The sequence below is a fragment of the Cinclus cinclus genome, chromosome 7 (assembly GCF_963662255.1).
Source record: "Cinclus cinclus chromosome 7, bCinCin1.1, whole genome shotgun sequence".
Lineage (NCBI taxonomy): Eukaryota > Metazoa > Chordata > Aves > Passeriformes > Cinclidae > Cinclus > Cinclus cinclus.
The window spans coordinates 7,760,122-7,904,300 of NC_085052.1; the positions used below are offsets into that span (position 1 = coordinate 7,760,122).

Here is a 144,179-nt window from a genome sequence, read left to right on the forward strand (position 1 = left end):
TTCTCTCTTGGGAACTTTGTCTCATCTGTGCTGTGTATTTGTAGTCTTAGCATTTATTCCTTGTGTTAATCAGGAAAATGCTGAATACTGGGATTTGGGCCCTAACACTGTCTCAGTGTCATGGTCCTTGATGAAATATAGTCTTGGTTTGAACTCATGACTTTGAAACCTTTTAACCCCAGGTGACCTGGGAAAGTCTCCAAGTTTGTTTTTTTGGAGCACATGACAAGATTATGCAATCACACATTGGCAGGGGGAGGATTGGGGAGTTAATTTTCTTTTTGCTTCAGTTTACTTAATTTCAGATTTGGTTCTGCTTAGCATTTTGCTTTTAGGGCTGGGCATTCAGGTATTTTTTTTATTAAGGGCATGTGCTGCCTTGTACAAACCACAGAAAAGGCATTTTATGAATATGCATAGTAGTAGATGTTAAAAAATACACTTGTAGCTAAAGTACCAAACAATAGAACAAGTTTTGTGTTAGAGGCTCTTAAGGTGACCTTGAGGAGGTAATTTGATCTCTCCTTGTGTTAATCTGTAAAATGAGGATAAGAACATTCCTCTTGTCTGCCTTGATTATTTGAATTAGAGGTCTTCAGAGCAGAGAGTTTCTTTTACCTTGCTTCACAGCGGTGACAAGGCAATTTTAGTGTTGGGATTTTACTACTTGTACGTGTACAAAAAAAAATAAAAACTGTCCAGTGCTATGTGATTATCTTATAAATGTCTTACTACTTTTAAAACACAGTGAAATTATAAAGGAATTATGTTTCTATTGGCCCATTTATGGCATTGCTTTTCTGTACTTTCTAAATTTATTTAATATTAGGTTTCAAATTGCAGTTCTGATGTGCAGCATTAATACTGAGAGAAACAAAAATAACCAAGGAGATGCCAGCTCAGGCACTACATGTTTACTTGAGATTTTTTTTTTCTTTATAGCACTTAGTTCATGTGAGGGTACAAATATTCATATCCAAAGAGTTGCGCAAGCACAGCGTGCAGTCCTGCCATGCCTGACCACTTCCCATCTTTCCCAGTAGTGGAATTCCATACATTCCTTGCATCCCAGCTGTGTGTGGGAGCCAGCTCTCTGAAGATACGATTTTATACTGGGAAATGGGAGAGATTTTGCTATTGATCTCACTGGAGCGGAGGGCTTAGGGGATTTAGTCATTAAATTTGAGACCATAGAGTTCATGTGTTCCTATGGTGGTAGAGGAAGCTCTTCCTCCAACTGCAGCAGTGAGAGGTGAGAGCCAAAAAAAAAACCAGTTTTGAAAAAGGCAGGTTCAATCAATTTAATTTTCTCACAGTTAACAAAGTTCTGATTGCTCATTCTGGTTTTGAAAATAAAAGCAAGCCAACACATGCTCAGAGAAACACAGCTCATGTTCTCTCTGGACACTTCTTCGCCTTGCTGGTCTCCAGTCTGTGGCACTCATTATCCTCAGCACCTCTGGTGAGGTGTGGCTGGGGCAGGACACTGGTACCAAGCCACTGCTGCTCCTTTCATTGTGCTGCTCCTTTTTCCTTACTCAGTTTCTTCCATGGGAGTGCGGCTCTGCTGGCCTCAGTTCTTTTGGAGTTGTTCCTCCTCCCAAGTCTCTTTGCCTGTGCTTGGGGCAGCTGCTTTGCTTCAGCATTTCTCCTGCCCCAGCATCATTTTTGATTCTCTCTTCCCACTGCTTGGTGTCTTCTCTGTCCTGGCATTGTCTACTGTGTCTCACAGAATCCCAGGGTGGGTCAGGTTGGGAGGGACCACAGTGGTTCATCTGCTCAAGCAGAGTCATCCTAGGGCACAGGATGGTTCTTGAATATCTCTGGTGAGGGAGACTCCACAGCTTCTCTGGGCAGTCTGTGCCAGTGCACAGTGACGTGCTCTGGTCTCTCTCTTGTGTCTGCTGCTGTTTGTCCTTTCAATGTTTGCCGCCTGTTGCAGTGTCTGTGTTTTTACAGAGGTTCTCTGTGCTCCTCTGGTTCTGGTTTGATGTGCAATGGGTCAGTTTTGCCATTTACTGAACTGGTTGGACCAACAGTGACCAGCACAATCCTATCCTTGGCCACCTCCTACTCAAGTCACCACTGCAGCACCATCACTACCAAAGCCCTGTTGGTTATGGTGAATACAATTGAGTGGAATAAAAATAATATCTGGTGGCTTTCCTTGGATGAGAATGCAAAAGGCAACACTTCTGTAGAGTCTTGGCATAGTAAAATTGTTTAAAAATACATTAAGCTAGGGCAGAAAAATACTTTTCCAGAGGGGAGGTAGGGATCTTGGTAGGAAAGAGTTTACAAGTTAGGATGTAATTTGGCCTGCTACTGTAGGAGAGTCAATTATTTTTGTCGAACAATTAATGGATACCAGGGGGAAAGACCAAGTTCCACTAATCAGAATGTCTTGTGCCCTTTGGGTGAAAGAAGACAGGGAGCAGTAATCTTTTTTTTTTGTTCTGGGGGCAATCCATAACTAATTTAAAAAGGATTATTTATAACAAAGTTGGCTTTCCACCTAGAAGACAGTCAGTATCCCCAAAAGAATGATTAATCCTTGTCTTTGTTGAGCCTGGATAACTTTCAGGCTCACTAGGGATCTGTCTAAGGAGAACACTTAGGCAGTGTCTTAAGCCTGTTCTGTTCAACAGAGTGTCTTGTTGAGTCTAATTGAATCACTGGGAATTAAAGCTAAGTAAGTGCTTCAGTATTGCCCCATAGTTGGACGAAGTTTTTAAAGGCTGTGTGATGTTTCTGAAAAAAAAGTTATGTATTTTATTAATGGTGGTCACTTTGTGTTGTAAAAGACAACTAGAGAAATAATTCTGGATTTTATATGCACTGATCATAAAGTGATATAAACCCAGAAATGATAGAAGCCTTGTGTCAATCAATCATGTATATGATCTGTTACTAATACCAGCTGTTCAGAACTGAAATGTTGTTGCTCTTTTGCTAAACAAGAGAATAATGGGCTCTATAAAAACTGTCAACAGGGTGGGTAACTCCCCAGTTCCCACTGCTGTTAGTATCACTTCAGCAGCACAGCAGCACAGATGTCAGTATAATTTACATGGCAGTACTGTGGAACTTTGTTTTAGTTAAGGATCTGGTTCAGAAGCAGTATCTTAAAATTATATCAAATCAAAGAAGTGATCCAAATATAAATGAAGCCTTGCAGAACATTGAGTGTTATTTTTTATTACTGCTGGATTGAACAAGAGTCAGTTAATTACTTGTCTGTTCAAAGAAGCAGTTGCATTTGTATTTTATTTTCTCCAAAGGCACCTCAGAACAGGATTTGATGGATCTGAGGGTGTCTGCTTGCTATCCAGCAGTGGAGGTGCTAGCCAGAGGGACAGGCTGTGTTCAAGGTGCTATATTGGTCAGTGCTTTCCCTGTGATAGTGCATTTACCATATAATGTTAACACTTGATGGTCTTTAGGAGCACAGTTATTCATTGTTGAAATAATATACCTCAGAAACTGACTTCTGTGCTGCAATGTTTTTAAGGTCTGGGTACCAACATGGGAAATTAAGCACAGGGCAGGGCTTCTGAAATGTCTGGTTTATCAGCTCTGTACATGGCAAACTATCCTGGGTGTCAGGAGCCCTGTGAAGATTGATGTTCCTCATTTCTGTGGCTGTCTAGTTTTAGTTTGAGGCTGTGTAGCTCAGTCCTCAGAAATGCCAGAAGTGAGGGTGGTACTGAATGATGGGCATTTACAAGATCCTTGATTGAAGGAGGGTTTCTAAGTGTGGGACACAGAGCTTCTGTGGTTTAAAGGGGTTGGCTGAGGACAAGTCTCTGCAAGGTCTTGTGAAAAAACCCTTGGGGAGATTCCTGGTAGTAACTGAGAGGAGATCTTACTACAGATTCTGTTTTGAAAGCATCTGGGAGACCACTGACTTATGTGGGTCAGTGTTCCTCCTCAGATAATCTCAGGGTGAACAGTGGAGTAATTGTTTGTTAAAATTAGCATTTTATATTAACTTACTTCAGAAGGAAATTTAGTTCATTTTACTGCATGGAATACTCATGCAGCCTCTAAAAAGGATGTATAAGGGAACTGTGATGAGTTTGTTGCCAGAATCCCCACGTGGGATGCTGTTTGGGTAGCTGAGAGGCCTGACATTTGAATGCTATTATGGGTAACCACCACTCATCAGTAAGCCAGAATTTGCATGCTGTCTGGAAAAGGCGGTTGCTTTTTGCTAACTTCAGCAACTTGCTTTCATGTAGCCTTGAGGGTCCTTAAGGATTTGCACGGAATAATTTGACACTTCAGTTCATTCATTGTTGTGAGTAAAGTTTTGATACTGGACTTGATGATCCCTGAGGGTCCTTTCCACCTCAGACTACTCTGTAATATTTTTTTTAAGATAGAGACATCAAGTGATGTGTATGAGATGGAGTATGTTGAGGAGTTTTTGAATTTCTAATTACCTCTGTCCTATGTTAGAACAGAATCACTCTTCTGAAATGGTGAATGATCCTCTTGTGTATGTCAGATGTGTTGAAGGCATAAGTCAATTTTTTTTTTGCCACGTAGAAGACTTCTAAACAGTTACTTCCTGTTAGAGACTTGAAGATGTTGGGTTGTGAGAAGCAGATGTTTAGCATGATCTTCCAGCCCTTCAGCAAGGAGTTTCGAAGGGTGAGTTGATTATCTTGAAATACTGTCCCTCAGAAGTTGGTTGTGGAACCAAGTGCAGAGAACCTTTGTGGGTGTGATGAAGATCAAGAAGGGCATTCCCAGAACATCCGATAAAAGAATCTGGATTCACTGTCACTTTATCACCCAATTTATATGGTGATCTGTCTTGTGAAAAATTACTCTGTACTAATGTAGAAATATGGCAGAATAAATTCATTTTGTGCTTCTCCCCTTTGGCTTGCTAACCACTAATCAGCAATCCATCTGTTAACAATCATGTTGAGTAATGCAGGAATGCAGGTTTTGATTCAAAGACTCTCTTGGCTTAGTCAACATTTGTTTGATCATCATCTGTTTCTCAGCATGTCTTAGTTTGCTGCATACTTCATTGCAAGATTAGTGGCTTTTCATTACTGAAAATAGTTTTAAAACTCCCTATTGCTTTTTCTGTTTGAACGTAAAACGACTCCTAACCATACTCAGTTAAGAAGCTGTTCTTGACTCTTCTTTGCAAGGATTATAATTTTTCTTAAGCAAATACAAATGTAATAGTTTTGTCAAGTTCCTTTTGTTCCTGCTAAATATAGATGATGCTCTAGAATGTGCTTTTATTCACCTGCCAAGTGATCAAAGGCAAACATGTGTGGACAGACACGGCAGAAGTTCCTCCTTGCTGCTGTTTTAGAGAATGACAAACTCTAGATGACTGAATAGGGTCTGATGCTTTTGTGTGGAGCATCGGTAGAGCTGCAGCAGTTTCACTGCACTGCAGAGCTGATTTGGCACTAAGGTGTGTTTCTACCTGACACACTGAGAAAGCACTCAGGCTCCTGGTGAGTCCAAAGCAAGTGTGGGATATCCCGAGGCTCCTGTTCAGCCATAAGGGTTGAACTACCCAGCCATGATCATGCTTTGTCACTGAGAAACTGTGAAAATTGTACACGAATGCTAAAGACTGTCAGAATCTGTGGTGAAATCCCCAGAGTGTCCAGATAAGGATATAACCCCTACATAAACACAACCAAATTTTCTTTGTCTCTCAATCACTATCAAAGGCTTAGAAAACTTAAAAACCTTCGAAAACTCCAAACACTTTTACTTTAATGGCAGAACCATCACAGGCACATTGTTTTATTTTGTGTATGTTGTAGAAAGTGATCTTTTTTTCAGATAGGTTCAAGCAGGTGCCGGTGTTAAATATTTCTCTTAATACTGAACCATTCATATGCATAAATCTTTATAGGGCTGAGGCCTTAGGCCCTGATCTTGTATGCTGATCTGTGGGGAATTAATTGCAGTATCAAAGCTTGAGATAGGAGAAGAGGCATGGGAGGAGGATAGGAAACAACAGGAAAAATAGAGAGAAAATGTAGAAAGAGAATGTTTGCACTTGTGTTCTGAAACTTCAAAACAAATGTGATTTTTTTTCCATGTATTTTTAAAGCTTATTATTTCCTTGCCTTTTTGTACATTGTGTGTGTGGCACAAAGCTTTTTTATTGTTTTTTTTCTTTTTTTTTTTTTTTTTTTACGTTTTGTAAATAACTTAGGAATTGTCTTTCATTGATTTACAGTTACAATTGGTAATATTTTGGGTTATTGCCTGGTGCTTATATCTCTAAATTTTATATTTCATTCTTCTAGCTTCATTAGCTCTATCCATGAGTTGTGTATATATACTTAAAAAAGGAAAATATTTAAATACTGGTTTCCTTAGTAAAAAATAATGTATGTTTCATCTCCTATTTTAAAAATTTGCTTTCTGGTATTGAAGCCTTTACATCCTATTTTCATGCAGTAAGTTTGGTATCTTTGCTTACAACATTTTCTCAAAGTTTTTTTTTTTTAGGAACTATCCTTACTTATCATTCTAATTTAGCTAGTTAAACTTGTAAATGTCTTTATAGGTTATTTTTCCTTTTAAAAATCAATTTCCTAGACTGGACAAGTGCCATGTCTTCTGTTCAGCATTTTGTGAAAATCTTTTAGTTGCTGCAGAAGCTGCCAAGAAATGTGGGGGATGAGTTGGAGGGAATGGATACCTGTCTGTTCATTACTGTCTTGTAGTCAGCCCCACATCTGGCCACGAGATGCTATTTTGAGGATAGTTACCTCTGTACTTTGTTCATTGTAGCTAAAGAACTGAGGCTGAGAAGCATTGTTTGTGATCAGAACTGAATTGGACACATAAGAAAAGTATCCATTTTTCTTAGGTCTTCTCTTTGTTAAACAAGTAGAGAGTCAGACTGGAAATGGAGGACGGGGGGATTGGCAGTAATTCTTTCTGGATCTAAACCAGAGCAGCCTTGGGCTGTGCTGTCCCCCTTTACATGACTTTCCTAATCCTTCTTCCCTGGGCTGCCCTATTTGCTGAGCTGTAACTTCCACCTCGCCAACACCCAAAAAAAAAAGGAGTGGGAGGTAAAATGGGGTGTTTGGAGTGTCTGGAGCCTTGTGCTGGCACTGGTCAGCCCATTGTGCTTTTCAGGTGCGTGTGAGTGCCACACCTCACCACGATCAGGGCACTGACCTCTGCAGAAAGGGCCGCTGCACTGCCATGGTCCCCTTGGCATCTGCTCTTTGCAGCAGCTGGTGAACTGTAAGGGGAAAATGATAATACTTGTATGGAAAATGTGAGAAAACATTTCAGAACTGTGGCAAAAAGCTACCAAGTTTAAGATTTTTTTTCCCTGCCATGTTTTAAAAATAGCTACTCTGGGTATCTATAGACAGCACAAATAGTTTAAGACAAATTGGCACACTGTAGGAGTGATACAGATAAAATTTGCAGGAAGAAAGAGCTTTATAATGATTCTTCAGACCTGATTTGAATGGCAGTAGTATGAGCTACTTACAGTCTAGGATTTTCCCTTAGGCTTTCTCATACAGGTGTAGGCAAGCAGCTCGCTAGTATCTCTTCATGGGAGTGCCTCCTTCCAGGATTTCCTGGAATTCCTGAAGATCCCTGTCAGATACCTGTGGCTAATGACTGCTGTAATATCTTTATCAGTCCCTGGCAGCTGAGAGTTTGATTTCCATGTCAGTCACTGCTTGGTCACCTTACCTGATTGGATTCTTACAGATTTGAGATTCAAGAACTGAGTCTGCAGATAAGCAAAATGACACTGCATTTTTCACCCTTCTTTTAAATAGGTATTTCAGTACCTCCTCGAGTCTCCACTGTGCTGGGCTTTTACAAAAGAGGAATCCCTTGGAGACTGTATGGGCCATAGTCAGACAGGCTTTACAAACCAGGGGTTACAGACAGTTGAAAGAAGCACAAAGGATGGGAGAAAATTACTTCTCTCTTTGCAATAGAGAATGGAGAAGAAGTGATAAGACGGATTCCATTCTCGAACTTGATTCTCTGGTGTCTCTCCAACATCTTTCAGCTCAGAACATTTTTTTTCCCAGCTTGTCATCCTGTGCACAGTCCACCTGCCTCCCTCTGTCCTGTCCCAAGCAAGGAGATGCCCAGCTGCATTAACAGTGGAGCTGCTTGGCAGCGTCAAACAATGAGGGAATTTTATTTTAAAATCTTCAAGTTTTGAACTGCAAATCCTGTAAATTAGTTAAAGAAATCGTGGCCTCCAAGGCCATATGAGGTAATGCAGAGAAGGAGGGAAGAGAGGGAGTTATCTGTAGAAAGCTTTGGTTGCATTTATTGCCATGGCAATCTCAAGCACAGTCCTTTACTTTTATTGAAAGCAGAAAGGAGTGAGGAAATTTTAAAACAAGCTAGCAAAAAACTTGGAGTAATTTCACACCATTACATTTGTACTTTGTTTTCCCTCCTTAATAGTTCAGTGTTCAGCCAAGAAAACACAGCAGCTGAAAATGAGCATTTCAGAGAGCATGCTGTCTGTGTCAAGCCACTCCTAAGATATAGCTAACAAGGCTGTGACATTCTGAGAATCCCCTTGCCCATGCTGTGCAGCAGAACCCAGAGGTTGTGGAGCTGCAAGTTACAGAGATTCTGTATCCTGCAATAAAACTTGAAGTTACACGTTCTACAACATGGGTAGAGTTGGCTGAGAATAGCTTCAGGGTAATTTGTGGAGGTACCCATGCAAATGGAAAAAATAATAAAACTTCACTTTTAAAAGAGCTGTAGCCCGTATAGTCTTCTTTAAATTTAGAGGAAGTTTTTTTTTTTTTTTAATTGCAGTTTAGAGTAGAACTGAACTAAAAACATTTTGTTGCAGCATACTCATAGCAAGGTGTTTCCCAGAAGCTTTTCTGACTTCTAGTTATAAGCCAAGGTACTTCCTGGCTGGCAGCAGATACATGGAGTCTTGGCAGCAAGAATCTGCAGCTAAGAATCCCTTAGCTTGAGCCTTATTTCCCAACACTTCTATGTTCAGGGAGAGAATCATCAATAAAGAAGGCTGCAGTATTTATTTTCTTTGTTTTCTTTATTCAGCTGCAAACTCTTCAGGTAATTGCTGTTATTTCCATTCCAGAAAGGTTTGTTATGAATACTGAGGTCTAATTTGTATCTGATGCAACAAAAAAATAATTGTTTTTAAGCCCTCAGACAGTGATCTGCTGTACAGAAAACACCCTGACAGAACAGTTTTCAACTTTGCACAGCGAATTAAGTCTTTAATTTTGCTTAGAAAATGCCTTTGGTTTCTCATATGAACATTGGGTTGTGGTCTTTTATATCTTATTTTTTTAAAATTATTTCTTTGCAGGTCTGGGATTATTCTGAGATGTTTAGATAAAATGCAGTAACTCTCAGGGTGTTAGAGTTGCTTTGAATTTACATCCATGTAGTGCAGTTGCAAAATATAATGAAATAAACATTGCCTGATTTACAAGAAAACATAAGGAATGACAAAAATAATGGTGATACGTCTTCAGAATAATGTTGGCACAAAGCAACACTCCAGTGACAAAGACTGTTTTCCTCATAGATGAAGGTGCTATTAATTTTTTTCTATTATTTTTATTTCTCCCTGATTTAGATTATGTAATCCAGACTTCCCAGTTGTCCCAGGCAGTGTATGTGTTACTTTGGGTAAATTGGATATTTAATGGGACATTGATTTGTCTTATTTTAAACCTAAATGAGTTTAAGAAAGTATTAATTATTCATTTGATTATTCATTTAAGCTGGTCTTGAAAGCAGGAGTGGAAATCTCAACCTAGCTTGTCTTTAAAAGTTCTTCTTTGTATATCTCTGACCAGAGATTTTATTCATTAATTAGAAAAAAAATTCTTGAGGCAGTGCCAAGCAGTCTTAGACAAAAGCACCCATGCACCTTGTCATGCTGGTTGGGCTAAACTGGGATGTGATAGGCTTTGCCACAGGTGTCAGTTCACATCCTTACGTTGGAACTGGCAGAGGCTTAACCTGTGCTCATGTTCCACACCCGTGTGTGGTGTGAAGACAGTTGTGAGCCCTGGTACTGAACCAAGGACATGGCTCACTGTGTTAGGTGCTTATGTGACTCTTTCCATCCCAGTCCCTAGGAACCTTGGAATGGTATTTATTCTCACATTATTCTCCTATTCTCACATTATTCTCACAGCAGGCTGAGGTTCAGTGCTGTTGCACTCTGCTTATAGTCCCAGGCACTGAAGACAGAGAAAATAGCACATTCAGATAACTTAATTTTAAGATGGTAGGTCCCAGGCTCAGTGACTTAGCTGAACTTAAGCATATGGCTTTATTCCTTTAGGGTTAGGGGATACAATCCAAAGAGCCAGATATTTGTTGTGGAGCAGGGTTTGGAATCTGGGTTATCCAGATTCTAAATTAATGATTGTCAGTGATTGTACTGTCTGGAGTCTGTTGTAATTGTCTTAGACATGATCTAGAGTTGCCTTATTACATCATGTACAGTCTGTGGTGCCTAAGATGATATCCTGTAGTTGCTGTGGGGAGGGTTGGTGCAGGGCTGGTCCCAAAGCCTGAAATTCGGATGCTCAAGGTGTGAAATCCCTTCAAGGACATGAACCCAGCTCCTGGCTCAGACCTTTTCAGACCCAGAGCAGCTTAAAACTGGCATGTCCAGTGAGCTGGCTGGACTTTAGTCAGAAACATTTCAGTAAACTGGTTGTAAATGTATTTCTCTTTCTTTTTCTTTAATTCCCTGTTCTGTCCTCACTGGTAACTAAGAAAGGTCACCTCTGCCACTGAAGAGCCTTGTGTGTATTGCTACATCCAAAGGAAAAAGCTTACAAGCAATTCCTTACAGGAGGGTGAAAGTCAATTACTCGATTTTGACCTGCAATGTCAAATGGAGGCCAGTAAGACAAGCACCATAATTAGCTTCACTTAAGAGATCAGCCTGGAAATAGCAACTAACAGTATTTGTATTCATTCAAATGGCTTTAAAGGCAGAACTGGAAAGAAGCTGCATCTTTGAACCAGCCATGAAAACAGTTATTTATTCTCCTGCAAAGAGCAGAGGCTTGTGTTTCAGATCAATACCAGAAGATCTGGAACCTGGTGTGCAGAATGTCAGGATGTCCTGCACATGTGAGATGGAATAAGCAGAATGTCACAGCTACAGATTTCACATTGCACCATATAAATCTTGGGGAGCATTTTCCCAAATTCTTTATCCATTTTCTCTTGTGAGCAACTTTAAAAGTCCACACTGTTAACTTCAGCTTGCATCAGGCCCATCTCAGGCTGTCTGGATCTGAGAGGAAATTTTGCTCATGATAATTTAATTTGTCAGTAGTCTCCTCTGTGTCTTTCTTTCTTTCTTTCTTTCTTTCTTTCTTTCTTTCTTTCTTTCTTTCTTTCTTTCTTTCTTTCTTTCTTTCTTTCTTTTCCTTCCTTCCTTCCTTCCTGCCTTCCCTCCTTCCCTCCTTCCCTCCTTCCCTCCTTCCTTCCCTCCCATATATTTCCTTGGTTGCCAGTGAATAGTTTTGTTTGTAAGAACAATAACTTCCACTCCAGATACAGTATTGCTTGCAGACTATTAGCTGAGGTTTACTCAAGGTAAGGCATTCAGTGAGCTTTTACTTTGCTGGAGCTGCTAATTGAAATACTGGTTGGCATTACCAGCTGAACTCTGTTCACCAGGATGGGCTGAATAACTTCTCAGGGGAAATAGTTTAAGTGAGGCTGCCAGAGAAAGACGTATTAAAAACTTGGAGCTGCAGTAGAGGAATTCAGACATTTTCTTTGAAGTTTGGGGTGGGAGATGTGAGTGGTTATAGGAAGAAGGGAATAACAGTTACCGTATTAGTTTGGCTGGATGTGTATAACAGAAATTGCTTAGAATATTTGTTAGTCTCTGTTCTCAATGCTGTTACTCCCCATATCACATATTCAGGTATTTTTATTAACAATCTTATATTTATGTAATGCAAAATGATAGCAGTATTTCTTCAGTAAGGCATTTATAAAGGAGAATAATATAAAAAGACTTCATGGAGCGATGGGGCTTTTCCCCTAGAAATCCATTGAAGAAGGGGAGGAATCTAGTGCAGTAAATATGAGCAAGGTATCTGTTAATATTGCTGCATAAGCAGTAACCTGAAAAATGGCATAGTTCTGGCTGAGGTGATGCCAGGAACTGATCAGGAAAGGAAAAGATTGCGAGAAAACTCTGAGATAAAATTATGAAGATGTTTTCCACTGACAGTGAGAGTGATGTATGAGCACTCAGTCCTTTGCAGGCCAGGAGAAGTAGGACAGGAAGGGTATAAAGACAGAGGTGTGGGTAGAAGTATGTTTTCTCTGAAATGTTCTGATGAGCACCACTAGTTTGAGAACAATATTACAAGGAGGAAAGCTTTCTCCTGCTAGAATGAGATGTGGGAGGGAGAACTGAAGGAACATAGGTTTGTTTGGGAACATTCTGGGTAATACTTTCCACTTCAAACAGCTCAGTTGAGATTAAATCTTGCTCCAGCTTACACCCGTGCACTTCTGTTAGGGCCCCAAGCTGCCACATCTGAAGGGAAAGTTAAACATGTTTTACAGAAGCCAAATGTGAAGCAATTAAACTTTTATTATGACCATGAAATCCACACACTTTTCCTGTTCCTATCCAAGCTCTGCTATGGGTGGTTGGGTTGCTGATTACCACTACCTGGATTTGTGTCTCCCTGACAATATTGCAAGAAGTTTTAGGGTAATTTCTGCCTACTCATAGTATCTCTAATTTGCATACAGAGTAATTTCTGCTAGAATTCATGGCAGTAGACACAAGTAATATTGGCTTCTTTCCTCTTCAGGAGTGCTTTCCCTGCATTAGGTATCTGCTGTAGCAAAAAAGAGGTGTTTGTAGTTTATTTTTAGTGTAGTCATTTGCATACAGACTATCTGGTGCATCTGGTTTCCCAGAACTTGATTTAGAATTGCTTTCCTTCAATCCTTTCTGTTTGGATTATATTCTTTCTTGGATTAAATTAGTGTAGTTTTTGTTTCCTTGTGTGCTCATTCAATGGTTTGCATAAAGAACTCGTGTTCTTGGAGAGAAAATGGCAGGCATTCTGAAACCCTATGTGGTGGCACCTACACTGGGGAGGGAATTTCTCCTCATCTTTCTGTAGCATTCTGAATGGAAAGAAGTAGTAGTTGATGTGAGTGTCTTAAACTACTGGTTTGTGAAACTACTATATTTAAATACAATGGTGGTAACTTTTTAGGTGAGCATAAAACATGACCAGATACATTTGTATTGTGATGTAAAGCGTCTGAGAACACAGAGTTTTGTATAGGAAAAAATACTCTTTTTGTTTGGGTTGAAATATTTTTTGTTTACTTGCTTTACAGTGGCCCATCCTCAGGAGCCCCACCACCCCTCTGAAAAGCCAGTCATCCACTGCCACAAATGTGGGGAGCCCTGTAAAGGGGAAGTGCTCCGTGTTCAAGCCAGACATTTCCACATCAAATGCTTCACCTGCAAAGGTAAAACCTCGATACTCATCTGTTAGAAATTATTCCATTTGTGCAAATGTGCGTTGAACCTCTGATAGGACGTTGTGCTTCCTGCCATCAAATCTTTACAAACACTCTCTTGGCTCAGTACTTGAAGGTTTTGAAGGTGGGAGGGGTAAAAAATGGTGGTGATACTTAGGAAAATTCTATATTTTTTGTAGTTTTTGGTCTAAGTGCTTTTTCAAGGATCTGGAATCTTTTTTTAAAAATTCTTGATAGCAGTGACTGTCTTTCATTAGGGGCAGTTATGAAAATTTGGGTTCTTTGTACTCAATTGACTGCTGAAAGTACCTGCTTTCAAAAAAACCCACCAAAAAGGTTCTGCAAATGCTTTCTAAGGCTTTGTGCCATGGAGCTGCCTTGGGAATAGGGATAGTGCTGCCCATTCCACAGAGAGAGGACCTGAGGGGCTCTTGGCAACTCCAGCTCATGCCACTGAGCCCTCTGAGACCACAACAAAAACTTGCTGTGTTTTTTCACAAAACAGAGGTTTAATGAAGCGTTAAATAATTGTAGAACTATGCTTTGTGAATTCATTGCCTTTGAAGATGGGTGTTGTGGAGTAGGAGTCAACCTGGCTCCTTCATAGAGTTTCTGTTTAATGAACAACAATGTAGAGTTGGCTGAATTGAGTAACCACAAAACGTAGGATGAAAGGTGAGAATAAGGGAGAAATATCCAGGTCTGTGTGCAACCACGGTCTGCCAGAGTCAGTCTCAGTTTAGCACAGGATAGATGCTGCACAGGAGGGGATTCAGGCTCCAAGTGAACGTGGCAGAGCTGGTGGCAACCATGGAGAAAGGTGCTGGAATAAATCAGAGTAACTGGGCAACTAAAACACAGCAGCGGAATCAATACCACATAGATTTTAACTTCTATTAAACCTAAGTTATCTTTTCTGAAAGTCTGTATCTGGTATGTATACTGCAGATTCACACTTTGAAAAGTGTCTCCAGCCCAGTTCCTGAGTTTCAGTTATATTTTTCATGTTCCAAATGGGAACTGTTTGGATAACATGAACCAAGTGGGTGGAATAGTTGTGTGGTTGCTCTGTTCTTCCGCTTCCTGAATATATGGAGTATAGCAGAAAATAGAAATAGTTGTTTTCCTATGTTACTAAAGGTTTTGTTTTAAAGGTCACTTGAGTTATTTGCATGCTGAAAAATCAGTGTCTAGAATCTAAGAAATTCTGCTTGTTACCTGTGATTTTTAGTTAAATACAGGTAGATAACTAAAAAAAAATAGAAAAAAAGCTTACTTTTCTCCTAGATACTTTCATATCTCTTCACATATTTTCTTCTAAACACAGATATTTACATATCTGTGCCAATCTGGAGTGGTATCAGCCCATCCTAGAGGGCAACGTGGAGCATTTCTGGAATGCCTGGGGAAATGCATATCTCTTTCTCTATTACAGCTGCTGTATTTCAAGCAGCACTTGATGCCATTTAATCCCCGAGCAGTTTAAAACCAGCAACTATTTGTTTGTTTTTGTTGTTCCTGTCCATAGTGGGTAGAGGTCTCAATTTACAGAAGATACTGGATTAGGATAGTTTCAGCATCAGGCCACCTGAGATCCTTTGAATCCCGAAGGAGAATGGTAATTCAGGCCAGGCAGCAAACACTGTCCTTAGGACCTGCTGATAAAGAAGGGGGCACATGGAGCAGGGCTTTGGAACTGTCCTGATGAATGCACCACATTAATCTTGCTTTTTTAGGAGGGGTGAGGTCTAGTTTCTTCTTTCACTTGTATTTTAGTTACTTACTCATCAGCTGCTTTTGTGCTTGGCTGTTCTGTTGCAAGACTGGATTTACTAGTATATATATTTTGGTTTTGTTTTTTCCTTCCCTATAAGAATGACTAAACTTATTGTGGCTTCTGTTTATATTTCCAACCTGATGACAGTTTAAGATTCTATAATATTATTGACCTTATGAGTGTTTGTATGAAGATCACTGGAGAAGGGAGGGCTATAGAAATAACTCTCGCTGGGCGAAATAAAACTATGATTTGTACCATTAGCTTGTTAAGGAAATGGAGGAAAGTAAATCCAGTTTGAACTGAGAGGGCCAGAGCTGAATGTTAGAGACTTTCTCGTGCTGTTCATTCAGTCTGTGCCTTATTAGTTTGGTTTGCCAGCAAGTGTTATCTTTTTAGAGTTAGTTTGTGTTCACAGAGAGAAAGGAAAGAGGTGTGTATGGGAGGTTGCTCCGAGTCCTGTTTTGAGTCTTCTTTCTACCTGAGCTGCAGATCTTGTTTATTACTAGCCTCTGTTAATTTGAATGCAGTTTTTGTTTATAGTTATTTACTCACATTGCATGTTGTTTGACCATATGGTTTATACAAGTGGGACACAGCTGTTCAAGTGAGTGTTTGTTTTTTTCCCTCTTAGTCTGATAGGTTTTTAATTTGACATGACTGCAACTCTACAGGAGGTGGAGTTAGACCCCCCCTCAGTTTATAAAGTATGTTGTTAGGCAGCAAAACCAACAGATACTGGGACCAGAACATATCAGCTGCATCTACAGGTGGCTTGGTGATCTTTTTTGTATACTAAACTTTGCTTTTGAAACTGCAACTAACATCTACAGTGTGAAAGACTTGAACAAGCTCACACTTGTCTGTTTTCATATTTGCTTAGGGTTTAGACTTTCACCCATAGACTTAGAAGATGTGGAAAAAATCCATTTCCTGATAAGGCTGTCGCACAAGTTCTGTAGACACAGAGTTTCTCTGTGATCCTGTTCTTTACTCTGTATGAGATTCCTTTTCATTATTGCCATCCATACTCTCAACTTCAAGTTTATATCATACTGTGAAAGTGTATTTGATATGCTTGTAGTCCTGCTTCCCTAGGTTGTGTCAGAGGCTCTTAGGCACTCCATGACTGCTTGGCATGCATGTCAGTGGTGGCTGTGGCACGGCAGGACACGGTGACTTACATCTCCGTGTGCATCAGCCAGCTCAGGACATGCTCTTGCGTCACGTAATGTGATCAGACAATCGTCCTCCCCAGGAGTTTGGTGCTCTGTCCATCTCTGGAATCTTTCTAAGAACAGAGGAACTGCTTCCTGCCAAAGATGACAAGTAAAACCTCTGCTGACTGACGTGTTCCTGTGCTCCCATGATAAGATGGAGCTCGCTGGGACTCTGCCTTGGAGAGCCATGTGTCTCCAGCTGGTGTGTCCTATCTGCCTGGCAGGGCTGGCAGGTTCTATTTGTGGCTCCCGATAAGAGCTGCTAGGAAAACAAAAAGCTGAAAATGGTGTGGCTGTCCCCAGGAAGGTAAGCTCTGCCATCCTCCTGATAGACAAAGAATTTCAGGCAGGCAGCAGCTGACTGGGAGCTGGAGTTAACAGGGGAATGATGGACAGAGGAGGGATAAGAGACATTTAGGAGTGCAGCTCCAGGAGCACCATTCAGAGCAGTTGTCTTTGGCTGTTTCATAACAAAGTCCCTTACCTTGCTAGGGAATTACACTGGTTTGTGTTACAAATTCAAATTTGATAGGATTCTGCATTACCTCCAGGTGTAATAAAAGCTTTAAGATCTGTTTTAGGAGGAGTGCAGTACTCTTACCATACCAAATTGTTAATCTTCACATGGCAATGGAAGCAGCAGGCTGAGAGGAGGGAAGGTTAGATGAGGAGGTTGAACTGGAGACATCATTGGGTTTATCTCAAATTAACATAACCATTATCAGGAATTAATTAGTGGCTTATGAAGAAGTAAAATTTTTCTTGTAAGTATCTATGTACATGAATAACTTTCCGGGAAAACTAAGACTACTCACTGCAATGCTGTTCTATATGTAAATGTGTGTGGGATCAGGCCCTAAATTAAAATGTGCATGAGCAGAGATTTTAATATCTCAATTTAAATTGTGATCTGGTACAAAAGATAATTTTCTACCATTGCCAGTTGATTACGGTTCATTTTACCCTATTGCATGTACTAGCAGAGGAAACTTTCAGGCTAGCAAAATTGCTATAATAAGGCTTTATTATTAAGCCTGTGATTCATCTTTTGGGTTAGAGGGAAAAGCTGGTTTCAATACACTGTATTGCTTAACAGAAAAAGCTTTAAGCTTCAATAGTAACAATGTAAAAGTTTGCATAGCTTGTACATGTAGAGATGGGCTGAATTATCTTGGCAAGAGAGTGTAGTGTTTGTGGTAGGAGTGTTTCAAAGAGTAGATTTGTGATGTCGCATATGAACTGGAAAACTTAAGTTTTTCATAGTAATGAAGACTAAAAAAAAATTTAATCTCATAAATAAGCAGTCCTGCCATAAGAATATGGATGGTGTCCTTAAGCTTTTTAGTCCTCACTATCACAGAATTATGGAATGCTTTGGAGTGGAAGGGACTTTAAAATCATATAGTTCAGCCCCTCTGCCATGGGCCAGGTTGCCACATCACTAGACCAGGTTGCTCAAAGCCCTGTCCAGCCTGGCCTTGAGCACTTCCAGGAATGGGACATTCGCAATTATGCAGCATAAAGGTCAGGTTAAAATGTTTCACTTTGTATCAATGTTTCACATGCTACAGTGATATCAAATATCAAAAGGCAATTACCTTCTAATAATCTTGCTAATTATAAGGCAAAGCCAAGTCTTGGCATCCAGGAAGCATTCTACAAACCTAAGAGTATTCTACAGGAAAAAAAAATAAGCTTCTGTTAAAGGACTGTTATAAATTAGCATAAAGCAGCTTCTTAATTATGGAATAAATGCGGTAATTTTCCTCTCTTCAACTGGATGTCTCTCGAGCTTAACTTGCACAATCCTCTGTGGTATGTTTAGGTTCCAGGCACAGGTCTGGGGTTTTTACGTGATGGCTTTTCAAGGCTACATCATCTGTAATTTAGTTAGCCTGACAGGGAAGGGGGAGGCTTCCTAAGTTTAGATTTTGGGATGCTCTGTATCCTTTGACTTTGAACTGGATCTTCCTCCCTTGAAGAACTGGGAAGAAGTCAGGGTCATGTAAGCAGACACTATATCAACAGGGTGGAATGTGTTTTAAATCATTAGTTCTTTGACCTTTGATCTGTCATCAGATTCCTTTAGTGGCAGCAGGAGGTGGCTGCAAACAGGCTGCTGGGTAGTGCTATAAATAGTTCAGCGTCAGGGGATGGAAAGTTTAAATATGAGGTCATTCTTGTAGTAGATGTCCAGTGTAGTGTTTGAAAAGATTTCTGGACTTTCAAAAAATTCTTCTGGAACAGAAACTGTGTAGATGTGGTAACATGTAGGTAGAACCTGCTCCTTCAGGTGAGGTCACTTGCAGCTCTGAATCACTGAATCAAGATCCAGGTAGAAATGGGAGTCTGTAGTTCCCGAGAAGCTAACAGAGGTTAAAATTTCTCCTGTGCCAGGGAATGAAGTTCAGATGTGAATTCATGCATTCATGAGCTTGATGTGAAATCAATCCTCAGTTGCAGCTGTGAGACTAATTGCCATTTCTGCATTTATATATCTCAGGTGCTGTGTCTTGAAGACTGTTCTTGCAGTGCTTCCTACTGGCATTTCACTTCAGGTTCAGTTCCTTCCCATTCTTAAGTGGATCCTTACTTTTCTGTTGGGATTAGAATACTATTAATGACAAGTGATTGATACCAATCTTAGTTTGGTTGGGCTTGACGTATCTTCAGAGACAAAACATTTGACAGGAAATGAAATTAATTGCACTACTTGGCTGATACTGATGAATGCTGACAGATGCCATGTCAGATTTTAAAAAGCTGCTGGATCCCTTTGGAAGTAGAGGAACAGCAGGATGCTTAACAGGTGACTGATGAAAGGGGCAGAGCATCCTTACAAGAATACAGAAAATTTCTTGGCTTTGTAGTCAGTGTATCCTTCATTTGCCTGGCTTGGATGAGGTTTGGGTTTGCTCTATCCTTAAATTTCTGGTTTGCTTATTTAAAATCTTTTTAGAGAAATGTTTTCTCTAGATAGTTACAATCAAGTGATCCGAGGCTAAACTTTGACATTTTTCCACTGATTGCCTTTTCTTCAAGGTTCATTTCCCACAGACCTGTAAATGACTTTGATCTCCAGCTCGTGTGTAGTTTAATGTGAAAGGTGTTTTAAATGGTTGAATGGTTCCTGCCATTGTTTCCATCCTGGTGCGCAAACCTCTGATATTTCAGTGGGGAAGCTGTCACATTGCTACACTATATATAGCTGCTGTTTGTTTGCTGTTGAGCTCAGGTATGAGCTGTTGGATTGCTAGAAAGATTGAAATTTGTGCAAGGTAGGTGCAGACAGGAGCAACTCCCAGTGCAGCATTATTTGTGTCTCCCGTGTTGAAGGACTTAAGGCAGGCTCATGGCATTGATTGGGAAGTTGATCAAGGTAAAACTGCTCTCATCTGAGACTCAGAATTCACTTTTGGTTTCAGTTGAGTGAATGCTTGCATTAAACGCCCAGGGGTTTCACTCGGGTGCCCCACTGAGAATTACTTGTGTCACAGTGACAACAACACTCAGGAGTGGTGCAGGCAGGATGCTTGAAGTGGAATGTCAGGGTTTCCATGGGAAGAGGAGAAAGACTGGAGACTAGAGGATGCTTCCCAAGTGGGAATCTCAGACTAGTTTAGGAGAAATGCAGTCTTCTCTTTTGCTCAGGAGGTGTTTTAGCTGTTAAACCTTTCTTCTACCTCGTGTAAAGTTATCAAAGCATATTTTAAGGTCACCTGTATCTGTTCCATGTTTATGTGCTTTGACTTCCCAGCATTGTTTCTAACGTCAGTCTGCTAAAATGAGAAGAGATTCCTGAACCACTGGGAATACTGGACACAATTCCAAATATCTTCAATCAAAATGCATCTCTTATCAGTGTGTGACAGAAAAAAATCTCCAGTGACAGGAGTGTGACAAATGGTCATTGGGATCTCTGTTCCAGCTTTTGCAAACTGCTGGATGAATTTCTTATTGGTGCCTAGCAATCTCTCTGCCAGGGTAGTGCTGCAGCACAGCTTCTGAGATTTTTTAGTTCTTATGTGCTCTTCTGATGATGCTTGGATGTATATTCATTCTTTAAATGAATTACACCGTCAAGAAAAGTGTTGGTTGATAAGAGGAGTAAATGGCAGAGGGAGACTTGGTTCATTTGAAATGCAGAAACTTTAATAAGAACTTGAACCTTGCTTTCATCAATATGGGAATTGTTAAACTCTTACATGAAAAAAAAAAAAGTAACAGATACTCCCTGTGTATTTGTTTGGGTGTAGGTGATAAACTGAAACATTTCCAAATTTCTTTCCACCTTTAAACAAGAGATCCATTATGTCCTAAGAATAACTGTTGTATGACTATTTTCCTGCTTGAAAACAGAACCATTATTCTGTGAAGCTGAAAGAAATAAAACCCCAACAGGAAATTGAATTTGCACCTTATTTAATGCACGGTAACGAAGTAGATCATTAGAGTTTTCTTAATGAATAGCATTCACTTCTGCAGACTGAGAGCCCAGATTCATAGACTCTCCTTGTGTGTTCTTTTTTCTTCAGTGTTGAAACAATTTTTACTTAACATCAAAATGGAGTTCAACTCTCCCTGACAATAAGGCTGTGGAAATCCTAAATAATGCTCAGTAGGATCAAATCCTGTTTTTGTTCTCTTTGAAAACCTCTGATCTCTTCATTTATATCATCACCATTAAAACTTTGAAGTAACTCAGCTTAAGAATGGTCCAGGTCCTTCGCATCCACAGGCAGCTGGATTGCTCTTGACCAGCCCAGGTTTCCATAACAGACCCTGTAGCCTTTGGAGCTGAAGCAGCCCTGACAGTATCTCCAACCTTTTTGTGCTCCAAGGATGCAAAATAGCAGCTCCAGAGAGTAAAAGACAGAAAAAGCTAGCAGGTGGGTGTTCTCCATGCAGTGGGAGGTAGAACTGTACTCCAGCTTACTCCATTCACAAGAGAGGCAAGATGGTTTGTTTGGAATATGAAATTCTTTGATATACAGACTCTGAGAGAAAGGCTGAGTTCCTCCAAGAGCTTTTGAAGATAATAGTTTCTTCTTTCATTTAAAGAAAAATACTGGCTGTTTTTGTCTCTATGCTTGTGGTACCTTAAGGAACAGAAATGCTCCCCAATGTGTCCTGTTTCAGAAAGAGGGTTTTGGTCATGTAAAACAGAATTTCTCCCATCATATTAAGCAGGAAGGATCTTGAAGAAATGTTTTTCTTCTGTAGAACTATTTCTGTGTCATGGATGTTTACAGAATATCTCTAGCTTTTTGCCTTCTCAATCATGATTTGTGCCTCACTATTGGCTCCACAGAGTAATTCTTTCAGAGTAATTTTTCCCATCAGTGTAGGAGAAAAGCAGTTTCATGTTTACAGTTAACTGCCATAATTTATGCATAAATTATTCTTTGATGGCATGATATGTGTACCACAGCAGTTGCTTAGATCACACCATTAGAATTCACTGTACATATGTAGAGTTCACAGCTGATTTCACTGCCTCTGCTGCTTGAGGCATGAACAATAGTGCACATATGGCCTTTCTTTTTAATAAAAGACAATTGCAGTTCATCCCTTCTTTTTTGCGGATTTTCTATAGCAGTCATAGATATGTGTGTTAAGGCAATAGGTGTCAGCTTGAGGGGATACATTGTCAGAGCCACGACTTCTGCACAGTGCAAAAAGCAGGAAAAAAAAGAAAAAAAAATAAAAGAGCTGTTCACATCCCTTCCCTGTTACACACCACATTGTACACCAAGTATGGGTACAGTTGTGTTCATCCTTTCTGATTTGATCTCTGACTCAAAGTGAAAGCAGCCGGCTGGAATAGCATTTTTCCAACCATGGATGTTAACAGTCTGGGTGACCCTTGTTTTTCCCATGTAGCTTAAAGCTGTGATTAGTGGTAGGAACACATGTGCTAAATTGACTGCAAAAATCCCTTGTAATGTGGGGTTGCCAGGGCTTGTTTCTAATTCTTGCAGATTGGTGTGTGCTTCCTGCTGGGTGTATGCCAAAAATGAGGAATCTGCTGGGGGGTCACATCATGAGCACTTCTGCTTGGGCCTGAATTCATGGCTTGCCAGTGTGAGAGAATTTAATTCAGACATTCTGAGTTATTTGCAAAATGAGTTAAGAGATTGGGTAGAAAGAAGAGTTCATAAGGAAAAGGGCAGCAGAAGGAGCTTCTCTTTGATAGTAGCAATTGCTCTCTATAAAGGACTTGTGAAATATTTAGCCCCCATTTTAATTGGTAGGCTTGAATCCCTGTGGCCATGCATGCAAAGGGGATAGGGCCTAATAACTGTGGGTGCATGAACCCTTTCCTTCCAAGTTTGTAGTGGTTTTTTGCAAACAATGGTCTTCCACCTCTATATGATGCTGAATCTGGGTTTTCAGAAGAAGGTAGAACAGAGGTGGCATTGAAAGTGAATTTGATCATCCCAGCTTATTAGATCCTTGCCTAAGAAGGTGAAGGGGGCCAAAATGACCAAATGAGTTCTTCAGAAAGTGACCCTTTGGTAGAACTGTGGATTATAGTAAAGAGCCAGAGTTCATACATGCAACTTCTGAGGCAGAGCCAGCAGCACACTGAGCATCTTCAGCTTGAGGCTGAAAAATTGATACACGTAGATGTTAAAGGTACAAGGTCAATTTCCAACTACAATTGAAATAATCACACGGACACATGGCCCAAGCAGAAGTGCTCATGATGTGAGCTCCCAGCAGATTCATCATATTTGGCATACGCCCAGCAGGAAGCACACACCAATCTGAAAGAATTAGAAACAAGCATAGCACTTCAAGAAATTTATCAGCTTCTAAAGCATCTTTTAAACATTAAAGCAGAATTCTCAGTTTCTACATCATTCAGTGGTAAGGATCTGCCCAAAGTGACTTAGAGGAGCAAACCTACTCTAAGTAGGCTGCGGTTTCACCTCTGGACCTCCAGTGGAAAATTACTTTGTGGCCCCCAACCCAGGAAGGGTCTAGAGTGCTGTGGTGTGGAGGTCACCTGTATTTTCTGCCTAACAGGATATTTTACTGTTAGTTTGAAAATAGTATTTTCAACAAAATAGAGGTCAGCAGAAGGAAAACAAGGACCGAAAGTGTTTATTTCTGGTGTTTTGTTTTGTTTTTTTGTTTTTTTGGGTTTTTTTTTTTTTTTTGGAGGTGTACTTATAAAAGCCAGCTTGGAACAATTTGCAGCATTTTAACAGAGCCTTAACTATAGTTCTTTGTAATTCTCCTCAGTTACTGACAATTGAGTTTTGGCTGCTTGTGGAGTTAATACCACCATGAAATGTAATTTGTTTGCACATGGAATAGTATCACTGTTCTATGCAGAAATGTGAAACCGGAAAAATGCCGGTACTGATACTGCTTTCCTTCTAAGCTGCATTTTAGTACTGTTTATTGTTGTTCTATTAATTATTGTTACAGTAGCAGTCATTAGACCTCCAGGGCTGGGCAACTAACAGAGGAAATTTGCAATTCCTGCCCCAAATGCCTTGCAATTCTACTTTTTAAGGCAGGTAGCTATTAAGATACTAGCCCATTATAACAGGGCTGAGAATGAATGTTGGGTACAGTGTCGTGCTTAGGACTTGTGGCAGAAAGAATTGAACCCAGTCCCCCTCATAATCTTTCTGTATCTCATATTTTAATTTTTCAAGGACTGTGTAACTGCAAGGACCTAGTGTGCTGCTTATTTATTTTTGCTTAATACTCAGAATTTCTGATACTCAATATTTCTGATATTCGATCTGAGCATACTTGAATCTTATGAAGGGGGATGAGATGGCAGAGTTAACGTGCTAGACTGCTGTGGAGAGGGGTTTCTCTTACTGAATTACACAGATACAACACTATAAAGAGGAGCAGGAGGAGTGCCAGAAACCAAAGCGCCTGGGAGCAGCTGGGTATAAAATTTTGGTGATACAGGGGAACACTGAACAGGTAGTTTTGAGTTCTTTGTTCAATCCAAGCTAAAGGCATCGTGCAAAGTTAAATCTCCCATGGCGCTTTGTTTTCATAGGGTTTGTCTGTTAGAGGTAGGATTGCTTTCTGTCTCTGTGTTGACCAGAAATGCCAATGTAGGACTATGAATATTTTCTCAAAGCAAAACAGGCACCTGGTTGTGATGTGTTCTGGTTTGAGTGAATAAGCATTTTACAGCGGAAAACTGCCAAGTCACATAAATCCTTGACTGGCTCTTCACCCTTTTACTGATACAATTGAGCAGCTAACATCCTTAGTAGTGTTATTTTTCTAATCTGTGTGGTTTGTTTTTTTTCTTCCAGTGTGTGGCTGTGACCTGGCACAAGGAGGCTTTTTCATTAAGAATGGAGAATATCTCTGCACCTTGGACTACCAGCGCATGTACGGCACCCGCTGCAATGGCTGTGGGGAGTTTGTGGAAGGTGAAGTAGTGACAGCTCTGGGAAAAACTTACCATCCAAGCTGCTTTGCCTGTACTGTCTGCAAGTAAGTCATCCCTTCAAATAACACGGTGGGAACCCAGTTCAAGGAAAACACAAGGAAAGGTATCGCCATGAGACACAGGTCTCAAGACATGTTTCTCTTGAGGATGTATTTATTTTGTTGTAAAAGATCAGCCACGGGTCTGACTTGAAAAGTCTCGAAAATGCCACTCATTTATTTGGGGGACATGGCTTTTGTATTACATGTAGTTCCCTGTTCTCAGAAAGTTACTGTCATGTCTGAAAGAATTAAGTGTCAGGCTTACACATTGAGATAATGGACATGAGTTGAGTTCATGTAGTCAGCCCAGCTTGGTGGGAGAAAGGAAGTGAAGCAAAATTCTGGGTGCTCCATTTGAGCTCTGAGGACAGTCAAACAATCACTTAAGAGCGTGTGGCTTTGGGACTACTGGGATTCCCCTTCTTCCCAAACACTCTTTCTTGTCCCCAGTAAGAGAACCAATCTTCAGTTCTACAGCAAGTAAAAAGCAATAAGTAAGGCTCTGTGGATGGGAGAAAGGTGGCATTTTAAACTCCTACCTCTGATAAGTATTTTGTCCTTTAGCCTGCTCCATTTCTCAAGCCTTTTCTGTTGAAAGAATTGTGATTGTTTTCTGTTTGAGTTGAATTTACTGTATTTTGGTAATCATAAAACGTATATGTTGCAGTTTTATTTCCCAGGAACAGTGTGAAACATGACATCAATTTTCTGTACGTTGACTTGCATCAGTCCTTTTATGTTGAATGAAAAAAAGATGAATCATTGAAATAGATTAATGAAATTCAGTATTGCTGCTGATTTATTTTTGGCCCGCTTAGGGATGGCAGTAGAAAGGAAACAATGCCTGAAACATTTTGTTTTGTTGAAATCAGCAGTTGTTCATTTGCTAAGCAGTTTTGGACTGAGGTGGGGTGTTGTGGGGGTCTGCACTCAGCAGTTAACACTCCTTATTAAAGATTTGGAGTTACTGAATGTTGCTCATCCTCTGCTTTAGGCACCAAATAAGAGTTAACAGCAATGTCAACTTCTGCCTAGCACACATTCTTAGCATTTATGAGTGACTAGCTCCACATTCCTTCACCAACCTCAAGAACAGCTCTGATTCTTTGAGTTCTCTTCTGTATCATTTGCTATCCACAACATCACACTGAGACCATCATGAATGTAGCTGTTGTGTCTTAGCAGATTTCACTGTCTCTACTCTTCAGATAAAATATGTTTGATAATCTGTTTTAAATGGAAATACAAGGCAAATCTAACCTCTGCTCTGCTTGCATCCGTGGACTGGATTTCTTCCAGTGCCTGGCTTTGCCAAGGCCACATTGCAGAAACTATTTGGCCCGAGTTTCTCTAAAATATTGATTGTGCTGGAGGAAGGCAGAAAACTTGACGCATGGGGAACAGAGGAAAATTTCTGGCATAATCTTTTCAGAAATGTATTTTTCTCTGGAACTTTCCAGGCGTCCATTTCCACCAGGAGATCGAGTTACCTTTAATGGAAGGGACTGTCTCTGTCAGATGTGTGCTCAGCCGATGTGCTCCAGCCCAAGAGAACTGTCTGCCTCAAGCAGTAAGTTGCCAGCTCATTTCTGAAGCCTCTCGCTTTTCCAGGATCATCAACATTTGATTGAGACTAACATAATGCAATCCTTTGGTGGTTTTATTTTTTGTCACATTTAGAAAAGTGAACTGTCTCTGGGAATTTGGTGTCGGGTTTTTTGCTCTTCATTTAATGCCTGTTACTACAGATGGGAAGAGACACTTCAGTGTGAAAAAATGACTTTTCCCCAGTGACTGGATTTTAAATTTTTTTATTTTTAAATTTGCTTTGATAGGCACCAGGAAAGTATCTAAGTGATAAAACCTGAGGTTTCAAAGTCGATGTATTCTGTTTCTTTAATGTCTGATTGTGCAAGTTTAAATATTCAAAAGAGAAGGAAGTCAGAGGAAATTAATTTTCTTCTCCTATTTAAAATTTCAATTAAATTATCCTTTAAAAGGAGTATCTCCAGGATTATGCTTCCAGTAGACTGATGCCATATGGTACTGTGATCAGAACCTCAGGAAACCATTATAAAAGACAGAAAGAAAATTAAAGGGAAAGACAGAGAATAAAGAAAGTTTGGGAAGGAAGTTGAGTTGGCTTACTGTTGGGTTTTAACACTTTTAAAAGGTAATTTGTAAATTACTGATATTAATCTCTGCCTCTGGTAGTTAATTTTTTTGATCTTTGAGGGTTCCTTTCTCTGATTGCTGGATTGTACTCAGCACTCATCCACTGTAGTTTTGTAAATCAAAATAGCTACAGCTTTCTTTGTCACACCGGGTAGTTTTCCTTCAGGGAGAAACTGTATTTTCCCTGGTACTTGGCTTTGAGATCCTGGAATTATAAAGTGCTATGGAAAGACAAAGATGGATGAGGTTTGTGCTTAGTGGATGAGTCAAGAATATTGGGATATCTGCTTTGCCTGAGGACATGTAGTCAAACCCTTAGACAAAGGGAAAATGAGACTTTTTTTGTTATCACTCTTCTCTGTCTGGGAAGTGATGCTCTTCCACTATAATTGTAGATTTGCAGCTGAAAATACACAGGCCTAATCAGTTAAAGAAGAATTTAGGAAGCTGAAAAAAGGCTTACAAGACCTTAAAAAAATATAAAAATTTATGAGGGACTTCAGGCACCCAGGGAATCCTTCTGAAACAGAGGAATGATGTGGACACTGATACTGAGGAGGCATAATTGGCAAGGAACTGCAAGACATAGGGACCTTGGACAGTACTGATACTCTTTTTCTAAGCATGCCAGAGCATAGAAGATTCTGGATCTGGCTCTCCAAAGGTGGCACACCTGTCCAGCAGTGTGGCACTTGCCACATGCCTGACTCCAGGTGCCAGAATGCCCCTAGAAAATGACAGATTAAACTGGTCTGATACTTAGCAAGCCTAAGAGCTGGACAGTCACTTCCCCACAGCCACGGTCTCTACTGAAATTCCTTCTTAGCTTCCATGCTGAAGCCATAGCTAGCAAGGATTATAAAATAACATTTTGTGTGACTTGTGATGAGATTTATTGGGGTTTTTAATTGCAATTAATTTGTGTTCTGCTGACAATCTAGTTTGCCAGTTTGTCACACAGCAGAAGAGCTCCTGCTCTCAATAGCTTAGAGTGCACTATTTTGAAATCTGTAGGCACCTGCCTGATGCATGTTGTTCCTTTATGGACAAGAACTTGCAGAAATGTGTGGTGTAGAGTTTCAGGTCGTTTTAGTGCAAAACTTTCTGAAACAGACAAGTAAAAATAACAGCTTATGTTATAAGCTCAGAACTAATAAACTAAAAAAAAAAAATAAAAATCAATGAAGCATCCTCTGTCTTCAACAACAGGCCAGTTGCTGCTTTAGCTTTGTACAAAAGTTGACTTAGATACAGAAAAGTATCTTGCTGGCACCGAAGAGTTAATTTTAATTAGTGTAAAGTATTTCAGATTACTTCCAGGTTTCTCCTGCTGGTTAATACACACATAACTTGTTTTCAAATGTTTTGCCATCTTTGGAAAGGATTTTTTAAAATACAATTTCTTTTAGGAGAGGCTCTCATTCACATATGCATCTATTTGATATCCTATACAGCTGTCAGCTTCCCGTGATTACTTTCAAGTAGCTCACTAGAGGAGACTTTCCTTAAAACAAAGAAAGTTTGAGGAAATTCAGTAGACAGCAAATATATTATGTTTGATTGCTTTGTGTAATGTGAAAGTAAGCCTTCTATCCTAGGATGTCTGCATTAATGCTGACATGCCATTTTCCAGTGTCTATTACTTCACACAAATGAAAACTTAGTGACAGCTTTGCTTGGATGATTTCAAGGAAAATTAAATGTGCCTGAAAACGGGGGTTAATATATTGAATAACAGGAACCTGAATATTGTTACACTTTATTGTAGTGCACAGCAGTGAAAATCAGATGGGAAAATACTAAATAATTAATTTGCCTTTTTTTATTTGTTTAGTGTTTGTTGGGTCCACAGGACTTGTTTACTTTATTTGTATTAGTAATATTTTTCTTTCACTGCACATGTGTTACCTGAAATTGTAGCTGTTTTCTTGAAGAACCAATCCAGTGACTTCATTTTTATTTGAGATTTTTAAAAGTATCCTTCCATATTCAGATGCTGCAGAGTGATCATAATTTATAATTTAATCAGTCCTATTCCTTGGCTATTGCTAGCAATACACAGTGCACTAACTTTGGGATCTTTGTTCATTCAGCAGGAAATCTAATAACAAATACCTGTAAATAGCTTTGCAGACAAATGAAATGAGTGGTGTTTGGTTTTGTTATTGTTTAGTTTCATATGACAGCTTGATAAATGGCATGTGAACTATAAAGCAAAGTGACTGGGACAGATGTAGAGCAGCACAGAAACAGGGGACAAGTAGATAACACTGACTAAAAGTGAGGTGTTGATGCCTTGGATAGTTCAGGGTTTTGAAGATTCTGTCAAAGGCAGAGTTTTTTTCTTTGAGGCCCAATAAAGGAGTAATGCAATAATGTATGCCAGTAATTGCTATTTATGTTTTAAACGGTGTCCAGTTTTGTATTTGGTATCATGATTGCCTGTACTGTACTGTCTTTAGTTCTTTCCACTCCCTGTTGTGTTCTGGATGCATGGCAACACACTGTGTTTAAGGTCCACGTTGTCTCTCCAGAAAACCAGTTGTGCAGGCAGCTGTTAGTTCTAAATTTTGGGCAAAACTGCAACTGTGCATGCATAGTTACATAAAATGCCTTCCATTTGGGCATTTTGTCAGTGAATTCTCCCCGAGGCAGCTGATAAATGAACTGAGGCAGACTTTGAAAATAAAAGTGTCCAGTTTAGTCAGACCTTAATTTTTAAAAAGTACCACACTGGCTTCCGTATTTTCTTGAATGCACAAGAGGTGGTGTGAAAAGTCCAGCTGAGAGCAGAGCAGCTGTGCAGAGATCTCCCCACTTGGGACAGGCACAGGAGGTGATGCCAGCAGGCTGTGGAACTCAAGCCAGCACTCTTCTGGCTCAGGCATCATCTTTGAAATCCAGAAGAGACTACATCTCTTTGACTATAGTTTAGCACGTCAAGGAGAAAGTTTTTCCCTTGGGAAAAATCACTGTTTCCACAATAAAAAACTTCAGTAATAAGAATGCTGTGTCATTTTCTGCCTGAGGTCGAGCCCTTTCTCTGTTGGTTCCTTATCTGGGTGCTGGTCTGGAAGTTTTAGTTATTTCTGATTTGCTGGAAGGTTGGATCATTTTAGTGATGTACATGAACTAGATAAGAAATTGCATTTCAAGTGAAAAGTGTGTTTTCTGGGTTAAACCTCCTTATCCAAAAGAAACTGAATCATTACAATCACCTAACGGGAGTTTTCATTTTGAAAAATTCATCTTCTGAAATTGTGATGAAGACTTTCACCATTGTTCCTTTTCAGTGAAGTAGATACTTGTGTCCTACAAATGCCAAGGTACCTAGTGGTGATGGAGTTTGGAAAGGAGCAGAGGGAAGATATTTCAACTTCCCTTTCTTTGTAAGAGTCTCTCCTGTGACTTAAGAGCATTACAGTACAGCCAGGATGTGAACCAGAGTTTTCGAACTGACCAACAAAGTGTTCCATGTGCATGAATAATCCTTGGTGCAGCTGTTCCCCAAGCAGCCAGCATCCACGTGGAGATTTCACATCTTTTGTGTGTTTGTCCTTGTCTGTTTTGCACATTATGTTCTGGTTCAAAGAATGTCAACTCTCTGGGACAGATGCTTTCATGCATATCAGTACAGAGTCTAACAGGGTTGGATTTTGCCTCACAACTGGGGATATTTGCTCTATTGTGATATAAATAATAAGCTTAATGAACATGTGGTATAAAAGATATCTTTGTCAATTATTCAGTAGCCTTATCTCTTTGAAAAAGATACAGGCAGCAAACTTCCAGTAAATAACTGAAACTTCCAGCAGGGTTCTGGTAATACTGAAGTAAAGCAGAGCCAACATACCACACCTGCTGAAGAAGGAGGAGGTGGGAAGGTAAAAATAGTACTCATCTTTTGTGAGCTTGTATTTAAAACAACAGAGCATCAAAATGGAGAAACAAATTCATTTTGCAGTCCTCCTTTTAAGGTTCTTTAATTCTTAATGCAGTCCTATAGTCAGGACATAACTGTCCTTTCATTAGATAAAAATATAGGTGACTGCTGCCAGTATTCAGAAATAATGTCAGAGCTGATGTATAAGCATCACAAACTTCTCCATTAGAAATTAGCTAAAATGGATGCAAAATTCCTCTTAATCATAGTTCTTGGGAAAAGCCTGCAGCTTGGATTTGTAGCTATTCAGCCACATTTGACTAATTTGTCATTATTTAGTTCTTCATAATTTTTTTCAGGAGCTCTCTGAAAACTCCTTCAATTCCATAGAGAATTTAAAAGTGAAGGGGAAAGTTGGCTGTTGCTAAGCAAGATATCTGCAGTGATTTTTGGCTTTAAAAGGTGTTGAGCAATATCCAACACATGATTTTGAGTTTATTCTTAGGAAATATTGTCTGATTTCGCACTGTGTCAAAGTTACACAGGTCCGTGGCACAGATGGAGATGGGCCTTGAGTGACACACTGAGCTCAGTTTGTCCTAAGGAATATTCACCCACAATATCCATAACTTCAGTTGAGTGCCTGGGGAACTTAGAGAGGCTCAACAGTTTGGTTGTGAACAAGCACTTTTAAATTTTAAATTTTTAAAATTTCGGGCTTCAACATTTAATATTTTTTGTGTGCTGTAACACAGAATTTTCTCATTTCATTCTTGGCCTGGCTGTTTACATAAGCAGAAACACTCCAATATCTCTGTGGCATTCAAGCCTGTGTTTAACTACTGCAGATTCAGTTGAGGGTTTTGGGAACTTGACAGAAGGGGCACACATAGTCCTATATCTTTTTTTCTAATTTACCATAGAATAAAAGCATACTATGGACATCACTGTTGATTGATTTCAAACACTGTGATTTAAATCATTGATTTTAATCATGGTTTGTTCAATAACCCAGGAAACCCTGATTACACTGACTGATTGTAACCTTGGATTACATTTAGATTTTTAATTTTAAAATACAAATTGATAAACATGAGGGTACTTAATATCTGTACACATCTACTTAAAGTAATAAAGCTCTGCATAAAATCATCATATTATTTAACATCTATATTTTTCTCTTACAACTATTTTTGCTAATGAGTTGTCAAACTCTATTTGAATGAAAATTGAAATTTTATTTAGAATGCATAAAGTATCTGTGGATTTTTTTTTATTTATTTTCAGAAATTTGTTACACACATGAAGAATTTAAATGTATTAAAATATATTTCAGCTTTGGAATTTATATTTTTCAAGAGCCTGTACCTTATAAAACTATTTACTTTGGATCGCCATGACCTTAAAAATTTTGAAAGTGGCACATCTTATGTACCCTAATTTTGCTCACAAATAGGAAAAAGAAAGCAAGTTTATTCCCTGTGTTTTCAGATCCCATTTTTAACTTCGATTTAATTAAAACTTTAAATTCAGATTTTAAATCAAATCCTTTATTTTTTAAATGTTACTATTTAATTCTCCGTTTCTTTAGTCTGAATTTGATCGTAATAACCTTGTAGGACAGCTACATTTATGACTTAATACAGCGGGTCTAAAATTTTACCCCATCCCCCCCTTCGAAGAATAAAAGAAGCAAATCAGTGTTCATGACATGATAAAGTTATCATGACATGATAGAACAAATTATGCAAACCCAAGCAGAGTTCCTTTCTGGGAAAAGCCATTAGATTGTGACTAAGAATATGCAATTCCTTTAATGACACTGGCCAATTTATATGATTGTTTCAAGATTATTTATTCTTTTGAAGAATGCTTGCAGCTTTTGAGGCATTTTCATAATTTGAATTACTTTCTAGGATTAATTTTAGTCCTCACTTTATGTCTTCACTCAGAAAAATGGGTAAATTACTCAAGTAGCCTCCATTTGTTCAGCTGTTTCCTAGTTTATGAGGACTGGTATTTTAAAGCTGCTTTATAAATTGTGTTAGATCCTTCTCTGGAGATACAGAAGCTTTGTAAGAAGCTTGACTTCTGGGTGATAGAGATAGAATAGCAACTGTATTTAAAACATAGTTGTGTCAGGGCAGGAAGTTTCTGGTTTATGAATTTTCTGTCAGAAAATTCCTTTAATAAAATAACTGTTCTTCAGGAAGGTGTTTGCAGTCCAGGTACCCCATTCCTTTTGGATGCTTTTGTGTTACAAAAATATGTACTGAATATATATCTATTCCTAAGTGTAACCCCATCTTGAACTTGGAAATCAAAACACGTCCATCTCCTTGGGTTTTACTGGAGGAGTGCTACTCAAAATCTTATTTTCAAGGAATTTCTGGGGGAGGTACAAGGAGTTCCTCAGTAAATGGGTCTTGCATGAGGGAGGATCACTGGCTTGGAGAACACAACTACAGAGGAGATCCCCAGGGACAGGAGTATCTGGGAATTGTCATGTTCATAAAGCCTGCCAGGTAGTAAGTCAGGAATCAGAGGTCACTTCAAAAGAATGTGAAAAGTGAATTAGCTGTTAGCTGGATCTCAGTTTGCTAAATGTTTACTGGGCATAAAAATATTCCTAAAGGTTGTCATAAGTTTTGTTCCTATTTTGGGGGGTTTGCACCCTGTTGGAATTGCTTGTTTTTCAAGAGAAACAGTTGGAAATTATCCAAAATAATCTGCAAATGAAGAGACACAATGTACTATTCATGAGCTGGGCATTAAACAGTGACGCTCTGAGATAATGGTGCAATTTCCTTGGGGTACTGTGAGTGGGAATTGTGACTGAGTTCAGCTGGAGCTACCCGAGTACTGAAATGTGGTAAAAGAAATGATGGGATGAAAGACTGACCTCAGCTTATACGTACCTGGCCCTGGTTTATCCTTTAGAGTAGTTTTACAGGTGGGGCTTTGGGGGTGCTGGGATGGGAAGAAGCCCAAAAACTTTATCCTTCTTTTATGGGACAATTAAAAACTCGTTCATTGCGTGTAGTATTTTTGGTCTTTCTTCCTCCTCATGTTTCATTCACTCTCTTATTCTCAGTTCAGATACCGTATGAAAGATTGGGTTGAGAAGGAATTGGGATTGATGTAGTTAAAAAGGTTAACTTGCTGATACGATACAATTTTTTCAGGGACAGTTTGTAGGAGTAATGTGTCAGAAGGTCATTTGGTTTGGTCTCCATTGGGAATGAGGAAAAGAAAGACGTGGAAATAAGGAATTGCCTTTCTGTGTTAAACACTTAAATCAATACAGACCCAACTGGAGTTGGGGAAGAGGATTCAACCTTCTGAATCACTTCACATTAAATCAGGTGATGAAACAGCAATTTACAGCAATCACAGAATCATTTAGGTTGGAAAAGATCTCTGCAATCACTGAGTGCAGCTTGTGCCCCAATACCACTGTGTCAACCAGACCGTGGCACTGAGTGACACGTCCAGGCTTTCCTTAAACAGCTCCAGGGATGGAGACTCCAGCACCTCCCCAGGCAGCCTGTGCCAATGTCCAGTCATACTTTCTCTGAGGGAATTCTTCCTAATGTCCAACCTAAACCTACCCTGGCGCAGTTTAGATCATGAATAAAGATATTAAACAGGACTGGGCCCCATACTGGTCCCTGGGGGACAGCACTAGTGACTGGTTTAATGATACATCCAAGATGTACAATAACGTGTTTCTTAAAAAGACAAGTCAGTGTTGGGCACTCAGATGGTTCCAGGGACTTGTGCTGCAAGCAAAGAATGTTCATGCCATTGGGATTTGTTTTCCCTATTTAATCAACTAAAATAGTTTTGTTTTCTTAAACTACTTGTTTTGAAAATACCAGTTTTTCCCAACTTGCCGTTTATAATAAACTGTCAGAGCTATACTGCACTTCCCATGGGAAATTTATTTCCCTCCATTGTATGCACCCAGCCTCTTATTGTTAGATTTCAGGAGTACAAGGCTGCCTATGAGGGTTTGTTTTGCCTTCAGCAAAAGGGCAGTAGAGAATTTGTTCTGACAAACATTTCCCATCCTTGCAGTGGCAAAGAGAAGGGGTTTGGCAGCAGATTTTCTGAGTTACATGCTCAGATTCAAATCTTGAATGTAAAATTCCCAATATTGTATGTCCTTCTCTGACTTCAAGAACTTAACGCAGCCTCAATGACCAAATGGTTATGCTTTAAACTTCGAAAGCTTTTGTCATGCTGTGAACGTAGTGAGTTTGTATTTTTAGCTTTGACAGAAATATCTTGAAGATCTGGAAAAGCCTGCATGGTGTCATCCAACCTTTCCATCTTAAAGCAAGGCTTTAGAAGGTGTTGCCTGATCCGTGGTTAAAGGGTGACTGAGAAAAAAATCTGGTCTCCCTACCTCTATGAGAAATTGTAATTGCACAACCTTCAAATTGCCACAGAAGAATTACTGGGATATAAGTTGTTTTTCAAGGTGACTAAGAGCTATTTATACTTTGAGATTTTTTGACCTTGACTCCAGTGATAATATTTGCCTCTTTCATCATTTCCAAATCACTTTTCTTTAGATCCAGCTATGTTTGACAATGTGTTTCTGGGTAAATCTAAGAATAACTTATTGTTTCTTTTAAGTATTTAAATAATTAAAAAATTTCCCCCCCTCCCGTCCCCCAATTCTTCCCTGCTTTTCCTGTTTCAGAGCAGAAACCTGCTGGTGCTGTCTTTTTAAAACTCACGTATCAATGTTTTATGAGGACAGGAAATAGTTACAAAGGGAGTGTAATAAGAGTACAAAATCCTGTGACTCGTGGGGGTTGTGGCAGCTTCAGACTTTGTCTATTAGATATGGCCATCAGGATTGAAATGAACTCTTTGGTGACTTAATTATTCATCATTAAATCAGACTGCTATTAGCTTTGTTCACAAAGCTAGCCCTGCATGGAGCAGAGTTGGTGTAATCATTCACATGACTTGGCAAAACCCTCTTTATTAGGACAAAAGCATGTAGAGATAGTTTCTCTTTCATAAATGATATGGGATGAGCAGAGAGTGTGGGATAAAGGTATATTTGCTATTAAATTTTTTTAAGCAATCCAAATGGAAGTGGCTAAAGTCCTGCTCTGTGTGCTGAGGGTTAATCCAACTGTATCAGCTCTGAGCTCACCTGTGCACTATTGGCTGAGAGCAGGGGAGGGAGGCAAAGGCAGAAAATCCACTGCTTAATTTAGACAGTGACAAATGGCTTGCTGTGCAGGATGCTTCACTCCTGGATGTCTGGGGTGGTGCAGATGCTAAAAAGGGAAACATGTTTTCTCATATCTTTACAAGCAAGGTGTCATGGGGGCAGCTCAGCCTGACCTGTGTCTTTTAGTGGGGCTGCTAAGGGTGGCTGGAAAGTGGAGGTCTAAATCATGTATTATATTATATTATAGTGGCATGCCCTGTCCCCCCACTTTGCCATGCTTTTGGGCTGGCTGACTCCACAGCACAATCCTTTTGTCCAGGCATTTTGTTTTGTACCCAGACATGTCAAATATGACATATATCCAAGTGCATAGGGGAGCTGTACCGCTCACTCTGCATTTTAACCAGCACGCTGCACTGTCCACCTCCTTGTCTTTGTTACCTTGGTACTGCTGAATGTGTGATGTGCAAGGAATGGCTGTAAGGAAGAATCCGGGTTATATGGCAGAAAGAAATTGCAGGAAAGCTCACATTCAAGGGGTGCAGTCTTTAGACCCAGGTATGAAGCCAGAGAGCACCATGGTGGGAACCATTGTACACAAATTCAGGAAGGATTGTCCGATTTTTCAGTCTGTTCTGGCATATGGTTGTGGACCACTGTTCTCACCTCACAGCCCTTTTATTTGCAGCATGTGCTAGTTATAGGTTAGATGGATACAGACTGTGCTTAATGTGATACTGTGATCCTGCCTGCGTACACTGATGACATTCAGCCAAGGGCTTAAATGTGCCTCATGCAGGCTTGAGATCATAATGGCTTTTATTTGTAGAATTTGGATGAACAAATGGTCTTTTCTTACCCCAGCCCAGTCCTATTCGCTTTCTACTTTAGGAGATAATGATAATTGCTAGCTTTTCGTGTATATACCCAATAGTTTTGCCAGAACTAAAATCAGATTTATTTAAAAGCCATCTAAGCCTTATACGACAGTACTGGGCTATTAGTTTACTTTGATTCTAGATATTAAGTGTGTCTGTTGTATTAGCAGAATGGAAATGATGTTAATTTCCTTTTGTAAAACGCTTCAAGGAACCCAGAAAGAGTGTAGATGTCATTGGTGCTCCAGAATAATAAAAGGATGTTGCCAACCCCTTGTATTAAACAGGAGCACAATACCAAGTCTGGTGCTCAGACTTACTGTGACTTTGGCTTACAAAGAAGCAATTAAACAGTCAGAGGTGCTTCATGGATCCCTACTTCCCCCATGTATCTGGTTTTGGCATCAACAAAGATGCTGGACTAGGTAGACCTTTTGTGTAAGGCAGTTGCTCTATTCCCACTGCCTTGGAAATTTAAGTGTTTTAAAAAATCTCTTTATTAATTCCATTTCTGAGAAATTTCAGCTTCATGGAAATTTCAGCTTCACTGAAGTTTTCCAGATAAAAATGAAAAAAGCATGGAAAATAGGGCAGATTTTTTTGAAGGAAAATATAGCAGGGAATGCATCACAGTGTGACAGGCCCCAGGTGAGGGTTGTGGAAGCTGGCACACTAGGAAGAAGCAGTAGTGCTAGGGAGCTGAGAAATGGGTGCTGTGTTAAAACTGCAGTTCAGCACACACTGGCACTGGGGGGAGAATCTCATTTGTTCTCACAGTCAAAGTCATGTTTGCATGGTTTCAGATTTAGCTTAAGAAAATGAGGGCTGGAAGGGACCTCAAGAGATGATGTAGTATCCTCCCCAAACCAAAGGCGAGATCAGCATGCCAAAGAACTCTGACACGTGTTTATCCCTTCCTCAGCCCTGTGCTGGAAATTCCAGAGCCTCCCTTGGTGACCTGTTCCAGCCTTTGCTGTCATCACAGACTGGCATGGAGCCTTCAGCTGTCATGGCAGAGCAGAGGGATTCATTACATGGTGTCACTCCTTGTCATTTCATGATTTCAGCTTGTAACATATGTCCTCTAGAGCAAAGTCCTGGTATTAGGACATCTCAGGGCTGCCTTTCAAGTCCAGGTTGTGTCAAAAGTCTGTGACTTGCATTTTGTCACAAGATTCCACCGTGCTTAGTCCCCCTCCCCTCCTCTTTTAAGGGATTTGAGAAGAAGAATAATGCTGGTAGGAAGAGGGACATGCAGATGGTGGATTTCTAGATAGCAGGTATGTGCAGCATGTATTTGGGGTTCTTTTGGCCCAATGTCCAACAAACAGAAGTCATGCCCTTTAGTCAGAAAGACTGACTCTGCTCTCATTATCAGTTGTGTTGATAAACTTGGCCTTGCCCTTTTGCAAGGCATGGTGCTTAAACCCGTGAGATGAAAGTTTTCAGGCTGTACCTGCACAGTCAGCTCGAGTGTTGGAGCCAGGGTGATCTTTTCCCTACTGCCTGGGCTTTAACAGCTCAGATTGCTCAGTTCTGTTTGTCTGCATTTGTTGTTACTTGTTTATGTTTCAGGCATTCACCAAAGAAACGCCATGTCTGGGGATAGTAGTATCTGGAAAATCCTTTGTTCCAGGCTGTTTCCTCTGTGCCTTCCATGAGTGCCTCAGCTGATGGGCATTCCCTTTCCACTTCACTGGGCTTCCTCCCCTCCCTCAGCTCTGCTGTCCCCTGGGGCTGGGCACAGAAGCACAGCCCTTGTAGTTCAGTGCTGTCTGCCACATCAGTCTCTTCACATCTCCCCATGTGCCCCTTAACAGGAAATCTTTTCGAGTATTTTATGTTTGAAGGGGGAGGAATGGAAGCTTGGGGCTGAGCTAGAGATTTCTGATGTAACACGAGATTTTGGCACCCCCTGGGAAAGAGTGCTCTTGCCCTCTGGTTTCCATTCAGCCATCAGGGTCCTCCAGGACTGCAGGGAAAGTATCAAAACTCCCGAGAGAGACTCCTTTTGCCCATTAGAGACCAGGAGAACTTTGGTGGAAGACAAAATGCTGTGCCTGCAGCCCTCGCCAGGTGTCCTGGTTTAGGGAAAATTTAGAGAGAAAACCTCTGAATAGGGTCCCGTTAGGAAAAAGATTCAAGCACTCCCTCCCCCAGCTGGTTTGGAGAAATATTTCCTCTGAGAAAAGTGGAAAAAGCCCTGTTTATTTCACAGGCAAAGCACTTCCCAACACAAAAATGAACAATACTAAGCAATGAATCCTCTCGCTGCTCCAAAGCGATGTCAAATTCAGCAGAGTCCCTTCTGTGGATTGCAGCCCAGGTCACTCAGGCTGTTCTCAGTCCCTCCAGAGTTGGGAAATGTCACAGCCCGAGCCAGGCCTGGTGGGACACAGGTGTGAGTTCCTGGTGCTCCTCTGGGTTTTCAGTCCAGGTTCGAACAATTCCGAGAAAAAGAGTGAAAAACCCCCACAGTCCAGGGAGCTTCTCTGGGTCAGCTAACCAGAAAAACTAACCAAGAGCAAAGGAGAGCTCTCTCCTGCTGCCCACTGCAGCCAGCACAGTCTGTGTGAAGGATGCTGGGGAGCGAGTGCAGTCTCTATAACAAACTCTGCACCTCTTCTCTCCCCCTGCACTCCTGGAACCAGCCCTAAAGCTGCACAACTCAATATTCAACACCAACAGAACAGACCATTGGGGATAGAAGCATCATAAAGTCACCCTGAGACAGCAGGATGCCAACGCTGTCCCCTGGGCTGGGCTGCCCTGCCCTGGGCTGTCCCCCTGCCCTGCCCTGGGCTGTCCCCCTGCCCTGCCCTGGGCTGTCCCCCGGTGTGTGCCCGCTCCCAGCTCTGCTGCTCCCCCGGGGCTGGCGAGTCCCTCTGCCGCTCGCCCGGCCACGCTTGGCTCCGGGCAGCACTCGGGCTCTTGCTAACAGCAAAACCACGAACACCGATCGCTGTGGAAGACAGGAACTTTCTGCAGCGAGGACTTGTTGGTAGCTTGTTGAGACAGAATCTGAAGTTCGTACAGAGCTTGCCAGGTTGGCTTTGAGTCGTAAACAGCATGAAAACCAGAAGTACTTTCCCTCTTCTACCGAGCGCAACAACAAAGATTGAATCTTTGTACACAACCCGGGAAGGGTTTAAGGAAAAGAAATGTACCTTTGCACTGCTGTGTAGTCCCATCCCTTTGGCAACCAAATGTTGTGACAGGTGGGCTGTTAGTTAAGGTTAATAAACAAGTAGCTGACAACAAATGCATGTTTGTTTGCTTGTTTGCAGATTGCGCTGGCTGTGGAAGAGACATCAAAAATGGACAAGCATTGCTAGCCCTGGACAAGCAGTGGCACCTGGGGTGCTTTAAGTGCAAGGCCTGTGGGAAGGTCTTAACCGGGGAATACATCAGCAAGTGAGTAACCCCTGCTTCTCTCCTGAACTCATGGTACGGTTTTAGCTGCTAGAAGAGAAGAGCTTGCAGCAAAATTCACAAATGGAAGCCCTGTTTTGACCACCTTTTGAGATACGCCAAAGTCTTGGTTCCCAGTGAGAGCTGAGCTGGGAAAGTGAACTGCAAAATGCACTGAAACGTGCTATTTAATGATACCAGTCTGTATTTAATACCAGTTTGAAAGAGGTATAATTCCACCTTCCCATAGAAATTAGGTGGATTGTTGCATGTGTTTTCTCAAGTAGCTTCATAAAGCATTGTGTCATTTTGCTTTCCAACATGTGATTTTTGAGGGAAAAAAGTAGGAATTTGTCCATTTCTTACCTTTGCTAGATAATAGAGTAAATATAATGATATGATTGTATATCTGATTATGATATTGTATTTCTCATCTCCATATAAGAAACTAATTGAGAGGGTTTTGAGTGGAAGAAAGTGTAGAGGAAGAGAATAGAGAAAAGATAAAAGAGAAGAAATGAAGATAGTTTCTTTTTCCCCCTTCAAGCATATAGCAAAGAGAAAAAATAAGGAAACAATGTACATATCATTCACAAACCTGTCATTCAAGTGTATATAATATTTATAAGAGGTAGCATCTGTAATTTCTCAAAAAAAAAAAAAAATCTAGTGCCTGAGAAATGCTCCTAGGCTGACTAGTGTTTCCACTTTTACTGTATGTTCCTTGTTCATACAAAATACAACATTGCTTAAATGTAACTGCTTACAGTTTTGCAGCCTGCCAAACTGAAGTGAACAGAAACTGTCTGCCTGTGATAGGCTGTGATCTCCTCTCACCCCCAGAGATACTTACACTGATCCCCTGGAACTGCACCACCTGTAGGTGTAGAGAGTCTGCTCTAAAGAAGGAGGTTTACTTCAGTAGTTTGCCCTGGATGCCTTCTCTTGATGGAAGTTCAAGAAATAATTCTAAGAGGCATTAGTGAGAATATGATTTTTGTTTCTTGTACTACAAAGTGTTTCCCTTGAACTCTCCCCATTTACCTGGGTCTGTGTGTACGAGCTCCAAACTGAAGAAAAGGAAGAGAATAAGTCATGCTGTAACCTGTTTACTAAGAAGTAGTTTGTAACCTGTGAATTTTCTTTTTCAGAGATGGTGCTCCTTACTGTGAAAAGGACTACCAAGTTCTTTTTGGAGTCAAGTGTGAAGCATGTCACCAGTTCATTACTGGGAAAGTTCTAGAGGTAGGTTTTTTTGTGAACTAGAGTTTATGTAGAATTGAGCCACCCATTATGTCTTCATTCAGCTGCAGAGAATACAAAAAATCTCACAGAAATCATTCCTGCTGATTTTAGAACAAAGCTGCTGATTTTCAGAATTATTTTCAGTGCTTTAATTTTGCAGCCATCAGGAAAAGTGTGTTATGTAGAATTAATTGCACCAGTTTCTATGGATCTGTGGTTTCTGTTTTTCTCTTTTCATGGTGATCTGCAAAGCCTATTGCACTGCTATTCTGTGTCAGATTTGATATATTTACAGAAGTAATTTGGGTACTGGAATCACCTTTGACAACCATAAGTTTGTCAGAAGTTACCATGTGAAATTTACACATGATCTGAATGATGCTGAGAAGGTGAGAGGGCGAAATGTTCCAGAGAGGTAAATTATGTGTTCAGAAATGAGAAGGCAGAAACCATCTGAATAATCTTTGCTGACTCTTATTTAGAGTCCTCAACTTTCTCATTGAAACCAGTCAAAACTTTTCAGAGATGCCAGTACCAACCTCCATTTCTCATGGCTCTGGTAAGTCCTCTTTGAGCTGGAATCCTTGAACTATGTATGGATTCCTCTGTGTCATAACTGAATTGTTTAAGGACAAAAATGCAGAGGACCTTCCTTGTCATTGAGTTATGAGAAGCAAAACTTATCTCTTGTCCTTGTAGGAAACTCTGCTCAGTGGAAAGAAACAAAGATTTGATCTTAGGTCAGGAGCTGGAGTGTATGTTTTTCAGTGTTTAACTGAAAATAAACCTGAAAGTGTAAAAAAAATAAAAAATAAATCGGCTGGAAGTTGCTAGTGAAACTGTGTTGTGTGTTCCCTTCTTTGTGTCCCATCTACTACAAATGTAAGACTGTGTCAGCCCTATTGTAAGAAGTTTCAGGTTTGACATAAAACGGTGATGTGGTTTTAGTTGTGGAGGTTTCTCTGGTTCAGCATTCAGAATATTAACCAGCCACCATAAGGGACTCAGAGCTCGTGTGGACACCCTGTACATTTGGAAGGATGCACTGGAAGGATGTACAGTTCTTTCACTAGCCAGACTCTTAGCCTGCCTCCTTTGAAATTCGTATCTAATTCCTTTGGAGACCTGCACAGATAATTACTGAGAGCAGCCTGAGTTTTCCCCTGAGTAGGAAGGCTGTGTCTCTGGCTTTCTTCTGGCCTGCCACCATCTGCTTATCTATTCCTGTCTACTGATGAGTTTTTGCAATTTAGTATTATGTATTGGAGACACCATAGTTGCAATCTGTGTGGGAAGCACTGCAGGAGAGAAGTAATTGGATTTGTGAGATCGGGAAACATAAAATAATTCTAAAATTATTTTAGGTGTACATGACAGTTGCTCTCACTTATAAGCAATGCAACCTATTCAGATGAAAATTGCAGAAGAGAGAGACACAAGAGAGGGTTATTGGAATCTGTGGAGAGCTGGGAAGAAATAAACTATTTGTATCTGGAGCATTTTGTGTAGTAGCTGTGAACACAGCAAGTAACTCCCATTACTCTTCCTAGCATCAGTGAGGAAGAAACGTAGCTTGAGTAGTCATGAGCTGTGTCCCACCAGAACCAGATAAAATGAGACTAAGGAAAGATTAGTTCAACTGACCTGGAACTTGGCTGTCCATCATAATTTAAGCTAACGTTCAGGTTATCAGAGATGTATTCTGGGTTGAACCTTGCTCATTTTGGCCCCAAGGTGAGTTTCTCACTTCCAGGTTCTTATTCTTGTATGGCTATTTATTATCAGAAGATGAGACAGCATTTGCTGCAGGAAGGAAGCATGTCTAAACTCTTGCAAGGGTGTCCCTCTTCTAAGAGTCAAAATCAGATAAAAAAAAGATAAATTTTTCTCTATTTGACCTGGCCCCTGCAGCATCAGACTTTTCTGATGAATTAGAAAAAGAGCTTTTGAATGATCTTGTCAGTAGTGAAAGCATTAAGTGTGCTAAGTTCTGGTTAAGACTAGAAATTTTGCTTGAATATTTGTGGTTCTCACTGGTTATCAGACAGAGCCCAAAAAATTGCAGCAGAGGGCAGCAGTGGTTCTTAGCACATACCTGAGACCAAGCTCCTCTAAGGCCTGTAGAAGTTGTGTTGCTCTGACTGCTGTCTGTAAGATGTAGGCTGGCCAAGTCATTAGAATTTTTCACAAAAAAAATTAGCATTGTGTAGGGAGTCAGTTCAGACACTTGCTTAGCTGAACTACAGTGTGTATTAGCAGCTTGGATAGTCCATGATTCAAGTCCTCCAAATACCATCTGGGAATGCAGACACAGGAGAGACATTCAGACACTGTGTCTTTTAAGTGGTGCTGGAAGAGTTGGGAAGATACAGGTGGGCAACAACTGTTCAACAATCAGAACAGTTTATCAGAACTGTGGGCTTGTCACTGTCAGAGATTCACAGTTCCAAAGGGGCAGTACTAAATACTGCCTCTAAATATGACTCAAGGAACTAATAAGTAAAAAGCTAGCATGAGGAAATCATGTGTCAGCACATGTGTCCCCTTTGGGCAGGAGAGGTCATCTAAAGGATGGGGTCAGAGCATGACATAAATCCTCTAGTAATAACAGAGATGAGAGATCAGAAGCAGCCACAGGAGATAATTCTCAGAACAGGATGCCACAGTTCAGAAAGAGCTAGAGAGACCTGTTTGAGGCAGGACAATTAACAATCTCCTTATCCTGTACTGGAAATCACCCACAACCTTTCAGTTCACCTGAAGTTTTAATTTAGATGAAGCTTGAGATTCTCCAGGAGGATTACTGTCTTCCCTCTTTGTTTGCTTTGGCAATGTTTCTTTGGAAAATCTGGGTATTTTTTATGATTTATATAATGTGGGTTGTCTCTTGTCCTGCTGCTTCCCCTTGAGAAACCATATTCTTGGTGTGAGGTAGCACACTTACAGGTATTGTCTAGGTAGATATTAAATTATACCTACTAACATGCAGTCAGAAAAAAACCCCAAATACTCCATACTTTGCCTTTGTTAATAAAAATGATTGTAGAAAATGTCCCGTGGTAAATATAATGATCAGTACATTTCATTTTATTTGTCAATAAAAATAATTTATGTCAGAATCAGAGTGTATGATCTCATAATCTTCATCCAAAGAAATTATTAGAAGCAGTTGAAGGGAATTATATGGTACATTGTGTACCAACACTTCCCTCTAATGGAGCAACAGTGATTAGCAGCAAGCCATTTTGGTGCTGCTTTATTTTCTGCTTATTCTTATTACATCTAGGGCAGTCTGTAGAAAATCTGATGGGAGATGAAAGCATGAAAGTTGGCTTTGAGTTCACAGAGGCTGGTGCTGTCTATTTTACCAGTAAAAGCCTATTTCGCTTATTTATTTATTTTTATTTAAAGAGAAATTTAGATTCTTTGCAACATTTCAGAATTGCCACTCCTGCTTATTTTATCCCTCAGTATGGCTTTAGCACCTCTGAGAAAGTCAGAGTTTTCAGTCTCCTACAATGAACAGCCAGCAAGAAAGGCAGCTTCTCCTCATGTGGACCTAAGAGTCTTTATCTCAGAGGCAGCTATGCTGTGCCCCTGGAGAACCCTTAACAAAACCTATCAGAAAAGCCAAGATTTGGGTTCAGACTGAGATTCAAGGCCAGACTCACTCCAGCCACTCTGTAGAGGTCATCCCTTTGCCCAGTTAAGAAATGCATTTGGAGAAAATCACGACTTATTTTGCTAATATCCACAAATCGTGGAAGAATGCTCTTTTTTTTCTTAGGCCATAGATGTAACAACTTTCATTAGCCATGGAAACATGCAAGAAAAATACCATGTGCATTTAAGTCAGCTCAGATATTTCTGATGTATTATTTGGCACATTGCTTTCTGTGACAAATACTCACAGATGATAGGTGAGTGCATGCCAACACAATAAATGTGGTAAATGTCCAAGATTAAATTGCTATTGCAACTTTCTTGAGCACACTGGATACTCTAATGCTTGAGTGTTTTGGGAAATGTTGTCAAGGCAACGCAGATCAGTGCTCTTCCTTGGATTTCTCCAGCAGAAAGAAATCTTTAGTTATGAAAAATTACTCATTTCCCATTAACTGATAAAAAACATTTTTAGCAAGAAATAACAGCATAGTGAGAGTGAGGATTTCTACTCAGACTTGCCACTGAGCAATGATTTTCATTGCTCCAGGGCTTGCCTCTTGAAAGATGCCTGTCTAATCCTAAGCCTGCAAATTTCTGTGCAGACACGTGCAACTCCACAAATCTAAGTAAACTTGCCCATGTATTTAGCCATTTGAAGGGTGTTGGCCTAAATGATTTTTGTCTAATGTTTTTTTCATACACAGTATAACTACTACTCCAGGGCTTAATTCAAAATATGGTAAATCATTGAGAAGCTTCCAGCTGACTTCAGAGAATGGTGGATCATGCCTGTATCCATGTATTCCATATTTGCCTATCTAAAATGTCTTACAACACTGCTAAGCAGTATTCTTTTAGGTCTGCACAAAGAAGACATGAGGGCAGAAAAAAGTGGATATTTTGCATGAAGTTGTATGAAAAGTCAGAGAATAAGGTTGAGTTTTTACACTTTCCACCTTTTCCACCTGTAACTGATACAAACAGGATTTGATCTCATGATCTAGAGATAGAGATGTGTATATCTGCTCTCAAGTGCCTTGACCACCTTGCTACTCCATGCATTTATTTTTATAATGCTTTTTGCTTAATATTAATTGGCAAAAAAAAAAAAAAAGAAGGCCATTGTGTGATTTCTCCTGGCTGTGCATAGCTCTAGTTCCTGTTCGAGGGGCTGCTGCCTGCCCTGGGTTTGCTTCCTGTGCACTGTTGAATCTTGCACCCCACCTTGTAAGCAGTGGCACAGTGCCATTTTCACAGATGGACCTGAAAAGAGTCCAGGCCACCAGAAGGTTCCCTTGATTTCAGACTGCAAGGTCAGGTCAAATTCTAAATATGTTTGTGATATTCTAATTTATGCTGAGCTTCTCCTGATTTTAAAGAGGAGTAGTAGTTTGAGATGTGGTACTTTACATGAATGAAGTTTAGTACTTGTAAATACTGTTACTTTAATTGACAGAGTTTTAAGAGGTCTCATCTGTGCTGTAACTAATTCGGAAAATGTCAATTCTGAGACAGTTTGACTTCTGAAGTTAGAAGGAAATAACAGTAATTATGGGAGGGGAAAAACAATCTGTGAAAGCTGCTACATTTGTCTTAAGAAAATGTAGCCGTATTTAAGAGGCAAAGAATGTGACCCAGAAGAGCCTGTAAGTTTCTTCAGATGTTCAGATGTTGTTTTCAGAGCTAGATTTAGAAACCTGTGCTCTGAGGGATTCACAGAAGTTTCTGTTGATTCTTTAGAAGTGAAGGAGTCTATTCTAAATACTAAATGGATAAACAAATAAATATCATCACAGAGCAACCTTGCTGGTTCCCATACGAACTGTAAAGGAATTATTTGAACAATGCCTGTCTATGTTGTTGGAGTGTGGCCTCCTGCAAACCACTCACCCATGTGAGCAGCTCTGCTCATGTGAGTATTAGCATTCAGCTGATTGACTTCCAGAGACACTCAGAAGCCTGCATGCTTAAGTAGTCTATTTTAAGGAGACTTAGGCTCATACCTCATGTGAAAACATCACCCATCTTTGCAAAGATCCATGGACAGAGTTTAGTTAGGTACTTCAGTACAGTCATGTATCCAGTCCTGTGTTCTTAAAACACTTTCTAGATTGAGAGAATCTCTTAAACTGAGATCTATTTCAGTTCTGTTCAAAAATGTTTAATGAAAAAGTAGCATGTATCCTTCTGCTAAATGAAGTATTTAGCAAGGCTGTTTTCATAAAAATAATGCAGGAAAATATCACAAAATACTAAATTTACTGTATTTTAATGATGCAACCTGTACTGGTAATACAGGTTAATGTGAAGTAAAAGTTCAAACACTTTTATAAATGAAGTAATGAATGAACTGAACAGAGACTGATGATAGGATTGATCCAAACAGATTTGGTGGTATGTTAAAAGTTGTGGAAAAATAATATCCCTGAAGAATGCACTACCATTCTGTTTTCATAGCATTAGGTCTCTTCTGCTTTAGGTGTCTTACAGGCTCAGGAGAGACTTTGCTCTCAGCCAGTATCTCCCAGTCACATACACCACAATAATCCAGGGAAAAGGCCACAGAGTGTACAAGAGGCAGCACTAGAGTTTAGTATATGGTTTGTTTGTGTTTAATTTTACTGCCTTTAGAATAAAGGAGAAGATGTGACCATGTTGCTTGAGTGTCCCAGGTAAATGATAAAAAAGCAGAAGCACATGCTGTGGTCATTTGCCCTCCTAGTCAGGTGTATCCAGCAGAGCACAGGACCATTGTGATTGTGGAAAATACCTGGGAGAGATCAGATAGGGTCAGAACACAGAGCCCACTGAAAACTCATCCAGTGTTCCTAGAGTGTGACCGAGGCATGATCTCACTCCATAATGTGCAAACAGGATAAGGGGATACAGGTACCAGTGTGGGAAGTGGCCCCAGCACTTGAGCTGCATCACTCTGCATTGGGCTAGGATACAATCCCAGTGAAACTACGTGTTTCTAACAAAACTAGACTAACACGCAGGAGGCTGTATAAATTCTTCAGAAGCTGTGGAAGTAACATTTAATGACTTCCAGAGGAGGAGAGTGCCGAGTTCACTGTCAGCAGCCGCCTCTCCCCAAGGGAAAAATGTTCTGAATTGTGTCGCCATCAAACAGTGACACGCAGAAGTGGTGAGAGATGGTCCTGCCCCTGCCTGGTGTTCTCGCCTTTTTCCTTCTCCAGAACGGGATGGCCGGGTTGCAGCCCGGGTGGGTTTGATGTGCAGGGAGGGGGATTTGCTGGGCTCGGTGGGTGTGTGCAGGAGAGGGCTGCGGGGGGAGGAGGAGGAGGAGGAGGAGGAGAGGAGAAGGAGAAGGAGGGAGGCTCTGGGTGCAGCTCCGGGCTCAGCCCAGCCGGTTCGGGGAGAGCAGAACCAGCGCTGTGCTCCTGGCCGAGCCTCAGCGGAGCTGGGGAGGAAAGGGACTTGGACTGAAAAATCCCCTTCAGAAGGTAAAGCCCTTCCTGTGAAACTGGAGCTGGAAAGGGACAGGGCTTTCCTGGGGGAGGGAAGGGGTGCAGCTTTGTGATGGCACCGAGCAACTTGAGGGGGGTGGATCACAATACCGTACTCTTTGTTCTTGTGCACAAGAAGGGTTTTTTTTATTTATTTTTTTTAAGGCTGTGTATAACTGTGTGATTTAGAATAAAGAAGAGTGCAGGTACACGTTTTTGAACTGCCAGGAAGAGAAGAGGATGGCACAGAGCTTGGGCTGTTTGTGATTGCTGCTGTATGCAGGAACAATACAATTCTCTATCTTAAATCATTCTCGATAGTTTCTTGGCTCTTTTGATCACTTTGGGGATTGTTTTTTTTTTGCATAGAAATAAGGTTAGCATTTGTTTCTAGTTTCCCTGTGTTTTTGCAGAGAAATGTGTTATATCAGTTAATGTGAAATGCTGATTTTTATTTTTTTTAATGTGGGGTTTGTTTGGATAGAAGCAGGGAAATGAAAATTTTAATAATAACTCAGAATAACAGTAAATGGTTCAGACAAGTTGCCTATGTAGCTGAGTAGCAGCACAGATTTACTTTAATTTAGACTACCCTTCCCTGATGAAAAATACCCTCCTGTAATTACTGAGAACACCACACCAGACACAAGATGAAAAATCTGAAATAAATATACTTGTAGAAAAATAATATAAATTGCTTGATGTGAAAATCTTTCTAACAGGAATTTAGCGATTCTCCCCCATCAAAAGATTGAATTTGGAAGGAGGGGTATCTGTAATTAGGAGAGACTTGATTAATAAAGATGACAAAAAAGTATCTGAAGTTGACGGAGCTCTAGCAGAAGTTCAGTTGCTATGGCAGCATAATCACAAAGCATTAACTTCTCAGCAGTGGTTTGGAAACCATCCTTCAGTCAATTTGAACATCAATAGGAAGGGGAGGAATGTTAAGAGGATGTAAAGATGGTGAATAATAAGAGCAGGTTGTAACAAGTAATTTGAAAAAATAACCAATTAAAGCTTCCTTATTGCCACAAAGGGATTTGTGCAATCTCTCAGGTGCTTATAAAATTATGGCTTATCTTTATAAATTGCTTTTGTAAGCACAGTGTTGCTGATTAGGATCTGTATATCCTAGCAAAGCATCTTTAGTGCCTACTTTGTTGATTTAGTTAAATATTCTCTAGTGTGTTTCTTGTACTAAATATTACTAAAAAACTCGAGCAGTCTGATTAAAATTCTTAAAAATGACATTTCAGTAGAGGCATTTCTATGAGCACAAAGTTTCTTGCCACCACCAACAGCCTTTGTGACAAATAGCCACTGCAGGTATTCCAGTAACATGGGACAGACAAAATAAGTAGTTTTTTCATGTCTTAGAGGTGGACAGAGCACATAGGAGCTATTAGCAGAAGAGTAACTTTCCTGGATGAATGTATTATTTGTGTTAGATAACTTTATTAAGAATTCAGTTGCTTGGTTGTACACCAGGACAGATCTTGTTCTCTGGGACCAGGCTCCTTTAGGGAAAACATAATACTCTCTTTTTATTTTGTGACCCCTGTTGCTTCTTCTGTCCATCTTTTAAACCTTTGCATTGTGCTGGCCCTACCTGCCAAATTCACCCACAAGGGATATAAAACTAATCATGATCCCTTTACTGAAGTGTTCAAACTGAACCAGAAGTTCCTCCAGTGTTGCAGCCCCACTGGCAGCTGGGATGTGGTGATGGGGGAAGCTGGCTCTGCACTCTGCAGCAATGTGAAACTATTCCAGCCAGTTACTTTTTGTTTCTCCTGGATTGAGATCTCAATGAAAAATGGATTAAGTGGCAAAATATTTTTTTTGAGGAATCTGATGTTTCATTTTTAAGTCCTGCTTTAAGTCTTTCTGTCAGTGAAGAGTTCACAACTGACTTCTAAAAGACTAGGGTAGAACTTGTATCTATCTCCCATAAAAAATAATTGTTGGGAAGAATGCAGCAGTAACGTGTTTGAAACTTGAGAAGTGGAGAAGAGCCTGTTGGGGCAAGTCTGTGGCTGTCACCTGCTTATAACAGGCTCCATCCGGGTATTGCGCTCAACATTCACTCCATGAGGATTCTCTTTTGTCTGCTTTGTCAGGGTATTTTCCTGAGGGGGGAAAAAAGTTAAAAACGAATACTAGCCCAAAAGATACATTTGGAATCTCTGTGGACTTTGAAGTCCTCAGAATTAATACCTGTCTTTACCGAGCGGGTGGTTTTACACATGAAGAAATATGTTCATGGGATTATTTTATGGGTGATTAAATGTTTGAAATGACCACCTGAAGTACAAGATGGGTAGATTTTATTTATATTCTCATGCTACATTAGAAGATCATACAGGTTTAAAAGCTGTTTGGATAGCTATCTGGGATGTGTGACATTTATTACAAGCCTTTTGCTTTTTAAGAGGGTAAAACAGCACACAGTAAGAGATTCATCACCAGCAGTGCTGACACTCTGGCATTTAAACTGTCTGTGAAACTAGTTTGGGATTTTTTTATGGTTTGCAGAGGTCAAGGAAATAAGTCTTGTAAATCATTCGAGTATAAGTTAAGCTGTTACGAAATTGACTTTTATATGTAGGATTTGGAGAGAGCTTTGTTATGCGTAAAGATGGATTTGCTGTTGCTTAGAGTTCTGTAAAGCAGTTGCATCTTGGCTGGAAACTTTTTTCCTAGGAGGGAAGATAGTAAAAACTGAGGCAGTAAGAAACTTTAAGCAGATTTATCTCACCGTCATCCTTGAACTGCTGCTGTTGAGGCAAAATCGTGGAGATGCTGTAGTCAGCTGAAGATCAAATGGCAGTAAATGTTAGATATCTTTTTGTTTGGTGTCCGTTAGCTCTTTCCTGTTCATCACTACAGTAATATGTGGGAATAGTTTTTCTGTGGTAATTAGAGATCTTGATTTTCATATGAAGCTGAAGTAAACAAGATGGGGAGTGAAATCCCTACTGTGTCTTGGCTCCAACATGCATACTCTTATTGGATATTCCTGCCAGCAAGGATTCAAAAATGTACTTGCATAGTTATGCAGCTGTAATTGGAAATCATGTGTATCAGCAGTTAGAAGACTGACAAATAGAAAAAAAAAAGCAAAAAACCAGACTTCTGCCAAAGAAGAAATGGCTCTACTTCTAGCAAAGTACATGTTGGTGGTCTGACATTTATTCAAAGTTGTCCCTTTTGAAAAAGAGTGAGCTATTTCTCTGTACTAACTACCCACTGGTTACCCTGATGCCCTTTTTAATTTCCATTTTAAATTTAGTGTAACATAAACACTTTGGCCAGAATTATAAAACAAGGATTCCTGAGAAATGTTTGGATGTAGTCAAATACAGGTTTCATAACTGATATGAATGACTGGGGAGTGACTGAAGAAAAATTTTAGAAGTAAAGTTGTCCTTTCCTTAGGTTGTCATCTGTTGTTTGTTGTGACCTCTTGCTGTAAGAGGTTTCCAAAGGTAGCAGGTAGCATTGCAGTTAATCAAGGATAAAACCCCATTCTTTAGACTTTTTAAAGCATTATCAGATCAGACTGGTCCCAGTAGGATCAGTTTCCTACAAGACCAGGCTCTAGCCACTGATAGAAAAAAATACCACCTGCTTAATTCCCACATAAGATGTTTCCATATCAGAACAATCCATCAGTCTCCATGGTACAAACTGCCATAAATTGCATATTGCATGTTTGCTTTCTTTCTTACAGGCTGCTTTTGTTTTATATTCTCTGGTTGTTTTCTGTGCCTGTACTGGGTCTGACCTCATGCTTAGCTGCTTACTCCCCTCCTTTGGCCCTTGCAGCTCTTATTTCTCTGTTGTTTTTGGGACACTCCCTGTGAAGTGAATGCAGCTATCAGAATGGAGCCCAGGCTTTGTTGGATCACATGCCAAAGCTTGCAGGTTCCTGAATCAGCCCTCTGACAGGCAACTGGAAATGCAGTTCTGTGTGAGATGAACAAGAAAATTGGCTGCAGATACTTAGGTCCAGTGCTGTCCAGGGCTGGGATTCTGAGAATTTTTCTCTGCCCAGCTCTGCTGCAAGCATTAATTTTGGTCCTGGGTGAATTGCTTAAACTCCCAAACTCTCACTTTCTTCACCAGTCAGAAAGTGGTTTGCCCTTGCCCACTGAACAGCTTAACATGAGTTCTTCTCAAGCTGTTCTCCCAGCCTTCCCCAGGGCACAGAGCCCTGTCACAGTGCTAAGATCTCAGGGTTAGTAGCAATTTTGGGGCTGATGAAGCTCACCCAGCCCCAGAACTTCTGGTCTTGCACTTGAACTGTCTCAGTGAGCCACAGGCCAGATCAGCCAAAGCTGCCTCATAGCTGCAGGGCCCCTGCTATACCAGGAATTTTGCTGTTCAGCCAAGACAGGTCTCAGTGAACTGATTTAACTCTCTTGGAAATTTTTCCAGTGTGACCTGTGCTCCCTAGGAGCTTCCTGGTGCATTTGTAAAATCATCTCTCTATGTAATGCCCACTGGAATGCATTTTAAGGTCAGCAGCACTGCTAAATTCATCTTGCTTGACCTTCTCTTTTCAAAATCAGAGCTTTTCCCTAGAAACCAAATGAAAGCTTGTCCTTTGGGAAATTACCCAGTCATGAAAACTGGAGAACAATTGCAAGGCCCAAAATCTTCCCTAATGCTGCTTAAATTACCTTTGCTTTTTAGAAACTTCACCTTGTTTTGAGGTTGAATTTGCCTAATTCCAGCTTTTTGATGTCACAGATTTTTCAGTGGGATTGAAAAGCTCCTTCTCTTCCCTGCTATTACATCCTTCCTCTGCTTTTAATCTCTTGTCACTGTGATCTAGTCCCCTCTGAAGCCTTTATCTGAGTAATGATTTGACTCCAAGTTCCCCAGGATTACAGCTAAGGGCTCACCTTGTGTTGACGGTTCTCCACTGAATTCCCTTCTGAAAATCCCCATGTACGCACCCACCAACGTTACAAATTCTTCTTCTGCTTTTCCTTTATTAAATGATCAGAAGAGCAGGCCCTTTCAGGTAGTCTATGACAGCCTTTTCTGGGAGATTTTAATGATGTTCCCCCACTGCCTGTGTCGGTATCTGTTGCCCAGACCACAGCTCTCAATCTCACAGGAGCTTGCCTCCTCGATTTGCAGGCATTTTTCATCGCTCTGTTAGAACATACTTGGTTGGTTTGGATGGCTTGAACAGGCATTGCCTGTGAGTCACCAGCAGATTACCAGGGAAGGTTCTGTATTGCTGTCTTGGCCAGTGGTACCTCATGCTGTGGTTGAAGGAAGTAATCTCTGAGGTATCTGGCTCAGCAGAGCCTCCCCTGCCATCAGAGCCATCTGTCTGAGCAATGCCTTGCTACGCTTACCTTAAGCCTCTTTGAGTTCAAATTATTCAGGTCTTGAATAGTTTGTAAATCTTGATTTGTGAAAACCACTTTTAAAAATAAATTTTGCTCAATAAACAGGATCAAACAGGAAATTGACATTGTGAAATACAGACCCTAAACATACACATCCTGGATACTCCTGCCTTTTCTGTGTCATTTTTCGTCTACAGCTCACACGGGAATTTTGCCTGATCTGTTTCTGTTTTTTTCACATCATGCTGTAATAAAGACTTTTATTGTCTTTAAACATGTTGTTCCTAGGTATTTATTTGGTAAATTTATCTTACCTATTAGTTATATTTATTTCTAATTTAGTAACTTAGTAATTGTCTTTTTTTTCCCTCTTAAACTAATATTCAGTTCTTATGATACGGAGCTGCAGCAGAACATCAAAATTATTTGGTTTTATTTTCCTTTTATGGTTACTTTAAGATCTAGGAATATTTACGTTCCTTCCAAATGCCACATGCATGTATAATTATGTATATGTACCTAACACTGCTCTCTATTTCTGTTTGTCCATACATGCAATCAAATTATGTTTGGAGATACATGCTAATTTTTGAAAATTATAAAAAGCTTTTTATATTGGGATGAGGTCCAGTATTTATTTCTTGCTGTCAGGTGCAAAACTTTCTGATTGATGAAATAATCTTTGAGGGTTTTTTCAATGTTGAGGTTTTTTAAGATAAAAAAGGAGGTTTGATACTGACTTTTCTAGCTAAATTTCAGCAGGTTGGAGTCAGCTGTATTTCTTCTGACTGAGGAAGTTCTTTCCAGTTCAAGTTACTTCCCATTGTTTCGGAGCTATTGTTGCAGCACTGCAAATACAGCTGCAGTGGATGTGTCCTGCTAATGCACAAACATCAGGGTCTCTTACTTGTGGCACAGCCAGAGGAAAGGGTCGAGGGACCAACAAGTCACTTGATGTGAAGAGTTAAAAGGAGAAGCAGAGCTGTGCCTCACACTGCCATATTCCTGATAACTCAGTGGCTCTGTCATCTCCTCATGAAGGAGACCACGAGGAGCACTGGGAAAGCGGGAGATCCCCGGCGTTGCAGAAGATTGCATGTTGTGTGCATCCGGTACAAAATCCATCCCCAGGGCTCCCTGCTGTCCCTTCCCTCGTGCCACAGAGCTGGCACTGGGCACTGAAGCAAGCCAAGGGCTCTGCTCTGCTCTCGGCAGTCTGGATCTGGGGCTGGAAGGGCTTTCACACCGTGCTGCAGACATGGGCACTCAGTACAGCTCAGCACACCTACACTGCATTTTTACAGTCGGCACAGGCTTTTTTTCTGGCTGCTGGAGTCAAAATTACAGTTATTCCAGCATTAGGATGTTTGAAAAGTCCCTTGGTAGAGGTACTGTAAAGTACCTTTGCTGGTTAATTCTAATTACAAACCAATCCAGCGATATGAATGTGGCTTCAAGCAGGTCCTTCAGTTTCTGAAGTATCTTTTCGTGTCAAAAATTGTTCTGGACAAAATGCATACAAGATAAAGGAATGCACAAAATGCATACAAGATAAAGGAATATTTACTTATCTGACGCTTTGTGAAGCCTGAAGATTATAGATTTTATAGAAAGCCCACACCTGTACTTATAAACTGGACCTGTTCCAGCATTGTTGAGAAATAGAGAAGGGATTTATGTCATATACTTGCTGCTGAGGAGTTGAGAATTTTAAAAATAATCTTTGCGATAAGTGCAGTTTATAATAAAATTAAATGGTGGGTGCTGGATTTTGCCTTCATATTCACCTAAAATAAGGGTAATGAAGGCAGTAAATTCACAGATTTTATTATAATTAGATACAAATGAAACTTCACAAAATATAAAATATAGTGCATGTCTTTCTTCTGGATTGCTTCTGATTAGCCTCATATTCAGTTAGTGGGCTTAGGTTTCTTGTTCATAAATCTAACATAAGATCCTAAGAGAGATGATGCTGAAATCCTGGCAGTAGGGAATAACGCTGTGTTTGCAGTTGCTTTGCTCCTTTGTACTGCCCACAAGATTCTAGCCAGCCACTTTGGGCTCCTGTGGGTACATTTCTTAGTTGAGTGGAATTCCCTTCTTTGTACTGACCTGCTGCTAACTGTGTAGGTAACATGAATTCTCAGCTTTGGTCCTGTGTGTAGCAGTTGGTGGATTTGCCTTGTAAAGACAGAATGAACAGCCTCATAAAGACCATAATTTAAGGTGAACATCTCACCTGTGTGTGCAACTTGCTCAACTTTGGGTGTTGCAGGAAAGTGAGAACTCAGAGCTGACAGTGCAATCACAAGTAACTTCCAGAATCTTACTAAAGCAAGTCCAGTTGGCATTCAGCTGCCATGAGGGCTGTTTCTTCATGCCAGTAGAGCAGTTTCACAGCTGGGGATTTAGTCTGAATGATTACTCACATCTCTGCTATAAGGAAAATTGTACTCCACACAGTGAGTAATTGCACTGCTGTCAGCAGCACCTGATGGGTATGACAATATTGCGTGTCGATAGAATTAGCATTAATAAGTTACACAGTTTATTGCAGTCCATCCTTTAAGGAATATACTACTAGCATGACATTGTCAGCACTGTTGTAATGCTGGGAAGTATTTTTGTATGAAATCAGACACTGTTCATGAATTAACAGTGCAAGTGTTCATAACAGCAGGGCAGCTGGGGTTTTGTCTCACCCAAGGCAACACAGCAATCAGTGGTGGGCTCAGAGGGTCTCCCATGTCTCTTCCATGCATGTTGTCATTCAGATTTACAGTCACGGCCTCACGCTCCATTTCCCACTTTCCCCCAGTCTTGTCTGCTGCAGCTCCATCAGCTTGGGAACTGCCAGTGTGAGCTCTGCTTCCTGCTGCTCCATCCTTCTGCAGGTTGAACAGAGGCAGAGGCTGTGCTGAGAGCTGCTTCTACTGAGGTGTTGTGACAGGAATGTAAAAAACAGCTTTAGAAGGTCCAGATTTTAAAGATGCATATTAGACAAGGATTAATTTGAAAGAAAAAAAATTCTTACACTTTCCCTCCATTGGTAGTAATAAAGAAATTTACAGTAGATTCTGAAATGCTTTGGAAGCAAAGAAACTGCCTTTTTTTTTTTTTTTTTTTTTTTTCCCCTGAACACAGATATTTGTAGTGACTTGCTTAACAGATAAGAGCCTGGGAAAAATGAGTGGACAGTTTGGGTCAGGATGTTATTAGAAGCAAATTTTGGTCTTCATAGTGTTTATGCTGTTCCAGCCGCTCGTGAGATCACAGAAGCCTGCAGAGAGGAAACAATGGAATTTGATGTTACACCAAACATCAAACAGGGTTGAAGGTTCTGTAACCTCTGCAAATAATTAAAATAAAGCTTCACTGGAAAATGGTAGGCTACTGCCACAGTTCCTGTTTTACAATTCATGACATTCCTTAAGGGGTTTAAAAGATGAGTCTGAATTATTCTTTGTTCTGCTCCATAGTCTTTCAGAGTGTTAAGAAATCAAGTAATTCTCCTCAGTCGTGGTAGGAATAAATATTGGATAGGTTTGTCTCTCAAATGGGCCTATTATAGCTATTCATAAAAACTAAAAAAAAAAGAGTGCTTTTACTCTAAGATATACTCTTTCAACTACATAATAGTTTCTGTAGTATTTAAATAGAAGAGTAAAGCTTTCTACATGTTTAATAGCTCTCTGTCAGGTGACTGCTAAGTTATCTCTGAGAGTGAATGAGTGCAGCTGTGCAAATGTAACACAACAAATATGCACTTAATTGTGTCCTTTGGCCAGCAGAACATGTCTGTTGGTAATTAGTTCTTCCTCTACCAGACCCACTGGCATGTGAGCTCTCCTAGTGGGATTCTTGTTATTGTTCTCTCTGGCTCTTGTTCACTGTTGTTCTGGAAGGAAGGACAGAGCTGAAGGCATGAGTAATAGGAAATCTTAAGCTCTCATGTTCACCAAAGAGGAAAACATTTATTTAATCAGCCTAGAGCTTTACAAGCACTTAGAGAATAAAAGTTTAGTCTTGTGGGAAGTGGGGGCAGAGGGGTTGGAGTCAGAAAATACAGTCCTTGGCTTTTGAAGTTCTGTTACCCCAGGGTTAATGCTGTATGTGAGCTCAGGCACCTTTTCAACTGGATTTTTGGGACATGGTGTGTTGGCTTGTCTGCAGGTGCATTTGCAGCTCCTGAGTTGGAATAATTCTTGCAATTCCCACCACTGTCTTTCCTGACAGCTAGGAGTGACAGTACATTTTTGTCTTCAGGGGTTCCCTGAACAAGGGAAGTCTATAAAGTGAAGGCAGATGAGCACTGTGCATGTTGTGAATAGATTGGAGCATCAGCAGGGTGAGAAGGTTGCACAGGAGCACACAGAATGGTGTTCAGCTGGTGCTTCAAGTACCTCCTAAGCCTTTAGCTGACCTTTTAAACTGGTAGAGGTCTCTAAGCTGGGAGCACACGGTGTGTAACCCAGTGCCTCTGTTCTGCCACCTCTGTCAGTGTGGGTAACTGTGCGGGGACATTACCCACAGCATCAGAAGGAGCCTTCAAAGGTCTCTGTAAACAATCCACAGAGGCTCTTAGCTAAGGAGGGTTTGTAACATCCAACTTGAAGTCATTTGGGAGATTAGCATGCTGGGAGAAGGCTGGAAATGTATAGCTTCTGAGTCTGAAGAGGTGATCTACGAAAAATCTGGTATGGAAAACTGGTTTCTCATTGTCAACTATTATTATAGGTCTTGGTATTGTTCTAATATATAATAGAGTTTGTACTTCTGCTCATGGTACTTGGGACATGCCATCTGCAGAATAAACACATCCAACTCCCCTGTGTAGTCCATCATCCATGAATCCTGGTCCCTGAGCCTCCCACTGTTCTTCACAAGCATTAGAGCTGTGATTACATGGTTTTATTTTTAGGAGTGGTTATGAAGAATACATTTCTATAATGGTTTTCCTTGGTAGTGTTTCTCCAAAATATTTTATGTAGGACATTAAATGTAATTTAACCTGCGTCGTAGACTGGGAGACTGAAGGTCAGTGTTGATACAAACTTGATTCCAGTTTAAGTCTTGAAATTACCAGAATAAATAGATCTTTAATACTATCTAAACTAGTGTTTTATCTATTCCATTCATTAACATGCATATAATGTACATATTGTGGACAGTATATATATCTGTAGTATAAATACAAAAATAATATAAATAACTAAAACTCCTGTCTTTAATCAGTCACTGCTCAGTGAGATTTGCAGAGCCATGGAAAGCCACACAAATTTAGCATCAATTTATCTACATTTATAATTATGCTTGTAGAATTCCTTTGGTCACTGTTTTTTCACTCTGCCATTCTAAGGGTCTGGAAGTATTTGGTAAATGAGAATGTACTTCTTCTTTTTCAATTTAATTTTTTCTGTCTGCTGTGTTCAAATAGGATTCCACCTCAGAACCTATTTCAGATTTGGCCATGTGGGGAGAAGATAAATTGACAAGTCAAAAGAGGTTGTTTTTTGTCATAAATTTAAAACTGATATTCTTTCCTTTTAGGGCACATGCAAGTGTCTGATGATTTAACAGAGACTTTATAGACAGTGACAGTACACATAGGTTTAATATTTCATTTGGCAATAAACTGCTGTCAGTTTATTCAATTCCATTTAAGAATTTGAAGTAGAAATGTTAAATATTATTTTGGTTGCTTTTAGCACTCCTAGCTAAGCAAACCAAGGTATTTACAGCAATTAATTTAGCTTAATCCATCTTATTTTAGGGACAGTCCTCTAAGATATGGGTCACAGTTTGTGCTTGATGGTTTGGATAGCCCTGACAACTTAACCAAAGTGAAATAATTCAGAAGGGACCACAAGCAGTATGATAAATGAAATCCGAGTGGCTGCATAGCATAGAGAACTGCAAAGGATTTCTGGATGTGAGCTTGAGAAGGGGTGAAGAGAACTCAGCAGAGTGAGAAGACATGGGCCTTTAAATCTCTCTCACCTTGACTGAAGAATGTTTGGGGAAAATGAGCACTTAGTCAATATTACCTTAGTCAATATTAACTGCCCTGAGGATTGAGATGCAAACCTTTTAATGCACAGCATAGTGGCATGAGATCCCAGAAAGTTGCACAGTGAACATACTGAACGAGGGTTTAGTAGACCTAAAAAAGCAAAAGCAGATGTCTATAAAGTGTAAATATTTAATTGATTTGTAGATGCAAAAGTTTGTCCTAATACATTATAAATGACTGATTTTTAGCAACCATTTTTCCCAGATGATCACAGCAGGTCAGGCAAAGCAAGATGAGTCCTGAATAAGTTGAGATTCAGAATGTTTTCCAGCAAATACCTGCTATAGGAAGGATCCCACTCATGAGTTGTAGAAACATTACAGAGGCAGAAAATTCATCAAACTGTTTTGGGAGTGTTTAACAACTGCAGCTGCTCTGGTATGTGACTCCATGAAAACCTCTCCAGTGCAGGGTGTGTTCTCACTTGGACTTGCAGGGTTGTGTTATCTGGGGTGTGGTGTTCATTCATCATCACTCACACCAGGCTAAAATTCAGCCAGTTGTTTCAGTCTCAGGGAAAGACCTGATAAACTTGAAATTGATCCCTTTGGCTGTTTGGAAGAGGCAGGTGTACATGGTTTGAGCTATATTTCCTTTACTGTAGCTTATCAGTTGTTTTTCCAGAAAAACAAAACTTCAGAGGAGCCACAGGTCTACACATAATAATGTGATGAATTCTGGATTTCTTTATGCTATAAATTCCAGTCTGGAATGAAACTAGTGGGACACCTCAGAAGTTAAATAATTGCTAGGGAGAATCAGAGATGAAGAAGACAGCCAGTAATGAAAATTATAGAGAATGAGCATTAACTGTGTTCTTCTCTCTTGGTTCAATATTGGCTTTGTTGCTGCAAGTCAAACATCAGTTCTGTGTTTTCTCCCTCATTAGCTTTTTTCCTTGGGTAAGCATATTTTGTAGTGACTTCTCATTTTCCCTTTAATAGAGACCCTGTTTTGCCTGATAGCTCTAAATCTGCTTTTCTAAAAATGCCTAAATCCCATTACTGCCTGTTTGGTGGATTTTGGCCCTAACATGCAAGAATCAACAGTAAACGAAGGATCTGATAAAAAGAAGTGCAGGCTTTTTGCAACTGAACAAGGAAATGTATAACTAAACTAACAGTACACTGAGTCCTCTTCTCTTGCCTTATATTGCTGAAATTCCTGGATGGGAGTTATTAAAATGGAATGTTGCAACTTTACTTGTAGGAGGGCTGGGTGGAAGAGCTGATTTTCTGGTAGCTGTCAGGTACTTTAATCCATGTACTTCATCATCTCATATAAATACGTTTAAATAAAAAGCCTGTGTAATGAATGTCAAATGTGAACCAAAAATATGTTGTTATTCTTCTCAATAGACAAAATGAAAGGTTGGATTTAGTAATGTTATGGTCTTAATTATAATAAGGTAGGAGATGATGATATTTTACAAGTCAGCTATAGAGTAAACTTTGTGCATATAGCATCTCAGTGGATGAGGAATATTTGTGTAAAAGGACTTGAGGTTAATTTATTTGGAAAGCCAGATATAAATTCAAAGACTTGTAGAATTCTTTACTTGTCGCTATGAAGGGTCATTTTCTAGGATTTATTTGAAAGCCTGTTGTGGACATTTTGCACTTAATTTATGATGTGAGGAAGCTAATGTATTGATTGCTTTGGTCTTCTAAGGAGAAGAAATTGCATTAATATTTATGCATTGATTTTTCCTGTCCTTATAGGCCTGAAATCTGATCAGCTTTACCTGTTACAGATATCAATGTATGTAAGAGACTGAATGACTCAGTGGATTTGGATTTGGGTAACAGGATCTAGGGTTTTTAGGACCTTTACATCAGTAGTTCAAATTCAGCTCAGGCTGTCTGTGCTGGTGTAGTTTCTGAAGTCAGGCATCTGGGAATTAAATTAATGGTCCCAGAAGTGGCTCTAGAAATCTCTCTTTACTAATACCCATATCAGTAATGTAGGGAAGAAGGCCAAGGAATGAAATGGCAGGTTGAAAACTCATTCATTGACTAAATCCTTCCATAACAACGGAGCAATTGAGAAAAGATGTGTTGTTTGGTAAAACCAGGAGGCAGCAGGTTTACACAAATTAACTGCAGCGTGACATTCATTGCCTTGGACTGTAAGATAGAGGAAGATTTCAGAAGATGTTTGTCAAATCGTGGAGAACAGATACCTTGTGATGTAGCCCCTAGCCAGGAAGACACTGATTCCTGGAATGGGAAGGTGTGGAGAGGAGCAGCAGTTGTGTGTTGTGTCTCTTACAGACTTTTTCCCAATGGTCCCTGCTGGCCTCTGTTGAGGTCGGGATAGACCTCAGGGCTGAAGCAGTGTGGCAGAGCTTACATTCTCAGTGCTATTGTCACATCATGAGGGCAGTGTTGTGTCAAAACACATGAACTAGAAGAAAAAGGGCAATGGTCAGTCAGCAAATGATGAGCGCTGGGAAAGCAGTGCAATGCATTTGTCCCTAATGTTCCTTTTTGTTTGTGTTTAGGCAGGTGACAAGCATTATCATCCAAGCTGTGCACGATGCAGCAGATGCAACCAAATGTTCACAGAAGGGGAAGAAATGTATCTGCAAGGTAAGGATGTCTCCATTCCAAAACAAGAAAATCAGACATTGTTAATTTTGCTGTCACAGACCTCAGGAATTTATAAACCATCCACATGTTAATATGTCCGAGGAGGATACTAGTCATTCTTTCCTCAGTAGTGTTCTCATATTTTTTTCACCTGATACCCTTCAGTTCTATTGGGTGGCCATAACTGGGGCTCTGCAGGGACTCTACACCCTGGCTGAGGCAGTTTGTGCTTCTGAAAAAATGAAATTCATTAAGCTGCTTCTGAATTTGACATCCCATGGATAGTTTGGCCCCAGAATGGTATATGAGATACCAGACAAAGTGAAGGGATTTTCCCTGATTTCTGCTGATCAGTTTCTGTGCTATTCTGGACTATACTCCAAACAGTAAAAATGCAGGTGAAAGTCTTCCAGAGGCTGCAGTGAATTTGTTTTGACCCTTGTCGATCTCATTCCTCATGCACATTGACAGAGTCTCGCTTCCAGTTTTTAATTATATTTGCTTGCCTTGCCTACTTCCCTTTTATCTGGTCACATCTCTCTTTTTATTCCTATGTACTTTATATTTTTCTTTGGTCACCTCTTGTATGTTTATTTTCGTCTCCCCTTTCTTGTTAACAGTCTTGCACTCCCAGTTATTGCCAAGCTTGGTTTTTTCACTATCTTTTCACATAAAGAATATGCTCTTTTCTTTGATTGAAAAGTATCATTGATCTGAATCACACCTACTCACTAAGAGGGTGGCATACTAACTATTAAGTTATGCTTATTGCTTGCTGTAGTATTACTGTTGGTAGAAGCATGCATAATACCCGTTTATGTAACCCAGAAATAAAAGTGAATAAGGCAGATACATGTTGGGATTTTATATATTCTACTTAGGTTAGAAAACTTGATGTACTTGAAAGGAATGTAGAAGAATAGTGAAAAAAAAAATATGGAAGTGTGGTCACAGCCATTTCTTGAAATCCTGAGGAGAGGTTCTTACTGGAGGAGTTCCAAAATAAGATAATATTGTTCAGGCATTCCTTTGAAGCTAACTTGTTTTATTTTGTAGTTTGTCCTTCCTTTCAGTCCCTCTCTCTCATCTCTTCCTGACCTTACACCTCAGTCATCTTACTCCAGCTGTGCCCAGAACAGGATGTGAAATTATGTAGTAGCTGTGCTTGGCAGGAGCAGGGAGGGGCTGGAAGAGGGCTGGGTGGGAGGTACTGATTTCTGATGGCAAATTTGAAAGACTAACTTGAAAGCAGCAGTTACAGCATCTGGCAGATCTTAGTTTCTCACATCATGGTGTGATAAAGTATAGGCAGAGTTCAAAATGAGCATCAGATTGTCCTTTGCCATCATTAATTAGTAACAACCATTTCCAACTGGAAATGCACCAGTCTAGCAGAGAGTGGGACTGGGTTAATTGGGCAGGCTTTGGTGTAAATTTTTGCAGATCAAAATAAGAAAGAAGGTATCACTTTTACTTAAACTAGGCTAGAGTTCGTCCTGGACAAGTTCAGGTGATACGAAAGAGGAGACGAAGGAAACCTGGCAGCAGCTTGATCTGCTGTTCTCTTGTTAGTGCATCTCTCTTTCTGTGGTTATGAATCAATGTTAGTTGTGCTCAGTCTGTGTCAGGGCAGGAGCACCTCAAATTGCATTGCTTTATTGTTCACAAGATGTTTTCTGACTAAATAATGTAATTGCTGAGTGTGCTCCAGACTGTCCTGCCAAAGCTTTCCTTGCTGAATTCAGTGTGCTTGTAAGTGTGAGGACCTAAAAGCCTTTCCTGTGCAAAGCTCTCAGCTCAAATGCATATCCTAACTCCATCCAAATCACTGACCCTAGGGTGCAGAATAACAGCACCAAAGTCCACAATAACAGCACAAATTCCAAACATTTCTCCAAAACAGAAATATAGCACCACAGTAAAGTTAGAACAAAAATCACATTGTTGATAAAATACATATAAATAGGTGGCTTGCATCTCACTTCCAGTTGTCCTCTCCCTAGAATATGAAAGCACTGTTTTGGTATTGCTTTGTATAATAGAGAAGCCTGCAGGATTGGGGTAGAAACCCGTGTTAGAAATGTGTGGGGAAACTGGCAAAAGGAGAACATGGACAAACAAGCTGTCTGTCATGAGGCTTTCTGTGTTAGGGATGGTTGGAATAATACTAGCAGAAACACTCTGGCTTGGCACTGCTCCAACATATGAAAATGAAAAAGAAGCAGCCCCAGAAGCTGTCTCTTCCCACTGACTTCCTTGTCAAAATACATTATTTTATGGGCTGCCCCACAAGGCTGTTGCTGAGCAATCCCTAGGATTGCCCAGTATTTAGAGAGATGCTGATGTTGAAATAATGGTACCTGCAAAGTTAGAATGTGAATAAATGAAGATGCTAGTTGGTGTTCGCCAGGTGAGCAAACAAACATATATTAAGAATGGAAATAATCACAATTTGCTGAACTGTTTCTAGTAACAGAGGAGTGATGCAGCTTGGGAATTTGCAGCCTTGCAAGCATTTCAAAATAGATTGGCATGTTTGGATGAATTGTATATATAAAATGTAGGCGGGTCAGAGTTCAAGATCACAAAAAATATGTACATTTAACTTCTTAAGCCTGCTCTGTCTGATTTGGATTTTTAAATGCCACATCTTTCAAATCTCTTACCATTTTGTGAAAGAAAACCCGGAACCCGTAGCTAGTTTTCACCAGGAAAATGACATGCAGGTTCTTGTATTTCTTGTTCACTTTCAGCATTCCCACAGGGTGTCCCTAAATTCTGCCAGTTTGTGATAAATACTGCCCAAAATGCAATGACAGCTTTCTCTTTGATGGTAGGGAAAGTTTAACAGAAAAGAATCACAGAATTGTTGGGAAGACTCCTAAGATCATCAACTCCTACCATTAGTCTTAACAGTGAGATACAGAGGAATAGGGATCTCAGAGCCCCACAGGGAGGAAGTTCACAGCTGTATTTGAGACTTGAACTAAAATCTTCTGAGTCTTAGTTCATCTTTGACCAATAGGTGTCATATTCAGAGGGGTATTACTCAGATCACCTCTTTGAACATGAACTTAGAGCTTTATAACCTGAATTTTCCTCCTGCTGCATGGGCAGGGCATGGCTCCCTCCTGATGTCGGGAGCTCCCTGGGGTCCTGGCTCTGAGGCTGCTGTTTGTTTACAGAGAAGGCTCTCGGTGCACTTCTCCCTGCTGTCTGATGGTTTCTCCCTGCCAAATGCACAGTTTCTTCTTCCTTGCCTTAGACTCACAGCCAGACATCTCAGAGCCTTGCTCCAGAGTCACAGGGTTCTCTCCTGTCTCCTGATGATGACTGTGCTGTGTACTGCTGGGAAGTGAAATGATTCCTGCTGGTCTTCACTTCTGCACCAAGCCATCTAAGGGCTTGTTGGAAGAAAGTTTCCAGGGGCTCTGACCCATCCTTCTGCTGTCCTCTGAGGGTGGAGTTTCCTCTGGCTGCTTTTGAGCTAATAGTCACCAGCAGGAGACCTGGACTTGGCTCTGTTTGGTTTCTTTGTGGACTGAGAGAAGAGATGATGTTCTCCCCTGCAGATAGTCAGGGCTCTGGATTGTCTTTGTGGTGACTGGAATGAGGGATGAATTCGATTGCAGCTGCAGTCAGTGTTAAAAAGTAGCGTTAGTTTTTGCTCCATTTCATCTTGGCCAGTACCTGCCAGCAGCTTTCCAGCAGTGACCACAGTTTACACTCTGTTCCAAAGGACAAGTGAAATGGGATGGAAATGCTTCTAGCCCCTGACATCACTCAGTCCTTGAGGACAGCAGGATATTCCTACTTTACAGCATAAGAAAGTATCTCATATTTTGGGAAACAAACAGCAGAGGAATTGACATTTTAATAGGGTGTATAGCTGGAATATACCATGTGGAAGTGCCACACACCAGAGCACAAGGTAGAAGTTCTGTTTGTGCCAATGGCAGGCACAGTGTATGAATGGATCCCTGGGATCCAGGGAGAGGCTCTCTCATGTGCAGCTTTGCACCACCTGTCATCCTGGCCTCTCACCTGCTGCCCCTGGGTCACGCACACTCTTGCACGGTGAATTGTCAAATTTTGCTTTTCCTTTTGCATTTTGCATGAGGGAAGATGTGATCTGAGTATGACACCTATTGCTCAATGGACAATCAGAACTTCCTTTTTATGTGTGGGGCAGTACATAAGGGGAGAACAGATCAGGTAACCATGGCCCAGTTCTTTTGCTCATGCCCTCCATCCTGCTAGAGGAGTCCTCTCTCTTTTAGTTCCTCCAGCTGGTGCTCACTCAATCTGTTGCTGCTTGAGGCTGCTTGAGTTTTAATTAAGAATGTGTGCAAAGTGCTTTGGCAGCCTCAGGACAAAATGCTGTAGATGCACCAAGGATTTGAATATTTTTTTTTGTTTCTCTTGTATTTCCCATGAGTTATACTTGAATGTGAATTACTCTCATAGTTCATACAGATTCAGCATCTGATGCAATGAAGACATTCTCTTTAAAACCTGGCTTGTCATGAGCAGAAGTCATGTGCTGTGCTCTGAATAAAGATGTGTTTCTCCTCTCTCAGGTTCCACTGTCTGGCATCCCGACTGTAAGCAATCCACTAAGACTGAAGAGAAGCTCCGGGTAAGCTGAATTCATTGCTCAGTGACACACCATACATTTTGCACACACAATAATTGAATGTTGTTTTTAAGAGTGACTTTTTCCATGTTTTTTTCACATAGCTGTCACAACTCTGGCAGAATATACAGTGGAGGCACTTCAGAGGTATTGCTCTGATTTTTAGGCTTACCACCCTCACATACTTGTCTCAGTGCACTGCCTTAAAGATAGTGTCATTTACTGACATACAGACGTGGCCAAGTATCTAAGACACTTCATTTCATATCTCAATTGTTGTGAGAGAGACTCTTAAGGAGAAGATATGAACAGGGCAAATGCTATCATATATTTTAGTGGTTTTGCACATCTGTGTAATTGCGCTATAGTTATCCCCTGTTCTGCGTGGTTATTTGTAGAATTTAGACAAGATGAACTCTTCTTTCTCTTTGCCATCCAAGTAAGCCTCAACCTAAAGTGATCCTGAATTGAATGCCAAAAAGAGCCACAGTTACCCATGGACTTACATCAGCATATTCAGACAAGCTTTCTGGGTCAAATCCTCGGTGACAATAATGCTGCACTGATAAATGCTAGAGCCTGGCTTTTTGCATGAACCAGGCAATTTTAAGCCCTTATTCACCAGTTCGTCCTCTGGACAATTTTCTCTTTTTCATGTCTCAGTTGGTCCCTTGAATTTTGCTAATTTACCAGGATATGAATATTAGAGGCTGCATATGAATAAATTGTCTTTCAGATAAGGAAACTAAGAGGTACTGGTGTGAAGATACCTATGATATCCTGTAGGTTGTATTCTTTGTGGGTCTCATTGACAGGAATCCTTTAGCATTTATTCCAGTACACTGGTCTGTAAAACATCCCCCACAGAGAATTTATTATGGTCATAGGTAATGTGCAGATAAATTCCTGTTGAGCAGAGTTCTTGTTTAGTGTGGGCAGAAACATAACTGGTCCTAGATGGGCATGTGGTCTAGAATGGCCAAACCTCAGTGCAGGCACCATCCAGCATTCACACATTGTTCTGTCCTGACTTTTTCTAAGAAAATAGAAAATTATGCCAGATTGGATTTTCTTCCTCATTTAACAGTTTGAATGTAAGACAGTATTTTGGCCGTGCTTAAGTGTCAGAATGTTTTTGCCTTGTAGTACTTGGTTGCAGTACAATACCTCCCTTTCACTTGGACCCAAGAGTTTTATCAAAGTACTCCTGACTACACTGTGGCACTTGCTGCCCTTCTCCAGCTGACCTTATAAATCAGTTGACTTAGTTCCATTCCCCAAGGAAATGGCTGTAATCCTCTACAGGTATTTCCCTTTTTGTCAGTGTTCTCCCCTCCTCAGCTAAAATTTTAATAGAAGTGAGAGAAGTAAATGGATTTACTCACCTGCAGGGCATTGCCTAAGTAAGTGAGTTCTTGCAGGAAGAGGAGGTGAAGCTGAAGAACGCAAATTGAGGGAGCATCTGAGCAATGTGACAGCACAGCTGTCCAGCAGCACCATGCTCCTGGAGGAGACCTTCTATTCAGAGGTTTAATAGGTCCTTAAAAGGCATTGTTAAGGGCACCATACAGAACCTGGCTGCACTGTGTTTAGCTTCTCTGGTACATCATAGATAGTCTCTATCCACTCTGGTGCAAAGTCAAGGCACCTAAATTCTAAAATGAGCTGGAGTTCACTTTGATGACTTTTACATGTGCTTCATCCTGTTGACCCAAACAAAGGCAGTAGCAAACAGGTAGGTACAGAAACAAACAAAACCGGGGGAACTATGTGATATTTGAACATGTCAGCACTAAATTGGGATCTGTACTTCGATGGAATTTCAGTTTTTTCTTCAGGGTCAGGCCTAAATTTTCTGGTGGTTCTGCAAAAAGCCAGTGCCATTGCCTATTTGCTTGCTGGGTTTCCTTTCCCTATAGAACAAAACAAAACAAAAACCCTTTTATCGCTGAAGTAACTTCAGAAGTTTTCAGCAAGTTCTGTTTTCTCTCAGTAACTGAATTGTGATATAAACTAATCAGCTTTTGAGCTGGTCAGGATCTGAGAGGGAGTTCATAAAAGCAATGGTTGCTTTAGATCTTTTGCCCACTGGTATTTGTGGAAGTTTACAAAGACAAAACAATCAGAAAACAAAGCAACCATATGTGTGTTACAAAAATATATATTGTTTAGGTGTTCATTTACAACCGTCTGGCTGTTCATGATTCTGCAGCAGCCAGTAAGTAACAGATATTGTAACACAAGAAAATGATAATAACTTGATTGAAAAAAGAGCTTAACCACTGAACTGGGGAAACTGCTTTCCTTTTCACTCATTTTTCCCTTTTGTGTTTCATGACAGCATTCCTCATCTGAGTTCTTTTATCCAAAGAGTCTGGTTCTGCGCAGGCCACGCTCTGCAGAGGTTTGCTGTTGTGTTTTCATAGTGTTGATAATGATCTTCTTTACTGAGAAGATTGTTCATTACTGTCATTTGCTGCGCTTGCTACTACTCCTGCCACACAGCTTTCCTGCTATCACTTGCCACCATGGGCACTGACGCTGTATTTTGCATCACTTGTTTCAGTGTTGCTTGTTAATTCTCACATTTTTTTATTTTGTTTAATGAAATGCTTAAAATTAACTTTTTTATTTTAGATTCAGATGAGCTTTTGGGGGCTGTAGTATTGGTCTTCCAGTATTCCAGAAAGGTTTCCTTCTGAAACAAAAAATTAAAGTGCAAATATGAAGCAAATTAAAATGGTGAAAAATATCTGACTTTAAAGCAATGGTTAAAAGAAAATGGTTTTCCATGAAAAAGGACTTATGTTTTTAGAAAAAAAAAATCAGTTAAGTCACTTCCTTTTTTTATATATATGTTGACCAACTACCCATGAATACTTTAGCTGAGAAAATGCTTACAAAATCCCAGGTTTGGGTATATTCTATGTGCTGCCCGAGAGCATTTGCTTCTCTAATCTGGTGCACATCCACATCTGAGTTGCAAGGTCCTCTCTGTCCTCTTGACTTTGGAGTAGCTTTCTACTTTCAATTTTACCAAGTCTGCTTTGCACCTACAAACACCACCCAATTACATTTCATCTCCTTCAGGGCAGTGTTTATTTGTTGGTTGTGTCTGCTGTGGGATGTGTGGCTGTGCTGATGCAGATACACCTGAGGTAGTTTTCACCTGGTGATGAAGTCAGAGTGCACTGGTGGTGCAAACCTGGTACAGGATGGGAGTCTGTGCCACTGGATTTCCTTGGTGTTTGTTTGTGCAGCCTTCACCTCTCTCACTGGAGGTCAAATGTCAGCAGTCAAATGTCAGCCAGGGCAGGATGTCTCTGTGAGATCCAGCCTGCAGGATGGGGTTGGTCAGTGGAATCCAATTCTCTGATTCAGTGGGGGTTGATGCAAGCCCTCTGCCCTTTGTCCTGCACAGTGGTTTAGTTACTTAACTTCTATTGAACACCTCTCTCTCTGTTAGCTACAGATCTGTGTATCAAGAAAACGGCAGCATAAAGATGTGTTATCAGTGCTCCTAAAGAGAGCAGAGTCTCTTCAGTCCTAGGCTTTATGGAATAAAATCATGGAGTCTGAGAACAGCAAAATTTTGTTTTGGGCCATGTGAAATGTGGCCATTTCACTCATCTTTTAGGCCAGTGTAGCAACTTCTTGCATTTGGCTTAGCATGCACGAGTCTGAGTTTCTGGTGTTGAAATCCAGGAGCCTCAGGATTAAAAAGCCTAATCCTATTCTATGTATTAGAAAATATGCAAGCCAAGATAGGAGCAACACATGTAAAAATAAAGGTATGTTCTCCTTCTTGCATTATAGACTGTGTAGGATACAAATAGCTTAGGGATGTGTAGGATCCTGTGTAGGATACTTAGCTTACAGATTAATATCCTCTTGTGTAAATATGTTCAGTATTAAATTCTGTTTAGATTTACATGGTGATTCTACAAAATGCAACTCAGGGCAGATTTTGGCTTCAAGTCTTTTTGTGCAGAGTAGACACAAACGTACTGTGATTGCTGTTGCTATAAAAGTGGGCCAAAAGCTTGAATCTACATGAAAATTATAGTTAGAAAATCGTAGGGTGAAATCCTCTGAATTATCTGAAAGCTTGTGTTGAATTCAGTATGTTCTGGACTTCCCACTTTATTTTCTTGTTCTTCCCACTTAACTTACTCTTGATGAAGGCTAAGTTTGCATGAGTAGTATTGTAGAAGTTTGTTTGGTACCAATGTACCTTCAGTGATGATATGCTGAGAATTCATTCTCCCTTCTGGTCTTTGTGTCCAGAAAGGAAAGGAAAATTAGTTGTAACCTATTAATATCTGTGTCTGTATGAGTTTGAACTAAACCTGTTCACTAATTTTGTCTTGATGCATATTTAGTGCAGAGAAATAAAGAATGCATGCATTTGAAGGAAACACTCCTGTAAGGAAAAGGGTACAGTTAAACCAGCAGAGAGGCAAGAAGAATGCTGACTTTGAGGGACTTCGTTGGTCACTCTTGTACAACCATTTAAAATTAAATCCATAGGAAATCCATATTTTATGAGCCCTGGTTCCAAATCCTAATCAACTGTAAAACCTTGCAATTGATAGACCAGGTAGTCAGTGTAAAAAGTGTTGTACTCAGAAAGTCAAATCCCTTACTGTTGCTAAGTCTACCCAGTAGAAGAAATTCCATCCTAATCTTCTATTAGGTTATTTATAAATATGCTTTACTTAAAGTAGCATATGAGGTTTAGAGGATTTGCTTAAGCTGTAATGTTAAATGTTATTAAGTGAAAACATATTCGTTCTTCTGCAGCTATTATCACCGCCTTGCATAATGAACTCTATCAAAAAATTAAGGCAGGTACTGTAAATGGTGACGATGCCTTTGTAAAACGATAGTGCATCCATTTGGCCAGATGTTCTTGGGATCAGTTTTGATCTGGTTGCCTGCACCTGTAAGTCTTTATAGAGCATGATGCTGAACATCTGTACTTGAGAATGCCAGAGCCACCACATTGTAGCAGCACCTGGATGATGTGAATGGCTCTAGTGGGCATTTTTTTTTTTTAAGAAATTATTTATTTAGATGATGTAGCATGCATGATGACATGACAAACAGGGGTAAATGCAGATGAGCATCTTAAGCTTTGTAGTCTAATACTGAAATATCAAGGTAATCAGTTTGGGGCATCTGCATGGGTGATATGATAATGAGCACTCAATTCACGATGAACCTTAGAGGATGAGCATGATGGTGTTCTCTCTATCAATCTGCAAATGAAACTGGTAAAGAACTTTTGTGTTGAAGGTAAATGCATGGAATGAAGAACAAAAACATAAAAATAAGAAGTCTGTGATAAAGTGGGAAATACTGAGAAGTCTCACAAATACTTTAGATGCTTTGTGATCTGTTTTTTCCTTTGGCTCATTTAATGACATGCATGAATTTTTCTTAACTGAATTTCTATTGATTTTTTTTTTTCATATACTTCATAGATTTTCTGTATTTGGTACAGACATCCTATATTGATATATTTACCACTGTTACGTCCATTTGCGTGGAAGAGGAAAGGAAAAAAGCGATGACTTTCCTACTCTCAGAAAATGTGGAGAAGCCACCAGAAAATAAAAAAAGATTAGCTCTTCATAGAAATTTCCTTTAAATTTGCCTTCACAAGGGTGGCTTTATAAAAAGCTGTATTTGAATCCTTCAAGGAAGAGATCATGTAAAAAATGGTTCCGACCTCTTTGTAGAAGTAAGGCAGCTTAACTTTTTTTTTGTTTCAGGCAGTGTAGTACCACAAGTATCACAGAGCTATTATGATGGAAGTAAATACCTCTTAATTACTGCATTCATATTAAAGATCGTGTCCTCTTTCTTCACCTGTTTTCTTTGAGTAATGTGTGGAAGAGATGCACTTGAGTTATCTCCACATCTCCAATGTTAAAGGTTCCATCAGGGCCAGCTCTATTCCTGTTTTAGCTGTGCTCTGACCAGCTCCCCTCTAAGATGGAATTTTCATCCCAGTGCAGTTACATTAATAGAGAATTTGACCTCCAGTGTGTCTCTTGCCACCTGTGTAAGATACAGAGTCACAATGGTGTTACACAGGGTCAGGGATGAAAGTGTAACATTCAGTCTAATAAAAGCCATACCAGGTCACAGATTTTCAAACGGGAGCTTTTATGGCTCTCTTAGGAGAGGAGCCAACCACAGCAACTGAAAGTATGCCAGAGGAACAGCTTATATCAAGGAATCTTTGGTGTATGTTTGTTAAAGCAAGCAGCATAAATGTTTTAAAGTGCAATGCAATTGTCTTTAGGGGAAAGTGCAAAGCTGTGAAGGATTCCAGACCATATGGGAAGAAGCAGGGTAGGAAAGAGCCATCTGTAATGGAAACAGCCCGTGTAACTCAGAATAAGAAATAGGGCAAAGTGAGGTAGGAATGGTGAGAGTAGATGTACTAGTCCCTTTATCATGCACTGTCTTCAAGGGTATGTCTGGACATAAACAAGGTACAGGACTGGGAGCTGCTGGAGTTGCAGGTCTGCTTGGATTCAGCTCCTCAGGAAAGGAGCAGAGTGTGCTCAGGCTGTGGCTGGCATCCTGCCCAGCAGTGGGAAGCTTTGCAATGGGCAGAAGGTAAAATTGATGCACACCGAAAGAATCACAGAAAATAGAAAACTGGTTTAAAGGGTGTCTTTTCTGGCTCGTGGCCTTGTTAATGGGATGGTGAAGAGAAACTTGGAACAGAAATACAGTGAGGAAATGAAGAACAGGTGCTACAGCTTGCCAGTCCATCTGACCATTCCTCTCCAGTTAAGGGTTAAGAGCACCTAAGAAAATTATTAGCAGGATATGGCTGAAGCTGTCTTCTTAAGGTGTCTAACTTTATTTAGTAAATTCACTGAAGCGATAAATGCAAGTGAATTTTCCTTAAACAAAAAGGTTTTTAGCAGTGACACTAAGAGATGAAACGAAGGAGCTGGAGTGAGGACTGAGAATTTCTTGTTTTCTGAGGCAATTATAAAAGCTCCAAAGGGCCTGCCAAATGGGAATAAGCCATAACTGTCTCTTAACACTTGTTTTCCTACGACAGGGAAAATTGAGCAGACAAAACTCTCAAAGTATGTCTGCCAAAAGCCAAAGGTAACAGAGACACCCCTAAAAGTACCTCAAGTACTTAATACTGTTCCCTATGTTGTAATGAAAACAATTGTTTTCCATAGTAACTGCAGCAACATGTTACATGTGTCTCCACTCAAACAGATTGAAATGAAAGAATGGAAGGGGGAATGAAGTGTTTCTCAAAAGCAGCCAGATTTTCCAGCTCAATTCCTGTAACATTTCCATGAATCAAGTGCTTGTTGTTGGGTTTTTTGGTCTGGGAGGAGCTTAAGGGCAGATGAGAAATTTCTGTTCCCTTTTGAGATGTAGGAATTTGCAGCTACAGAGAGAAGAGAAAATCAAAATGTGAAGGTCCAGCAGAGAAAGTGTTCTCAGACGTGGTCTGGAGAGGATTTGTGACTCTTTCAGTCAGTCCACAGCTACATCTGCTCTCTCATCTGAATCTTACATTTTTTGGTGGAACATACTCAAAAGCCTTTTGTTTCTCTAACCCTTCCCTGAATGTGGTGACTTCATTTTTAAAAGCAAAGTCAGAGAAAGTCTGCTGTACAATCCATGACTGGTCTTCAGCATTTTATATACAGATGGTTCCAATAGTTTTTCTGGCTTTGAAACTAAAAGTAGAAAGTCTCTGGGGTCAATTGAAGGATCCTTTCAGGAAATGTATGCTGAAAGACAGGTCCAGTAGCCTTTTGTGTTCACTCCAATATTTCCTAAGAAGCAGTGAGCCAGGCTGTCAAGCCTTGTTTCTCTTCAGGTGTGCCTGAATGTCCCTTAGCCCAGGGGGCCTAACATCACAAGCTGATGAGGTAAGGACTGCTTTCCAGGATTTAATTTTAAGTGACTTTGAAGTATCCCACTGCACTGATGTCATCAGAGTCATGTGGTGACACAAAGTTTTGTGATGGGATTTGGTTCTTAGCAGTCAATTAGGGAGCAAAAATTGTTTATGGTTTCTCAGTTGCAGTTGGGATATGGTTGACTACCTTTGTGTGTCTGCTGCATGCCAGGTTTTGGAGTAATCATCACAATAGCCAGGGTGACTTTTGATCAAATAGAATACTTTTCAAATGCATCAGGTTTTCAGGATCCCCACACCTTGGTCATTAGTTGTTTTGTCTCCTCTCACAGAACTTCCCCCAGGGCACTAGTGTCTGTTTAGTCCTGAAAAAGTGTTGGAAAATCTACTAAATGTAGGTACACAGGCTCTGTAGGGATGAGAAACTCTCATGAGTTTCATTTTGCGGGATTTTGTCGTTAAACATCAGAACTTTTGCAGTATGGGGAATCATGACATTGCAACCAACATTTGACTTCCCTGCTGCATCTTTGTTGTGCTGCAGATGTAGGGAACAGCTCCAAGCACAGATTTCAGGTCCTTTGACTTAAAAAGGCTGAATTCAGTTCTGATGATTTCATTCCTGATGGAAATCCAGGGATTGATCACCTGAAAGGAGATAACATGTGTGCTGTGCTCCTCACAACAGTTTTGTCTGCTGGACTGCTGATCCCTACAGTGGTTTGTGAACTAACATGTTGCTAAATTGACCAGCAGTACTATCCTGGGTGGTTCTTTGTATGGTTCCTACGGTGTCTTTGGCAGGTGTTGTTTGATTTTGTTCATTATTGTTGTCAGTGTAGTCTTTTACACTGTATGATTTAGAAAACCTCTTCCCCTCTCACACCACTCCTCCCCCTGTATAAAAAAAACAGAGCCCACTTGCCTCACAAGATTGTGGAATTTGCCAGAATGCTTGCATTTGTGTTGACATTTTTTCCTAAATTCAGTTATTTTCAAGACGTACGCAGATTTCTTCACTTAAAATTGCCAACGTTAATGGCTTCAGATTGCTCTCAAAAGTTCCCTTCTGTTTTTCAGCCTACAAGAACATCATCAGAAAGCATTTATTCCAGACCAGGTTCCAGTATACCTGGCTCTCCAGGCCACACTATCTATGTAAGTATTCCTTCTGATGAATAAGCTGCCGAGCCTTTGCTTGCACATGAACTACTATTTCGTGCTGAAATAAATCAGTTTTATACTGATGCTTTCTTTTAGTGCTTAAATCGTTAAAACCTTCACCATGTAGCTGTCATAGCTAGAGGATTTCAAGAGCAGGGTAGGCCTTTTCCAGGTCACATTTCTCTTGGAAAGGTACAGTAAATCTTTTGATGTCACTTGATGGTGTGAAAAGGGACAGAGGGCAGTGGGGTCATTTGATTTTGTAAGGATTTTGTGAGGAGTTCTATGCACTTTGATGCAATTTTTGAGAGGTCTGCTTTTTGCACCTGGGGAATGTGGGGAGTAGGGTCAACTTCACTGAAAGAAGCCTGGATGATCCAACATCTTCCAAGTCAGAAATCAGATTTTTTGGTTGTGAAAGGAAGAGTGTGTTCAGTTTAGGGAAAAAATGTTATTAGGCATAATGCTAAATCACTGATTTTATCAATAACCTTGAGATTATATAGATGAAAATGTAGACTAAACCACAGAAATTTGGCAGTTACATTTATAATGATGCAGAAAAAAATGTCCAAAATTACAAAGCTCGTGTCCTGAGTTAAACTCTAGTTCTGTGCATTTCAACAACCAGAAAAATAAGCTGATATATTAAAGTGTTGACACTGCAGATAGGAAAATACAAAGCATGTCCTGGAGAACTGCCATTCTGTGGGTAATAATCCACTTCATAAACTGTAGTTTATGAAAAATAATTGATGCTCAAAATCACCATCTGTGGAGCAACATGGCGGCCTAAATCAGGGTCTACAAAAATATCTGCAATAATTTATATTGGATTAATAGTATCCAGACATATTTACACCTCGTTAACAAACTGGTAGAAATACTACAGAAATTACATATATTGATATACCTATATATTTTAAGAATTAAAATTATTTAAGGTATTTTTAATTAATATCTGGTAATTAAAAGCTAAACAGATTTGAATCTGTTTGTAGAGAGTGGATGTCCTAAATATTTCAAACCTTGCTTTTCTAGCAAGAAGGGTTTTGTATTGTTTCTAGTTTAAGGCATTGCTTAAGTACCACCAAGACCAGTGGTTGTTACAGAGCTTGTGAAGGCAAATGCATATTAATCTGAAATTACTAGGTGCTAGCACTCAGAAAAAACAGAACTGAATGTGAGTTTCCTTATGCAATCTACTATGAATAAAGTATCTTGTAGGAGTCTTGAAAAACAATTTGAATATCCTGTTTCAGTAGTGAATGTATTTCTGTAAGGTAGGCAAAAGTGTATGATGATTTGTTTAAAGTCTTTCTGTAAATAAAGAAAGATACTAGCTAACTAAATGTAAGGCCTCTTTCTATCTCCCTTTAATGGCTGCAACTGACTTTGGAATTTATTTCCTACTTCTGTTTTTTAACTAGTCAAGATCACCTTGTAGTCCTACTGGAAAAAAATAGTCCATGCTTGCACCTTGTAGTTGGTAAGGAGTGGATGCTTTAGTCAGAAGCTTGGGCATAGGATGAGTGCTGAATGCAATGTAACAGTTTTCTTTGGGAGTTTAGCGACCCAGTCCTGACAGTCCTCATTGTCTTTTTATTTCCTTCCAATAAGTTCTGTTTCCCCTTGTGTGCCCAGTTATAAATTGAGTATCTGTCTGTGGTCTTCAGCATGAAATCCTTTTGTAATCTCTGTAATCTGCAAACTAAATTGATGTTATCACCCATTTTACATATGGGAAAACAAGAGCAGAAAGGTGAAAATACTTGCCTGAGGCCACAAAATGAGTCATTTGCGGAGCTGAAGTTTCCAGCTCACTACTGAGATAAAAAACTTTTGTAACTAGATCTATATATGCCATGTTTTTTCTTCCCTAAGAGAAGAGAAAACACTGTGAGCTGCTGCAGAGGAGGCCTGCTGGAGAAGAGCAAGAAGCATTCACTCCACATGTGTAGGGTGCCAAAAAAGGGGCTTCCATAGCAACAGTGTGACAACAAATACACAAAATCATGAATTGTGTAAAACAGAAATTGCCAGTGCATTTGTGTAAGTTAATTTGTCTTCTGTCTTTGACCTTTAGGCAAAAGTAGACAATGAAATCCTTGATTACAAGGATTTAGCAGCCATTCCCAAAGTCAAGGCCATTTATGACATTGAACGTCCAGACCTAATTACTTATGAGCCATTCTACACCTCCGCCTACGAGGACAGACAGGAGAGACAGAGTCTTGGAGAGGTAATGACCACCAGCACCTCCTTCCCTGTGCACTGCATCCAGAGCCTGCTTTGCTTCCCATTGGCACTCCTGGAGGTTGTTCTGCTGCTGTTCACACTGCTTTGTGTCTGTCTGATCTGGGGGTACTGGGAACACTCACGGTGCTGCCTCACATGTGAAACTGCAGGATCAGACACCTACATTAACACAGGTTTGCAGGCTGTCTCTGTGTGCTTCCTCATAGCTCCCATGGATATCCTAATCTTTGGGAATGGCAAGGTCCAGAACATGAGGCAAAAGGCACTGTTGTGCTGTGGAGTACGAATGTTCACAGAGAGTAGGAGGAATACCTTGATATTCTATGGTCTAGGAGCAGCAGGATACTTATCTCACAGATATTGAAGGGAAATAAATATATATCACCAGAGCACTTTGCCAGACATACTGGATAAAACTGTGCCAGGTTGAAGTGCCCTTCCACCTGGGAAAGCAGGTTAATTGTGTTATAGAAATACCTGCTTTACATTTTAACCTGCTGACATTTAGTAAGGATCCTTGTATCATGCAGCATTAAGAAAAAGCTATGTCATTTATTCTTCTGTACTTGGTATGTGAAGGTATCTTTCAGATTGCTGGTCCCCAGTTTTCTCAGGTGATTTCCATAGCTGCAATTACTATTTACATGATTCCATTGCAGTCTCACAAGCAGATTATGTCATGTAATACCATCTGTCTGTGAATCAGACTTCCTGAATGCAAATCTAAGTGGACGTGGAAATGGATTTACCACTGTGATCTCAGTGACCTTACTGACTGTAACTGAATTGAGTGTGAAGATAAATTGAAGAGGAATGATTTACTGTAATTCTTTCAGGCACCAGTGGTCTGTAGATGACCAGGTCAGTGTGACTGAGAATTGCTTTCTTATCAGTGTTCTGCCCACCAGCAGGTCAGAACTGCATCAGTTTTTCTCCTTTGTTCTTTAATGTTTTACAGAGTTAGTTTTTAAAATAATGAATTGGAAATTCAGCTCAGGAATAAAATAAGAGATTAGCAGGTCAGAACATTATAGAATTTCTCCCCTCCAGTTTATGTAGGCAGTGAATCCAGCTGGCATCTGGTTCAAAACCACTGAGATGCATTGGTGACCTCTGACCCGTTCCACAAAACCTGCTACAAACACATTTCTCTTGTTAGTCACACAGGGGGAACTAATCTTACCAGAGAAGGTGAACTATATGTTAACCCTTAAAGGGAAGCTTCTCACTGACAAAGCAGTATGTTGGAAACTGTTAAAGCAAAATGGTGTAAGTTGTCTGCTTTTATGCTTGTTCTGGGAATCGGCAAAAGCCTCTGGGGTTTTCTTACACCATATTTTCACCAGCATTAAATTCAGTTAATTTCTGATGACTGCAGAAATTTGTTCTGGAAACAGAAGGAGCTCTCACCTTCTTTTCAGAAGATCTCAGGTTTTCACCCAATGCTGCTGCTGACTTCTGTCACCTTGGGCAAGTTTACCTCACCTCTTTGTATCTGTTTCTCGTCCCTTCCCTTGCCCTAATGAGAACACAAGCCCATTGGGGTGGAGTGATCCCTTACCCTGTGTTTGTGTTGTGGTAATCGAGTGACAGCAGTCTTGGTACAACATGCACCAGTCCCCATCATCTTTAAAAAAGCAAAGGTGAGATGTTTAGTCGTGCGGACACGACGGCCTGTGATTGTGAGCAAGTTATTCTGCATTCTCTTTGCAAAGGGTGTTTATGTGGTGGTGTTAAATTAAAGGGGAACCTTCAGTTTATGCCGGTAGACTAGAAATGCCCCTCACCGTGACTTGAAAAGAAAAGAAAATCTGCGGTGTCAGCAAAGAACGGGATCGCACCGTGCCTGGCTCGCTCCGTCCCGCGCGGTCCCGGCGCCCTCTCCCGGGGAGCGCGGGCTGCCCCTGCCTTCCTGCGGAGACCAGAAATTAATTAGAAACTAACGAGATCCCAAATTAATTGTCTGCTACCGGGTGAGGAAGTGTCCGGAAAATTCCAGGTATTCAGGTTCTTCCGGACCTGTCACTTCTGCCTTGCAAGCAGCAACCTGATGAGCACTGAACCCACCTCCAGCTTTAGTTGGATTTGTATTGAGAAGCAGCACTTTGTGTCCTTTATTTCAAGTATTCTGTTTGTTGAAAGCACTAAATGCATTTAGAGCATTTAATGCTCTAAAAAGTCTTTCACTAAACAAGAAGACATAAAATTAAAAAAAAAAAAGGAATTTTTTTTCTTTTGTTTTCTAACATGATAGATGCTTCAAAATGGAGCAGGGATCCCACCTGGTAGTTCAATTAAAAGACAGCTAAAATGGCATCAGTGTGAAATGCTGGAATTTGTGTTGCAGAATGACACCTGTAAAAATCAGCAGAAATTTCCCAGACGAAAAAATTACCTGTGGGGCTTCAGGTATTAGAGCAGACTCTCAGTTCTCAAAGTGGTAGAGAATCGAGCCTGTTGCAGTAGAAATTTTTATGTAAGTTTGGTCAGAACGAGCCATCTTCCCCTTCTTCTTTGCCCTTCCCCCTTCCATTTCCCCTTGCCTTTCCTCTACCCCTTTCTCTTCCCTTTCCTCACCTGGAGTCATCTCTCATTTCCAGTGGCTTCCTTCTGGAATGGAGCTGATGTACTCACTCGCCTGCACAGTGCATTTCTTACTGATCATAGTGTGGCCTTCTGCAATAGACCAGGGTTTGAAAGATAAAGAACCAAACATTCCTTGACAGCCTCAGAGCTTGAGGTCTGACAGTTCACCTGTGCATGATAAGACAGTAACTTGGCTGCAGAGTCAGGTTCCATTTCCCAAAAAGCAACAAGACGATGTCAGCTAGTGATGGAGTGAAATTACGTGAAAGTTAAAGTACCTACATTCAGCGTGCTACTTTCTGGGCTGCCTTCCCAGTTTTAGATTCCTGTGACTTATCTTTTACTCTGGCCGTTACCTCAGCATCCAGGTAACCCCAGCAGATGATAGAAATTTGTTTATTTAGAGTAACACATGAATTGCTGGTAGAAAAATATGGGAATGCACCTCACAACACGTGCCTTTTTCATTCATACTGAAAGTTTTAGGTTAGCTCTCAGTTTTTGTAGAGGATGTTGTTCCAAAGCAGTGTATGGAATGTTTCATGTGGAGCAAGGTTTTTACAGCTGCTGCTGTTAGATTATAGGAATTAGGAAAATACGAATGTAAAAGACTTTCAAGGCTTTGAAGGAAAGTAGCAAAAGCAGTCTTTAACAGCTTTATGGAAACTTGCTGAAAGGAGATGTCCTTTATCCAGTAAAAAGTGTTGCTCCTTTGTTTGGATACTTAGCATTCCCAGTGTCATCAGCTCCATGAGAGTGAATGGTCTCTCAATCCAAAATGTATGGATATTTACCAGCTGGATATTTATTACCAGAAACTACGCATACATTTTACACGACTGCTGTTGTACATTAGTGTAGTAGTTGGACCAGAATCAGCAGTTTTGCTTCAGAGATATTATCTTAACAGCTATGTCATTCTATAATTGTGGTCTTATTTAAAAGCATAATCGCATGCCCAGTTTATTATGACAAATAATTTCGAAGTTTTGTGCACAAAGGAAATAATTAAATCCAGCTTCAAGTTGTCTGGTGCTTGAGGAGCGCATAACTAGTAATTACACATAGCCTTTATTCTTGTTTGTACCATCAGCATATAATCATATGTTTCTTCCAAAGGTATTTCTTGCCTCAGTTTCCCTTGTCTGTGTTGCTGAAATTTTTCATAATATTGTGCATATTTCTGCCCACTGGCCTTTGTGCAGCTCTTTCATTACACATGCTTGTAATTCCTGTCTTTTCTCCTTACGTAACCATGGAGGAACACAGAGATTTAAAGGAGGTCATATCAAAGAAATGTTGATGACAACTACGTGCTCCTCTGCATGGGTATGAAATCTAAGGCCTTGGGGAGAAGCATATTTGCCAGAGTGTGTGTGCTGGATGGAGGGAAAACATGCTTCATCCTGAAAGATGCGCTGTATTTTGATTTTCCATGCAAAGCTCTGAGTTAAGTTTATTTGCTTTTGATTTCCATTTTAAAGATTTCTTCGTGACAGGCATGGTTGCTAAATTAATAACCCTTTCTGATTTTGATCTTTACAGCTATGTTTTAATTACCACAATGATTAGATGGCTAAGATGATCTTGCATGATACATGACTGAATTAATCACGCTTATAAAGATTCTCCCAGAAACTTTAAACATCAGTGATTTATGGGTCAGTCCCTGAGCCATGTGGAAAAAGCAGGTTCCAGTGCTGGAATAGCCTCAGTAATTTCTGCATTGCCACCTTACACTGTCATATGTCAGAGTATCTGCAGCAGTGTTTAGACTACCATTTTCTGGCCCAGCATAAGCAGTGATATTTCAATCAATTTCAATGATAACCTTATTTTTTATGTCTTTGCAGTCTCCAAGGACATTATCACCTACCCCTTCTGCAGAAGTAAGTTTGATGGAACCTTTTGGGGCAGTGTCCTACTGTGCTTAGAATTATTCCCTCAAGTCAGTGCAGGCGTTGGATTTGTTGTCAGTCACATCCGTCTCTGTTTGCCACACAGGCGTGTTTTCTCAATGTTGAAACTTAACAAAAACTATCTCTAAGAAGGAAACATGAAGCTCTTATTGAGAGATTGTACAAAAAGTGGAGCTGCCACTCCTCTCACTTGCTGTCTGTAAAGCAGAACCCTTTGTCCAGCAGGCGTCACTTCTGGTGCATTCCTGCTCCTTCTGGCACAGGCAGATTCAGATCTCAGAGCTGCAGGATTTACAGGAGATAAAATGCTGCTCTAAACCTCTGAATAATAACTCATGTTTGCTACTGAAACATTTGCAGTTTTGTCTTGAAGAGAACATAACTATTGTCTGGTTTGGTTTTACTTTGCCAGGGGAGTTAATTTGAGCATCATAATAGCATGAAACATTTGAGAAGTCATTTGTCAGGATACTATAGATGCTCTTGCAGAATCATTCTCATTGCATTATCCTGTTGCTTATTTGCAACATAAAAATTGTACTTATTGCTACTACTTAAAAATTAAGGGATTATAAAGTACTTGTAAATCTTCATGCATTAATCAGTCCTTTCCCATTCGTCCTGGTTTATTTTGCTTCATTGGGGGGGGGGGGGGAATGGGGGGTGAGGGTGTTGGGTTTTTTGAGTTATTTTGCTTTTGTTGGGTTTTTTTGTTGTGTTTAGTTTGTTTGGGGGTTTTTTAATCGGCTTTTTTTTTTACCCCCAGGAAACCAAGTAAGCTGAATTTTGCTATGCAAGGTGTCATGTTTTCAGATGTGTGGGGAATATGATTTGGATGTAAATACTTGCTGATGTAGCTGGTGACACATGGTGAATTTAGCCACAGAGAGCCTGTGCTGCAGCTATTGAATTCTTGCTGGTCTCCAGTTTAGCTTGCTGATGACCAGCTCGTGTGTCTTGTGCAGGACACTGCAGGACACACATGCTCTGGATGCAGCTTCCCTTATGGAGTCAGGGAATGTGGGAAAATCTAGGATTATTACAGAGATAAATAGAAATTACAGATGGATTTGGAACCTTCCAAGACTGAGTTCTGACTATGAAAATGGGTTGGAGCAGATCCTTGGAGAACAGTGCTAATGAAGTAGGTTGGAAGCTTAAGGGATGTTGCTATTTCAGTCGCTTCTGCTGATGCCTTCAGATCCATGGAAGTTAAGGGCTGCTAAGAATGTGTTCAGTGCATTTACATTTATCAGTGGATGCCTCTGTCCCACAGGGCTACCAGGACGTCCGGGACCGCATGATTCACAGGTCTACCAGCCAGGGCTCTATAAACTCCCCCGTGTACAGCCGGCACAGCTACACCCCCACCATGTCACGTTCCCCCCAGCATTTCCACAGACCTGGTAAGGGCAACTGCATTACAAATACATGCAAAAATATTGTGTCTTTATTGTGCCACTCAGTGATGCAGTGAAGCGCTTCTTTCTCTTAGAAGTGGAAGTTCAGGATTGAAAACTTGTGTATTTTAATGTCTTGTTTTCTACCTGTTGTTTTTTTGGTTGTTTTTTTTTTTTTTTCTGGATTTTTGTTCTGTTAGAGTCTTTTGCACTAAGCTGTTTCTTGCATCATAAATATGCATCTTGTGGTTTTGTTTCCAATCAATTATTTTGAAAATATTTGTATGTTTCTGAAAGCAAGTGAAAATTTGCAGCAGTGAATCGCAAGCTTCATTCCAGAGTTTGGGAAAAGTATCACATATTGGAAACAAAAACTATGGCTTGACTGTACAGAAGTTAGTAATTTATTACTTGCTTGTAAAAAATTCCTTTAAGGCTTGGTGCAGCCATAGAATCTCATATTCAGAAGCAAAACACCCATATGTTCCAAATCACTAGTAATTTTTTAAGACATGGACTCGGAAGGTATCTTTTTCATTAAAGCTGTAGGCAATTGCCTGGGAACACTTGAAAACACAAACTTTACTTTCTGGCTTAGCAGTGATGTGCAAGTCTTGTGTGCAGTACAGAAAATGTACAGGTCATTCAGGTTCCCAGTGCCTTCAAAATTACTGGTTGTGTATCTAAAAGCAAGACATGAAAACGAGCTATTCATCCACACCCAAACTGCATAAAAATGTATTGCTAAATGCTACTCATTGAAGACTTTTCAATACTGATTTTATTGTGTATGATAATGAATTAAATCTTTGTGATCTGTTTTTAAATTAAGTGTTACAGTTGCACTGTTTCATCTTCCTTGATGATTACAGCTGAACAGTTGGGATGCCAAATGCCCATATGCAATAGGAGCTGCATTTTTAAAATTAAAGATTTATAATAGAGCCACCACTGTGGAACTTGAATGCTGTAGCCATTTCCTAGTGGGGGTGGGCTGAAAGCAGCCAATTGTGTCTGTCAGTGAATGCCTTATTTAAGGGACCCAAGGGAGGTGGGACAGAAGCAAATTGTGTCTGATACTTAGTGCTGACAACATGACTGTGTTTTAAGATGATGTTACAACTGAAACTGAAAGAGACTTGAAAACATGAAAAAGCTGCAAACTTCTGTCCCTTGATTCTCCAGTTCTGAGGGGATTATTCCATTTTTATCTGTTGTCTCAGGGATATGAACAAATCCAGGCTCTATTCCAGACTTAACTGTGATTGAGTTTTGCTGTCTGTGTTCAGTCAAAGAGCTTCCCCAGAAGCAATCTCTGTTTATCTAACTCTTGTTATGGGCAGATGGGCTCAAGCCAGAGTTATGATCCAGTGTAAAATCTTTCGAAGTCCACAGCCTGAAGGACTTTCTGGAGAGATATCTGTTCAAACTTATCTGTGTTCAGATGTTCTCCTCTTGGGCTCACCTGTTACTGAACCTCGTATGACACAGAAGTAATTCTGTACAATTTGTCACTTAATGTTTCCTACCCTGTTTTGGGGTAATTGTTAAAGCTCCTTTAATAGTTTTCCTACAGTAATTATGATTGAATAATAGCACAAATAGATGCTGGGTTTTTTTCTCCTAATGGCACTTTTTTTCACCATGTTATTTTGCAAGAATAATTTCTCTCTGAATAAACCGAGTGGCCCCAGATCACTTCTCTTATGCTCCCAGCTAGCCCTTGAGAGAGAAGTGAACTGCTGTACTGACGTTGTCAGCATAAGGGTCTTCAAAAATTGAGTGCTACAAGTTCTGAAAAAGTTTGCAGCCTTTTCCTCCCATGATGCCCTAGCTGATGTTGGCAGCATTTTTGGAATGTCTTAAAACAATAGAAAACAGCTTGCATGCCTCTTAACTGACATATTTTGGTCAGGCACTTTTCAAAACCAGCTGCTTTCTTAACTAATTGAGCGTCAGTGTTTGTGATGTTTACATGCTGGTAGCAGGCTACTTTCTGATAACAAGGCGTTGGTCAGAAGCTCATTAAGCCAATGATGTTATGCTAAATTAGAGCTGCAGTTCAAACCTAAGCCTCTCTTCTAACACTTCCTGTAATTGCATTTTAACATTTACGGGCCCTTTGGTGCGTCTTTAACCACTTTGGGTGTTTTTGAGTTTTTTTTTTTCCTCCTTCCTTCTTTCTACAATCCTAATTGTTCAATGCCTTTTTTTTTTTTTCCTCCTTCCTTCGAAGCCTCCTTCCCTGCCTGTCTCTTACTGCTTTTCTTTGTCTCCGTTCTGTCCTGCCCCCCGTCTCCCCGCTGCCGCAGAGCTGCTGGCTCTGGGGGCGCGGCGCGTGGCTCCCCCGCGCTCCAGCGGCCCCGCGCTCCATGACTCCCGCCCCAACTCCCCATTCCGACACCACCTCATCCCCCATGCCAAAGGTAAGGAGCCAGGTCTCTCTCCAGGGAGCACCCTCCAGGCTGGAGATGTGTTAGCGCTCTGGCAGAGCTGAGAAGGCGTTCTCTGCCAGGTTGCCTATGGCTGTGGAGCTGAGCATGCCTCGAAATGTGCTGTTGCACTCGAAACTACATTTAGAATAGACATAACGTCCTTTTTTTGGAGGAAGTATGTCATTTCTAAGGGCCCTAGTTGAAGAGTCGCCAAGCATTTACCTGATGGAAATCCATAGAAAAGCATTGTTATTTATTACTCAGAACCTGTATGTGCCCAATTCAGCTTCTTTCTAAAGCAGTACACAACAATCCCTTCAGCAGATAGTTTATCAAATATAATTAATACTGCCGCATTAAAACGTACAGTGAAAAAATTGATTACAGTATTGCCTGAATGAGGGCAAAGCAATCAAAAATGTGGAGAAGAAAAAAAAAAAGAGATGATCTAAAGATCAATGGCAACAAGGAACTTAATCTTTGTTATTCACTTTGGCAATAATTAGGGCCCAACAAAGTAAAATCTCTAGGCCTCTTCTTAAAAAGTGCAAATCAGCAGGCTCTGCTGAAGGCAGTAGCACTGCACGGATTTACACTGTTTGAGGACCTGGTCTTTTTTTCAGTCTTTTATTTTCCATGGTTTGATTTAGAGGAGGATTCTTCTGGCCCTTCAAGGAACTCATTTAGCTCATTAAGCTGTTACTTTTGTTTCTTGCTTTTTATAAGTGTGGTTTTACTCTGAGTTATGTTGGAGCACTTGGCTGTGCCATCTCTTCTGTCTGGGGGGAGAAGGTCATGGCTTATATCACCTGCAAGAGCTCCAAAAGAGAAAGTTGAGTAAATTGAACATAGATTCCAATCTGGCACCATTGATTAATGTAGATACTCATAAACTAGAGATAATCAAAAGCAGTTACAAGAAAGTTGTTGCCATGAAGTTTCAAGAAGTGCAATAGATCTCAACATCATAGCTCTTTAAGCATTCAGATCACCACCACTAATATTATTCTTGCCTTTTTTTTAAGATAATTTTTGATAATCTGCACTGTCCGCTTTTCTACTATGTCTCTATCAAAAAAAAAAATAAATCTCACTTTAAAAGATTGGGACCCTTAAAAATAGCTATACTGCTCATTTCAGCATGCAGTTAATACATAGTCGTAGCAATTTCAACATTTCTTTGCTGTAAATCCAAATTAATGCTCACACTCTTTCAAGTGGCATTTTCATTATTTTTTCTGTTGAGAAAATAGCTTCTTCAACAGATAAATGAGAAGAACTGTTGGAAATCCATGCTTATTGTTTTCAGATTTCAAAGAATCACGTGGCATGTAGATCAGGTATCTTTTTCAGTTATTGCTAGAAAAGGCCAGGTGGGATTGCAAGTGTTGTAGACACAGGAGGAGGTGGGTATGGTTTTTATCAGACAAGACCTGAAAGATGTTGTAGGAATCCTCAATTTTCTGAAGGCCCGGACAGCATTTATGTGTCATCACTCAGCCAAGCTCCTGAAAGCTCAAATTCCTATCACTGTGACAGAAGATCTATGTGATCTTTTTACTGGCTCAGCCTTTCTCACTTGTACTTTTAGCAAGAAGGTGAACTTGATGTTGGTTTGTAACAAAGATTTCACAGAACTATAACTTTTGGGGTTTTTCCCTTTCAGAGTAAGAAAATACAGGTCATGGCTCAACTGCTTTGGTGAAGGGTTATGATTTCTCAGCAGCATAACGATAACTGAAGTCATATGACACATTGCACCCATGTTATTTTGTATACTCAAGCCAGAAAAGAAGATGTTTAGCTCAGTTTCCTTGTGTTTTCATACAACATAAGGCTTAAAGAAGCATGATGATAAAGCCTCATAGACACAGCCAAAAGTAAAGAAATTGGAGGAGTGAAAGGGGCTAAACATGTGTCTTAAGAGTTTGTTGATGTAACATATATGTTGAAAAAGCTGGAAGAGTGTGTAATATGCATCAACTTAGACTTCATTTATTCTAATCTGGAGTCTCCACTGAGTTTGGTCTTGTCTCAATAAAGTACTGTCTTTGCTGTGAAAGAATCAAAACAAGTCCACAAATGAAAGAAACCCTGACCCTTCTGAAATCAGGGACAAAACTCTCATTGAGAGCCAGGATTTCATCTTGCATGCCTAGAATTTTTCAGAGGCATTCAAGAATATTGCCAAGCCCCCATAAGATTTCCATGTAAAAGAGTTCTAAAGTCATGTGTATTCCTTTGCTCACAGATCTTCCCATGAGGAATCTACTTGCCTTCATAGGGAATTTGGACCTTGGTTTTCACAGGTTCTCTCCTTCCTTCCCTGAGCCAGGTCTCTGAAATCAAATGCTTTCTGTACCTGGCAACTATTTCCAGGGTTTTGTGGATGAAGGTGAAAGTTCTGCTCTGGAAGACACTTCTGTATTGCTTTTTCATGATTTTCAGTTTCTTGTGTGAAATAAAGGTAACACAACTGGACAAGAAGATGAATGATAATTTGACAAAATCCAAACAGGAGTAAGGGTTTCAGGTACTGCTGAGCTTGTTTTGCTATGTCTACTCAGAAGGAGAGCAACTAAACTGGAAGCTGACAGAAGGCTCAGGGTTGGTTACAAGGTGACAGAAGGCTCAGTGTTGGTTGCATGTGGGTTTTTTGGCCTGGTTCTGTGAGCTGAGCTTGTGAATCCCACAGTGAGCCCAGTGGTGAGCACTTCAGAAAGCAGCAGGGACCTGCACTACACTGGGCTGTGTGTGGGCAAGCAGTTCTATTCCTGGCTGCTAGGGCAACCTGCCTAACAAATTCAGCTGTAGAAAACAACTACCTGATGGAGCAAAGAAGATGAAAAAAAAAAAAAAAGCCTCTGAATTTCCCTTCTGCTGTGCTCTATTGATTGATTTTTAGATTAAGCTTGTTCCATTCTCTCTTAACATCTCCCCATCTACACACAGACATACTCAACTTCATGCCAAGAGTGGCAGAATTAGTTCTTTCTACAGTGCTGGTGAACTGGTGTGCTCTTGTTGCATTGGAGAGTTAACAGTAGCTACAACATATCTGAGACAGTAATAGAGACATTTCTGTGCAGGCAAGGAAGCCAAATTTAATGGGTTTTTATGTAAAGCTGCAAGCAGGCTGGCTATGAGGCCCTGGGAGACAGGTGCAGGCAGCCAGCAACTCTGCTTTGCTCTGTGCATGTGCACATTCTGCACATGTTGGCACTGCTATAAATTGTGGGTGCTTTTGCAGCTGCATCCCAAGCACTTAAGCCTCCTTATATAAGTGAGTTCCTCTGGGATGGCCTAATGGGAATCTAAGTAGATGTACCATTCCTTCTTGCAGAGGTTGGAGACAATGAGGCTGCCATCCTAGGAAGTGTGGAGGGGAGTTATTTGTCACTACTATCAGGAGTCATTAGGTACCCCAGGAAATACAAGCCAACAGAGACATCTGTAAAGTATCACCTGCAGGATGACACCACAGTAATTGTCTGCCTGGTACTGGATGCATTATACAACATTTCCAGTTCTCTCTAAACAAATTATCTGTGTCCCAGATGCAACACCTGCCAGCGTACATTTATGGGTGTGAGCACACTTAGTTGTGTCTAGAGGTAGAGAGGGGTCTAAGAAAGGTTTCTTCCCTGCATTTGTAGTGTTGGTGGTAGAAGCATTTCAAGTTGAACACACACACATACTGTCTACCAGTTCCCAACAGGTAAAACATATTCATGATGCCTCTGTTGTGACAAGTCCACAGGTCAATAAATCCCTTTTGTTTTTTCTCTTCCATTGAGTGTAATTGCTAAAAGGCAGAGTGACATGTTCTCTATAAACAACTAACTGTATCTCAAGACATATTAATATTGGTAGGTTTCTTTCCCTTATAAAACAATTATTTTGCTGGAAAGTAACTCCAAATTTCTTGGTAGAACCAAGAGACATAAGTAAAATCAAGTGAGGTGTTTCACCATCACTGTATCTCAAAGGGTAGAGAAGTAGAACACAATATTGAAGTTGCTAAGTAAAGGACCACAGATTGAGATATGACAGTGATTAACAAATCATTCATGCTGCTTTTCAGAGTTAGTAAACTTAGCCCTTACTCTTACCTGGCCAGAAGCTCAGCACCACTGCACCTGAAATAGAAAACCGCCATTGACACATGTGGTTGAGAGAGCATCATATCATTTAGGGCTGAAATGTCAAAGTGCTAAATGCAGAATTTTGCACATGCATTCTTCTGGACAAATTTTTACAGCCAATCCCCTGAACTGTGCATGTAATTTTTAAAACATTCATATGCAGTGGGTTAACTTGTATGCTGGCTGAAGCTACTGGGGCACATCTCAGAAAGGTTTGTAAAGAGCTTTCTTTTTTTTTTTCCCTTTTAGTGCTTTTTAGATTGGCGGATGACTGTTCAAGTAGAAGAAGATTTTTTGTGTAAATTGTAAAGGAAACTTCATTTTTCCTTCTCCCAACCCTATTTCCCCACTCCAAACAGATAAATAGTGTGCTTAGTCCAAGGTTTTGGGTTCTCTAACAGGATATAGGAAACAGATCTGAAATTTATTTTTTCTTATGTTTTTAGCCCTTCTGTGTTTGTTATCACTCCCTCCTCTGCCCTCCTTTTTTTTTTCCTGCTTTCTTAAATCAACGTTTCTAGGATTATTTAAGCCCTTGTGTATACCTTAAAAAATGGAAGGGGTTTGATGCTCCCCTGCTTTTCACTGCTGGGGTCACCCCCAACCCATGTGAAATAAGAACCTGTGTGGATGGTTTTCCTTGGTGTGAGTTTGCTCTAGTTTGAAGAACAGTACAGTAAAAGACGCAGCTGCATTCTTTCAAGGTACACACACAGAGATGTGAATGGATATCCGGCTGTTAGGTCTTGATACCTGGGATCCACCATCATGGTTGTGCAGCAGCCCTCACTCCCTGACAAGACACAGAAACTTTCAGGGCTGTTGGATTGCTGTGGTGTATTGTCAGGAGGCAAAGGGGTAATGCCAGTAAGAGAAATCCTACAAATGGAATAAACTATATGTGCAAACTAGAACTAAAGTTTTTAGGTATTAGATTCAGATTTGCTAAATCAGCAGTGGTGAAGTATTGTCAGAACCAAATTTGGTGTTGACAGAGATTTGGCGTGGCGTGAGTGATGTGCATGCAGCCACCAGATGGTCTGCACTGCTTTACAAATTATTTTGCCATATCAGAATTTTCCTAAACCAATGAAAGAGTGTGTAAAGAACAGTTGTGCCTTTTAATATGGGCCAAGTGACCTAACAGCTATTTTCTGTTTCTGGTTTCTGTACACCTTTGGTTTAGTGAACTGTGGTAACTGCCAGCATCTGCTTCTGTCTGCTTTGGGTTTGCATATCAACTCTTCTGCTCTGTGTTTGCGCCTTTTAATTCCAAATACCAATCTCTCTACTAAAAAAATCATTGCCAAGTAACCTTCCATTCTTCTTTTCTATACTGCCCATCCAGTCACCAGCTATGAGCACACAGCTCCTGCCTGCATGCCGTCAGAATGAGTCTGAGCTGCTCAAGCCTCACCTCCAGCCTGAACGTGAATTTTTGTCTCTGCAGGAATATCAGGGGGAAAAAAGGTCACCAGGGCTACTACCAGTTCTCCTTATTGTTTGTATTTATACTTTTGGTTCAACTTCTTTTCTCCCTGGAGGTTTTGATTCCTCCAGTTTTGTTCGGGTTTGATTGGGCTTGCCTTTTTTTTTTTTTTAATTGCTCTCCCTCTTCTCATTTTGTTTTCTCCATTCTTTCATTGGAGGCAATGAGCCGTCCAGCGGTCGGAACTCCCCTGTCCCCTATCGGCCTGACAGTCGCCCTCTCACTCCAACTTACGCTCAGGCCCCTAAACATTTCCATGTTCCAGGTAGGAGCTGGCACTGTGTGTGTCTCGCTGTCCTGTCACAGTGTAGAATGTAGCCTTTGTAACTTCTGTCTTGTCTCCATCGTTTCACACCGTTTACCATGGGTTGCACCCTCAGGGTTTGGAACTGCTTCTGGGCTTGCTGAGAGGAGTAGTGCCTTAAGAAATGTGGGGGTTTATTGTGATTTTTGCCTGTTCTCTTGGTCAGGTGTTTCACTTTTAGAATGGTTAATTTTTCAGGGTTTTTTGAAGGCCTTTGAGTTGTATATGAGCTATGTAGGGCTTTTTTTTTTTTTTCCCAGTTGCACCAGCTGAGCGCCAGCATAGCTCTGCTAATTTTAGAGAAGTTGGTTTTGATTCACATGCAGGCAGAAAAGAGGTGGCCAGTGAGCCATTGCATATGTTGTTCATTCAGATTGTTGTGACTTGCTTCAGTCTTGAACCCAACAATTCCAGTTCAGTGTTCCTGTCTTTTTAAAGCAGGTGAGGTTGTTTCTTGTTTTGTGCAATGGCTTGGTGTGCTCAGAGAGAGACCTGCAGACTCACAAGGATATGTGTGTCTTAGGATGCCCTCCATAGAGGGCAGTCTGCTTTAAAGTCAGCTCCACAGTTGTTCCAGCATCTGAGAAGACCATGTGTCTTGGATTCCAATGGGATGAGCTGTGTGTCCCTAGGGTTTGGACATACATCTGCCTGCTTCAATGATAGCTGAAAGCCTTGTTCTATCCAGTTATTTTCAGATTCCCATCAGCCTAGTGTTCCTCCTCACTGCCAGAGGTTACTACCCTTCCTCCTCTCCTCAAATCTGGCAGATAAACCGTTTGTGCACACCCCCTTTCAGTCTCGGTGACCTGGCTTGGCTGAGCTTGGCTCTCTTAACCACTTAAGCTCACCTGGCTCTCGGTGCCTCACCTAAACTCAAGCCTAATTGCATGAATAGCTCTGGGAAATGACCTGGAGCATGGTGGGGGTGCTCTCCTGGCCAGCTGGGGCCATGCAGCCACAGAAGGAGCTGTGCTCCCATCCTCCCTGGAGCTTTGTGGTGTCCATGTGCGCAGGAGGACTGCATGACTGCCCTTGTAATGTTCATACCTGTTTGCTGGTCAAGTGGCCATAACAGATCCCACGCAAGAATGAAATACCACGGTCTTTGTGTGCAATGGGTTTGCCTGCTTATTTAAGGATGTAGGGTTCTACAGAGTAAGATTTGCTTCTGTTTCAATAGATTTTTAGGTTTAACATTCCTTAATGCCAAAGGCAAAGTTGTCTCCTATAACACTTCAGTTGGATCTGTGATACACCACATGTGTTTCTGAAATTCCTTTTCATCTTTCACTCTAACATAACTGAAAACTTTTTTCAGTAGCAAAGTGGGTTTCTGACATTAATTTTTAAGCTCCCTGTAGCTCAATTTGCTCTTCTAATAAGATTTTGGCACATTTTTGCACTGTAGTGCTGATTTTGGATTAGCTTTTGTATTTGTAGCTGTGCTGAGTACATGTAATGTTGTCTGGGGTGGGAAGGTAGTTTAGAACAAAATGGTTCCTATCTTAGATTATTATTTGGAAAAATATAGTATCATTTAGACATGCTGTAGATTTACTGCATTAGAGTTCTGGGAAGTGCTTTTATTCTGATTTACATAGGTAATATGCAACATGGTGGGCCTTGTATAAAAGAAACTCCAGAAAAAAGAAAGAAAATCTGTCCTTATGGTTTGAGAATTAGTAGTGTACCAGTGAACGCTGCATAAAGAATCCCTTTGTCTCACTGAAGTGTGGCTGTTGTTGTCTGTTCAAAGCAGTGTCCTGGGCAGCTGTTTTGTTTTCTGGATTTTGAAGTGAATTGTAGGCTCACTGCATTCTCCTCTGTTCAATGCAGCCAGTCAGTTGGAAAGAAAATTGAGCTGTTCTGACTGAAGCACAATTTTCCACAGAAGTTATTTGGGGTAGTTTTCCCCAAATGGCTTGTATCTTCACCATTGAAATGTCTTGCCTGTTTACATTTCTTCTCTTTTATCCCACTTTAAAATTGATGGTTCATGAGTTGATGCATCCACATGCTACAGAATCAGCTCCAAAGGACTTCATACCACATGTCTTTGACTTTTCACTTGTTCTTATGTTTTCTTTAAATAATCTGATTTTGTATAATACTAGAAATAGCTTTCTGGCTTTTTCTTGTGCTACATCCTTGATTTGGTCTATCTGTTGCTTTAGTGGTGGAGTTATCTTTATCTACAACTAAAGTCATTTTCACGTTCCCTTTTTTCTGTTTCTTAATATCACAGATCAAGGTGTCAACATTTACAGGAAACCGCCCATCTACAAACAACACGGTAAATTACTTTTCCCTTTTATTTCAAGATTGAAGTGTCAACTGAATTAAAAGGTGTGCAGTTAGTGAAAGGCATTCAGTTTTTACTTTGCAAGCATAAAAATTTAGTAGTCCAAGCTTGAAGCAGCTGTAATTGCATGTCCTGGAAAGTGATTATGTTTTAAAGCCTGTTGTTTGGTTTGGATAATATGGTTTAATCTTGCCATGTGAATATGAATGGCAAAATTACCATTAGCTGAGATTTTGCTGCTTGCATTATGATACCTTCCAGCATTTCTCTTCTTTAAGTTTATATTTTAAGAGTACAGGTACTGGTCATGTTAAAATGAATTAACAGTAGACTGATCTCTTGACAGGGACTTCACAAAATATCCTAATTTTAAACAGATACAGTACAGTAATTTATTTCAACAGTAAAGATGGTTATGTTATAATCAGACTGGAGTTCTTAATGTACCTTTAATGTGGCTTTAAATAGGAATCTTTAATTAGTGACGATATTATAGGTGACTTATCACTGACAGGGCTAATTTGACTCTCAGACCTGTGATACAGCTGAAGTAGTTTGCTGTACATGTTTTTCCAGGTGTTTGGGTTCTGAGTTGGACGGCAGTGTTAGTGCTGTAAGCTTTTTGGTGTTGATGTTGTCACAGCAAGTCTGAAATGACAGTGATGGCAGAAGCCCACAGCCTTGCCTGTCTGTAGTCCCACAGGGGAAGGCTGCATTATGAAGGAGTGTGTTCACTCTTCCCTCCAGCTGTGAACAGAAAGCTATGCATAGGAGATGGCTTTTATTTACCTCAGTGAGGAACAGATGACCCCGCTATTTATAGACTCTGAATTTTCATCCCTTTGCAGGTGTTTTATCCAGTGAAATGTATTTAGGGTTAAGTAGAAAATCAGCTCTACAGGGCTTAGATGAACAGTTGGCTGAGAGCCACTGAGCTGGGAGGAGCAGGAAAGCCCACAAGTCCCTTCTGTAGTCAGGAGTGAGCACTGCAGATTATACTGCTCTGGTATCACATAAGGGTTTCCCCCTCTTTTGTTTTTAAGTTTCAAATCATATGCTAATTTTGAAAAAAAAAAAGTCTTAACATTGTTTCTCTTTATTTTTATGGTTTTAATGTATCGCCTCACATCCCATTAACATGTGAATGTTTAACCACTGACATCACCAATATCTAATAAGTAAGTACTGTTTGAAGTCATGCTTTTGTAAACTCTGACCAGCTTCCTCCACCCCTGCAATTATGCTTAGAGTTTTCCAATTATCAACTCCTCAGAATTCCCAATGATATCTAACACTGATGTTGCTTAACTACCTGGAACATGTTGGATGAGCAACACAGTGCATCACTTTGTTAAAAGATGTCTTTCTGTTTAAAAAAGAAGAAAAAAAAAGAGAAAAGGAAAAAAAAATCCAGAACTGTTGCTTCTAATACAATAGCCTCATATAAGCAAAGGTGATTTGAGCTAAAGTTTTCCAGCTCAGAGGTAGTGAAGGTTGGATTTAATGTACACTGAATCCTATTAGATAGTTTTTATATTTTTTAATGTCAAGAAGAGAAGGCCATAATGCATATCCTCACATGCTTTTACAAGGCTTTGGCTTGAAATGGAATTTAAGTGCAAGCCAAGCCACTACCAAGCTACTTTGTTGGTGAGGTTCATTGCTTTGCGAGTGCCTTGCCTTGCCAAGTTGACCTTAATGGAGTTTAGTATTTATTAATAAGTTCACATCTGCTTTTACTACTACTGCATGCTCTAAGCAAGGGCATGCAGCATGAAAAAAAATCCCCTAGTTAAACATGCTTGTTTCAGGTTTCTTTTCTTCTTTGTTTTGCAGGCTTTCACAGATGCAATGAGAAATAATTAGCATCAGTAGTGTTAGACTTTGTACTGTTACTCTTGATCTCTTACTTTGCTTCCCCTAGAGGGGAAAGATTATTAGTACATAAATCTGAGTTTATCTTCATAAATAATCAGCTGTCCTTAGGACATACTGGCAAATACTGTTAGGCTGCATTTTCTCACTCTTGCCTAATCATTCTTACATTCTTACACTGTGAAACCCTAGTAAAATCCAAGGCTGTTTTGGGGTTATTTTGGGGTGGGGATGCAGGAGGAGAGCAAGGTTTGATTCCAATCTCTTGGCAAGAGAAAGTCATTGTTTTGTTTCAAGCTGCAATTGGAAAAGCAAAACATGAAAATGTTTGCTTTTGAAAACTAACTTCTTGTGAAGTATAAAAATTTTGCTAAAATAGGGCTGACCTTTGTACTGCTCCAGATTATTACATAGCTAAGTTCCCTGATTGCCATCTAGATGCAGCTGCCTTGGCAGCACAGAGCAAGTCCTCCGAGGATATCATCAAGTCCTCCAAGTTCCCAGCAGCTCATGCACCAGCACCCAACGAGATACCAAAGATTGAGACTGACCACTGGCCAGGCCCTCCCTCCCTGGCTGCCATAGGTATGCAAACACAAACCATTCATCTCTGAAGCTCAAAAGGTACTGGTGACCACGGGACACAAACACTGGAGCTGGAAAAACGTGTAGGAAAGGTGGTGTCCACTCCAGATGCTGACCACAAAGTGCAGTTCTCCTGGTGAGACCACTGAGTGTCTGAATCTAAAATTGTTGAATTGCACTGAGTAGAAGAGGCTTTGCTAAAGCACTTTTGGGGTTGATCACACAGGTAGTAACCCATAAACAAATTTTTGAACTCTAGTGCAGTATCTTAAAAATGTGGTATGTCACACATTCCTGGCTTCTTTCAGTTATTCTATTTAATCTTCTAGTCCTAAGATAATAGCAAAAATTCGACAAAAAACGTGATTGTTTCCAACCACATGACTAGTTTCATGGCAAGAAGCAACAACTGAATTGGAACAATTAACAGACTAAATAATTCCTGATTTTCAGAGTTAGTGTTTCTGCAGACTTTGTATTTTTCTTCTGTGTTGTAGCACTACACATGTTACTTTCTTTAATCCATGTGCATCATCAATTTAAATTTTTTTTTCTTTGGTTTTTTTTTTCCTCTGTTGTGTTTTTATTCACTCCTATTTCATAGCATAAAATAAGAGCGATCTAATCTGGTTCATTCCTGAAGTCCTGTCTGAAGCACTGAGGTGTTGCTTGTTTCAGGTCTCTGTGAGGGAATGTATGGCTGTCATACCAATGGGATCTTCACAGAAGTTCTGGGACAGGAGACACAGGATGGGAGAGCTCAGAGACAAAGTGAAGGGGCTGCACACGCAGCAGCAGTTTTTTGAAAATGTCCTTTAGTTGGGATTGCAACCTGACTAATGTAACAGTGTAGAGTCCCTGAGCCACAGGAATAACATCAACATACTTGAGGCTCTGTCATCTACATACTTGAAATGTCTACATACTTTAAACACTGAGTTTGTCTAGCACATGGTTGGTAAATAAATACATCAGATTAAACCCTGTGCAGGGAAAAACAGAACTGCAGTCTAAATGCTTGCAGCAATAGCACATCCTATGTATTCATGGAATTGTCCTGGCATCCAGATTAAGAATTTCAAGAAAATAAAAATTATTAAATAAAAGCTAAGGATATGAAATGTAGAACACCTGTGCCTTAATTTATTCTAGCTTTATCCAATGGATCAAATTAGTTTACTTCATTTTAGACTAAAACAAACTGCCTTTTTTATTTCAAATATGAGTGGTTATTTAGGAGACTAACGTAGTTTAATTTTCCATTTGAAATGGTAATTCGGATTTGCTTCTCTGAATCTAGGTAAAAGTGTAAATGTAAATCAGACTTTAGGTTTTCAGCTGTGATCTATTTGTTGGTGTTATTGAACCCCGTGTTTCCAGAACCAGCAACATTAGCTCCTTTCTCTATTTCGGTGAATCATGACTTCTGTATCTAGGACCATTGTTTGTTTTGGAACTTGTGTGTAGTTTAAGTTCTTGCTTAGTTTATAACAAGCCTGACTACCATTGGGCAAGCTACCCAAGTGAGTTTTATTAAGAAGAAGTTTTGAAAAAATCTTTTGACTTTGTGAGAAAATGCTGCTTTGTTTATTCAGCAAATCAGATTGACCAGTACTTTGAGCTAGCATTGAAATCTTGGAGCTGCAATTGAGCTGATGCACAAAGCTCTCTCTGTGCTGTGGTTTTGTGGAAGCAGGAGCTGACATGAGACGCAGATCAAGTGGAAGGGAGGAAGATGATGAGGAGCTGCAGAGACGCCGGCAGCTGCAGGAGGAGCAGCTCATGAAGGTGGTTATAAGCTTGTCCTCTTGCTGTTTCTGAGCACCATCCAAAAACTGCCCCTTTGCTTTCTGTAAGCAATTCCTACCACTGTCTTGGTCAACGTTATTTTATTGACATGGTTTGTTTTAATTGCCATTTGTAGCTCAACTCTGGTCTGGGACAGTTAATATTGAAGGAGGAGATGGAAAAGGAGAGTCGCGGTAGGTCAGCCCTTTCTGCCAGTCGTTACGATTCTCCAGGTAATTCATGGAGGCAGTAAAACTAGTCATGAACAATGGGGAGTGAACACCATGAATGCACGTATCAAGCAATGTCCCTGAAGAGAAACAGCTGGGAAAGCTGCTTGATATGTGTGTATGTGGTGATCTGCCCTGAAAGAGTGGCCTGATTAATCACCTGGTTTTGCTGAGGGGAGGATTGTCGTGGTTGTTTTTTAATTAGAAGAATTATGAGGCTGAGGATTTTCAGGCGATTTTGAGGAGAGAGCTGCTTTCATACAAATGAGGAGTGGGGTGAAGTGTTCAGTGGCTATGACATCACACATACACAAATAGGCTGGGTTATTAAATTACAGCAACACACTTTGCTTACATGGGTGGTTCCTATCCCTGTTTAGACTCTTCTCCCGGGGAAAGAAATTTAGCGTTATTGACCAGTGGGGCTGCATTTTCCAAACACAGCCAGTGTTTTGACCTGGGCTGACATTTGAATTGGATGTATTTTGTTCCAAAGCAAAAGCACAAAAGCTAACTTAGATTGGTGACTTAGATTCTTTGCCTCGTTGCACATTTTGATGTACAGCTGTGGCTTTCTCACATCTCCAGAGAAGGGTTTGGGGGTTTTATTTTACTCTCTTCCTTCATCAGCCATTATAACACAGAAGCTGTACTTTGAGCCAAGAAGAGACAAGATGAGTCTCTCTGGGGTCATCCACTGGAGCAGCTGCAGCTGGAGCAAACTAAGATTTTCCCTGTGTTCCCTGTTTTATAAGTGTGTTGCCTTGATGGCCTTGGACAGGATTCCTGTGGCTCTCACTCACTGTCTTTAATTTTTATGAGGCCAGAGTCTACCCGCTCAACTCAGAGCTTTTGATTTTTTTATTAACCTTAGCACAGATTGGAGAACTCATTTATTTGAGATGTGCCCATCCCTCTTTGCGGGGATAATCAGTGCTGTCATCAGTTCCCTTTTGGAGTCAAGGGTGATGCCAAAGCTGATGCCATGGATGATCCACGAGCATTATTTTCAATCCAGTGAAGACGACCTTGATTTTGAGCCTGGAAAAAATCGGTGTCCCTTATTAATGGCCTGCCACCATGGCATGATAAAGCTGTTTGTAACTTACAGAATGTGTGGAAGTTTGTGTTGAGTTTGGGACTGAGTTTGTTAAAGTCAGTGGGTCTCAGCTGGTTGTGCGTTTGCTTGGCTCTTTTAACTGTGTATTTTGTACTGGATGATTCCTCAAGTGTTCTAGTATTTCTAGTTTCCGTGGGATTTTTCCAGTAAAATATTTTCCCTTCCTCATTCAACAGCACATGCTTCAGCCTCCAAAACCTCTTCTCTCCCTGGCTATGGAAAAAATGGACTTCACAGGGTAAGAAGATGGTGATTTTGAGAAGTGAAAGGTGGCTTTAGTTATCCATGGTATCTGTTCCCATATCAATTGTATTGGATTTTCAGTTTGATAAATTTGTCTTATAAAACCACCTGAAGTCAGACCAAATCTATTTTCCCCTCCCACAAACTACCTTTTTTAAAAAGGCAAGAAAGCAATGCAAGAAATATTGTAAAGTTGAGGGGGATAAAATTAAAGCAATTTATTTCTCCCCATGTACCAACCTGCTTGTAAAGTCATGAGCTGTGAATTTATGTTCTGTCCCTCCTTTCCTGTTACAGCCGGTCTCTACGGATTTTGGTCAGTACAACAGTTATGGGGATGTGAGTGGTGCTGTTAGAGGTAAGGATGAGGAGCCTTTTACAGGCTGTTAGTAATAAATGTTAAAATGTCATGATGTTTGATCACTTCTGCTGCTTTATATTAAGGCTGTGGTTTGTGATTACTTTGTATTTACTCGGTACTTTTTAATTTTCTCTGGCAAACTCAATTAACTCAAAGCACTTCAAATGCCTGTTAAAAATGTTTGGTTAATTTTGCTAAATCTGTTATGTGGAACTGATCCTTGTTCATACTTTAGCATTGAATCAAATGGAAAGCAGGTAGTGTGTGCATTATCAGGAATATTAACTGAGTTCTGTGTTTTCTTTCTCTGAAAATTACCATCCACTGTGCAGTCTGAAAGAATGTGCCACAGTAAAGAATGGGGGATAATGCCCTCTATTCCTCACTGCTGCTCGTGATCTTCATTATGACTTTGAGCTGGATGTGGTGCCAGTCAGTGCCAAATAAAAATTGACAATATTATTTATGATTTACAGAACTTGGAGAGTTAATGAAAAGAATTGCAATACTTGGAGTGTTTGACTGTACAAACTAAGTTCAAAATTAGAAATGTTGCTGGCCTTAGAGAATAAGATGGGATTTTGGAAAAATCAGGTAGACCAGAAAACAGAGAAGGGTTCTCTGGTAGATTGTGACTGATTCCTGTCCTTCCATTCTCTAAAGCTGAAAAGATTTCTCTTTTGCTTTTCAGATTTCCAGGTAGAGTACGGGTTTTCATCAATCAACTGACAGGAGAACCTAAAGCAGCTCTTGTTCAACTCTGAATTTCTGCTACAGGGAAGGGTTTCTTAAGACAATAGCTTTGATTTTCCTGCATGTTTAAGCATAATCACCAATGTAGATCCTTATCAACAAAAAACAGGCTCAGCCTCGGATTCCTCCTTGTTACCTCCCCAGAGCTGAGACAGCTCACACCTATTCTGCGACTTGCTCTGTAAAATCCACTGTCTGTTCCTGTATGAGTTTTCTGTAATAATCTTCTCTGGACATGTGAGGGTGGATTTATTTCCAGCCCCTCTAGTACTGACCCCAGAGACAGGTAGAAAGTCTCTTCCAGAGGAAATCTTCTCTCATACGAGGAGCTTTGAACTTCTCATTTTTATCCTGGAATTTGTTCTCCAGACAAGATGGCTGATCAGTAGTTTCCTACAGTGCTGCCATCGCAGATGAGCCAGAAAGAAGTGTGCTTGCAAATATAAAACTTCTTTACTTCAATCACTGCCTGCAGGGTTTTTTTTCTTTTTTTTCGGAATGGTTTGAGTCTGCCTGGCTCCTCAGCACAAACACAATATGAAATGGCTATTTAAGAAATTGTTTAGTTACTTGGATAATTTTGTTAATGGCATATCAAAATCATGATGATTGGAAAGAGCATAAGATTATGAGAGGGGAGCAGAGCTATCCATGTATTGTGCTCCAAATGTTATTTCCTTAGATTTAGTACATGTGTCAAAAGAGCACCTTTTTATCCTATCCCTGTTTGTGTTCACAGTAAAAATTTCCCATTGTAGAGGAAAAAAAAGGAGAAATCCCTCATCTGATTCAGTAAATTACAAGAAGGAAAGCCCAGAGATGTAAGAGTGCTTTCTGTGCTGTTGGGTGGTGCTGAATTAATGCTAGGGAAGAACTAGAGAAGTACCTCACCTAGTCACTGGGGTGGGAGAGGGCCAGCCACTCTTTTGGGGTGCCCAGGTCCCCCTGGAAAGTGGTGCTGGTCAGCTCAGTGGGGGGCTGTCACAGGCTGAGCAGGGACAGGAGCTGTGGTGGCTGAGAGGACTGAAGGATCCCTCTGCCTGCCTCACAGGAGTAGGGAACAGTAGCCGTGGCAATGATCAAAATAATAAGACCAAGAATTAAGACTTGAAGGAAGTCTCAGGGTAAATTCACGTTTGTCTTCACCACTTCTTGAGTGCCTTTACCCTCTGTGTGTGTAACCTTTGTGTCTGATGTGTGCCTGTATCCGATGCAGTCCCTCCCGGATGGTGTTGTCCCTGGAATGAGAATGGACAGAGGAGTATCTATGCCTAACATGTTGGAGCCAAAGGCAAGTGCAGATGTTATTCACTTTTCCTTCAAGACACTGAAGGTTTAACTGTGAAATGCAGATAAAATATGGGAAATGTCTTGGTTCCCTTGTTTTCCTTTACCTCACCTCAGTCCCTGCTCCTTATGTGCCAAACCTCTCCCTTTGTTCTGGACTTCGTTCTGCACCTCTTGGTGCTCAGGCAGGATGAGGGCAGCCCAGGTGTGATTCCTGGGTTAAGGAAGCTTTTCTAGGGACAAAGTGACAGGTATGGAAGGTGCTCCATTGCTGGTTCTCTGTCAGGTTTTCACCAGCCAAAGCACCAGGCCAAACTCAATGGGAAGGTCTCAGATCTGTCCAGTCCAAAAAGTGCTGCAGAATACTTATAGCACACTTACACACATTGTTACTGCTATCAGCTGCTTACAACACACTGTTGAGGCTGTCTTAATTCCAAAGATTATGGGAAATCTTTGACTGGCAGTAACATGCCTACACATCTGTCTGGATCTGTTCCTTAGCTCTGAGCACTGATAACCTGTCCATAGTGTTGAATTCCCTGCACAAGAAACTCTTCAGGAGATTTATTGGGAAAAGAGACAATGTCTGCTAATTATAATGTAGGTTACAAATTAATATGCTTTTACAGCTATGTCTAGAGATGCCCGAGTCGAAAAGGAATATAATATATAGAGGGAATTCAGCCAGGGCTGTGTTTTAAATCTTACAACTTTATTGCTGGTGAACCTTCCATGAAATCATGATTTTGCCAAAGTTACAAGGATCGGAATTTCTGCAGTTAAATGAGGAGCTCACTTTGCAAACCAAATTACTTCTTGTGCTTCCGAGTCACCTCCAGGCAAGCTGTACAAGGCAATAACCCTGGCTTTATAAGCTGAGACCCCAGTGCACTGTGCGGTTACACGTGGTTTTATATGTTACATAAATAAGCCCATGGGGACTCCTGAGATACTGCTTTTTATTCCAAATAATTTCTCTTTCAGTGCAATAGAAATTCTTACAGTCACTACTGCTGTTGATGTACCCAGTGATTTGGGATGCTATTTTGGGTGACAAATTCTGTCAGTATTATTAATAACAAAACTTAATGATTACTTCTTAGTGGTTATTTTAATTATAAAATTAATGGGAAATTACCTGAGATAATAGATCAGTTTCTGTTGCTGTTTATAAAGGTGATGCCAGACTCTCAGCATGTGTGAATTGGCACTGTTTTTATTCATGTCAATTGTCCAACACTTAACTTACACCGGCTAAAATAAAAAAAGCCAATTCAGTGTGAGCATGAAACATATGAAAAGTAGAAATTAATAATCCTAAGAATGACCAGATATTACCAAATGGTTCTTCAGAAAGGACAGAATTTGTGCATCTTGCCAGCCCAGATTGAGACACGCCTTGTTGTAAATATTTAAATACAAAATGTACTTATGAACGTAGATCTTGACTTAAACTCTGCCTGTTGAAATATGAAAAGTTACATTTTAGGTTCCTATACTGCTGTTCATGGTAGCCATTTCCAGTATCAAACATAAAAAATGTAATTCCAAGTATAGACTTAACTGTACAATTGTGACAATGTCGGAATCTCATAAGAATCATATCTTACAGTTGGTATGTAAGCACACATTATTTAAATTATTACTACTTACAATAAAATCAATGGTGTGTTCATTGATGCCTGAATGTTATTTATTATGTTTTTGAAAAGTTCACTGGGATAATTGTAAACAATGAAATGAACTAATTGCTGAGTACTGTGCAAAAATTGATTAAGTCAAACTTCTGATGTTGAAGTAATGTAATTAATAGCATTTGATAATAGCTCAGCTCTCTCCAGGAGAGAGTTTTGGTGGTCTCACTCATATTCTCATTGTGCAACTAAAACAAGAGCCATAAATGACAGTAAAGGCTGAGCCAGTTGCCACTGAAGTTTCCAGAAAAACTTCATTGACTTGAGTAGGGGTTGGATGAGGGGTCTGGGAATGCTGCTTTCCTACTCCACAGAGATATGCAATGAGAAGTGCTCTAGAGACACTCTGGCAGACTGAACGTGAGCTCTCTGAAGTCATTCCAGGCATCGAAGTGTCTATTCAAGGGGGGAAAAAAAAAATAGAGTTTTATTTGCCAGGGATGATTCCAGAACCTGATTATAATATTTTCTGAAATCCTTTCCAAGCAGCACTGTTTCTCTTAGTTGTTTGAATTCTTGAACTATCCAAAAAGGCAAGGAAATCCATGTGATGAATTCCACTGCAAGCAGTAGCCCCCACTAATTAATATCTTGCTTATTCAGAGATGCTGCTGTTTTCATGTACTCTCATGTTCTAAAAGCCACCCACTGTCTGTCCTTAGGGCTGTCCACACTCTGGCAACCGTTAGTTAGACCAATGAGTGACAAATGCAATTACCTTAATAAATTTGTACATTTATGGATGAGGAAATATATTGCTTAGAAAGGACTCTGCCTGACCAAAGCCAGCTGATGTGTTACATACACCGTAGAAATCGTGGCTTTACAATATGAGGTAGTTCAATGCTAAACAAGTTCTGGCTCTGTCTAGATCACCTTGTTTTCCATACAACTTTAGGGAAAAAAAGGAAAAAAAATAAAGCCATTTATATTTGCTTTGAAAAAGAAAAGAAAATATTTGTGTGTTTATGAAAATGAGACACATTTTGTTCTGTCTGCTTTAGACTGTAAATATAAATATCTCTTTTCCCCCCTTTTTATACGTTGTTAACAGATTTTTCCATATGAAATACTCATGGTGACCAACAGAGGGCGAAATAAAATACTAAAAGATGTAGACAGAACCAGGCTGGAGGTAAGAGAAGCAAGTTCCTAAATGCTCTTTCCTGCTAAAGTTGGTTTTTGTTTGTGAAAGCTGAAACACTGAAATGTGGGTCCTGAGAAATGTGGGAGGATTTCTCAGCACTAATCAGGAAAAGAGGAATCAGACATTGGGAGGAAGCAGCTGCATCTCCTCAGACAATCTCCCACATCTCTCCCTGCTCATAGACTAGCTTCTCACAATCCCCTTATGTTTTCAGGCCTTTTATTATATACTTGTGGATTTTCTAAAAGCCAAAAATTGCACACGTTTCATAAGATCTATATTGGAATGGAGCAGTATTTGTTCGATCCTGGATCATCTCTTAGCTGAGAGTCAGTGTCAGCCATCCTTGAGGATCAAAAGTCTAATTTTCTTTAACTCACTATGAGTCCTGTGACTTAGAAGACTGGCTGATATCCAAATCTGTGAGGATCTAAATCTCTGCCAACAAACAAATACAGTTTACAACTTTGTGGGTTAGGAAGACTTAAACAGCCCATTGGAATGCTGGGGATGCTCAAGTCGTTCAAAGTCAGTTAATCTTCTGTGGAGATGAATGGAAGGAGCCACAACAATGTGGGTAATCTGGGTAACAATTTGGGTTTATGCCCATTTTTATTATTAGATATGTGGGCACTAATCAGAATTCAGTGCTGTGTTAGATTAGTGCTACAGGGAGACACTTTCCCCATCCAGTGCACTGTAAAGTGGCTGAACAAGGAGTAAAGTGTGCACAGGACAGCACCAAAAAGTGTTTCATTAGCAGTGGAGAAGGGTGCTGAACAGCTAACCTAGCCAGACATCTTCCTTCTCAGAACTTTGAGCATGTCAAGCTGCAGCTCCTCTGCAGAGCACTCCTAAAAACCCAGTGTCAGCTCAGATTTCCATAAGTAGAGGTGACTTGCTAAAGCTTGGGACGGGGGCATGCAGGAGCTGGTCCTGTCCTCTGGCCTATCACTGCTTGTTGAATGGCTTCAGACCAATCTTTTTTCTGTCTCTTGCTTATTCAGCAAGTGAAATAGTTCCTTGATTGGTTCCTTGGGCACCCAAGTCCATGAGGACTTGGATATGTGTGTTGCCAAAGCATTATTTTTTCCAGCAATGGCTCTTACACAGTGACATGAAACCCCTAAGGCACTCCAATCTCCTGTTGTGTCTCTTTGGCTTTGACTCACCATTGCCTTTTCTCCTTTTTTTGTTCCCTCCTTTTTTTTTTTTTTTTTTTTTGTTTTTAAAGCGCCACTTAGCACCTGAAGTTTTTCAAGAAATATTTGGCATGACGATACAGGAGTTTGACAAGTTACCTCTCTGGAGACGCAACGACATGAAGAAAAAAGCAAAACTCTTTTAATCTCCCTTTAAACAAACCAACCACAAATGATGTATAGAATATTGTATCACACAGTCCAAACTGTGTGGAAGCAACTACTTACCCACCAAAAAGGGAAAATCAACATTGTGGCACCTCTGCAGTTGAACAAGATGAACATTTGCCCTCCTGGAATGCAGGGAGAAAATATCTGGGTTCAGAAACAGCAATGACAATTTTCAGAGGTGTCAACCTATTACCTGGTATTATACAAGATAGAAAACTGTTCTGTTCTTCTCCCTCAATGATATTCCCTTTACTTCTCTCCACAATACGATGGACTTAATTGCTAGAGCCAGGAAGTGCCCTTAGGATGCCTTGCAGACTAAAGTAGTTGTAACCACTCCAAGAACTGGAAGAGAATATATACATATATAGATATATATATATATATATGTATGCGTGTTTGCCTGTGTGTGCACATGTATTTGTATCTCTCCATCTATCTCTGTGTGTGTATGTGTGTATATATGTGTGTAAATATGGAGAGGGACATAGATAGGTCTATAGTGAAGGAGAAGCCCCTTGTAACTTATCCACATGGTCACATTATGTCTTTCACCTGACTGTTTCTTACTTGGCACTCTTTTGACACGGTGTCTTCTTCATGTAACACAACCTGTGGTGGTGGGCACTCTGTTCACCTGCAGGACACATCACCTGGATTTCTGGAAAATGGACTCCCTGTAAATATTTGCTAGGATATAAGAAGTGAATTGCTGTGTGTGCGTGTGTGTTGTCAGTCTTCCCTCTTCCACACTTTCTGCTTGAATTAATAAGGCTGGAGCTTAACCAGTCCTTTGAATAATTTAAGATCACTTAAGTAATGGGAATGATGGAGAAGAGTCAGTTTTCTTGTAATTTACTCCAGGAGGTGGGTGGATGGGGGTGGGAGTGACAGAGTGAGAAAATGCTATTTTAAGTGTGCCCTGGTTTGCACCCAGAGATTTCAGGACGAACTCCCTGCTAGTAATTACTAGTACAGCTCATCAGGCTGTAGTGGAGTTGTAGGATATTACAACGGCAGGGAGGATGGTTCTCTGCAAGCTAACATGCAAATTCATCCCTCTTAGGGAGGAAATTTTATGAATTAAAAGGTACCTTCAAGGTGCCAAGCTCTGCCAATAGAAGCTTTTTGATTAAACTGCAGTAGCTGTTGTCAGTATGGCACAGTGCATGGGGCCAAGCACTCATTTTAGTTGATCTAGGTTTTCACTTGTGCTTGGAAAAGAGGGCACAGACTTTTTTTTTTTTTCTTTCTTGAAGTATCAAAGCTCCAGCCTTGGTTCTTTTTATTTCCCTTTGTGCCTGACTTGGTTTTTGAAGACAGAGTAATCATGCAAGACAGTTTCTGAGCTGCATTGAACTCCTTATTGCTTTCAGTCTTCTTCCAATATGCTGCAGCTTGAAAAACTGCCTGTATATACCTTAACTGCTTCTGGGCAAGTCCTGTACAGAGGAGGACATGAGCACCAAAGTAATGGAATGGATGCATTGTGGCTGCCAGGTCAGCTTTTTCTCTTCCTTGGTGCTTAACTGCCAATGCATAACTGCACTAATGAGCCTTTCTCCTGATAGGGGAGGGTCATTTAGGTTCTGTGTCTGTCAAAGAATATCAAGATTTCTTTTTTAATGCAGAAACTTCAGGCACTGGAGACATCAGAACCATTGTATTTTCTGTTATATGAGACATTGGTGTTAAAATCTGGAAGTCAGGAAGAGGAAACAGTCCCATGTAGTTCTGAGATTCATTATCACTGTGTTGAGTTCTCTGTATCACCAAATGACATTTCACCATGAACTGTGCAGGACAGCCCAAACCCTGCCTCTTCTTTGCTGGTTTAGGAAGTCCTGTTGTGACAGATCACTGTGGTTCCTTTGATAAAATCTGAGAGAAAGATTCGGTGGGGGAGAGACAGAGACCAGGGCACAGCACCTGCTCCATGTCCCAAGAGCTAAAGGAACGTCTCCAGCTCTGAGGGACAAGCTAGAGAACATGCCACCAAGGATCTGGCATCATCCCCACTGAACAGAAGGCCCTGGGGACACTGTGACACACACACTTGTGAGTGAGCTCTCTGGGTGGCACTGAGGTTGCAGCAGGGATCAGGGTAACACATTTCACCTCATTTTTCAGAGCACGCATCTGAAAGGTTTTTAGAGGAGCTCTGAGAACTAAATGGCAGCATCAGGGGCTTGGGCAGGTTGAAATGCATTTTTGAGTGACTGCTGAAACCAAATCCGTACAATGAAAGAACAGCAGTGTATTATCCTCACAGACTTTGTGAATGCTGGGGTCTCAGAAATTCAGTGTTTGGTCACCTGCAAGGTGTGGCTTAACTTGGAGATGAACATTTGCGTTTTAATGCATATAAATTATTGAAATTCTCCACGTTTTGTCATCCCACATTCTACAGACACTCAAACTATTAGGCTTTACAGGTCTTTTAGTTCAAGTTGCCTTGACCATACTCCTTTCAGACCTGAAGAGTTGTTCTCTCAAGGATGTGAGCTGCCAGTCTGCATTTTGCTGTCCCCATCTCTAGATTACTACTGAACTTCTCACAGCACATATGAACACACTACCCAGTCATTTCAGAAATTACTAAGCCAGGTTGTTTTCTTACCTCTCCCTCCTATGCAAAAAAAAAAAAAAAAAAAAAAAAAGCTCAGCCTCTTAGCCTATGAAGAATGGCATGGTAATTTGAATCTGACTCATTAACTGAGAATTTAAAACTGCAGTTTAAGCTTGGGAAGGAATGAAGAGAAGCCAGCTTAGATGTTGCAGAAGCAACTCATCTCTGGATTTTTGGGCCACTGCTGGCTCCCATCTCCCTGGTGAGGAGCAGTCAGTCAGTCAGTTCACAGCCCTCTACATTAGACTTACTACTGCTTTATTCTTGACTGAGAATATGAAGGGTTTTTCTGAGCTTCAGTTTCATGCCTGCAGTTAATTCTCAGCCACCTACGTGTAGGCACACCCAAGAGAACATCTGTCCACATTACCCATGCTGCAGCCAGCCGTGGGGGAAGGAGGATTTCTGCAGTGGGCTCTTGTTGATAGTCACTGCAGTATTTTCACTTCCTTCTTCTGCTCTTCCCACCTAATAAAAACAAAATGTAGCCCCAGGGAGAATTTTCTTTGTAAGCAGTTAATTATTCTCCTGGTATCCATTGAGTAGCAGTTCTTAGTAATTCCCCTCTTTGATATTCACTTGGGACTTGTCAGGAGTTGGACTGGATGATCTTTAAATGTCCCTTCCAACCCAAATCATTCTATGAATATGCCTTAAGTACATGCTTGTGTTCTTCTGTCTCCTGCAAAGCTTCTGATAAAGTCCCATCCCATCAATGCTGTCAACAGAATGTCATTACCGAAAGGACTAAAAACTGATTGCTTTTGTCTTCGTTTTTTTCTCCTTTTCTACTTTAGGAGTGATATAAGAGCAAGGCCCAGTCAAAGCATTGCAGAATAACCCCACGTGTACACGTGGGATTAAGTACACAGGGGATTATGTACAGATGCAGATCCTTGAGCACGGGTGCAGGTGTGCACACACCCTTTATTATCATTAAATGTGGGTTGTGGTGTGGTGTGGTGTGGCTGTACTGCAGTGTGCTGTGAAAGGTTAGGGTGGGAGAACTCAGTAGTTCGACATGGGATGAGACATCTCTGTGGCTCCAGTAGTGTTTTTGCTTCTGTCAAGACAGAATCTCTCCTTACAAAGTCGTATAGTCCTAAATCTGTGGGCCAGGCACTGAAGTGCTTGCTGCCTTTTTCCTGTTGCAGTTGGGAAATTCTTTCTCAGCCATGTAGTTCAGATGTCCTTCTGTTCAAGGGAGTTCATCAGCAGCCTCTTTTGTAAAAGTTAGACACATTTTGAAGTGAATCCTTTTCTACAATCCCTGTGCCTCCTGGCAGGGTAATATCAATGGACAGAGAAGGGTTAAGGTATGGGAAGGAGGAGGGCTGGCATAAGCTCGATTTCTCCAGGGCTTGCCAGGGTGATGCTTGGCAAGATTAGAGGAAAACACTGGCATGAGCCTGTAGTACCTGTTTCAAACTGTGGGGAAGTCAAGTTTGGAGTTCATAGCATGTGAGCACCCACACTGAAATTAATGGTATGAAGATGTTAGAACAAGCAAGAGAATTATGCCCCAGAATGATAAAAGTATGAACATTCTCTAAAAAGTCTTCTGGGAATGATTTATCTTGGCTCCTCCTGATTCAGGAGGAGATGTTGGCATATTTGGACTATAGCCTCTAAGGACAGATGAATGAAGACCACCCTTTTTCTCACTCCATGATTCATTGCTTTCCTCTGGAATGTGTTTGTGGAGGAGGATGTCCACATCCTGAATGTTACCTACAGCAGTGAGGAACACCTGTCAGTGATAATGACAATGCAATAAAACACAGGAAACAAGAATTAAACTAATCTGTCCAAAATATCACTCATCTTTCCATACCAGAGGGATGCTTAGGGTTTGTCTCTGCTGCCCCCTTCCCCATTCAGTTCTCCCCAGGTCACGATCTGGTTTGTGCCCTGTCAAATTTTGTGGCCATGTCAACACACCTGCTAGAGTCCAGCATAGCCTTCAGGGTAGATGCTTAGCAAGGGCTGGTCTTGACAATATGTGGTACATTTTTACCCCATTGCTGCGAAATGAAGAGCTGGAGAGAGCTCCTGAGCACTGTGACAGTAGCACAATGCACCTTTTTCCCTTAGTGTAGAAACACTCCTATCACTGTGGTCTGCAGCATGGCCCTGGCTGGTGAGTTTTGCTTTGTTATTTCTTCCACGCACCTTTTTTGTGCTTAATAAAATAAGAAACGACAACAAAAAATCCATCTCAATGCAAAGATATACTGAGTTTTCAGTCAGAGAACTCTGCTGACAGGAACTATGTGATGCCCACATTTGGCAGAAGTGTTACTAGTTTTAATGTAAGCATCAGTGCAGGAAGTGGGAATGTAATTGGCCATTAATGTTGTTTGCTGTATGCAGAATAAATTATTTGTTGACCAAAGGGCTTCTAACAGGGAAATAGATTTCTGCTAATGAGTTGCTCAAAAATACTCATCTTTGTGAAGAAGTAATACTTCCATGTGCACTGTGGTCCTTCCTTTGAGGTAGAAAAGAGATGGTGGAGGGCAAACAGTTCTGTCAGGGTCACCACAGTTAAGACAAGTGTTGCTCCCAGGACTTGCAGAGCTGAGGCCCACAGGACCTTGCCCCTGGGCATTAGGAAATGCAGCATTTCAGCAGCAGAAGCAGCTATGGGAATCCCAGCGGTGCCTTACCAGACTGAGTCTCTAGCTCCCTTAGGATGCTTTGACAGGTCCCACTGGACACTTGCCTGGGCTTTTGTCACTGAACACCTTTGGAATGCACTTCCCCCCAGATGCAAACCCACTGGCAGCAGTGGAGCCTCTCACTGGCACTGCACCCCTGGAGCCAGGGAAGCCTCTGGCTGCTGTGTGTGCCCACAGTGAGGAGCTCAGTGTGTCACTCCCAGGGCAGCCCTGTCCAAGCAGTGAGGCTTGGTCGTTGTGGACAACACTTCTGTAAGGGGGCCTTACAGCTGGGGGCTTTTTTTAAGCTTTGGAAACTGAAACTAATTTTTAAGGGTATACTTTCCTTTAAATCAGTAGATTTTGGCAATAGGATTTTTTTATTATTTTATTTTTTCTTTTCTCCTCCCTCCACATGTTACAAACCAGCGTTTTGGGGAGGTGTCCCAGTGTTTTCCATTCATCTGTCTTTTTCTGAGTCTCTAAAAGTGAATCAATGTCTTGTCTGTACAGTAAGTCTGCTTGTATGCATAATGAGAAGTTGAGCTGGGTTGCTGTTCTGTACAATTAGTGTTTCCACTGTCATACTGCAAACAGCACATATTGCACTCCTGTGCCACTGTAATCTGCATCACTGTTGTACTCAAGTCAATGAATAAAGTTTGGAGCTTTATTCTTAATTTCTGAATTCATGTTGCCTTATTTATTTTGTTTTTTTCTTTTTCATTTTGCAGAATTATAACTAAGTTCTTTTACAAAATAGGATGTGGTCTCAAGAAGACAGCTCTCAGGTGAGATATGAGTTATCAGAGCAAGAGAGCTGACAGTTATAGGTTAGAATATTGTCACAAGGCTTCTTGTAGCTAAGCCACTAGAAATAGATATTAATGCAAACCACACAGAAGTGTTAGTTTTGTTGTCCATTGTGGTTTAAAATTACCTGAGATACCAGCAAGGTCAAACAGACCCTGCTGTTGTGTTAGCTTCAAAGGCTAAATTGTTTCCTTTCTTGATCTTTGCAAATTCAGCTAAAATGTTAGTCCCCATCTTGAAAATGTTTTATATTTCAAGTTAGATGTTGGCTTAATCATCTGGAGTTTAAACCTGCCTAGCCTTGGTGTGGGTGTGGAAGGTGGGGGATGATGCCACCCAAAGAAATTGGATGTTTATCACACCCATCATGTGCTGAACTCCTGGCATCCAGCAGACCATGGTGGCAGCAGAATTAGCACACAGCACCTCTGAAGATGCAATGCAGCACAAACCCTGCACAGTCCTTGAGCCTCCAGAAAGCCCCTGCAACACCAGGATCTGTGCCCTGCAGATACCAGGTTCTCCATCTTCTCTCCCAATCCTCAGCCCTCTGAGACTCCCCGCTCTTGCCCTGCCTGGGTATTTTACAGAGGTTCTCTCTCGTGACAAAGGCAAAGCTTCCCCAGGGTTTTACTTCAATGTGCTATGTTGAGAGTGTTTGATGACTGAGTCTCAGATGAGATGAGGACTCGGGTTCCTGCTTGGATTGCAACAGGTGGGGAATTCAATACCACTGTGAAGTTATCCCTTAGCAAGGTTCGTATCTTCCCTATTCACTTCCCAGGCCATGCCTGGATTTTTGCTGCACTGTGTGTGTGCTGTGACTTGCAGAAGAGAAACTTCTTCCTGAACTAAATCAGCAAAACAATCTGGTGGCAGTTAGAGGTGTCCTTTCTTTGGATTGCATCTCTGGGCATCTCCTGTTAAGTTCCCTGGGCATCTTCACTCATTTTGGAACTAAGGAAGGTCTGTGCATGAAGCACCTGCTTAGAAAAACCACAAGTGTAGGTCTGTGATTTGGCCTTGGAATTTCTCTTGAAAGTTTCCCAAACAGAGAAAAAACTCAAGGCCCAAAGTCTTCCTTTTGAGTCACTCCATCTCTTGAAAGTCCCCCCAGCTGGCAGTCAGCTCCCTTCCTGTAGCAGTAGCTACAGTGCAGTGCCAGCCCTGGGATATGTCCTGCCAGCCCAAGCTCTGGAGATCCCAAAAAGCAATCCCCTGCTGGGGATCATTGATCTGGCAGTGTTATGGATCAGTTGCTCCATTACAGCCTCCCCTAGACCAGAGCATTGGGAAAATTACCCCTGACTGCACGTCTCTGTGTAAAGCAAATTCACAAGGATTCATTCCAGTCATCATCCCCACAGTGTGACAGTGCCAGCCTGCCTAAGCACATTTTTAATTTCTCTCCTGTTAAATACACAAGGCCACTGAAATCTGAGTCTAGGATTGCTTTTTTTAATAGTTAGCCCATTTCCCCCTGTTCCCCTCCTCCCCACAAGTAATGTGAAGTTTATGACCCCTGAGTAATGACTGTGGAATGCTCTGCATCCTACAGCCATCTCTAGGCATCTGGCAATGGGAATCTTCACAGCATGCAAAAAATACACAGATAATACCATTGTAAATAACTCAGATCAAAACAAGTCAAATGTCAATGCTAATTTGCTGTCAAGTATAGCCCAAGACCACTTCCTCCTGCAAGAAGAGAGACCCAGTTCCCAAGTGTGTCTTGCTCCCCACCAAAAGAAGCTTATTCTCCACCAAAAATCTCTCCAAACTCTGAATTAACAAGAGTGAAGTTTTTTCCCTTTGCTGTTTTAGTTTTTTTCTTTAGCTTTTTTGCCTGTCTGCTGCGGAGTCCAAGGCTAGGAAATGAAACTTCAGTTTTGCCTGACATTTTTCTATTGTAAAAAAGGACTCTTGGGAGAGATATTTAGTGTTTTCTATGGCTCAGTCAGAGGGCAAGAGAGAAAAGTTGTTCCAGGAGTCCCCATTACAAAGCATTTTTTCACATAGGCTCACTTTTATTTTTTAAAGGCTGGGAGATGAAAGAGCTGGCAGCCCTGGAACAGGAAGTTTGCTGTACATCCAAGGGTCAGGTGGGTCTCAGACAGCCACTGCTTCCAGCTCTTTTATATACACACTGCAGATTAAAATGTACATCCCGGGCTGGATGTAGCCATGGCAGTGATGGGGGCCCAAGGGTTTGGGGGAAAGGAAGAGAGGGGAAGCAGGAAAACAGCAGAGCACAGCTTCTCCTCAGGCTGGGATTTCATAAGACAAAGCACTGGGTGGCTGTTCAGTCAGCTTAAGGTATTCCCACGCCCCCACAGCTTTTTCCTGCCATCAGATATGTCAGCATGACTGCTTGTGGGGTCACTCTCAGTGACATTCGGGAACTGATCCTGCTTAAAAAAACATTTTTTACTTTTTATTTCATTGCACAGCATTTTGGGGGTTGTTTTTTGGCTTTTTTTAATCTTTATAAACTTAGTCAGTTCCCTGCTTTGAGTTAACCTCCCAGAATAATTGTGCTAGGCATGAAAAATGGGGTGTCTGAAGAAAAAGCAGAGCACAGTAAACTGCCAGTGATACTGCACTCTGTGTGTCATGAAATCTGTCTCAAGCCCATGGCAGAGAGAGCAGCTGGTGGCATTCCCTTTGTCCCTTCAATTCCAGCAGTACCACCACACCTTCTGTGACTGTCAATTTAGAAGGGTAGCATTGTCTTCAAGACCTTTGAGGGTGACACTGCTGGGGTCAGGTATTTGTGCAAAGTCATGAGTGTTTCAGCTGTTGGCCCAGTATGAAGGAGGGAAGGAAGGGGGTGGACTAAATCCCACCTTCAACCTTCTGTTCTGCTGGCAGAGGAAGCCAGGTGCAAACCCTGAGAGCTTCATGGCCTGTGCTGGGTTGGTGTTTGGGGTAGAGACTGGGATAGAGCCTTGCCAGGCACACTTGCTTTGTATTAAAATGTCTTCGCTAAAACTGTGGCAGAACTCTTTGGACATAGGTCAGGAGAAGATGATCTCTACAGAGTTGAATTCCTCTTAGTGAAATTCCCAGCCTTCAAAGTTGGCAAGAGTAAGGGGCTGGATGCAAATTAATCGTGCATCCCTAGGGAGCCAGTGAAGAAGCATCAAAAGGTGAGCCAGGTCTAGCAGGAACAGACTGACAGATTTGGAGGCTGGTTTTGCAGCTTGGGGTCTCCACACTTCGGAGTCGTCTACTTCCCATAATTTGGGCTATCCCAGGCCCCCAGGCCAGTGGAGGGAAGAGTCGATGGGAGAACCAAACCTCTCTTCAAGAATAGCCCAGTAAGCTGCAAGAGGGAAACAGGGCTCCCCCTTGGCTGCCTCTCCTGGATTTAGGCTAGATACTGCAGAGGAAACAAAATGCAGCTGACTCCATTCTAGGAATTCATTGACACAGGCTCTGAGGCTTTATGTGAGCCAAAGTGTTTGCTGTGAAACAGGAGACAAGGTAATAATTGAATCAGGGCTCACAATGAATGAACTGCTGCTGAGAAATGCTTGCTTTACAGCCTTGATATACTTGGGATGTTCAATGACTGCCAGGAGCAAACTCTGTGGTATCTCAGTTAGCTCTTACCCTAATTACCATTTACAGAGGAGCTGCTAGATGAATGAGGACTGCAATATAAAGGATTTTAGTAAGATTTATTGATGAGACTACATGAATAATTCCCTTTGTAATGATGCATTTAAGACCACAGATATCATGGGAGGAGGAAAGCCAGTGTTTGATATTCGGAGTAATTTTAAAGTGTGTATTTTATTTTTATGTTTCAGCTATTGCTGTTCCTCCTAACTGTTCCCTTTCCAAAAAAAAGAAAAAAGAAAAAAAAATCCTCCTGCCACCTAGGTTTGTGAAACAATAGTAGGTATTAGAAAAGAAACTTCTTCTGAGGCCCGTAAATATTGGATCATATAAATGATTCTATGATAATTAGTCTGCCATGGGGTTCAGGCAGCACAGAGCATAACACTTCAAATGCTCTGATGTTGCTCTGACCTCTTGGCACTCAAACTCTGGTTTTTCCGTAACTAACTAACTAATTGTTCAGCTTCCTGAAAATTAGTTTGTGCTCTTTCTCCCTTGGGAGCAATCCCAACAGAGGACCCTTCAGAGAATTTTCCTGGGCCTGGCCAGTTTGAGTGAAAATAGAGGTACCACCAGGGCAGTTCATCTGGGGGGTAAAGCTGGCTGAAAAATTGACCCTGTGAAGAAAAAGTGAGTAACATTTCATGACATCAGCAAGCCTGTCATGCCTTGACATGCAGCCAGCCCAGTGTCCATGCTGACATGAGGGAAGGGATGAGGGAAGGCATTACCACTCTGTGGCAAGTTTCACCAAAGCAGAATTGACCCCCCCTGCAGATCCCAGGATTTGACTTCTCCTCATGGGGACACCCAGGAAAGTTCACCCCAAATAAACTAAATAAATAACTAATTAAATAAACCAGATTTACTAAACGTCACCCCAAATGCCTTTAATTAGATTAGCTCACTGTGGAATGGAGTAAACCAAAACAAATTTAAGACAATTGAAGTCTTAGTTTGGTAGGATGTTCTGCAGATCACTTGTGAGATACTAAAGTTGTTGTGGCTCACTAGTTCACCACCACTCCTCTGCTATGTCACCTCCTACAGCTGCAGCACTGATGCCTCTGAAGATGTGAACACTGTGTACAAACACTTGCAGGTTACTTCAGTGAATGTTCTTTGGTGGTGATGTGGCTTTGTGCTGAAACCTAAGTGCCACAACAATAACAGTATTTGGTGGGTGAGGAGCAAGTAGGGGACAGGGCAGGCAAGATCTCTTGAAATAGCTTCAGTTTTGAGAACTGCCTATCAGCAGAATCCTCTTTCTGTAGCAGGAACCCACAAGTCCCCTTCTATGTCTGTCTTGTGGGGAGACCAGAAATGTGCATGCAGGCTGGACCATGTGCACCTCTAGAGTCACCTCCTGCCCCACACAGTCTGTTGTGGCTGTAGCTCTCTGCTCCCTGGGGATGGGCAGATGATGGATTGAGTGTGCAGGGGCTCAGGCACTGCACTCTTCCCTCCTGCCATATGCGCACGAGGTGATGCACACACCGCTGCCCAGTGCAGCTGGTGCCAGCCCTAATGGCCCTTGGTCCTGGGTGACTCTCCCAGTTGCTCCTCTCTTCCAAAAAAACCCATTTCTGGGCACCTGGCCTGCAGTGTGAAACAGCCTTTGTGTGATATTTTGTCAGCTACAAATAATTGAAAAAGGCCTACATAAAGTCCTAATTGTGTCACAGAACAGGCTCTTCAGTCATCCATCTTTCTATTAAACTTGTGAATTTCAGCTACTCAGCCCTGTTGGAGTTATTTTCCCCTTCCCCTCCTTCCTCTTTTAAGCTTCTATTTATATTCTCTCAGTTGTCTCTGCCAGAAGATCTCATGTGGATACATTAGGCCTTTTCAAAAGGAAAGTTGGATTGCAGCGATTTTTCTCCCCGTAGGACACAACAGCTTCATCATTCATAACAGAGCAATACACTATAACTTCATTATAGATGGCATGAAGCTGGCCTATTTAAACAGAATACTTAATGATGGTTGGGATGGCAGAAGAAATTCAGCTCCACAGCTTCTGTGTGTGAAAAGAGAAACTGCATTTTTTTTTTTTTGTATTTACCAAGGAAGATTTTTTGATTCTTGACTAAATCTCTTTTCATGGGAACAAAAGTAAAAAAGAGGTGTAAGATTCAACTGACATGGGTGAAACTTATTTATTATCCCGTAGTTAACTCCACTTTGGCAGGTAGTTTGGCATACCCTAATATCTAATGTTTATAGCAGGAAAGGAAACTTTGACTCCTCCATAGTGCTCAGCCTCCAGTGAAACAAACTGCAGTTTATTGGTGCTGTATGACCACAGGTTCTCATTCTTTCCCCTTGCCCACCTCAGCAGTGCTGACCACAGAAGCTCTGCTCCTTGACTTTGACTGAGTAGAACTGGTTAAGGCCTAAAGAAAAGCTGCAGACTGAAAAACACTCTTTTTGGGAAAGTGCCAGAATAAATAGCCTTCTGCAAGCTCACAGCTGACATCCAACCACAGTTCGCAGTGATGATGGGGGAGGCTTAAAAAAATCCCAGTGAAAATGTAGCAATACGTAAAAATTAATGTTTTCCCATATTTTGATAAAATTAGTTTTTCTTCTCACCTGGGTAAGCTTTCCTGCTGCTGAAAGGTGCCAAGAGTTCACCTCGAAAAAGGCAAGTCCTCCATCTACAGCTTGAGAACCCACACAGATTTTTTTTCTTCTAACTTGGGAGAGATTTTGCTCCATGCTGATTTACTGGTAAAACCTGTAAGAGTGGATGAAGTTTCTAACTCAACTGAAAGCCATGATTTCCTATCCTATCCCCTCAAAAATAGGACCATGTTGTCATGAATGAGACTTTTGGTCACTTAAAGAATCACCAGCAAAGGCATCAGCAAATGCAAGTTTAATATGGAAGAGAAAGTGCAACAAAGTTCACTGGCAAGGTTTACTCTAGTAGTTTCTAGGTGATTAAAGCACACAGAGAAAAAGCAAACTAAAATCTAAAGTCAATTAATCTAAAACCAAAATCCATTCCAAAATTATCCATGATATCCATCCTAGGAGGAGGGGTTAGGGAAAGCGTAAGGATAGGAAAGGGTAAGGATAAAAAGGAATAAGGGGCACCCTCCCATTGAGTCACAAGGTTCACAGTGGACCCCCTTGCTAAACTCAGTGCCAGAATTCACCAGTGGTTTAGGCTTAAAGGTTTAACAGCATTTAAACTTAACAGCACTTACTGAATAGCTCAAGATAAACAATTTAACAAAGCATTCATATAGAATTCACTATAAGCACATCAGCAACTCACAGGCCTAGCTTACTTAGAAATCTGAAGTACTAAAGTAAGAGTCTAGGACAGCAACATTCCTGGTACATTTTCTATGGCATATTCACTCTTACATACACATAGATCTAAAGGAGTCTGTGCAAGGTGTATCCCTGTGAAAAATTCCCCTCAAACTGAGGGAAGCACTCATGTTGGCTGCCTTTGCATCTTCTGAACAGGTGAGAGGTTGAGCCTCGAGGATTTGGGGGAATCAGCCCAGGAATTGTTGGTGTCTGGTACTGATCCTCCAAGAACAGCAAACATGGGAGTTTGTGGCTCTGAGAGGCCCCACTACAAGGGAGGTGCTGGGGCAGCCACTGTGCTCCAGGAGAGCTCAAAGGGCCTCCCTTTGCACTGCTGTTTGCAGGGTCACAAGAGAATTGGCTTTCAGTCATATGAGATTCCATACTGGCTGCAATTCAGACCAGTGGCTTTCTTTGAAAGTTCAATTACAAAAATGCTGTTCCACTTGGGATGTTACTCAGACGAGAAAAATAAGTTTCCAAGGCTGTTTGTAAAGAACAGGAGCTCTTAGACAGCACTGATTCCTGGGAGCAGACAGTGTTTCTGATAAGCTCAGGAGGAGCTCAGCCCAACTGTTCCTCAAGACCAAGACCTAAGGAACATTTCTGAGATCATAGGCCAGGGGGTTCATGGGGGGGTGATGCACTACCACACAGGGCTAAGTTGGCATCAGAACTTTATATCAGAAACTCTTGGGAAGCTTCTGGCCATGTCCTGTGGTGCCTGGGAGTGTTACAAGCTGCAATACAATGCACTAGTAATAGGGGAGGTCTGCCGGTGTAGGCATCCCCATGTGGAGTTTGCAGGGAAGGGGAAAAAAAGAATGCTTTGGTCTCCTTTAACTGATATTGAACATTGTCAAAGGAAAGCTGAGGGGCTTCTCTGGAGTGGGTAGATGGTCTGGGGTAGTAAAAAAGTACAAGGAGGAAATAGCTTCAGGAGGAACAAATGCTGTGGCTGTTGATCACACTGTCTGGTCAGCATGCCTCATACTTTGGCCACAAGGAGGTATTCTGTCTGTCAAGGGAAAAGAAAACAATTCAAGCTATTAGGACTCCCTGTAATTTGGCCTACAAGCAGTTTGGACTTAACAACTGAAAAGGAAATAAATGTCAAAGAATGGGAAGCCAAGAGAAGCTCATCAAAAAGACATCTGGTCCTGCTGTCCTTAATGGGAAATCCCCCCTCCCTCCAGCCACCCTCTTCCCAGTCATGCTCTTTTGAAACAGTTAATGTCTGAGAGAATCCAAAACATCGCTGGAATGTATCAGTGATGAAGCTTTTGTATAGCTGAACAGCTAAACAGCTCTGGTTTTGTTTGTGTTAGGGTTGATTGTCTTGTCTTTCAGCGGTGAAAGTCAGAAATGGCTGGACAGAAGTCAGTGGAGCAACAGTGGTCTAAGACCAGCTTCAGTTGGGGGAGAACTTGGTCACCTATTTTATGGCTGGAGTCATGGAATGCTTCAAAGGGAAGCAAAAAGACCTCAAAAGAGGTGCCCTTAGACAGCATACTTGCAAATCATCCAAGGTGAAGGATTCATGCTCTCCAACAGGGAATTTAAGTGAGCAGCTTTGCTTGGCACAGCCATGCTGTCCTAGTGACCCATCTGCCTCTCTGTTTCTTCTGGCCTTTTTTTCCACTGACTGAACCCTGGCAAGCTGCCAGTACCTTCCTGGAACCAAGGAACAAGTCTGATTTGTAATACGGCACCCATAGGGGTTACTTCTGGGGAAAGATTGCTTGCTGCTCATGCTCCTGAGTGGGTAGGCCAGGATCTTTAACATGTTTCTGCACTCAGCCATGTAGCAGTGCCATTTATCACAGCCCCTCACAGAAACTCATGTTCCCAGGGTCTGGCTGGCTCAGAGTTTCAGCAGGGGATGCAGAGTGTTTGATCACATGAATCAGGACAGCTGGCAGAGTCCAGCTATTCAGACCTCCTTAGGGAATAGGCAGAGGACTCCATTCAAACTCCCCAAACTTAACTATTCCCTCCATCCCTTAAATCAGAAAATCTAGCAAACCAGCAGGATTCAGCAGATCAGGGCTCAAAGACATTGATGGGAGCTCCATAAACATCCTGAACTCCTGCCAGTACTCCCACCTAAAAGGAAGACTGGGGGGACTTTCAAAGAGCTGAGCTGTGACTGATGATCTCTCTTATCTAGTCCCAGCTGTGTGTTCCCAGCTGCTCAGTGGTCTCTTCCTTCCATCCAGCTGCAGGTGCTTGCTATTTACCTGGTACTGTCCCAAACCTGCCTGGCTCTACTGCAACCCAATTCATCCTCCCCAGCTGGGACAAGAGTATGCCAGTTTGGTTTTCTGTCATTTCAGCATGGAAGTTGACCCAATAACTGTGAAAATGGCACTAGGAAGAGAGACAAAATTTGATCAGAAGCAGGGGGAGGACAGAGATTTCTCCCTGTCTGAGACAGCAGTGTTGTTTTGCTGGCTCAGCTGTCCCTAAGTCCACAGGCTTTGCTGCTGTCCAGAGGGATCCACAGATGGACAAAAGGAATTCTCCCACCTCTGATTATTGGCAACATTACAGCCCACTATTGCAGCCAGGGACTCCAATGTGAAGAAGTCTTTGACTTCCTCATTTCTTGGTATTTTGTAGGACACACGTCAGCTTTAATCTCAGCTCAGGTCTGCCACAAAACCCACCTCTGCTCAAATCTCTCTGAAAAAGTTTTGTGTCTGTTTACAGCTGTCCACTACTAAACCCTGATCTAAGTAGGTATCCAAGATGATATTTAGAAGGAAACAAGTGCACTGTTTACAAGTGCAACAACACTGATCTGAGATCTGCCCACTAACCCTAGTCTGCCAAGCCATCTTATTCTTCCATCTGTCCTCCAGATCTCTGTGCAAGTGGAGTATTTGACACAACTTCCCATCATTCAGAAGCTTAACAAAACCAAGTTAACTCTACCTCTGACTGAACTTGGCCCTGTTGAGTAAACCCCCGAACTAGATTTTTACAGCATTGATAAGTGCATGGGGAAGAGAGAAAGAAAAGTCTCATGAAACAACATACACACTTCAAGCGTGGAGGAAATTTCAACCTTTTGTTCTGCCAGATGGAATAAGTTCCCTGAAGAAAGAAAGAAGTCTGACCACTAGGGACTGCTGCAACTGGAATGAGCAATATCTGGTGAGAAAATACCCCAGAGAGCAACTCTGCACTATCCGGGTCAGGTGTGGTTCTTCCTGACAGTCTCCATCGAGCACAACTCCCCTGAAGTCAGTGGAGGGCACCTGCACACAGGTTCTTATGGCAGGGTTCCTTCTGGTTTTCACCACAGAAAGGTCAATAACTTTCACCACACTTTGAGTCATGCTTAAACCAGGGAAAAAGCAAAATAAATGCAAGCAAAGAGAAGAAAGCCATAGCAAATATTTAGACAAATATATAGACATTAAAGACTTTGTTAATTCAAAAGGTAGGTGTAATAATCAATAATAATAATCAGCAATGTACACCTGCTTAGTGTGCTTAGGGAACAAAGAAAAGTGTTTAGCATGGCCAGTGGAGAAAAGAGAGGATCAGGATCATGCTACAACACAAAGTATTTAGCAAATCATTGTAATTGTACATAGAGTTTGTTTAGGCTTCTAAATTTATTCTTGATTCCTGCTGTTTCACAGGAAGCAAAAGAGCTTAAGTAAGTCCAGAGAAGCAGAATGACATCACCTGAAAGCCAAGCATGGTACAGGAAAACTTTAGGTAAAAGTGTCAGTTTCACTAGCAGCCAGATTGCCTATCAATACAGCATGAATATGCAGGAAAAAAGGGATTAAAACATGTCAATTATAGTATGAACCTCTGCATTGAAGGACAGGATGTCAGCTACATAAAAAAGGAATTAAAGCAAGATGAGCTTGGCCCTTCAGGCTTTTCACACCTGAGTCATCATTAATGATGACAATCATCATCATTAATAAGCATCACTAATAATAAGAAGGAAAAAAGGCAAAGAATGCATGGGTGTACAGGTAGATGGCTGTTATTTTATTGGCTTCAAGAAGCTCCACCAGGAAAACCAGTTTGAAAGTGTTTGCTCTACTTGAGCACTTGAGTGGTAAACATCTAGATTTCAGCACTAACACTGGGAACACTAATTCCTCATTCTAAGCATGGTCTGAGTATTTCCCAGTTTTATTAGACCCCAGAACATAACAGCCTATTTGAAAAAGAATACTCCAACATATTTTAGGTACTTCCTACTGCAGGAGGAAGGGGGCAAACAGGAAGAACTTGTATTCCTCAGGCATTACTATTTGTCCCATTGTCACTTGTCCAGCAATTGCCATGGGCCTAACCAGCAGTCCTGGAATTCCAGAGCATCCTTATCATGAGAGGAGAAGGAAGGAACAAGCAGGGAATGTAAAGGCTCTGGGTCCTGAAGACAGGAATCACAGGTATCTGATGTTTTGATCTTTGAAATCATATTTAATTAGTTTGTGTAACTGGTATTATCCTTAATTAGCCTTGCTCAGTTCAGAATGCCTGCTCATCTGCTTCAAGATAGAGGCACACCTCAAAGGTTTGCAAGAGCAAGGCCTACCCTGCTAGATTTTGAAAGTTGTAGCCAAGAAGAACTCTTAAGAGAAGTGTTCCTACATGGCAGGCATATTTATTTATTTTTCTCCAGTTACTGCAGACTGCTATCTGCTTGCTGGATTTGATGGTTCAGGCATTTGGCTTGCCTGTCTCTTTGAGTGGTGGGTATGCACTGGCAAGAGCTGAGAGATGCTCCAGCCTCAGCCTCGAGTGCCAATAGCTCTTTATCCAACGTTGCATGGAGAGTTCGCATGTGGCACAGGTCACCTTCTGGTTCCACAGAGATCCTCTGAGAGGTGTCACCCCTGCCAAGCACTGCCTGGGAGGGTGGGGGCAGGAGGGGCACACAGAAACCCAAGGAGTGTCAAGACAGTGCCCTTCCATCCAGCCTGGCTGCTTACTTTCCTTGTGAGCCAAGAGAACCTACGTATGGATATTTTCAGAAAATGTGAGGAGAGCCATATGATGGAGGCTTGGGTTTTTTTCTACACAAGCAGCAGTGACATTTTTCAGGCTACCTTGGACCACGGATGTCAAAGGCTTGTGGGCTGACAGGTCCAAAAACTGGGAAATAGCCATCCTTGAGCCTTCTGTTGGCTTTATCTAACAGGTACCAAGGAGAGCAGTTCATTTTCTAGGTAATGGTTGCATATTTTTTCCACAGGAACAGTGGAGCTGCACATAAGCCTCACCTCTTGCTATAAAGGCCCTGTAATAGGCAGGTATGGCTCCCTTGTCCCCACACCAGTGTTAATTTTGAAAACTTCCCCTATAATTCCCTATAACCTAGACTTTGCTGTTTGTTACTTTCAATGTTCTCATTACTGATATACACACTAAATTCCTTCAGTGTCTCCAAAACTTTAGCCTGAGGACCGATTGTTACCTGTGCCTGGTATTAAGGTCAGACTGGATGCCCACTTCTCCACGTGTTACTATTTGTGCACTTACTTATTTGTGCACTGACACGATAGTTCTGGCTGCCATGGCAGGAGTCAGGCAAAAACGTCACTGCAACCCAAGGAGAGGGACACATTCCTGTGAGACTGGCTCTGTCCAGGAGCCAGGTCCTATCAGGAAGCCTTAATGAAATCACTGGAAAGCAGAGTGCAAATTCAGCGGCTCCGGGATACTGCTACCTCGAGGTGGAAGGAGAACCCAGCTTTCCAACCTGCCAGCTCAGAGCAGGGAGGACACGGGTGTCCGGCAGGCTCCTGCCTGGGCTTACAGCACCGGGACCACACACGGCTGGCACGGGATAAGCAGGGCCTTCCTCCGAACGCGCCCAAACCCTCACCGCAGCCAGAGCTCACCATCCCAAACACGGGACACCCCCGAACATCCCCAGGAGCCCCCCGCCCTCCTCCCCTGCCCCCAGCCCGGGCTTCTCCCCGGGAACCGCCGCCGAGGGACGGTCCGCCCGGCACGCCCAGCTCCCCGTGGCAGAGCCAGGTCCCTCTCCGAGCTCCTAGCTCCCATTTCCCAGCTCCCAGCCGGGGCCGATCCCGGCCAGCTCCGCGGCTCCGGGGCGGGGCAGTGCGGGCGGGGCGGGCCGGCCGGGGGAGCCGGCGCTGCTGGAACTGGAGCCTGCGGAGGCGAACCCGGTGCGGGCAGCGTCGTGTCCCGGAGCCCTCGGGAGTCGCTGCGCTGCGGCCCCGCTCATCGCCATGGAGAAGTACAAAGGTGAGGGGAGCGGGGCATCACGCGTGCTCGTGTCCCACGGCAGCCTCGTGGGGACCGCCGGGGGACGCTGGGGACCCGCTGGCACGGCGGATTTTGGGGGGGATGACAGACCTGCTGGCACGGCGGATTTTGGGGGGGTGACGGTCTTTGGGGGGGTTGACGGACCCGCTGTCCCCCCGCGTGGAACAAGCGGCGGTGGGATGCGGGAGCAGCTCCCGAGGCGATGTTTCCCGAAAGTGGGAGCGGGATCAGCTGCGGTGAAGAGGATCCCTGCTAGCCCAGCTCCCGGGAACGGGGAGTTGGGGTTGTCCCGGGAGTGAGACCGGGCGGTGCGGGCTGGGGTCCCCGCTGCGGGTGGATAATAGGGACGGGATCTGGCTCCCGGGAGGCAATCTCCGGCAGTGGTGCCAGGGATCGGTGTCAGCTCGGGGATGGAGGGGAAGCGGTGCCCTCGAGTGGGGCAGGCTGGGGGGAGCGATGGGGAAGGTGCCACCCGGGGATGGGAAGTCCCTGCATACCTGCCCCGGGCACCGGGTAGGAAGGGAAGGAGAGGGAGGGAGATACGGGAAAAATTCACGTTTCACCCGATCCGGAGATCAGGACCGTTTGTTGCTGCTTCAACGCAGCCCCTTGCTGGGTTTTGTGCCGCTCGGTTGTCTGACATTGCCCGCTCCCTCTTTGGTCCTGAGCCGCCCATCTGCGTGGACTCCCCACCCTCCCAGGCTGAACAGGCACTGACTGTCCTGTTTTCTGAGAGCAAATAGTTCTAGTGGTCAGGGAGAGGGGATAGGTGAGCAGCTCGCAGCTTTCTCGCTGGCAGGTCTCATCCGAGCTGGCTGTCACCCACAGCCCATTTATTTCCCCTCAATCAATGGCTCTGGCGCTTCCTGTGTGATGCTGCTTGGTCATGAGCACCGAGACTGGCACACCTCAGGTCCGTGCTGCTGTGGGCACTCTTGGACACTTCTCAAACATGAGCTCTCCTTGCCAGCTGAGGAGGATGAGGTGGGATGAGGTGCCCGGGCACGGAGCGCTCAGATGTGTGCGGCTGCTCTGGGATTTCTGCTGCTGCTGGTGTGGAAAAACCTCCCCTGGAGGAGGCGCATCCACCACCGTGTAGCACGGAGTAAGTCTGCGGTAGATTCTACCTGTTGAGAGGAAATGGGACTCTCCTTATAAGAGCTGTCCTCCTCGTGGAGCTTGGACATTTCAGTGGGGAACTTGGTACTAAACAAATGTATTTGTGCCAGACCTCGTTTGTACTTATTACTGTCAAAACAGAAAGATTTGCTTAGACCTCAGAAGACGCATTTGAGCCAATAGCTCAATAGCTAATCCTGCTTTGGTGGGGGCTTCATATTTTGAGGCATCATATTGTGTGAAATTAACTTTTGCCAGGACTGTGTGGTTTTTTTTCACTGTGCAATACTTTAGCATTCTGACAGGGCTGGCACTGTGCTGCTTGTTTCATTTTGATCCTTTTCCTCCTTACAACCGGTGCTTTACAGGCCTGATAAGCACAATAGTAACACATTGCAAAAACTATCTTAAGGATTATATTACAAGTCAAATATTGTGTAGTTGGCTTGGGCTTTTTTTTTTTTTTTCCATCCTGGCAGGGTCTGCATGATTCCATTCAGTTCCAGTAGCAAAACAGTAGATTCATTAAGATTCAGCTATGTTTTGTATATTGTCTTTTTAAATATGCACAGTGCTCCCTCGGAGCAGCGGGGATGTTCTGCACATGTGTGATGAATAAATAGCGAGCAGGACTGATGGCTGAGCCCTGCCAGTGCTTTTTTGTGTTGGTGCTGGTTGTGTGGGAGCAGAGGTGGTAATGGGGCACCGCCAGCCCTGCGGGGCAGCCACAGGTGATGGCACAACTGGGTCAGTGCGTGAGATGTGTCCCCAGGGTGGGGGTGACTGGACTCACCTGGAGCTAGTGAGGTGTGGGGAAAGGGCTGGCCTGGAGGTGAGCATGTGGGACTTGAGAGCCCTGGAGAGGGCAGACAGTTGGGTTGTTATTAATTAAGCATGGGGGATATGTGCCCGTTCTGGTGGGGATAACTTGTTGATGCCTTGCTATGGTAAATCTTCATCCTTGCCACTAGCCAGGCAGAGTGCTTGTGCAGGGACATTCTGTAATGATAGAGGTGGATGGATTCAAAGAGGGCTGTTGAGCAATGAATTGGTGTTCTGGGAAAACGAATTTGACTACAAGATCTGTCTTACTACTTATGAAATGAAGTTTGCAAGTGTCAGCAAACAGCAGCATCTTTGCTTTAAACACAGGCAGGGATGTGCAATAACCCAGACTCTTAAGGTGGGACGTGTAAGAGTCTCTCTTTCAATGGCAGGTGAAGCAGCCACAGGAATCTGGTTGGGTGGAGCCTGCAGAGCCAGGTGGGGTGGGAGGCTGGGGCTGGTGGCTGGCAGGGTGGCACTGATGGAGTGGGAAGAGCTTGGGCTGTTGGACTTGCATGGTGGGAAGTAAAGGAGAGATTGTGAAACTCTCCTGGGAATGAGTTTCCTTTCCCAGCCACTGCAAATGAGGTCGCAAGGCCAGCTGCATAGGAGGACACTGCCTCTTGTCTCCTCTTAGGCCACTGAAGCTCTGAAGGATAGTCTTGATGTGCATGAGGGCTGGTCTTTTTTCTGCGAGGCTGCCCTAAAGAATGTCTGCTGTTGGTGAAGATGCTGTTTTAAAAGGTACCTTCTCCCTGACTAGGAAGTGTGTGTGAGGCATAAAGAGCAACAAGGCCAAGGGGACAAGAGGGAGACCTGCAGAGAGCAGGTGTGACCCAGGGTGGTCACTGTACCCACAGCTGAGTAGTGACAAGGACAGAGCTGCTGGTCTCCTGCTCCTCCTCAATTTCCTGTGAGTGCTCTCACCCCCTTCCCATGCATTTTGCCTTTGAATATGGCAACTGTCCCAACTTGTGCTCCCTGTTCTAGGGGCATTATGGCTTCTTGCCTATTCCTTACCGTGCTTGTCAGACATGGCTGGCTGATCCCTGACCAGCCTTCTTCAGACCCTGGGAGGGGAATAGGTGCTGAGTGCACTGTTACTGATGAGGGATGTGTTGGTGATGCCTTCATTTACCCACTATCTCTGTCAAGTCCTCTCAGACTGGCGCCCTTGTCACTGCAGTCATCTATGCTCATAGTCTAAAATGTCAAGTGATGTGACCCCGGAGAGTTTTGTGAGATTATTACTGTATTTTAAATGTGTTAGAGGTCTGTAATGGAAATCAGAGAAACTTCCAGCTTCCAGCCCAGTTCTTCAAAGAGAAGTGTTTGGTGTTCACATTTTACTATCTCTGTTGAGCAAAGATTTAAGCTTCACATTCCTTGTCAGAGGGTCCTTGGGAGTGTTTGCAGTGCTCCCCCAAGGAGATGAACATTGTTTGCCCATGAAGGAGAGGTCATCTTCTTAACAGAAACCAACAAGTTAGTGTTGATAAGGAGTAAAATGGTGACTTGGTAGAAAAAAGTGTTTGCTTGCTGGGTTAACATGTTTTAACTGGGAGGGGAAAGGGATTTGGTCTGTTTAGGACTGGGACATGTGTTCTTTTCCACAAGTTCTTGCACATAAAAAGGGATATGCTTGGTGTTAGAGTGAAAAGTGGAGACATGAATGAAAGACAGGAGCCCTGTAACAGTCTGAGGTGCTTTGTAAACTGTTGTTAATCAGAGCTGGAAATGGATTGATTCGTATGAATAAGATTTGGGCTCTCTGCAGACATATGTGGTTTCTCCTCAGCTGATTGTCCACGCAGCTGTTGTGTTTAAGTCGTTGTCTTGGTGTGGCAACTGGAGAAGGCCGGGCAATGTACTGCTCTGTGCCAAATCCAGTACAACTTTCAGCTGCTGGGCTGAGCCTTCTCTTAAATGCAGATGAGAATTAGTGTCATGCATCACATATACAGAAACTCTCACTAATATGAGAGGGACCCTGGTTGATTTTGGAGAATGGAATGGACTCTGTTGACGAATGGGCAGCAGAAGTATAGAGTTATTTACTCTGCAGGGCTTGAGGACATGGAACCTTTTTTGCAACTAAAACCACAGCCTGTCTCAAACATCTGCCATACCACCCTTCCAAGCCATCCCACCTGTGCCAGTATAGCACTTCTGTCTCTTCTAGCACAGCTGCATTTCTTGTTTGAACAGGGCACGTGAGGGTGCTCTGAGTTGTATTTCATGCACACAAGGCTCTCCAGTGCTCTCCACACCAGGACAGGCTCCCTGCAGATGGGCTGTAGGGATGCTGGCTTCAGCCCCATTTCATGAGCGGTGATTGCCCTTGGGAAGTGTGTGTGTAACTTCCAGGTTTGGGGTGCTCCTTTTGCTACCCCCAGAACTATCACTGGGGCTGGCTCCATTTCTGGAGAGTAAGGGGCAGGGATCCATGCAATGAAGGGCAGGGGAGCCCTGCTGCTCTGGGGTCTGTGCCCCATCTGTGTCACTACCCAAATTGCCAAGAGCATTGCTCCTAAAGCCAGGAGAGAAGCTTTATTCCTAAAAGAGGGAAAAAAATGGATTAAGAAAAAGCTAGCTCCCAAGCTCTTAGCCTTTGGGCATCTGCTTTGGGAATGCTCTAGACAGGGTATGAGCCCTTTCTTTACCTTTGTGTCTAAGCAAGTCTCGTTCCCCTTCCTCCCTACACCTTCACCTCTGCTTGAAGCTGGCTCTGTGTGCCTGGCTGGAGAACAGTGCCTGAATGAGTTTATTGTTCCTGGGTTCTCACTGATCGCTTTCATTGAACGCCCACAGCCAGGAACACAGGGAGTGTCTATGCAAAAATGCTTGTACTGCTTTATGCTGGAGCATGGCTGGCTCTTTTAGCTCCCAGCAGCACCAGTGGGCTGGGGGCAAGCAGGGAACTGGGCAGCTCATGTCGCCCAGGCTGTGTAGGGTGTGCACCAAAGCAATACAGGCTTTAAAATCTGAATTCTGGATACTTGCTCAGCAGCATACTTGTTCCTCAATATTTCCATCTCAACATACAGAATAGATGAAGGATTTAGTGGCTTGACTGAAACCCTTAAAATTTCATAGCAAATTCAGGGCTTGAATCCCAAGCTCCTTTATGAATGGCCAATGCTGTGCTTGGAACCATTCTCCCCAGATCAAGGGAAATTAGAGATGTGTTATTTTGAGAAGTCTGTGCAAACTCTAATTTGCTGTACCCTCTGGAAAGGCAGGATTCATGTAATGCAGGGAAGTGAATCTTCAGGCAATAGCAACCAGATAGCCCAGAGCTGTAGGGGACATCTTGGGGAACCAAAAATAAGAGGTGCACCTGTCATCAAAGGGGATGCAGAGCATGTGCACCCAGGGCATAGGTGTTCCTCTTTGAAGCTGTCTGGCTGAAGCACAGATCCAAACCCAACAAGTGAATTGGGATCCTACAGTCACACAGCCAGTTTGATGACCTGCATATTATTGTTTACTTCATCTTGGAAGTTGAGTCATTTGTGCTTTTCTTTTGGGTCAACAAACAAGACTGACTAGTCCAGTCTGTGCTGCAACCTGTCAGCACAGCTCTGTGGGTCAAAGATGTGTCTGACAGGGCCTTGTTCCAAGGAACTGCTGGTGCAGGTGTTCATGCAGCCACTTTCTAGGCTGGAGCTTCTGGGCTGGCGATGGATTGGGAACAAGTGTCAGTGAACTGGCGAATTCCCTGGCAGTAGCTGAAAGAAGGCATTTCCATTGTAAGAGCTATGCTGCCCTGTGAAGAAGAGGGGTTAAATTTGGGGACTTCTTGCTGTGTGCTACGGTGCATGGCTAAAAACCTTGTGTGAAGTGGAGGAACGACTGTAGAAGTTCACAAACGAAAAATCTGTTCAGAGGTGTTCAGTAGGAAGCCACCAATCTCCTGGTATGAGACTTTTTTTTCTTTTTAAATAAAATTACTAAATTTACTTGAATGCGGGGAGCAGAGCTTTAGGAGGGAAAAGCCTCCAAAACAAACAGGGATTGCTAAGGTGGCCAGAGGAACTGAAGCTCAGTGGTGCTGGCACTGTGCCCACCTGCACCCCTTGAGTGGGGCTAAGCCCTCGCTCCAAACCCAGCTCCTCGCTCTGTGTTTGGGAACAGCCATCCAGAAATGTGCTGGGTTAGTCTGAAGTTCAAAGGACAAGGGTTAGGACTTACTAAAATGCATTTCCCCTCTGCCCCTCCACTGACCTGTTGCTTTCTCCATGGGCAAAATTACATAGAAAGCAAATCTGAGGATGGTTTTTGAGCGTGGCAGCATTGTCGTTGGTTGTAAACAGCTCTGTCTGGAGGTAAATATCTCAGAATTATGGGATCAGACTGAAACTCCCACATAACATGCAGACTTGGCCACTTGCAATTTGTTGAAAATATTTCCCCTCCTTGGGTGGACTGTGCTCTGAGTTGCATAAAGATTTTCTGAAGTTTTTCTGTTTTCTTACTTTGGATCTGCTTAAGATAAAAGTATAGCACAAAGCTCAAAAAAAGCCTGGGAAATAGGGATTCACAAGTCTTAGCTGGCAGTTTAGCCTGTGGGCTTCTTATTTCTGAATGTAGGAATTTCCTCCAGAGATAACCAGGAGCAATAGCTGCCCCCAGCACTGGTGTGATGCATGTGGGTTATTTTTACTTACTTTTGTGTTGTAGGAGACTGAATCTTTTAAAAAATATCTTTAGATTCCTGATCTTGCTAATAATTAATGAGGCTTTCCAGAGCTGGCACTGAGTTTGGGGTGTAGAGGTGGGCAGCTAAAGCAGTTGGGATGCTTTTTGAAGAAGTTTAAATAACACTTTGGCAGCAGTGCTTTGAAAGAGGTGGGTCTGAGCCAGGAGATTCTTACAGTTCGTGCTCAAGTTGTGGCTTGAGCCCTTCCCTCTTGGACTGACTGAGATGGGGAGCAAGTCTTGGACTGCTGCAAGGAGGGGGATCTCTGTCCTGCAGCCTCTGTGTGTTCTGGGGCAGCCAGCCCAGGCAGGTGGCGAGGGGAAGTGTGTGCAGCTCCTGTGAGATAAGGTGTGTCTACAGAGAGATCTCTGATCCAAAGTCACTCTGCAGATCTCATCATTGCTATTTGTCAGTGCACAGTATGACAGCTATTAAGGCTGGGAAGAAAGAGCTGGCTCACAGAGAACCTGAATTGCACAAGGTTACATGATGTCACAAGTGGCTTTTGCTGAAAGTCCTCCACAAGTGTGTGTGAAATTTGTGGCTTTCTTCTGCTGAGGAATGCAACCAATCCAGCTGCAGCCACACAGCCTTCCAGTAGCACTGTCAATTTGTCATCTCTGGAAGGAACCTATGTATTTGTTCAGACAGTTCCAGTGCTCTGACTTCTGATGGTCCCACTGCGAACGAGATGAAATCAGTAGAATGCAGAGAGACTTTTTGGTGCCTGCTGGTAACAGGTAGGTGGTTGCAGCAGTTGGAGGGCCAACACTTGTGGTAGCAAAATATCACAAGTCTGGAAGTTGGGGCTGACTTTAGAAGTGGAGATGTGGCCAGCCCAGACTTGTGCAGTAGCCTGTGACAGCTGGAGGCCGTCTGCTCCATCCATCCCATCAGCAGCTTCATCCAGGCTGCTTGGCTGGGGAGCAAGTCCTGTCTCCTTTGTATAAATCCAGCATCCTCAAGGATCTTTTTTGTTCTACTAGTCTCTAAAAATGTGCCACGTAGTCTTGAGTGGTGGGAACGTCTGCTCTTTTTATTGTCATACTTTTCAAACTTCTCTGTGGCTCTGGGGAATGCAGCATCAGGAAGAGAGCTAAGATTGTAGTGTGCAGTTCCACATCTGCTAGAGGATTGTCTGATCTTGGTAGATGCTGAATGTGATAAAGAAGAGAACACTCAGTTAGCAAAGCAGCTGACCTGTCTCTACCTTGCTGTAGTTGCCTGGACAGAGGGATGGGATGTGCATTCATGTCACCCAACCACAGCCAGGTTTTTGGTCCCTGTTGGGAATTCAGTACACATGCACAGGGGTGCATCTCTTTTGCTAAAAATATGAGCTGTGTGTGAAGTTGTATAAACTAGGTCTGGGTGGAGATGCCAGGCAAAGGCAGGCAAGTGGTCAGGAGCCCTCCTCTCCAAGCCTGAGGTCACAGACAGCTGGGGGGAAACTGGGGAGGGTGGCTCTGGCTTCACCATCCACTGCTGCAGGGGTCTGGAATCTGCTGGGCAGCACAGTGGCTACGTGCTTTTCCTCCTGGATTTTTCAGTCCATGTGGGTTGTTTACCTCATCTGGGGCACGTTGCACTTGGTGCCTGGGGCTCTAGGTGTAGCCAGTGCTGGGTCTGCAAGTGCTTTTGGAGTTCAGCAACCTCACCTGTCTCATGGGAAGATGGTCACAAGCGCCCCAGAGCCATGCAGTCACCAGTAAAATGCACATGTGACAGTTTTGTGTGCTTTTGGTTTTCTCCCACACCAGTATTTGTGCTCCACACTGACTTGTGTTTTGCTCCTCTAAGCAGCAATATCTGAGCTGAAGATAGTTGTTGGTGAGCCTGTGTGGGGTCACAGTGACCTAAAAGCCAGTGACGTCTGGAATAAGTCAGTCATGTCTGCAGAGCAGTTTCCTCACCCTTCACCCACCAGCAATACCTCCTTCAGCCAGGCTGTGAGAAAGCTGTAGGAAGGCATGAGGACTAAACTTGTCATGATGGTCCTAATCAAGGGATACTGGATTGTGTCTATAACTTAAATAGTCATAACACTAAGGAGTTAATAATATAATCAGTTTCTGCTAGCAATGGCCTGTGTTGTTTCGACAGAAGCCAGCTATACCAAACTATTTAGCTAAGCAACACTTGTAAATTATTTATTCTTGAGGTAAGTATGGTGTTATTTTATATAAACACAGGCTTTTATTGCTGCTTCAACTTTATTCCATTTTCTCTCCACTAGCTGTGTTACAGGATACACACACACATACCTGTGCACAGTCTGTCACCTTTCTCTAATGAGTAATGCTAGCTGATAACATTTTCTAGTTGCCTACATGTCACATCAGGTTAATTTGCTATAGTTAGAGCTTTGAAATTGTCCCACTCGTGAGATGATGCCTGTTGAAAACTAAGTTGTCTTCCAGGTGTTGAAAGGAATTACTGACTTGTTTGGAGCTGGCTGCCCTAATGCTGTTCTGTGCAGACCCTGTAACTTATTTAAGCGTGTCAGAAAATTATCAATGCTCCAAGTGTGGTTTGGCTTATGTTTGAATTTGTGTGAGCTCCAAGGTCTGGTTCTAGGAAAATTCACCAGTAAATCAATCACAAAGTGTATTAATTATGCCAACATACACTCTTGATTTCTGGGATATTGAACTGTAATTCTGTCTCTTACTGCGATCCAAAGCTCTGGAGACACTGTTGATGTGGTCTGTCATCTGAGCACTTGGATCCTGGCAGCTTGTCACACTCCTAGTTCAACAGGCTCTTGCTTTAATCACCAGTGTATGCCAAAATACTGATGGATCCTCTTCATATGGGTTACACTGGTCTATACTGAGCCAGTGTAAAGTGGCAGTGTGTGAAGCAGAGCAGACCTGGGTGAGAATGCAGGTGCTTGAAGCCTGTGCCTGTTGGCATCCTGCACTAGTTAACTTTTGTGAGTGTAGTTTTCCTATCAGGTTGTTCAAACAGATGCTCTCTAAGCGTAGAAGAGATCTATTTCTGGAAATTGAAGTGGGAGTTGGCTGAGTGGAGGAAAATGAAATGGCAATCAGAATTCCCATACTTTATCCTAAAGGCTGAATTCCCACGACTGGCTGAGAGGAGAAACAAATGCTTTCTAGACCCAGGAGGCTCCGCATTCCCCAAAAAAGAATGATTTATTTTTAATTCTGATACTTCACTGGAACTCTTAAACCAAAAGAGCAGTGACAGTTTTATTATACTGCTTAGAAATAAAGGCAGCAAGTTCTAGGCAATGCTGAGGTTGAGAAACCTGGAGTGCCTGTCGGAAGGGAGGGCAGGTTCATCCAGACATTTGACCCCTGCTGAGTCCACCCCAGCCAGAGCACGGCCTGAATTGCAGGAGCAGCATCCAGAAGCAAGATTTGACTCTGGCTGGAAATCTGTGTTGAACAGCACAGGATTTCTCATTCATGTTTCTTTGGATTGGCTCTGACAGCCTTCCTTCAATTCTTTGGCCTAAATAATGGCATCCCCTAAGCTTATATGCTGGGGGTTTGTTTTGTTTTGTTTTCTCATTTGCTGCTGATACCATTTCAGCTATGGTCAGTCTTTTGATGGTCAGTTACAGCTCTCACAGGAATGCCAAAGCCATGGGGCCTTACAGGAGCACAGGTGGGTGTTAAGCACAAAGAATGGTATGAGATTATATGGGAGGGACTGTAGATCATAAATAGGGTGTCCTGTTGGTGCTGTGCAGGGAATAAAATGGATTAAATGGACTATCCTTGCAGTTCATGTAGGCTGTTGGCTGTCCCTTTGAAACTGGAATTGCCCCAAAACCAGGATAAGAGCCATGGTTTGGTGGGTGCCACTTCCAGGTCACACATTCTTATACCTTTGGTGCTTGGTGTCTGTATTAAAAAATGTGTAGGTTTGATGATGCTCCAATGCTTTCTTTAAGGTATTCTTCTAACATTTAACCCTGATCAGACTACCTCATTCTGACACTCCTGATTAGCAACAAAATCTTTCCAGTTTGCTTTTGTTCCCATGCTGGATTGAGGTTTTTGTTGGAAATGCTCTGTTTCCAGCATCTGTTCTTATTTTTCCTGATAAACATGCATGTCTGTTGGCCCACATTTAGATGAGGTGGGAAGGGCCAAATTAATTCCTGGTGTCATTCCAGCATAGTCAGTGGGCTGACCACAAAGAGCAAACTGGGTCTAAGATTTGCTCTGGATTGAATGCAAGTTTTACTGGTTTTTACTGATATGTTACCTAACTGTATTTCTGGTGCAATTGATAAAGGTGCCTATGAATTTAATGTAATTAAAGCTGATTTGTGGTAGAGGAGGGATGTAGAGCTGACAACTCCTTAGCCAAGCAGACATGCTCAGAACTCCAGGTGCTAATAGCACTGATGTGGCTGACCCTTGCTCCAAACCAGGATCTGGATTGTGTTAGTTATTTGGACCATGAAAGATGAGGAAATTCTACCACACTGGAGACATGCTTTATGAAAATGCAGCCAAATCATCTGTGGACACTTCAGTAAGGACATGTTCACCTTCTCTGATCCTCTGGGCTGAAGCCTTTCCAGCTTCTGATGAAATGGTGCTCCTGGGAATGCTTGTGGATTCTGGGATGGAATTTCCAATTTTCTTTCACCCTTTGATTGTATGATTTCCTCATTCATGCTGTTGCTTTCTGTTGGTTATTCACAAATGTGCAGGCCTGCTCTGCCATCATACTGACAGAAGAGAGGAAAATGTTCCGGTTTGAATATGGAAAGGGAGTTGCTGCTCAGACAGAACTGGCTTCTAGATGAAAGAGTCAAATACCAAACTGTTTTGTTTCTATTTGAGCACGTTAGGATTTGATCTAGAGGAGATGACTCAGTAGCAGGGAGCAATTCTTTATAGTGCGTTTAGAAATAAAATTTGAAGATTTAGGCTATGATGGCTTTGACACGTCAGTCATAGCGTATATTGTGTGAAAATGAAAACCGTAAACATCTGAAATTAAGTGTGGAGGCTTTTCTGAACAGAGAAAACATTTCTGATACTGGTTGCCAAGAGTTTTCCTCAAGTCAGAAAGGACTGGGGGTGGGGTAAGATCATTCCTACTGAGATAGGAATAATGAACGATGTGGACAAAGCAGGAAGGGGAAAGACTTCCTGCAGTGCAGCTCAAGCCAGAGGTGGGGCCAGGATGAAAATTGTGATCTCCTGGCCTCAAGTCAGGCTCCATAATCCATCTCTGCTGCCCACTCTTCAAAGGGGATGCATCATCCCCTTTGTCACCTGTCACGGCACTCTGGATCAGAAGGTGCCGCGGTCAGACGCTGCTCGGTCACTGGGCTGGCTCCAGTTGCACAGAGCAGGGATGGCCAGATTCCTGCTACTGAGCTGCTTTTATCTGGAGCCAGGTGACCAGCCCCCATCAATGCAGCTGTGTTTTGTGGCACTGCAGCTGGCCAAACAAGCACAGCTGGAGCGTGGCTGGGTCTCTGAGCATGCTGCACACACGCGTGGAGTGAGAGCTGTGTGGTGTGGCCAGTGTCCTGGGGATGTGGTGAAACACATCTGGCTCCACACAACGGGCTGCTGGCAGTCCCCAGTGTGAAAGCAAACTTCACTGTCACACCACTGTCACTGGTGCTCATTATTTCTGTAGCTTTATTCTACATCCAGCCCCTGACCTTCTTTTTGTTCCATGCCACTGTCCTATGTAGGCTACGAACAAACAGTCTCTACCTGAAGAATGTTTCTTGGTTCTTTTTGGTGGCTGCATGCAGGAAGTGATGGGGTCTTTTTTTGGCACAGTTGCCTTGTGAAGTGTCTTGCTGCTAACAGTTTGTTTCTGCTGAGGCTGAGTTTTATCCTCAGTCTCATGATCCCACCTCCTCACCTGCACCATCTCTGGCATTAGTTTCCCTTCTGACCAGCAGACAGCTCTTGACTTTTCACGAGGTTATTCTGCTGGCTTGACTTCACAGTCTGGACAGTGATGGCAGCAGGAGCAGGGTGCTGGGGTAGGGAGCCAGTCTGTTGGGCAGCAAAGCTCTGTCAAGTGGGCTCATTCCCCCTGGGGTGCTGAAGATGCACAGGTCCTTCAGTGCTGCCTGGGAGCAGGACTCACCTGGTCTGCCTTGTAGCCCTGGTCACAGAATTTGTTACAAAATGGGAGTCTGATTAGATGGCCCAAGTTGTGCAGGTTTGGAGGTGACATGCATCCTCCTAGAGAGTGAAAAGATCCTTTAGATTATCTAGTTCATCCCGTGGTCTGGAGAGTGTGCATCTCCCCATTTAAATCCAAAATATTCCCAGTGAGGTGACCTGCCTCAGTTCTTCTAAGGATTATTCCATGGTCTGGAACTTCCTGTTACTCTTGTGGGTGTGATGTATAAGGGCATCAGGTTACTCAGATTGGATGTATATAATGGAAGAATCAGATAATTTCCTTGCTTGGCATGGCAAACAAAAAGCCATTTTCACTGATGCCAAAGAACAGCCAGTGCTGTTTTGTGAGAGCTAGAGACTGTGTGTCTGTATCAGGAGATGTGCTGAGGATGCAGCTACCCACATTTCATGCTGTCACCAAATCAGAGCTGTCCTTTCTCTGGGTCACAGCCAGCCTGCACTCAGCAGGCAGTGGCTGTCCCACTGTCATGTCGTCAAGCAATTTGTCAAGCTGGTGTGAGAGCAGAGGTTGTGCTTGGAGAGGGGTCAGAAGCTCAAGGCTTGAAAACAGCGTGTGTTGAGAGTGTGGCTGGAGGGCAGCAAGGTGCTGGCCAGGCACTGGCTGAGCTTCAGGTAAGCACCATGGACTACCCATGGCAGGAGTGCTCTCTGCTCCCTGCATGCTGGGGATGTGTCCAGGGCAGCCCCACCAGCCTCTGGCTGGGTGTGCAGGTGAGGGACTGACCTCTGGCAGGTGTGGAACAGGGCTGGATGATTGTGCCCCTTCCTCAAGGAGAAAGGAGCAGGACTACAGGTGCTTTAATCCTGGGCTGTGAGAGGGAAATGGCACCTGCTGTCCATCCTGCAGTAGAGAGGGCTGGGAGCTCCCAGATGTCATCACATCCTTCTTTTCCTCTCTAACTTCCCTTTGCACATACCATTATGATGATTTGTTTTGCTGATGCATTTCCAGGAACTAACACCCATTTTCAAAGACCTGCTGAGGCAGAAGGAGTTCCTTTCTGTGAAGGAGCAGATGGTTAATTTTATGTTTTAATAGTCTTACTGTGGGCAGTGACTCTCCTGCCGCAGAAAAGACTTCTTCAACCCAGGAATCCTTTTAGATTATGCCTTTTCCCTAAATCCTAATCTTTCCAATAGAATATTTCAAAATGTGTTTTTGATGTTCCCTTGTTCCCATTTACTTCTGTCTTGAGTGCAGAGAAGTATCTTTGCTATAAAAGAAGATTGTGGAAATTAATGGCTCTACCTAGTGGCATCACATGAATGCTAAAGGAGAAACATTTTCTTGTGAGTAGCACTGGAAATGTATATGTTCTCAAAGAGACTGGAAATGTGGGCCCCAGTCCTCCAGGCAATGGACTGAACCAAAGGTGTTGCTGGGTATTTTCTGAGTGAAGCTTCTGAGGGACCATGATAGTTTTACAGAGATTCCTCTCTGCTTGGTGGGACACATGCAGTGAGAATTTTCATCTACAGCCATAAAACTATAACCTTTACCATCAGCTGGGGTTTTGGACAACATTCAGAATTCATTAAACTGATGTTTATGAATTATAAATAAAAATTAAAATAAAAATTAAATGTACCTAAAGACTTGGGTGTCGTAATGGTTATTAGCTAATCTTAATGTATGTTGTAACAGAATGTAACTTCACTCCAGAATTGGTAGCAATCCTTGAAGCTATAGGGGTGTACATACAGCAGTGTGGTCATGGAGATCTCTTAGATGGAAGGAAACTGATGTGATAAACATATCAGGAAACAAAAAACCCAAAAAATCTGCAGGAATTTCTGCTTGCCGCAAAGGCCATACTTTTTAAGCATAGGATGAAGAGATAATAAATTATAAATTCAGCAGGGAACAAGGAAGTCATGTAGCAACTGCAAAAGATCCAAACATATGGAAAATTCAATTCTGTGGAGAATTAAGTCACTATTATGTAATCAGGATCAATGGAAATGAGCTGATGTCAGTATTGGACTGGCTTAATGCATGGGTGGAAAATTGTGTTGTCTCAGAGACCTGCTAATAGGAGTGGGAGCTCCATGTATGTCACATGTCCATTAGCTGTTGGGGTTTTTTTTGCCTAGGAAGGGCCTGATCCAAACCCAGCAGGAATAAATAAGCTTTCCACTAACCTTAAATTGATTTGGGTATGAAGGTAGAAGGTTTGTATGAGGTGGCAAACAGTAGGACCCTGGGACGCACATGTACCTCATAGTGGTTGTTCAGGGTAAAACTTACTCTTTTTTTTCCCTCTGCCTGAGCCTTTTGCACTGCAGTTTAGCTGTTTGTCCCTCCAGGCTGGGCCACAGTGGCCTTACAGCCTTGCCCAGGTAGGGGCCTAAATCCCCCAGCTGGGCTGGAAGGAGCTCTACCTGGCAGGAGGAGAGAGGGGTGTCCAAGACAGGGGACTCCAGAAGTGTTGGACACTGATAGCATTGCAAAACTGCCCGAAGACCCTCCTGACCTTCCTTTGGCATGACTGTGATCCTGTGAGATGCTGCATGTGGTGGGGAAGGGATGGAGAGCAGAAGAAAGGCTCCTGGAGGAGGGCAGGCAGCCAAAGCACCTGGCAGGGTCCTGTGCTTGGTGTTCTGTCGTGACAGGGCTTGGCAGCAGCAGCAGCTGAGCTTGGAGCTTGTCCCTGAAAATAATCCATCACTAGCCTGGCAGCTGTGCAGGAAACAGCAGAACCTGCTCCTTGCCATGAGCATGCTCTAGCTGGTGCCACTGTCCTTGGGAAGGTGGGGCAGCAGTGCATGGTCCTGGGTGTGCATGTCTGCTCTGGGCAGTGTGAGGGACTTGGCAGCACAGGATGCGCCCTGCCAGAGAGCCTCCCTCCTGGAAAAGATGCCTGAGGTCAGCAGGAGCAATCCTCCTTTGGCCACTGCTGTCAGCCACTTTGCTGGTCCTGAGAACCCGGCCGAGCATCCTTGCTGCTGATTTGAGAGCAGGAGGAAATTTTAGGGAGATTCTGAAAGTGGTGGTTTTGTGGGGATGTTTTTATGGTTGGTTGGTTGGGTTATGGTGGCTTTGTTTTGTGGCTTGTAAGTGAGGATAGTGGGGAGGACAGAGCATGTAAGGGTTTAGTGAGAAGTGCTCTGGGTACCTTGGACACTGTGGCAATGCTCAGGACTCTGCAGTGGGACTTACTGAAGGTGTGTTTGAGTGATGAGCATCAGGCACATATTAACTAGAAGAGGCCTGCTGGGAAGCAGTGGGCTTTACGTGAGATTTTTCCCCACATGAAATAGATTTGATTTTCTGGAGTGTTACTGTGTATGAAAACCTGCCTCCGAGTCAGCAGATTAGGGAAAAATGTCAGCTGTTAAACGTTAGTGGATGGAGCTGTCACATGAACTGAGTGTGTGGGTGGTTTCAAATTAAGAGATGCCAGAGGTAGAGAGAGTAATGAGATAAAAAATGGCGGGAAAGTCTGACCTCGACAGTTTCCAGTCCAGTGAGAGCCTGAAGGGCAGGTTAAAGTGAGTGAGGTTCCTAAGTGGGTCATCAGAGTGGAGGACCTGAATTGCCAAACACTTCTGAAGCACTGGAAAGGGGAGCTGCAGTACCTGCTCTTCCCTAGCCAGGCACTGCTGCTGGTTGCTCTGTGCTGGCTCTGACAGTCAGACCACCCTCTGAGCTGGTTCATCTGGACAACCTGACGGGGGAAAAAACACCCGCAAAACAAACCAAAAACCAAATCCTTTTGTTGCTGCATATATCTTCCCCTGAATGAGAATTGATGTGGCTCCTCATCAGCTCATGGGGGACACCACTGTAAGTGCAGGGAAGGGCTGAAGCGCTGTAACCAAAGGCAGGGAAAAGGAAGAGGACAGAGTAGCACATGGATCTCAGCAGCTCCATGGGTTCCTTGTTTGAAAGGTTTATGGGTCTGTGAAATAACCTTGATGTTTCCGAAAGTGAATTTATTGAAAAGATACAGAGGGGACTACAACATGAATGGAGCAAACAGTTCCTTAGACATTTATTTTGCATTTCTAAAAGGCCTGTTTATCTT

The 144,179-nt window shown here is 41.8% G+C and overlaps 1 protein-coding gene across 6 annotated transcripts; it reads left to right on the top strand.

Moving 5' to 3' along the window:
• Positions 1-24,907: 24,907 nt before the first annotated feature.
• On the top strand, positions 24,908-108,536 carry ABLIM1 (actin binding LIM protein 1). Of its 6 annotated transcripts, none has more exons than XM_062496763.1 (22): positions 24,908-25,029; positions 26,487-26,596; positions 40,447-40,573; positions 41,722-41,815; positions 62,903-62,990; positions 67,571-67,629; positions 76,625-76,702; positions 78,795-78,950; positions 83,407-83,442; positions 84,749-84,878; positions 93,102-93,206; positions 95,494-95,541; positions 97,864-98,010; positions 99,707-99,798; positions 99,935-100,047; positions 101,267-101,274; positions 101,337-101,386; positions 101,689-101,749; positions 102,444-102,451; positions 103,722-103,796; positions 106,544-106,624; positions 107,871-108,536. In XM_062496763.1, exons 1-22 carry the CDS (start codon positions 24,923-24,925, stop codon positions 107,982-107,984), a joined length of 1,887 nt encoding a protein of 628 aa, XP_062352747.1. In that variant the 5' UTR covers positions 24,908-24,922; the 3' UTR covers positions 107,985-108,536. The 6 variants fall into 6 exon arrangements, with proteins under 6 accessions (XP_062352747.1, XP_062352741.1, XP_062352745.1 ...); XM_062496757.1 differs by having other exon boundaries at positions 97,870-98,010; XM_062496761.1 differs by lacking the exon at positions 97,864-98,010.
• Positions 108,537-144,179: the final 35,643 nt, after the last annotated feature.

Coding starts and splice junctions, on each gene's coding strand:
- ABLIM1 (XM_062496763.1), top strand. CDS start 24,923: ATGTACGGCACCCGCTGCAATGGCTGTGGGGAGTTTGTGGAAGGTGAA. Junction 40,574..41,721: donor ACCGGGGAATACATCAGCAA/GTGAGTAACCCC, acceptor TTTCTTTTTCAG/AGATGGTGCTCCTTACTGTG. Junction 106,625..107,870: donor TAGACAGAACCAGGCTGGAG/GTAAGAGAAGCA, acceptor TTGTTTTTAAAG/CGCCACTTAGCACCTGAAGT.